General features: G+C 37.0%; 1 protein-coding gene across 2 annotated transcripts; it reads left to right on the top strand.

Annotated features, from left to right (window-relative positions):
- The first annotated feature begins 24352 nt into the window (after positions 1-24352).
- Positions 24353-119548, top strand: ITGAV (integrin subunit alpha V). Of its 2 annotated transcripts, none has more exons than XM_027588392.2 (30): positions 24353-24873; positions 36201-36331; positions 64903-64994; positions 67485-67599; positions 72745-72806; positions 74779-74824; positions 77529-77654; positions 79476-79520; positions 80365-80408; positions 80498-80554; positions 82813-82865; positions 83270-83472; positions 88176-88367; positions 90763-90808; positions 92186-92293; positions 94179-94237; positions 95724-95878; positions 103767-103904; positions 105543-105610; positions 106265-106412; positions 106938-107030; positions 109295-109374; positions 110331-110411; positions 110905-111010; positions 111600-111758; positions 113031-113141; positions 114639-114752; positions 114850-114957; positions 115514-115636; positions 115889-119548. In XM_027588392.2, the coding sequence occupies exons 1-30, from the start codon at positions 24689-24691 to the stop codon at positions 115982-115984; spliced, it is 3144 nt and encodes a 1047-aa protein (XP_027444193.2). In that variant the 5' UTR covers positions 24353-24688; the 3' UTR covers positions 115985-119548. The 2 variants fall into 2 exon arrangements, with proteins under 2 accessions (XP_027444193.2, XP_027444194.2); XM_027588393.2 differs by having other exon boundaries at positions 36204-36331.
- The last annotated feature ends 2597 nt before the right edge of the window (positions 119549-122145 follow it).

The raw sequence follows: 122145 nt of genomic DNA on the forward strand, positions 1-122145 counted from the left end.
ATACAGTCCTGCCATAAATGGAAAACAAAACAAAAGAAAAACATAATCACTTGTCATAAATGGAAGGTAGCCTTAGAATGACTATAAAATAATGTTACTAAATTTTCAATAGATACTATCACCTACTAAGTATCCCTACTCCAAGGCCCCACCCTTCTTGGTTAAAAAGGAAGAATAGCGGGGCCCCTGGTGGCTCAGTGGACTAAGCATCTGACTTTGGCTCAGGTCTTCATCTTGGAGTCCTGAGATGGAGTCCCTGCCTGGGGTTCTGTGCTCAGCGGGGAGTCTGCTTCCCCCTCGCCCTCGCTCTCTGCCCCTCCCCCTGCTTGTGTTCTCTCTCACTCTCTCAAATAAATAAAGTCTTAAAAAAAAAAAAGGAAGATTAGCAAATGTGAGTGGGGATGTTAATACAAATTAGCACCAATCGGAGACTTGATTTTTGTTATACTCAGAAAAACTGAAAGAAAATCAAAAAGGAAATAAAATTATTACTGTGATTCACTTATATAACACTTCTAATAACCTCTTTAACTACTGGTTCAGTTTGGAGAAAACTACTACAGTTACTGCATTTATTAGCATCAGTACTTAAAGTCCTTGAGGACCCTGTTATTCCCTGAAAGAACTGTAAGAGGTGGTATGGCATAGCAGAGGCCCTGGATGTATTCAAATATATGGTAGCTAAACTACACAGGGTTTCTCCTCTAACTTGATTTTTTTTTTTTTTTTTTTTTTTGATTCACATCCTGGCTTTACTGCCAATCATCTGTGTGACTTTGAGCAAGTAACCATTCTCTTAGTTTCGGTTTCTTCATTATCTATCTATCTATTTATTTGTCCCCTCCCCATAGGCTTATGGTTTTTCCCCCTCCTTTTTATTTAATTTCCAGCTATAGTTAACACACAGTGCAATATTAGTTTCAGGTATAGAAATTAGTGATTCATCAATTACATACAGTACCCCATGCTCATCCTTAATACCCAGCACCTATTGAACCCATCCCCTCACCTCCCCTCCAGTAACCATCAGTTTGTTCTCTATAGTTGAGTCTGTTTTATGGTTTGCCTCTTTCCCCCTCTGTTCATTTGTTTCTTAAATTCCACATATGAGTGAAATCTTATGGTATTTGTCTTTCTCTCACTGATTTACACCCTGTAGTTCCATCCACGTCATTGCAAATGGCAAGATTTCATTCTTTTTTATGGTTGAGTAATATCGCATTGTGTATATATACCCCCTCTTTATCCATTCATCAGTTGATGGACATTTGGGCTTTTTCCATAATTTGGCTATTGGTGATAATGCTGCTATAAACATCAGGTTGCATGTATTCCTGCAAATCAGTATTTTTGTATCCTTTGGGTAAACACCTAGTAGCACAATTGCTGGATCATAGGGTAGTTCTACTTTTAACTTTTTGAGGAACCTCCATACTGTTTTCCACGGTGGCTGCACTAGTTTGCACTCCCAACAACGGTGCAAGAGGAGGGTTCCCCTTTCTCCACATCCTTGCCAACCCCTGTTGTTTCCTGTGTTGTTCATTTTCGCCATTCTGACAGGTGTGAGGTGATATCTCACTGTAGTTTTGATTTGTATTTCCCTGATGATGAGTGATGTTGAGCATCTTTTCATGTGTCTGTTGGCCATCTGTTTGTCTTCTTTGGAAAAATATCTATTCATGTCTTCTGCTCATTTTTTAACTGGATTATTTGTTTTTTGGGTGTTTAGTTTTACCAGTTATTTATATATTTGTGGATACTAACCCTTTATCAGATGTGGCATTTGCAAATATCTTCTTCTATCCCATAGGTTGCCTTTGAGTTTTGTTGATTTTTTCCCCCACTGTGCAGAAGCCTTTTATTTTGATGAAGTCCCAATGGTTCGTTTTTGCTTTTGTTTCCTTTGCCTCAGGAGACATATCTAGAAAGAAGTTGCTACAGCCAATGTCAAAGAGGTTACTGCCTATGTTCTCCTCTAGGATTTTGATGGTTTCCTGTCTCACAGTTAGATCACTCATCCATTTCGAATTTATTTTTGTGTGTGGCATAAGAAAGTGGTCCAGTTTCATTCTTTTGCATGTTGTCCAGTTTTCCCCACAGCATTTGTTGGAGAGATATTCCCCCCCCCCACACTGGATATTCTTTCCTGTTTTGTCAAAGATTAGTTGCCTATACAGTTGTGTGTTCATTTCTGGGCTCTCTATTCTGTTCTATTGATCTATGTTTCTGTTTTTGTGCCAGTACCATATTGTCTTGATGACTACAGCTTTGTAATATAACTTGAAGTCCACAAACCTTTAGGTTTGTGTTTCTTTTTCAAGATTTCTTTGGATATTTGGGGTCTTTTGTGGTTCCATATCTATTTATTTATTTAAAGTAGGCTCCATGCCCAACATGGGGCTTAAACTCACAACCCTGAGATCAAGAGTCAGTCCCTGACTGAGCCATCAAGGCGCCTCTTCAATTTTCTTCATCTTTAAAATCATAGTAGCAACAGTACTTGGGGTTGTTACAAAAATTTAAAGACCCAATGCAGGGGCTCAGTCAGTTAAGTGTCCGACTTTTGATTTTGGTCATGATCTCAGGGTTGTGAAATGGAGTAGGCTCTGCACTGGGAATGGAGCCTGCTTAAGATTCTCTCTCCCTCTCCCTCTGCAATCTCCAGCTCCCCCTCTCAAAAAAAAAAAAAAAAGGCCTAATTCATATAAAAACACAATGTGCTTCATATATATTAGCTCAGTTACTATTTTGTTGTATTGTACACTGCTATACTATAGGCCAAGTTTTAAGAAAATGTCTATAAGTCTCTCATGACAGGAAGAATAAACTACCATTATTCAGAACAAAAATATTTTTAGGTGGCTACTTTGTATGAGGACAGATCAGATTAACTTCTTCCTCATGGGAGACTTCTGTTGCCTAAGAGCTGCTCTCCTAGGTTCTCTGAAAGGGCACATTAAGAAGAGAACCCACAGTTAACTGTTTGCAGAACAATTTGCCACCCACCCCCTAATGGTCTTGTTGTGCCTCTTCTGAGCCAACTGTTCATGTTGGCAGCCTTTCAACCGGCTGCTCGGGCCACCCAGGGTCAGGGACATGTGTGAGCTTCTTAAGGTTGTTTCCCAGGGCATGATAACTTCCGGGGCTGGTGAGGGAGGCTGGTAAAGTGAAAAGTCTAGTCACAGACTCTAGAATGTTCGGACACAAGGTAGGAAATTGAGTAGAGAAGTGATGGAGGGTGTAGGTTAGGCATGAACACAAGAAAAAAATAATGCATGAGGAATGACATGGACAAAAATCCTCAAACAGGATAAAGTAAAAAAAACCCCAAAAACCAAAAAACAAAAACCTGTGGGATAAGACTCCAGTGTAAAGTACAGGAAACCCCAAAAGCATTCCTCAAGCTAGCAATACTGCAGAAAAGATTGTCATTTAAGGGAAGATGGGATAAAAAATGGATGACACTAACATGACAAAACTAGAAGATAAAAGAGGGAGGTATTTGGCTAAGAAGCCTTTTATAATAATTTCCCACAGCTAACTTTATGTTAGCACCTAGTTTGTGTAAATATGTGTTATATACATGCTACATTATTTTTTAAGATTTTACTTATTCATTCAAGACACAGAGATACAGAGAGAGAGAGAGAGAGAGCATGAGCAGGGGGAGAGGGAGAAGCAGACTCCCTGCTGAGCCAGGAGCCAGATGTGGGGCTCTATCCCAGGACCCTGGCATCATGACCTGAGCAGAAGGCAGACGCTTAACCATCTGAGCCACCCAGGCACCCCTACATGCTACATTTTTTATCAGCAACTTTGAAGGCACATTTTTATTTTTGCTGCCATGTCTTTATGTAAAAAACAACAAGAATGTAAAGATTTGATTTTCTTCCTTAAGTCACATTCCTTGATTCTAGCCAAGCCTCACGAAGAGTAACAGATGATAAATTCCAGTGTTTTCCAAGCCAGCCTGACTCTGAGGTGGTGGCTGTTTGGTTTTTATTAGAAATATTAAGAGAAATAAATTATTTTAGACTCACAGAAAAATGTGTGTTACAGACATAAAATTTCCAAATTTGGAAAATATTTAGTGATCTAACAGTTAATAAAATCTATTGCTTTTCTCAATTGCTTAGAAAGCACAACTCTAAGTGGACGCATTGAAAAGACAGTGGTGGCAATTCTTCGCATTTCAGTTTCTCAAGATTACAGTTAATGGGTAATAACCACCATGCAGATTTTTTTTTGAAAGGCTTCGCTTCCCAGGCAAGTGATAGTAAACATTAACCTGCGCAAAGTGGATTCATCAAAGACAGTGGTTCTCAACTTTAACTGGATGCTGGAGGCAACTGAGGAGCTTTTAAAAATATGGACACCTGGCTCCCACCTCTAGCAATTTGGATTTAACTTGGATGTGATGCAGTTTGGGTATCAGGTCATGATCTCAGGGTCCTGGGGTCAAGCCCCGCATCAGGTTCTCTGCTCAGCGGGAAGCCTGCTTCACCCTCTCCCACTCCCCCTGCTTGTCTTCCCTCTCTCGCTGTGTCTCTCTGTCAAATAAATAAATAAAATCTTTAAAGAAAAAAAAAAGAGTTTTCAAAGCTCCCCTGGGGGATTTGAATATGCAGCCAAATTTGAGAAACACTGAAAACCTTGCTACTGAAAAGGGTGGTCCATGGGCCAGCATCATTACTATCAGCTGGGAGCCTGTTAGGAAAGCAGAATCTCAGGCCCCACCTCCGGATGCTGAATTAGAATCTCAATTTTGCCAAGATCCCAATGCATGTTATATGCACATTCAAGTCTGAGAATCACTCCTCTACAGCATTCTTGTCTTTGATAACTTTTTCTTTCTTGATGTTAGGCAGTAATTACCTGAAAGAAAAAATAGCTCAACTTTTGTTCTCTAAAACTTAGGAAACAGACTTTCATTTCTATGACACTCTGCAAAGTAATAAATGGTGAGATTCATATATTCAGGGTGAGATTCATATATTCAGGGTTGCCAGATAAAATATAGGATGCCTAGTTAAATGTGAATTTGAGGTAGGTGATGTTTTTGGTGTGTGTGTGTGTGTGTGTGTGTGTGTGTGTGTTTTTAAGTAAAAGTGGGTCAGAAATATTGCATGGAACGTATGTATATTAAAAGTAGTATTCATTGTCTGAAATCCAAATTTAACAGGCATTCTGTATTTTTATTTGCAAAATCTGGTAACCCTGTTTATATTCCCAGGAGTGTCTCTTTGCTCTCTGGGCTGTTCCAGAAAAAAGAGGAAATGATACCATAAATGGCCAAGTGGCTGCCCCCTAAGCTGTCTAGACTGATTGATTGACTGTAATGTTTCTCATCCCACCCAGACAGCCAGGCCTCTGTGACTTTCCTAAACTGGGCTGGTGACTCACCCAACTGGGAGCGTAATGGGAAATTTACTTGCTGACTCAGGAAGACATAAACCTTGGCAAACTGTTCCTTCAGTCTAAACCAAAAGAAAAAAAATTCCAAAGCAAATGTTAGATACAGTACAATATATAAAACACTTCAACTTGAGGCTGCAGGCAAAGGCAAGTGCTTGTAATCACATGTTTTCTATTAGTTGATTAAAAGACATTTTCATGGTTTGTTCCACTATTGCGCTCAGAGGCTAGTATTTTTCTTAAGAATCACTTGCTATTTAAGCCCCTCAGAGGCCACTTTCCAAGAATACATTTTAGATCTGTTTTCTCAATACTGCATATAATTGGCAAATAAAGTAGCACATTTTTGAGCAGAGATGCGGGTGTGGATTTGATGTCCACCCTCCCTTTGTCACTGACTCACAACAGGCTTGGTAACTACAGACAATCTGGTATCGCAGTCCTTTCTCCTAGAATGATTTAATTTTAAATTCTTGCACCTAACTTGTCAGGTTGGCTTCGATCCTTCACTCTGTCCTACAATTTTTCCATTTTTAAATAAGACCTCTTGCTGTTATCAAAAGCACTAAAGCATAAAGCTATATAGTAAAAGAAGAAACTAACTTTATATTAGCCAGTTCTGAAATTTTTAATTTAGAAAATTTTTATCAGAAAAACCTGAATAAAATAGTTATGAAAATTTTGCAATTCTGTATATTAATGACTTTCCTTAAATAATTCCATAGTTGATTTTGAATAGCTTGAAATTGGAAATCTACATACCAACTCTTTTTCTGAGCTGCTACATTTTTTCTGCCGAGGTTGGACCCTTACATTTAATGAGTCATGATACTGGCAATCCTGGTTTCCGGACCTGAAAACAAACCAACTTGTTTCTAGCAAATACAGGCTGAAACTTCCTTTTTCTATTTTTTACATTTCCTTTTTTCAAAAAATTTATTTTATTTAAATTCAACTAATTAACATATAGTATACTATTAGTTTCAGAGGTAGAGCTCAGGGATTCATCAGTTGCATATAACACCCAGTGCTCATTACGTCACGTGCCCTCCTTAATGCCTATCACCCAGTTAGCTCATCCCCCACCTCCCTTTCCTCCAGCCACCCTCAGTTTGTTTCCTATGGCTAAGGGTCTCTTACGGTTTGTCTCCCTCTCTGATTTCATCTTGTTTTATTTTTCTCTCCCTTCCTCTATGCTCATCTGTTTTGCTTCTTAAATTCCACATATGAGTGAGGTCATATGATAATTGTCTTTCTCTGATTGACTTACTTCACTTAGCATAATACCCTCTAGTTCCATTCACAACGTTGCAAATGGCAAGATTTCATTTTTTTTGAGGGCTGAGTAATATTCCATTGTATATATATACCACATCTTCTTTATTCATTCATCTGTCAGTGGACATCTGGGCTCTTTCCAGAGTTTGGCTATTGTGGACATTGCTGCTATAAACATTGGGGTGCAAATGCCCCTTCGGATCACTACATTTTATCTTTGGAGTAAATACCTACTAGTGCAATTGCTGGGTTAGGCTAGCTCTATTTTTAACTTTTTGAGGAACCTCCATACTGTTTTCCAGAAAATTCCATTTAAAAGCAAAGCCCACAAGGGGCATTTGCCTGGCTCAGTTGGTAGAGCATGTGAGTCTTGCTCTTGGGGTCATGAGTTCAAGCCCCATGTTGAGCATAAAAAAAAAAAAAGCAAAGCCCACAAATCCCATATTCTGGGAGTTTCAGAACCACTTCAATCCCTGCAGACATGAAGGCTAAAAGTATTAAGTACCTAATACAAACTTAGTAATATTTTACGGTGTGCTGAGGACTACAGCCACAAATGCTTCATCACTATCAAGAAGTGGAGTCTGTTTCCCATACTTTGAACCTAGTCTGGCCTTGTAACTTGCTACTGACCAACAGAACGTGGGAGAAATGATGTTTTATACAGGGCAGATTTCCTTCAGCACAGAGCCCGCCTAAGTCAGGTGGCCACATAATTGTGCATTGCACCTACCAGCAGGTTGCTCCTGGATTTGTGCACTGCACGTTTGCATCACCATATTCAGTGTCCAGGTACAGACAGAATTTTTTTTTAAATGTTGTATGAGAAGAGAGAGCCATATATAGATGATTAGTTTTATTCCTCTTCATTTGCCTAATATGGATTCATTGGTGTGGGGTAGTAGTAACAGTCCTCCTCAGGAAACAAAGATTTAGTGGGAGATTTTCAGTGAAAGTGATATGGGCTAGAGTCTTGAAGTAAGAGGTCAGGTATAAGAAATGCAGCAAAGCTGAGATAGAAGCAGGAAAAGGGTGTGCAGATTTTCTTGAACATCATGAAAGGAGGAGACAGGACAATGGGGAAGGCCGATGCTTGGGGAAGTTTATTGAAGTGAGTGGAGAGCAGTATGAACTGTAGGTGAATCTTCTGTAGTCATGACAGAAAGGGGAAGGTGAATCTGCTTGAGAGAAACAACTCAGGCTTTTACTCTTGTGTCCACCTTCCTCATATCCACACGGTAGGGGCGTCATAAAACTAACCTGGTTTGAGGGCGTCATGGCACGGCTCTCGGTTGTGCCGTGTCATGATCCTTGAAGTGTCTGGGTCCTGCTTTTATCTGTCCTGTTTCTGTGAATTAACATGCCACTGGGAGAGAAGGTTCCATTGCCAAGAAACATTTGAATAAGAGGGAGTTAAAGCTTGAAGGAGATGTTACTTAGTTTCAGATTGTGGGACTTTATTTGGGGAAGTAAAGAATACGGAAAACAATCATAGGTATGTCCAGAGAGTTGCTATAGAAGACCCTATAAGCTGGCGTTTATGGGTTTGAAGACTCTCTGACACCCACGGAGTTAGGAATTTTTTCTCTTCTCTGAGGGAAAAAAAAAGTGGAATTAACTCACTGTTAGGGAAATCATGCAAATGTATGTGTGTTTATGCCTAGAATGTAAATCATGCATATTGTAATAAGAGAAAAGTTACAACATTTACAGAATTATTGTGAGAATCCTTTTGCTTACAAATTATGATTACTTGCAGTCACATCGGTATTTGTCAGGATTACCTAGGATATATGACAGTATCAAATTAACTCAAAAACCTCAGTATCTTAACCCAACAAAAGCTTGTATTTCACTTTCTTGCATGTGAGACACATTTAGTAAAAATATGTGATGCAAACAACAGGTTTTTTTTCTTTCTTTCTATATACCGTGACAGCATGAGTAGAAAAATAACACAAATTATGCTTTCTAGCCAATAAAATTCCTATAAAAATAGTAAGTTTTTCTGTCAAGGCTAAAATAAGTTGTCTCTAAATATAGTAGCAACCAAAGTATGGCTAAACCAAGAAACAATTTTCAAACCATGGCAGCTACAAAACCAGAGTTAACTGAGGAAATGGCTTGTTATATTTGACATAGTTTCCACAATATCTAAAGATAAATTTATCATGTATCATCCAGAGAAAAAGTGTTAAGCCAACATTGCATTTTGACCACAAAAATATTATGCTAATGATCAGATAATTTTCACACTTAGTTTATAACTAACAAAAACAGATTTACATAATAGTAACAAGGACTGAGGGGAGATTTAAATGTTTTATAATCTAGATAACTGATTAATATTGGAATTAAAAGTTTTGGGCACAGGGGTGCCTGGGTGGCTCAGTCACTTAAGTGTCAAACTCCTGATTTCAGGTTGGGTCATGATCTCTGGTCGTGAGATCAAGCCCCGGGGGGCGGGGGGGGGGTGCTCCATGCTGTGTGTGGAGACTGCTTGAGATTCTCTCTCTTCCGCTCCCTTTGCCCATCCCCCCCAACCTCCCACCCCCACTCGCATATGCTCTCTCTTGCTTTCTCTAAAAAGAAAAAACCAAACGTGTGGCTTCATCCCTTTCTTTGCAGAACCACCCTTGCTCCATCCTGAATGGTTAAGAACATCCTATTTGCCACAGTGCTGTGCCACACCCTTGCCACAGGAGTGATCACCTGACCACGGCATAGCCAACCATAATATCTTACTCCTCTGAACACAGTAATTGGTTCAATGGTGAGTAAGTATTATAAAGAGAGCCAGCAATTACTATAAAGAGAGCCTGGAGTCAATACACTTACTTGAGAGGAAGACAGCTTTTCCAGCTAGGATGGGATTGCTCAACTGTGACACAGAACCTAAGATTGCAGATAACTATCTGCAATCTAGCCTGAAGCACTAAGAGAGGATAAGACTGAAACAAAGAAAGAAACAGAGCTGGAAAAGAGGGGAAGATGAGGCAGGGCATGGGGACTGCATTCCTTGGGAATTATGCTGTGTTTGAAGCCAGAAGCAACCCTGAGTTTCCTGGTTATGTGAGCCAACCGATTCTCTTTTTGCTTTAGCTAATGTGAGTTGGGTTATGGGCACTTGCAACTGAAAGAATCTTAACAATCACTTCATTCTTGAAAGCCCTGAAGGATCTGCCACAGTGCCATGGTATCTTACCGGTAGTACCGTCTCAGGAAAGGTGTACACTCAGTGAAAGCATATGTGAATCTATTTTACGGAATCATTGAAAGGTAGCGTAGGTGACATGGCATAATGGTGTCAAAATTATTATTATTACCTAGTTGCTTGTGTAAGTCAACTTGAAGAAAAAAAATAATTTCTTTTCCTTTTAAAGCTCCATTTTCTCTATTTAACATTGCATCCTCACAGTATGGCTGAATTCTTATGTTATTTATTTTTTAAAAATTTATGTATGTATGTATGTATGTATGTATGTATGTAGGGTCTATGCCCTGTGTGGAGCCCAATACGGGGCTTGAACTCACAAGCCTGAGATCAAGACCTACGCTGAGATCAAGAATCAGACACTTAACTGACTGAGCCACCTGGCACCCCTCGAACACGTTTTAAATTCATACAGTTTTCGTTTTTATATGATTTGTTTTCCAAATATTTGTCATGCTATTTTCAAATGCTCATGAAATATTTCCTGTTGAAGACAATATTGAAGTAGTTTGTAAAATTCTCACACATGTTCACGAAATCTTACGTAGCCCACATTGGTTATGGCTATAATATAATGGAAACATAAATGCTCTTGAAGAGCCCTGCCTTACAGTCCCCATAATACCTTTTATTAATTTTATGACAAGTCTTCTCTGAAACTACTTTAGAGTAATATATAGTTATATAGCATATATAGTTATATGAAAGAGAGAAAAATTTATTTTAAAATCTGAAACCAGAATATTTTTTCGGGTAAGAAGATATTTTTTACTTGAAAAATTAAGTCTGACAATATAAAGTCCCAAACATGGTTTGGAAAAATTGGGCAAAACAAAGAAGCCTGAATTGCTGAGAATATAAAAATGAGAAAGATTTAGACACAGCCTTGGCCCAGAGGGAAGTAATCGGGGCCTGAGAGTGAGGAGAAAAGAGTGTCTGGTAGAGGTGGGTGCAAACCACATGATGGGAGGTCAGGAGTCTGAGAAGGAGACACACGCAGGAGGGGTTCCCATGGAGGGAATGCTGAGGGCTTTAAAGAACAGGTCTATCTAATATTCACCTGCAACATACCCTATCCACCATCACCCTCAAACTTTCTACAGAATTCTGTTGCATGTGACCAACTTGCTTTTAGGTTGCTTTGTGGAATCAATGTAAAAGGGACCATGTTCCATGTTTCGGTTGAGCAAGGGTATGTGCAGGTTGAGTGAACAGACCAGATGCAGAAACGAGGTGCAAGTAAGATCGAGAACTCCATGTAAGCTGAAGCTCCTTCGAGAATCCTGGGAAACGTTGGAAAGGATGATGGCGAGAGTGGGAATTCCAGCCCACCAGGAGCGTATCTCAGATGTGCAAATAATATCACCTTATTTACTTTAAAATCAACTTGAATCTGAGTCAGAACCCTTAGTGCTCTGCCATGAACCCATCAATTCCTGTGGCTTTGCTCTATCTGAGCACAGATATCTCTGGTGAATCTGGAAATTCCAGCATTTAGGTACGGTCTCCACGGCCTGCCAGCTAGTCATCATATTTGAAGATGAGAAAGGTGTCCCAGAAAGGCAGGGTGAATGAAGGCGGTGAGAAGGAAAATCAGGAAGGTTAGAAATGTTAATGCCAGAGCAGATTTTGTTTTTTTCCACCACACTTGGCACACTGCAGTTCCGTGATGACTAAATTAATGAATTATTTAATTCCAGATATTAGAAACAGGGAAAATTTGGTGCAGAATAAAGACATGGGGAAGAAATAAAATTTAACCACTCGTTTTTGTAGCTGTGGTAGTATAAAGTTGAAAGAGACTTGAGAATCCAACAAACCCCATTCTTTCACCTCTGTGTGAATACACCTAGCCAGATAGAATTTGAAATTTAGTTTCTCAGTCATGCTAGCCACTTTTCAAGTGCTCCATAGCTACATATAGGCTAATATAGATACAGAATATTTCCATCACTGCAGAAAGTTCTATTAGATAAGACAGATCTATTACATCTCTATCAAGTCATCTCTATCATTCAACTTTAGTTTAAATTATTTTTAATGAATGTCATTCACCACTGCATTTTGGTTCAGACATAATTGTTAGGTTGTCCTTGAAGCTTTCTTCTATATCCTTAACCTGGATTTTTTTAGATGTATGAAAAGATTTATTCTCTATAGGGAGCATATTATTACAGTAACATTTTTTTAAGATATATATATATATATATATTTTTTTTTTTTAAATTTTATTTATTTGTTTGCCAGAGAGAGAGAGGGAGAGTACAAGCAGGGGGAGTGGCAGGCAGAGGGAGAAGGAGGCTCCTTGCTAAGCAAGGAGCCCAATGGGGGACTTGATCCCAGGACCCTGAGATCATGACCTGAGCCGAAGGCAGACACTTAACCATCTGAGCCACACAGGTGCCCCTTATATATACATATATATATATATTATTATTATTTATTTGACAGAGAGAGACACAGTGGGAGAGGGAACACAAGCAGGGGGAGTGGGAGAGGGAGAGGCAGGCTCCCCACTGAGCAGGAAGCCTGATGGGGGCTCGATCCCAGGACCCTGGGATCATGACCTGAGCCGAAGGCAGACGCTTAACAACTGAGCCACCCAGGTGCCCTAAGATATATTTTTAAAGATTTATTTTTAGAGAAAGAGATAGAGCAGGGGGGAGGGTTAGAGAGGGAAGGAGAGTCTTAAGCAGGCTCCGAGCTGAGCACAGAGCCCGACATGGGGCTTGATCCCAGGATCCCGAGATCAGGGCCTGGGCCAAAACCAAGGGTTGTATGCTTAACCAACTGTGCCTCCCAGGCACCCCTACAGTAACTGTTTAAAAATTTTGTTAATAATAAAGGAATTCTAAACTGAAATAGATCAACTGACCTCAAATAGAATAAAAAACTTAGCCCAGTTTCTTAAAGAATCTCATTTACGCCTAGAGTAGCATTAATGTAACCATCCCCATAATAGTAATTATTTTTTCTAAAACTCAAAAGGAAAAAAAAAAAAACTAACTGTAGAAATACCTTTAGGCTTCACAACAGTGCTGAACATGCACCAAGCCTTTTATTTAATTCTTTTATGTTTCTATGAGCTAGACCTAATGCAATTATGTGATTACGAGTTCTGTATCTAACTTCTTAGTGAATGTAATCATTTCCTATTAAATCAAAATATTTAACATTTCATGAAAATCCCCTGGCACATTTCCATAATGACTGAAAAGTGGAAATCCTTAATTAGTGTTCAAGTTTTCAGAGGAAGTAAGAGTGGAGAGTTTAGAAAACCCCCCAAATGAATCATTTAGAAGGAACAAAATTGGTGAAGGTACCAGCTGATCTAGGAGTATTGCTCATAAGAACTTAACTCATATTTGTTTTATTAAAAGCAACAACTGAAAGAGCTTTCATAGAGCATATAAACCTCTATTAGGCACTAAAAAGTGAACTGATTTGTATCATCAAGAAAACTGTTGGGGCACCTGGGTAGCTCAGTGGGTTGAGCATCCAACTCTGGATTTTGGCTCAGGTCATGATCTCAGGGTCGTGAGATCGAGGCCCATCATGTGGGGCTCCACACTGATCGTGGAGGCTGCTTAGGATTCTCTCTCTCCCTCTTCCTCTGTCCCTCTATATCTCCCACCCCCATACCCCCACCCCCACCCCCACTCATTCATGTGCACTCTCTCTAAAAAAGAAAAGAAAACTGACAATGATTCTGTTTTAGCTACTTGAAAAAGGAGGAAGAGTGGTCAATGTATCTAGAATCATTAGGGTAAAAATACAGATATTTGGTCCTCAAAATTTAAATCTATTCTTTGAGGAATTAAGGTGGATATATCAGTTAGGAATAGGTTAGTCAAGGTGTAACTGAAAACACCAGAAATATCTGCTTAAACAAAGATAGAGGTATATTTTTCTCTCATAGAATATAATCCTCACGTTTATTATCCAAGACACGAATGATGGGTTCATGGCTATCAGAAACCCAGACTTTCTGCTCTGTAATTCTTACACCATGACCTCTTTTGCCATGTATGCCTTCTTATGTTGTCATAGAGGCTACTGCAGCTCCAGCCATCACATCCATGTCCCAGGCATCAACTGTAAAGAAATTGCAGAGGAAAAAGGGCTCCTGATAGTTAAGCTAGCCCTCTTCTAAGAGGCTAGTAGCTCTACTGAACAACTTTTTTTTTTAAGATTTATTTATGTATTCTAAAGAGTGGGGGAGGGGCAGAGGGAGAGAATCTCCAAGCAGACTCCCTGCTGAGCGCAGAGCTCAGTGACGACATGGGGCTCCATCCCACAACCCATGAGATCATGACCGGAGCCAAACCAAGAGTTGGACACTCAACCAACTGAGCCACCGAGGTGCCCCTCTACCTAATGACTTCTACTGACATCTTCTGGTCATCTAGAAGGGTGCTGGGAAATGCAGGGGCTTGGGGGGTTGTTTTTTGTTTTTTCCAGCTAGACACATTATTGCCACCACACAATATAAGAATTTTATTACCAAACAAGAAGTGAATCTTGGATGGGTAGCTAGCAGTCTCTGCAGGGCAGATGGATCATCCTTTCCCTGTACTTTACTTCTGGTGTTGGACTGGTCACATTGTATATACTTATTTATATAGGAGACAGAGTAGTGTGATAGTAAAGAGCATAGGCTTTAATAAGTGTGATCCAAGGGCGCCTGGGTGGCTCAGATGGTTGGGTGTCTGCCTTCGGCTGGGGTCGTGATCCTGGGGTTCTGGGATGGAGTCCCACGTCGGGTTCCCTGCTCCTTGGGAGCCTGCTTCAATCTCTCTCTCTGTCTCTCTCTGTCTCTCATGAATAAATAAATAAAATCTTAAAAAAAAAAAGAGTGATCCAACCCCCCAGTTTCCCCTGGATAGTTCCAGGACATAGCTGTTTCACCATATAATTATAATCAGTATCCCTGTTACTCTCTACAGTGTCCCTGTTGGACAATAAATTATATGGTCACTTTAGCTATATAGACTATCTGGGACATCTTTAACACATTCTAATTCTGTGACCCTAACGACAAATGGCATAATTTCTCTAAACTCATTGTGTTAGTTATCTGTTACCCAGTAACAAATTATCCCCAAAATATATTGGCTCAAAGCAACAAATATTGATCATTTCACAGTTTCTGTCCATCATTAATTAAAGAACAGTTTAGATGGATAATGTCTAGCTCAGGATCTCTCTTGAGTTTAAACGTTGTCAGGGGATGCCATCATTTGAAGGCCAGACAGGGAAGAAGAATCTACTTTGAAGTTAAGTTACTCAAGTGGCTGTTGCGAGGAGGCCTCAGGTTCTCACCATTTCGGCCCCTCCCTAGGTAGCTTGTATGTTCTTACCAGATGGCATCTGGCTTCCCAACTGAGAGAGAGGGCCGAAGGAAGTCATGTGCCTTTTACGACCTAGTCAACAAAAATGCAGCCACTCCTTTATCCTAGTCATTAAAAGCAATTCATGAAATCCAGCCCACACTCAAGAGGTGGGGAGTTCTGTTCCACATCTTGAAGGGAGCATATTTTATTTTAGTTTAGTTTTAAGATTTTATTTATTTATTTATTTACTTACTTACTTACTTATTTACTTATTTGAGAGAGAGAGAGAGAGAGAGAGAAAGAGTACAGAGGAAGTGTGGGCGCAGAGGGAGAGAGAGAATCCCAAGCAGGCTCCATACCAGTGCACGACCCTGAGATCATGACCTGAGCTCAAATTAAGAGTTAGATGCTTAACCGACTGAGCCACCCAGACACCCTGAAGGGAGCATATTTTAAATATTTTTTTTAAAAGTAGGCTCCATACCCAATGTGGGGTTTGAACTCATGATCCTGAGATCTAGAGTTGTATGCTCTACCAACTGAGCCAGCCAGGTACTCCCAAAGGGAGCATATTTTAACATCACCACACTTAACTGTTCTCATCTGTAAAATGGGATAAATTACCCACATGCAGTAATTATATTTTATGAAGAGGCATAATCCATATACAGAATTTTAATAGAGCACTTGGCTCATAGTAAAATATGTCCCTTAATAAATTGAAGCTAGTATTATTTACTTAAGTATTTGTCTAATTAAACTGTAAGTTCCTGGCAGGTGTCATATCTAATTTGTCTTCATAATTCAAGCTCTAATTGCAGTGTTGAGGTTATAGGGGACACTTAATAACAAATATCCAATGAATAAATGAATGAGTAACATATTATTTAATAAGACCAGTATAAACAGAGTGAGTCAAAAGAAAAACAATGCAATAGTCATGTGAATAAATTTACGTTGTGTGTTAAAAATCAGATTTACATAGCTCTTTATATAATAGGGCATAAAAAAGTGAATACCAATGTAATGGAACTAAGTTACATAACATCAATAATATTCACTCGTATATGATACCACAATAGTATTACATAGTATCATACTTTAATAGTATTATACAGATATAATAATATCACCTTGTTATGTTCTTTTTTTTTTTAGAGATTTTATTTATTTATTTGACAGAGAGAGACACAGCGAGAGAGGGAACACAAGCTGGGGGAGTGGGAGAGGGAGAAGCAGGCTTCCCGCGGAGCAGGGAGCCCGATGTGGGGCTCGATCCCAGGACCCCGGGATCATGACCTGAGCTGAAGGCAGACGCTTAACGACTGAGCCACCCAGGCGCCCCTGTTACGTTCTTGATATTAAAATTTCTCCTGAAAAATCTGTTTTGTAGACATGTGTCTAGCTATGTCTTTTTGAGACATGGAGTTTATTTTTACTTACTAAAAAAAATTTCAATGATCATTTAGATGACATACTACCAAACAATAGTAGGATTAAAGCATGTATCTGAGGAAAAGAATTTCAGGATCTATGTACATATAATAGACATACATACATATACAGTAGAAAAATGTTGTGTTTTGTCATTAATGACGTTTTCTTGCCATTTTTTTCCCAAGGAAAAAAGAAATATATGTAAAACTTTGTAGACTATGGTTCTTAAAGATCTTCTGATTATGGCTGTTTATATTTATCATTCATCTGAAGGAAAAAAGAATTAAAAGTTTGGGGTTATAATCTCTCGTAACAGCAAGGCTACATTTATACAAAATGATTAGTAGGAGGAAGGTATTAGCAATCATTTATCAAGTGCCAGAGATATTTTAAATTATACCATGATTCCTTTTATGACTCATAATATAAATAAAACATAGTGTTCTTTTGAAACTGTTTTTTCAATGTATTATTTTTAAAAATGTGTTTGCTAATTCTGGACATAACACAAACACTTTGTTTCTATATCTAAGCCGGTATCTGAGCCTCTTGAATTTTCAGTGATAGAAGAGTAATTTAGACAGCATTACCCTTTTTCAAACATGGATTTTTTTGTATTACAAGTGCTGTACTGAGAAATGTGGTTGATGTCTTAGCACACATCAACACTGCAAGCCTTTAAAACAAATTAAATCCGGGTGCCTGGGTGGCTCAGTTGGTTAAGCGACTGCCTTTGGCTCAGGTCACGATCCTAGAGTCCTGGGATCGAGTCCCGCATCGGGCTCCCTGCTCGGCAGGAAGTCTGCTTCTCCCTCTGACCCTCCTCCCTCTCATGTGTTCTCTCTCTCTCATTCTTTCTCTCAAATAAATAAATAAATAAATCTTAAAAAAAATAAAACAAATTAAATCCTTTTAAGTAGTTATAATATAAATGGATGCTATAATCTTTAATTAGTTTAGATAAAATAATATACACAATTTTCCATTTACATTTTTACATCATGTTGATTATTTGAAGGGAAATTCGGAAAACCACCAAACATGTCCTTGAAGTAAAGAATGCCTAGGGGTACTTGGTTGGCTCAGTTGGAAGAGCATGAGACTCTTAATCTTGGGATTGTGAGTTTGAACCCCACATTGGGTGTAGAGATTACTTAAATAAATAAACTTAAAAAAAGTGCCTATCTTGAGAGCGCAGTGGTTTTTTACAAGGAGATGCAGAGAACTCCAGGAATGCAGAGGACATTTCTTGCCATTTGTGATTAATTTTTATCTCCTTCATAAGCCCCAAGCCCTAATCCCAAAATGCAACCAGGAATGAAAAACAGCTACAAATCTTAGAAACACTATTCTAGATAAAGTTAGTAGTTTAATCCCATTTCTTGGCTAGTTATAAAAGGAACTTACTATATATTCTTGGACTTTGCTACTTCTTGAAAAAATATATTCATTCATTCATTAAGAATATTTATTTAGTTATTGCCTTCCTGTGTTCAATTTATAAAGTTGAAATTGCTATTTTATTCTTACATTTGTTTATTTATCCTTCAGCAAGTACTTCTTCGTTTCTTGCAATTCAGTAGGAACTGTGCTGGGCACTGAACATTTAATGATAGGTAAGATCAACATGTTTAATACTATTTTATTTGTCAGTCATGCCTCAGTAAAGCTGTGGGGGAGATCAACATGTTTGCTTCTCTCATGGAATTTTACAGACAATTCTTCAACAAGTTCTTTGTGATTTTTTGAAATATAAATTCAGCACTGTATTCAATGTTATGGAAGAATATATAAACTAAGAAAACAGCTTAAAAAAAGATTTTAAGGAACTGATAATTTTACTAGGAAAAAAATACTAGATGCCTGACAACATCAAGAATTAATTAAATAGAATTTTATTCAAATACTGTCAAAAACACCAGGAAATAAGTACAAGAATAATTAAATGCTAAGTTGTGAGTGGGTGAGATTTGGAAATACAAGTCATTTTATTTTTTTTAAGGATTTTTAAATTTATTTATTTGAGAGAGAGAGAGAGCGGTGAGAAAGAGAGAGCACAAGACGGGGTAGGGTCAGGGGGAGAAGCAGACTCCCGCCTGAGCAGGGAGCCTAATGCTCCAGGATCATGAACCAAGCCAAAGGCAGTTGCTTAACCAACTGAGCCACCCAGGCGCCCTTGGAAATAAAAGTCATTTTTAAAGAGAAGGGAAAGCTTCTCAGGAACAGAGGAAGTGGTGAATATGGCATATTTGGAAGACTTGAGGAGACCTGCACAGGTACTTACCCTTACCAAAGCTTTCTGCCCACCATGCTCGGTTCCCTTCCGGCACAGAATTCCAAGTGCTTGTTTTCCTGTTTACAGGTATTATAGTTACTTTGTGTTGTGACTTCTGATTCTGTGCTTTGAATCTCAGTTTTCTACTATCTTCTATCATAGGTTATTCAAACCGTGAAAGATTGTTTGAAAAAGGACTTTTATGCATGAACAGATCTCACTCATATGTGGAATTTAAGAAACAAAACAGAGGATCCTCGAGGAAGGGAGAGAAAAATAAAACAAGATGAAATCAGAGAGGGAGACAAACCATAAGAGACTTTTAATCATGGGAAGCAAACTGAGGGTTGCTGGAGGGGATAGAGGGTAGGGAGATGGGGTAACTGGGTGATGGGCATTAAGGAGGGCACGAGTTGTAATGAGCCCTGATATTATATAAGACTGATGAATCACTGACCTCTACCTCTGAAACTAATAATACACTATATGTTAATTAATTGAATTTAAATTGAGAAAAAAAAAGGACTCTTATGGCAATAGGACCACAAGAAAGGTGCTCAATAATTGTACCTCCCCAGGAGGAAATATGGCTGGATATTTAAAATGTAAGTTTGACTCTAGTGGAAACAATATGTTTTATGTATAATTTCTTAATCCACTCACTAACTTTCTCTTTGCACTTGAGCTTATTTAGTGATATCATTATTAATTTTTAATATTTGCACTTATACATGTTACCTTCTTAGGATTTTTATTTTTTATTTATTTTTTTTAAAGATTTTATTTATTTATTTATTTGAGAGAGAGAATGAGGGAGAGAGAGAGAGCATGAGAGGGGGGAGGGTCAGAGGGAGAAGCAGACGCCCCGCTGAGCAGGGAGCCCGATGTGGGACTCGATCCCGGGACTCCAGGATCATGACCTGAGCCGAAGGCAGTCGCTTGACCAACTGAGCCACCCAGGCGCCCTTCTTAGGATTTTTATACAAAAGTTATTTTTGTCTCCCTCTTTCAACAGGAGAACTAAGATTTTTTTCACATTTTCCTCAGCATTTATCTGATCTTATGTTTGTAACTTTTGCTAGTACATGAAAGGAGTGTCTAATCTAAAGGCAACAAATGACTGATTTCTCATTGTTATGAACATGTTATGATGAGGATTAGATCTATAAATGAGGGTGAGAATGATTTCCCCTTTTCATTTCTAACTGTGAGCCAGTTTATCCTCAGTGGGCATCTTTATTCTGTTTCCTGTAGGGGAAAGATACATGAATGAGCTCAGATGACTTCATTTCATGGGGGTTATGAACAACCACCCTAGTTGGCCTGGGAGGTCACTGAAGGTCCAGGTTCTCAGGCATGGGGAAGACCTTGGAGATCATCACTAGCTCCCTTCCTTGCCCACAAGGATATGTGATGTTGGAAAAATTATTCAAATCCTAGAGAATCAGTTTCTTCATCTTTATATTTGGGCTACTAATAGAACCTATCTGATAGGATTTTATGACTAATAAGTGATTTAATATATATCAAAATGCTTAGCACAGTGCCCAGCACATAATGAGAAAACTTAATAGAATTGTTAGTTATTATTAAGTCTTTCGACAGTAGAATTAATTCCATTGTTGGGCTCAGTGTTGAATGCAAGGGATACAAAAACAGTTAAGTCATGGTTCTTTCTAGGCTTCCTAGAGAACATGATGTGGCCTGATACACATCTTGAAAGAAGAGGAGGAAATAGCTAGATAGAGGACCTTGTGTAAATCTGTATGTGGCAGAAGGAAGAAGGTTGGGGGAAGTAGTTGAAGAGGAGGGTCAATTTTTTCTGGGAAGAAAGAGCCCTGTGAACCAAGATGTCATTCTGGGGAAACTGGAAGTAATTAATTTAATATGGCTAAGGCTACTTTGTGAGGTGGGGTGTGGTAAGAGTGTGGTGATGAATAAGATCCTGCAGGGAATGCGTAGAACAAGAAATGCAGTGAACCAAGACCAAGACTTGGATAATCCTAACATGGTGGGGGTAGATTAGGAAGCAAAAACTCAAAAGGAAACAAGTTTTCTGCTTTCCTTCCCTTCCCTTCCCAACCACCCAAGGAGCACCCAGTGCTGGCTGAGAATCTTTTCTTATCTTTTCAGATAGGAAAAGGCTGCAATGGGGGTGGGAGTGGAGATGAAGCCCGCAAGGCCAAGTAAATCTCCCTCATTAATAGCTGAAAGAGGAGAGGCAGGAGAGAGTCAGACAAAAAAAGCAATGGCAACACTGTAGGGTTTAGTGGATTAAAGCCCATAGAGTAACGGAGAGTAGGAAAAAGGGGTTTGCAGAAGGGTTTGCATGAGTTATGACCAGAATCCACCTTGATGTTGAGAGATAAAAGTTTGAAATTTCTCTTACATTATTTTGGAGTAACAAGACTGTGCTTCTGTGTGAGCAGAGACAAAGCCAAGTAGAGTCCTAGTTGGATAATGGTTATTGAAGGAACTGTAGGATAGGTACTAGGAGAACTAAGAGAGTGTCACACATTAGTGTCACACAAATGTACTATTACTACTGTACTAAACTAATAGTAGTAAAAGTATTGATAGCAACAAGTACTGTTCAGTTCTATGGGTAGGTGCTATTGTCCTTCCCGTTTTATAGATAAGAAAACAGAGGCACACAATATGCCCAGGGTCACAGAACTAGTACTGAATGAATTCAGGAATTGAACTCAGGCATTTGAATTTACAGAAACCAATGGAATCAAGCTTCTAATGAAAGGACAGCACTGGTAGAGGATAAAATTCAAAGTCAAAATTCTTTTATACTGTCTAATATTTCATTTCGTCTATAAGAAAGTGATTATATTTAATGCAGTTCTTTTAAGTTGGGGAATTGTTATGTCGTTAAAGAGCAGTGTCATTGGACTGGGTAGGGGAGGGAGAGCTTTTCTTCCATAGAATAAAATATGCTTCTCCCTCTCCCATGCACGCAGTACCTTGGCACATTGTTGATCGGGCATAAGTGCTGGCTGAATTGATATGCACTGTAATAAATTCCCTCACTTTGCAAGGTGCTAGGTAGCTGACTGCTCAAGCATGACTACTCTGGTAAAAAAAAAAAAAAAGCTTGCATTTATTTATTTATTTTTTTACTTTTATTTATTTATTTGAGAGAGCGCGTGCAGGGGTGCATGCTTTCGAGAGGGAGGAAGGGGTAAAAGGAGAGGGAGAAGCAGACTCCCTGCTGAGCAGGGAGCCCAAGGAGGGGCTCTATCCCAGGACCCTGAGAACATGACCTGAGCTGAAGACAGTCACCCAACTGACTGAGCCACCCAGGTGTCCCAAGATGCCTGCATTTATAACCCAGAGTACTTTTTTTAAAGTATTTTTAAAAGATTTTATTTATTTGACAGAGCGCTAGAGAGCACAGGTAGGCAGGGGGAGAGGGAGAAGCGGACTCTCTGCTGAGCGGGGAGATCAATGTCAGGCTCAATCCCAGGACCCTGAGATCATGACCTGAGCCGAAGGCAGACGCTTAATGACTGAGCCACCCAGGCGCCCCTGTAACCCAGAGTGCCTTAAGCACTGAGTTAGTCTGGTTCAGTCTCCTAATAGAAATGAGGTCCAGAGTTCACTCAATTTCGGTGTTGCCGAAATACACATAGATGTTGCTATTGCTTTGGATTCTTCCTTTTCCCGTTTTTCTTCCTCCCTTCTTCTGGTCTGTTGGATCTCTGTCCTGAATCAGAAGTTGGGGATTGGAGTGGGCGCCTGGGTGGCTCAGTCGTTAAGCGTCTGCCTTCCGCTCAGGTCATGATCCCAGGATCCTGGGATAGAGTCCACATTGGGCTCTCTGCTGGGCAGGAAGCCCGCTTCTCCCTCTCCCACTCCCCCCTGCTTGTGTTCCTGCTCTCCCTATCTCTGTCAAATAAATAAATAAAATCTTAAAAAAAAAAAAAGTTGGGGAGTGGGAGGGCTTACTAAAACTAAACTGTCTGCCAAGTTTAAACCTCCACACTCTTCTGCCCTTCTTGTCTGGATGGATTTCCAAGGGGATTGGTTATCAGGCTTTTAAGAAATAAAAGCCCCTTTGAGCTTATGCCTCTTAGGTGCATCTGGAACACAGTGAGGGGAAAGGTACATTAGTATCTTTGTGTTTTTGTGTAGGATCATCTGTCTCACATGGTAATTTCCTTTTAGACAAGTGCTAGTCCGTGGTTTGTGAAACATGGGCAAGGTTTTGCTGCATATTTTTTTTAGACAAATTTAAGAATCAAAATATATAATGCAATTAAGTACTATAAATTCAAAGTAGACATTTCATTTCTCCTTATATACATATTCCTTCACAGGATTAATTAAAAGCTATGAGATTAATGTGCATTGTGATTGATTTTTAATAGCTACTTTGGGAAAATAATCCAAAATTACTGTTCTAGTACTTGTAAGTTGTTAAGGTCTATACAATGCATTCATACTCTCAGTCTTGTTCACCAAATTCTTCAGCACATGATACATAATATAGGAAAGTCACGTCCCTGGGCAAAGTTTACTCATCATTTCAACTCCATTCAACATTTTATTGATGGCTCACTCTGCCTGGCAAGGTGGTAGGACTACAGAATATAAAGAAAGAGGTCAGGGATCCTGCTCTCGAGTCTCTCAGTTGAACTGTCAGGAGCCTGGACGCCATGAAACACACCAAAAGCAACATGTCCAGAGCGGCCTTACTTCACTGGGGCACATTCCTTCTCCCAACTCTAAAATGATACTTCTACCCAAATGTCTTAAATCAGTGATAGTTATTCGAAATCACACGTCAGCTAATAAACTATAATAAGGTTTCGACTAGTTTGCCTTGATTTAAAACTATTACTGCCAATTCTTTGCTTTGCCGATCCTTCAAGTTCAGCTTTAACACAACTCGCCTCGAAGAGGCTGTGCTAACATTCTCGAAGTTTATAATTAAGTTCAGTGTGTGTGGGAGAGTGGGGGAGGCAAACGACCATTAATTATAGAGTTTCGTTTGTGAGAGCCTGCCAGGGTTTTAAGGAGCAGAAACCGAGAGGCGAATAAAGCTTTCCTCACTTCTAAACAAAAGTCGCACGCGAGTTCCCGGCGGGACCGGGGAGCGTGGGGTGCCCTTGGACGTGAGCGGGTTGGGATGCTCGGCCACCCCTTCGTCCATCACTAGCCCTCCGGAGCTGGGTCTAAGGCCCTCGTCCGACAGCGCGGTCGCTGCCGGGGACTCTGAGGGACGGCGGCCTTGGCACAGGCACCTCGCTCCCGGGACAGGAGGCGACACCGCGCACGGAAGTGCGCTCAGCTCTCCCCAGTCGCAGGGCGACTCTCCTCCTTCACTTCCTCCTGCGCGGCGGCCCGGCCTCCCGGGCCGGCCCCTCCCCCTTCACCGCCTCCTCCCGCCGCCAGCCGCCGCACTCAGGCGGGGGCGGCGGGGGGGGTGCGGCGCTCACCCGCGCAGTCCCCAGCCGGAGCCCAGGCGCTGAGCGGCCGAGCCGGAGGGAGGCAAGGGGCCGCCAGCGCTGCTGTCCCCGCCCCGCGCGCCCTGCGCCCCACTTCCCGGGCGGCCGCTCGGCAGCTCAGCCCTCCTGCCTCCTCCGGCGCTGTCCGGGACTCGCCGTGAAGCGAGTGACGGGCAAGTTTCGGCGTGCGAAGACGGCGGCGGCGGGCCGCGGACTCCGTGCGCTCCGGGAGGGGTGGCCGCGGCTCCGGCCTCGGCGCGCCGCGCGCACTTCGGCGATGTCTTCGCCGCCGCGGCGGCGGCTACGCCTTCGCCCTCGCCGCCTCCTGTTCCTTCTTCCCGGATTCCTGCTGCCTCTTTGCGGCGCCTTCAACCTCGACGTGGACAGTCCTGCCGAATACTCCGGCCCCGAAGGAAGTTACTTCGGCTTCGCGGTGGATTTCTTCGTGCCCAGCGCGTCTTCGTAAGTGGCCGCACTTGGAAGGGGAATCAGCCCCCTCCCCCACCGCGCGCACCCACCCTCCGTTTCCCGAGGGAGAGTCTCGGGGAGGAATCCCGGCGTTTGTCTGTGCCCTCCCACCCCCACCGGGGGGTTTAGGTTCTGGGTGGATGAAATATCTGGGGAAGTGAACCCCCGCGGCCCCCACCACCTCCCCTCAGTTCCCCCTCTCTCCTATCCTCAAGAGAAACAGCTTTGAGGCAGACTTGTGCTTAAAATTCGGGGGAAGTGGGAAAGCAACAAAGGCGGGTCCCGCCGGACTCCGCGCCGTCCCCGCTGGTGTCCCGGACTTGGACCTTCTCATTTCCGAACTTCTTTTTCTCGGGTACCAGTTCGCCTTCCCCGTAGCCTGTCTGCTTCACAGACTTAGACACCAGTCCCTTTCGCTCTCCCTGCACGAGCCCTCCCCCACACTTTCCGCCTCTCTGATTCTGTTTCTCATTTACTCCTTTTACAGACTTTCTGATGACTAAAGTGACCAGACGGTCGTAGTGAATTCATTGTGTCTTATCTCTGGTACTGACAGACCTTTGCACATGTGAGGGTGAACAGATGAATTGAGTGTGTCATGTGTTCTTTTTATAGTGATTCATTATTTAGGTCATTGTTCAGAAAGAACAAGGGTGTTTGCTGAGTTTTCATTCACTCCAGGTCATTTGAATACTGCACTATTTAAGAATTCAGTTACGTTTTCAAATTGCCAGCGTTTCGCGTTGCAAAAGGCCGTCAGGATTTGTAACAGAGTTAATGTCATTATTGGATTCAAAGTTGTCTCTGGCTTTAACGAACGCTGACCTCATTGTCACCACCTCACCCCCATATTAGCGTTAGAAATACTGATTTAATAAATGTTCACTAGATGTCTTCTGATGTTTAAATCTTATTTTCAAGAGGCAAAACTTTTCTTAGGGCTCTTTACAAGCTCTTAGAAATTTTAACTTTTCCCCCTTCTACATTTCTCTATATTGAGGGGGGAGAGGGAGGCCAATTTTGATGGTCAGTACTTGGATAAGACCATTCTTTCAACTCATTCGTTCCTAATTTGAGGATGATCTAAATATTATTTCATGACTGTTAGAAGGTTCAGCAGGATTTATTCTTATTGTGCAAGTATTGATTACCATTCATTTTGGTGACAACCTTTGCAGCAGTAAATTGGTTGGAAGCAGTTAGTGAAAACTAGACAATTGTTTTATGTAGTGAACTCAGTTTTGTTGTCTCCAGTTTCAGTGCTTTCTGTTGAGCATAAATTTTCCAGAATGATAAAAAAATAATTGTTCAGCCATCAAAAGGAATGAGATCTGACGTGGCTGGAACTGGAGGGTGTTATGCTGAGTGAAATAAGTCAATCAGAGAAAGACATGTATCATATGATCTCACTGATATGAGGAATTCTTAATCTCAGGAAACAGTGTTGCTGGAGTGGTGGGGGTTGGGGGGGATGGGGTGGCTGGGTGATAGACATTGGGTAGGGTATGTGCTATGGTGAGCGCTGTGAATTGTGCAAGACTGTTGAATCACAGATCTGTACTTCTGAAACAAATAATGCAACATACGTTAAGAAAAAAGAAAAAGAAGAAGATAGCAGGAGGGGAAGAATGAAGGGGAGTAAGTCAGAGGGGGAGATGAACTATGAGAGACCATGGACTCTGAAAAACAAACTGAGGGTTCTAGAGGTGAGGAGGGTGGGGGGATGGGTTAGTCTGGTGATGGGTATTAAAGAGGGCACATTCTGCGTGGAGCACTGGGTGTTATGCACAAACAATGAATCATGGAACACTACATCAAGAACTAATGATGTAATGTATGGTGATTAACATAACAATAAAAAATTAAAAAAAATATTAGGGAATCAAAACTGAATATTAGAGAATTGAGCTCAGACCCTTGAGTTCCACTGTGGGATGAGCAGTAACTGTTACCAGAGCAGACAGTACAATGAAAGCAACTTTCTGGTAATTAGTGGAGCTTGCAATAGAGTCTATTGTTCCTTTACCTTGTGCCCACCAGGTCAAAAGCAAAAAAAAAAAAAAAAAAATGTTAACTTGGGCAACATTTTCTACCTTGTCTTTTGACTTAATCATTTTGTCAGCCTTATCTGTTATTTAAAATGTTTTTTGTTTCCAGATTTTTTTTTTTTTTTTTTTTTTTAGATTTTATTTATTTATTTGACAGAGAGAGACACAGCGGGAGAGGGAACACAAGCAGGGGGAGTGGGAGAGGGAGAAGCAGGCTCCCTGCTAACCTAAGCTGGATCCCAGGACCCTGGGGTCATGACCTGAGCCAAAGGCAGATGCTTAACGATTGAGCCACCCAGGTGCCCCTGTTTCCAGATATTTTGAAGTGTGTGCCTTTATGGTACAGATTTTAGTTCTCAGGGGTGCTCTTTTAGATTTAATTAATTTAAGAAATTCTAATAGTTTTAAAAATATGTATTGTCCTTTGTCAAGAGTTGGTACTTAAATTAGCAAGAGTTAACACTTAAATACTTCATAGTTGATGGAATGTTTTGCAAATGGTGGGAGTAATTCTGTGGCAGTCCTCTGAGTTTAGTAGTATAAAGATAACGACAAGATGATAAACTGTAAGTGTTGTTACTGTGGAAAATGCAGTAATATCGAACGGTTGGCATGAGATGTTGACTAGTTTTGATTACAAGGCTGGATGGCTAATCTTTGACTAATCATTACAGTCATTGAATATATTATGAACCCACAGGTTACATGACCTCTCATGTGGGCCTTCCATGGTAAGGTAAAATTGAGTTGGGTTTGATTCCATATAGTATTTTGAAATGTTCATCGGTGACTTTGTTACTGATGGACAAGTGAGCTCTAGATGTAGCCTACCTTAAAAATATACATCAATTTTGAGACTTTAAAAAAAAAAAACAAAATACATAGAAACAGATTTCTAGTTACTGAACTTTTCAGATTTAACAAAGATTAATGTAAAATTATGCTTAATTTTGTAAAGGATGCCTTTAAATTTAACAAGCATTGGAATCCAAGGTATATAAGGATGCCGTTTATATTAGCAGCTGCATTTATTGTTGTTGTTATTTGGTGTGATTATAAACTTCTAAAAGAAAAAGAAGAAAATGTTTGCTAATTAAAGATTCCTTTCTCCTGAAGGAAGAATGCCTGGATTAATGAGGAAGCAACAGTAATGAAGTCTTCTCCTGTCTCTTCTGGTTTCTTTTGGTGTCGAAATACCCACAGCAGGGGGGCGCCTGGGTGGCTCAGTCAGTTGAGCGCCCAAACTGATCCCAGGGTCGTGAGATTGAGCTGCGTTGGGCTCTGAGCTCAGCATAGGAGTCTGCTTGGGATTCGGTCTCTCCCTCTCCCCCTGCTCCTTTGCATGCTCTTTCTCTCTCTCTCTCTAAAATAAATAAAAATCAAATTAAATTAAAAAATAAATAAGTACTCAGAGCAATTATTTTAGATCTCACTTTGTTGTTATTAAAAATTGGTATTGAATTATTTCCATATTGTTGTGAAAAGTAATGAATCACTGTTTATTAAAGAAAAAGAAAAATAAATTAACTAAGGAAAAATATTAAGGTGAGTCCTCAAGAAAATCCCTCCAGTAATGAGTCCTAGGTTTAAAGTGAAAAGTCACAAAAATTGTGATTTAAAATATGGAAAAAAAAGTTAGCATTCCATAACTTTTTGTCTTGTGTGTGTTAATTTACAGTGACTATATTGCCAAACTTACATAAAATTTAAAGATCATATATAGGCCATGAAGTAGAGTCACATTTGTCTTATGGGGAATAATTGGAAAAATTAAAAATTATACCCCGGGTTTAATTATAATAATGATATCTTATGTTGGTTAGCCTGTTTTATAAATTACAAAGCACTTTTACTTATGTACTTATGATATCTCACTTCACTCTATAGCACAAACCACCAGGGGAAGTAGGGAAGCGGATAAACTCATTCTTATGGATGAGGACACTGAGGCCGGAAGGGTTTTCAGTCTTTTTTTTTTTTTTAAGATTTTTAAAATTTACTTGAGAGAGAGTGTGGCAGAGGGAGAAGAACACTCCCTGCTCAGCATGTGGGGCTCGATCCCAGGACCCTGGGATCATGACCTGAGCCGAAGGCAGATGCTTAACTGGCTGAGTGACCCAGGCACCTTGGGTTTTCAATCTCTATTTGTTTGGGTGGATTGATGGATAGGGGGCAAGGTGGGATCAAAAGACAGGCTATGAAATTTAAATTCCATTTAATTTCCTGTTCAAATTTTAATTTTTAAGAAGAAAGTAATTGGATGATTTTCTTACTTACTCTTCAAATATAAGTTATACGGTTCTCATTTTACCTCTGTGTTTATTTTTAAATAATGCTATAATGAGCAACACTGGATTAGAATTCTTGCCTTTTTCCCTGTTAAACACTAATGAATCCTGGGGCCCTTGGGTGGCTCAGTTAAGCATCAGCCTCTTGATTCCAGGTCATGATCTCAGAGTGGAGAGATTGAGGCCCCAGTTGGGCTTCCAGCTCAGAGGGGAGTCTGCTTCTCACCTCCCTCTCCCTCTGCCCCTCCGTGCACTCGCTCTGTCTCTCTCAAATAAATTAAAAAAATCTTTTAAAAAAATAAACACTAATGAAGACTTATTTACAGTTCATGTTCCTATGACCCCAAGGACAAGATGAGGGTGAGTGTGCCCTTGTCACAGAAGGTCTTGCAGAACATTCGGTAGTTCTCCATCCTAACTTCCTGTTTGCAGCACCTGGAGAGCTTTTAAAATAAAACTGCTTCCCTGGCAGCATCTTGGATTTAAAAATAGAGCTCCAACTTCATATTCCAGCAGCTTATGGATCATTTCTCCTTGACTAGCCCATCTTACCTCAACGAAAAATGAGATCTTTTTCACCAAGTGGGGTCAGTTGCACCTTTGTTTCTATTAATGGTGCCATCATTTTCTCTGTTGCCCTGGAAATAATTTCATATTCCTCCCTCTCATTTTCTATTTTTCTTTGTCTCTCCTCCTGTACTCCGCTAATATTAGTCAGTGATTAGTCACCAGACAGAAGGTCCTAGAAATTCTTGGTTGTTAATGTTTCTTGCATTCATCTCTGCTTTCCATTTCGACTTCAGCCTCCTTATTTCAGCACGGTCCTGAGAGTGGTCTGTGGCACTCAGATCCTCATCACTTTGCCCATCATTTGGCTCTTAGATCTTAAGTGTTCCTAATAGTTTTATCTTTCTGAAGCATCTTTTTGATCTGGTATTCTACTAAAATTTCCTCAGCAGTGCTCCCGTGGCTAGAGAGAAACTCCAGACTGCTTTCCTTGGATGAAGACCATTTCAATCTGTCACAGTCCACATGTCCTTTTCAATGTTCATGCACCATTTCTCCCCCTCACCATTAACCATCTTCATAACCCTTTATAAAGGTGATGCCAGCTCATTTTTGTGAACTTAGTGTGGATCTGGCTATATTGGTTCTTTATTCTTATCATAAATAATATACATATATAGACTACAGCCTTATTATTTAAAAAGCAAACTCTCTGTTAATTTTCCTGATTAAGACCCAGGGTTTATAAGATCTTATAAAAGAAAACAGAAAATGCATAGAATTTACAGTTACTGTGCCTGTTTTACATCATATATATGTTGACTCTGTAGCATTTTTTTTTTTTTATGAAAAGTAAATCTGAGCCTGGAATTACAGCTCTGAAAAAACATTCATGCCGTGCTATTTTATACTCATTTTTCATATATGTATGATAATTTTTCAAAAGTTGCTTTTGATGAAGTCTCATTCATTGGTCCACCCAGAGTCAGCCAACTATATTAAACATGCTTTATCTTGGAGAAGTCCGTGCTGAAAGCAGCCAAGTAACTTAGTTCATTTGGAGGGTTTAAAAAAAGGACTTGTCATTGTTTGGCTGGTTGCCTCTCCTTGGTACTGAAGGTCACATTCCCTGAAGCAACTGCTCTTAAAGTACACTTTGGGTAGGAAGTGCATCCGAAGGGCATCCTCCTGGTTGGTTTCTCTGATCTCTTGTCTCTCTCACTTCCTCTTCCTTCTCCCTTCTCATCTCCCCTTTATCTTTTCCCACTTCTCCTCTACCTCGCTTCCCTCTTCTTCTTTTCCATCCTCTGCCCCCCAGCCTTCTCCCTGACTTTCTCCCCACGCCCTCTGCCTCTTTCTTCTACTCCTCCTTCCTCCCCCAGCACACACTCTGCCCTTTATCTTTTAGAATTTATTGGCATAATGTTAATTAATAGTGTGCTCATGTATGTAAACCTTGATGTTGAAATCATATAATGGAAATTTCTCAAGTCATTTGAGAAGAATGGTGAGGATGAGCATCCTGATACTGTTCGTGGGTAAACTTTTTGGAGGGAGATGGAGTCTAGCAGGAGAAGGCTGTAGGCATATGAAACTCAGCTTCAGATTTTTGCAGCCAAGCAGTGAAGTCTCTTGTCAGCCTCAAGTAACCCTGTGTATGTTCCCTAGTTCTTCACTGTTGTCAGGAAATGTTGCAAGTACCCTATTTAGTACTCTTCTTCCTTTTTTTCCTCTTGAGATCTTGCATTTAAGTTAATTAATGGTCCTTTGAGGAAACAGGGGGAAAAAAGCCCTTTGAAAACAGATTTTGGCTATTAAATTTCCTACTTTTTAATTCCAGTGCCGTCATCTTGTATTTTTATGATGCTTTCAGATTTTTCTGTTGTCTACTATCCACATTCAGAAATTTTTGAAAGTAATTGTAGTGGACATTGTTATATAGAAGAGGAAAGTGAGGCTCAGAGATTCAGAAGTGACTTTCTGAATTAATTTATATCAGGTGATTGTAACCTATAGTATCAGACTGTCTGTTAGTGTTGCTTATATTGCAGAATTTTTTCAGCGCTGTAACTTGTCTTATCCTAACTAAGCTGTTGTAGACATTAATTCTTAGATGAACTTAGAGTAATAATTACTTAATTTTTATAAAACATTTCATTAACAGACCGTTCTATTATTGTGGCAGAAAGAAACATGACATAGAATTCACCTTCCAAATACACATCAACAGGCTTTTGTTTTCTGTAGTATGTGTTGCTTTTATATTCATTAATTTTCTCAAATATCCTCTTTTATCATCCTATACCCTAGTCTCTACAAATATTTAATTTTTCCTCTATACAACTCCCTCTTAGGACTTAACATTTATCTAAGGTAGTTTACCTTTTCCGTCTTTCTATTTTTCTCTTTTATAAACTTTCTGTAATACTGTAAGTAACTTAATATCATGTTGACACTTCGGACAAAGCGCTTTTATTCCTCAGCTTCCCCCCCCCATTAACCTAGCATTTACAAATTGACAATGCTCACACATTCCTTTTATATTATTCGACCTTTTCTGTGGCATTTCACCAATGTGCAAGACTGCACATGAAGGTACGCTTAGGAAAACATGATGAACACCCATATTAGTACATCTAATTACTATCATTTCATGCCTACAATGTGAAAATGGTCTGATGAAAACAGCAGCCTTGTTCCTGGTCTCGTCCAAGGAAGGTGAGCTTTGTGTTGCCAGTGGAGTGCAGTTTTCATTCAGAACCCTTCTCCTGTGTCCTTTTTCTGTCTTTGCCTAAGTCCACATCCACTAGTAACTTCCCAGCCCTCGCTCTGTCTTATAGTGCCCAAGTAAAGAAGGTATCTGAAATCCAAGATTAAGAGGAGATGTTACATAAATTATTTTAAGGGTAATTTAAATAAGTGGATGTTTAATAGAGGATGATTTCTGCATTCTCAAGGGGTTGGTGATAGTGGAAATGGCCTATTTATACGTGGCTGTTTTAAGATTGAGACCTGTAACTATCCAATTTACTTACTACTTACCTGTCAATTTAAAAAACTTTTCTTGGGGTGCCATGGTGGCTCAGTCAGTGAAGCATCTGCCTTTGGCACAGGTCATGATCTCAGGATCCTGGATTGAGCCTTGCATCAGGCTCCCTGCTCAGCGGGGAGTCTGCTTCTCCCTCTCCCTCTCCCTCCACCTCCCGCCCCTCCACCCCCACCTCGTGCTCTCACTCTCTCTCTCTCAAATAAATAAAATCTTAAAAAAAAAAAGAAAAAAACTTTTCTTGAGTGTTGGTTATGTGGCAAACACAAAGATAAATTAGAGTCCCCCACTTTCAAGGAAGCAATTTATTATTAGGTAGGAAGAATAAGCTTTGAAAAAAAATTATGAAAGATTCTGTAACATGCGCTGTGATGACAGTCCAGAAATGAGTTTTGCTTGTAGATTTCTAGGCACATCCTGAGAACCACCTTTTCTGTCCTCATCTGGAACCTGGCTATTATCCATAGCACTGAAATCATATGCATACCTGTGCTTGTATTATGCTTATTAGGACTATTGCAGGAATTGATCCCATGTCTTTTCAGGTAAAGACCTTGAAAAGTACACTTGTCTGAAATACTCTTTTTCCCTGTCATGTACTCAAAAATCATTTTATCCAGATGAATGGGGGAAGTCTTATGATTTTTGTGGCCAAATTTTTTGACCTGTTGAAATGGAAAATTTCATACATATATATGTAATTTAGCTGTTACCCAGCTCTACTGCAGTAAGGAGAGTATGACAACGCTTAGTGCTCTCTTATTCATGGGGGGTAAGGGCTCTCTTACTCATGACCTTATTTTATTTTTCCTGCCGAATGAAAACTCAGTTGGCTATGATGAGAAAGAGCCAGCATTGATGTTTTACTGATGCCAAATATGACTGCATAAAGCTTTATTAAACAGGGTGTGGTTCGGTTGGGAGTTTTGCCTTTATTTTGAGTATGGAAATATCAGAAAGCAGGATTCCTGTAACCCAGCCATTCATGCAGCCAGCTCTTGACTAGTTTAAGTATGATTTAGCAAATACCACCCAGAAGAAATGAAATTGAAATTGATAAATAAAGGTTAAAATGAGTACATCCCATATTAAAATGTATGTTCATAACTTTACAAAAAAGTGAAAGGCAATTAAGTATTTTCTTTGCTAGAATTTAAGTGACTGTTAATAAGGAAATGAAATAATGGTGATAGCATTTATTTAGGGCCTTCTGTATATAACTATATCCTGTTTTCTTTTATACTTCAATCAATTTCTTCTCATTCTGTTTTACTCTTTGCTGTTTCTCTGCCTGACTCCTAAATGCCATTGCTCCTCAGAGCTCGCTCTTTGGCCATCTTCCTTCTGAAGCTTCTCTCTGTGTGAACCCATCTATTCTAAGTTGACATTCTCAGTACATTATCTCTAAGGCAAAACTCTCTTCAGAGCTCCTGACTAGCAATTAGGTGTCTCACAGATGTTTCTGACTAACATTGAGAACTGAATTCTTGGTTTTCCTGTAAATACTTAATCTGCCTTCTGCTTCCCTATTCTTGAAGTTTTTTTTGTTCAGGAAATGGTTCTCCTATTCATGCACTCCTGAAGGAAACCCAGGTGACATTTTTTAATCTTCCCTTTCCCCCTTATGCAAACCACCAGCGATCCCTGTTCATTCTGCCCTCAGATATTTCCCAAGTCTGCGCACCTCTCTCTTTCTTCATCTGCCCTCCCAATCTAGGTCACTATCATCTCTCAGCTGCTAAATCTCTTGCTTTCCTTGTTCCATTTTGCTCCCTTCCCTCCTTAATCCTATTCCCAGAAGGCACCAAATTTAGTTTTCTTTATTAGATTGTATCATCCTTTTGCTTAAAAAAAAATTCCAAGGCTTCACATGGACCTTATGATAAAATCCAAAGTTTTACCCTATCTGAATTGCCCTGCTTAATTTAGCTCTTGCCAAGCTTCCCACCTTTATCTTCTGTCACTCTCAGCTTGCTCTCTTGCCTCAGCCACACCTCTTTTCTTGAAACTCTTGGAGACTAAGCTCTTTCTTGCCTAGGGTCTTTGTCCCACTGCCTGGGGTGCTCCCATCTACCACTTCATGCCACTCCCTGATCCCACCTTTCTCTGCTTGCCCCTGACCGCTGACACACAAACACTACTTGGTGACTTTCTAATCCTTTACATCTCGGTTTATTTAGAAATAAATTTCCTTGCTACTTTATCTAAATGAGGTCTCTCTTCATTCTTTACAGGAAACTTCCTTAGACTTTTCTTTATCTAAAGGAGGTCTTTCCCCTCCATTCCTTAAAGATAACTTTCCTTTATCTAAAGAAGGTTTCCTCTCCCTATTTCCAAATAATCTCTCTCAGTCAATTGTTGGTTTCCTTCAGAACACTTGTAACCATGACTAATTTCCTTGGTTATATTCTCCCCAAATGGAATGTAAACTCCACCAAGAGCAGAAACCAAGGTTGTGTTATTCATCTTGGTGCCTCCAGCACCCAGCACTGTGCTTTATGTAGAGCAGACACTCAATCCATTTCTTTTTCTGAATGAATAGGAAAAAAACTAAAGAAAAAGTCTCTTTTGATTAAAAACTCAACTCCTGATTATTCTGTCTTCTGCTCATTTTATCCTGATAAGAAATTGAATACTGATCCTATTCTTTGGCCAGGGATTGATTAATCCTCTGAAGAGAGAAATCTGATAGTCACTTAAAATGAAATAGAACAGTTCTGAAACAAGTTTTCCAAAAGGAAAAATATTAATATTTAGAATTGCCATACTTTATTTTTTTTAAGATTTTATTTATTTGACAGCACAAGCAAGGGGAGTGGGAGGCAGAGGGAGAAGCAGGCTCTCTACTGAGCAGGGAGCCCTACGTGGGGCTCAATCCCAGGACCCCAGGATCATGACCTGAGCAAAAGGCAGACGCTTAACCTACTAAGCCACACAGGCATCCCATAGAATTGCCATACTTTAGAATCATTTATATATATATATATATTTTTTTGTTTAGCATTCAAGATATAGAAAGTCTATAGCTGACCACAAAAACAGACAAAAACGCCCAAAACACAAAATATAAAAACCAAAAATCAAAACAAAATGTTCCAGACTCCAGCCAGCATGCATTTTTCACAGCTTTTTTGACATGTAATTGACATACAATAAACTGTATATATTTAAAGTGTACAGTTTAACCAGCACACATTTTTAAATGAGATGTAACCCTGAAGTTTGCCTTATGTTTTTAGGATGAGTAACGATGTTAAACAATGTATGTATGTAAGAACACCAGATGAATCTAGAAGATTGGTTATGCTCTCCGTGAATGGTTTTAAACAACGTTGTGAATAATAGCAAGAGAATGATTACTCTTCCTAAATTAGAAGTTATTGTTTATGCTTTCTGCCAGTTAAAATCTTATCTTCCCCATTCGTGTTTTAGCAGGATGTTTCTTCTGGTAGGAGCACCCAAAGCAAACACGACCCAGCCTGGGATTGTGGAAGGAGGACAAGTCCTCAAGTGTGACTGGGCTTCTCAGCGCGGGTGCCAGCCAATCGAATTTGATGCAACAGGTAAAGGTTGAAGCAGGGGTCCCTTTTCTTAAATTTATACTATTTGATATTTCTCCCCCTTTTCCCTTCCCTCCTATTGGGGAGCAAGAACGCTTGTCTCCTTTAAAGGTCCTTCTAGCTGGACTAAGAATCAAATTGATAGGAGACAGATTAACAAGAAAGAATCAGATTTAATAGGTGTAAGTGCCAGGAGACCACAGAGACATGGAAATTCCAAAGATAGTCAGGCAAAATGAGGTATATACGTCATTCTGAACTAAGAAAAGGGGGTAGGGGCCTGGAATTTCAGAGGAAAGGAATGCATTTCATGGAGTGATAAGAAAACCAGATGTTTGGGGTGCCTGACTGGCTCAGTCGGTTAAGCTCTGCCTTTGGCTCAGGTCATGATCCCAGGGTCCTGGGATGGAGCCCCAAGTAGGGCTCCTTGCTCCGTGGGGAGCCTGCTTCTCCCTCTCCTTCTGCCCCTCTCCCTTGCTCATACTCATGCTCTCTCCCTCTCTCAAATAAATAAATAAAATCTTAAAAAAAAAAAAACAAAACAGAAGAGCAGATGTTTGATAATTAGATGTTTCCCCTACCATACGTATGGGTCAGCTAAAATTTATCTCTGTTAATAACTGTTATTCTGGGAAAGACCTTCAATTTAGCTTCTTCTGTGTGGTTAAGGGAAGGACAAAAGTTTCTTTTGAACCTGCAGGATCTCAAGTGCCTTCAGCTCAAAATAATCCATATGCCAGAGTGGTACATTCGGCAGTGGGGGGACAGCTGTCCTGAATCCTTTCATTCCACCCATCTGATATTTTTTAATATCATTTAATTTTTGAAAGAACTTACTTTAACTGAAATGTAACTACTTAATAAAACAATGTATATAAGCAACTCACATCCCCAGAGAAAGTTACATGAAGACAAAAGACTTAAATTATTTTCTCTTACAATTTTGTGGTATATAAAAGCCTTAAAAATACATTGTATTTTCACTGTTTTGGGTGTCTTCAATTTCAAACTAATAGTGTTAGTCCATAGAAATCTGGGGAAAATCTATTAAAATGTTTTTGTACCTCTTCTAAGAAGAGGGAGCAAGGCTTTCTGTCCTTTTCTCTGTCAGAAAAATTAAAGAATGACTCTCTGACAATTGTAGATCAACTCCCTAATCATGAAATCTAAGCCTTGAGTGGTACTACCAAAACCAGTTGAGTCTTTTATATTCAAGGAGATTTGGTTGACTTAAAAATAAAACTTACCCCACATTTATTGGGTAAATTATACATTATGGTTTGGATAACATTAAAATTTTATCTACAGAGATAAATTTCTGTGTCAGTCAGGATTATGGTAGAGAGGAGAAAAATTGCACAAGGAAGATGAGAAGAAATAAATTGAGTTTTAATTTATATCTGTGAAATAAAATATATATAATCCTGTACACATTTGTATTGGTATATTTATCTACATTTGTGAAAACTTAGAGAATCTTCGAAGAAATAATGTGACATTGATCTGGTAAAATAGTTTTACAAAATTTTTTTAGCAATTTGGATTTGCTGGGCTTTGATAGAATACTTTAAGGTAAGCCTGAAGATAACTAATTTTTTTTTCCATATCATTTCCTGCTAGTTCTAAAATATATTAGTTCTGGGAATTATATTAGTGAAACAGGAATCATGATGTAGACTGTTCCGTTTGACATCCTGATCAGTGCCAAAATGAGTGTCAGTCATTAACTAACTCTTAATAGAAATCAGGTCATGTTTGTTTTTTTCCATTTGAAATCATCTACATTAAACCCTGTTGTTTTTTCCATACATGGCTGACATTTGGAAAACCCCAAGAGTATGTAAATAGGCTTAACTTTATCACAAATGGAGAAATACCAGTGATTCAAAATATTAATGGTCAGGGCATTTATATTTTCTAACAAAATGGAAATAATAAAATGAAACTATAGTTCAGTTGTTATAGGTTGTACTGTTCAGATATAATTCTGTATTCAGCACCATAGGTTTTTATGCAGTATAAGATAATTTATTACTTTTTTGAAATCCAGCTTTATATACTATTTTGTTTATTGAAAAAATAATATAGGTACTTGGTCAAAAAATTTCAAATAGTCCAAAAGGGTATACAGTGAAATATAGGAGTCTCTAACATCAGCCTGCTTAGAGGCAATTGCTCTCCACAATTTTTTTTTAGAATTTTCTTATTCTTACATATGTGTATATCCTTCAAAAAAAGAACCCCTCGCAAATAATAATATACTAAATATTTCTGGTTGGCACCTTACTCTTTCCCACCCCCTCCAGCAATATAAATCTTTTGTAGATATTTCCTTTCCATATTGATATATATATAGATTTACCTCGTTCTTTGCAAATCACTGATAGTATTTTATACTTTAGTATATATAACCTAGTTTATTTAACTCATATTTCCCATTGCTGGACATTTAGGTTGTTTCTAGTCTTTTGTAAATATAAACACTGTAGTAGTGAAAAATCTTGTACTCATGTATTTGTGCAAATGTGTATGTTAGATAAAGTCCTAGCAGGGGATTTTTAAATATGTATATTTAAAGTTTTGATAGATACTGCAAATTACTCTTCACAGAGGTTTATGCTCCTTCAGTTATGTTTTCTGATATCCACGACAGCACCATTTATCACCATATTTGGCTTTGGTCAGTTTATCTTTGTCAATTTTATATTGTATGTTCTTTTATATATTATGTATCTATATCATATATTACATTTGTTATATTGTTTTATATGGTTATGTTAGTTTGCATTTCTTTAACAGAAAGAGAAGCATCTTTGCATTTGTTTGTAAGCCCTAGTGTTCTTTGTCCTGCATGCCAATTTTAATATATTTGCACATATTTTCTATTGATTTGTGATTTTAAGAAATGAATCTCAGTTGATGGCATTCCATCCTTTTGGTTGCTCAGGCCAAAAACTGGAGTTATGCTTGACATTTTATGTGTCGGCAAATCAAAATCTAACTGCTTCTTGACATTCTGTTGCTGACATCCTGGTCTAAGCTACCATTGTCTCCCGCCTGGACTGTTGTCCTGGACTCCTGAATTAGTAGGGGTGCTGCCAGGAAAGAGAGGGTATACTTAAATTGGGATAGTTTGAGGAGCTTTTAAGTAAAAGGACTATTTACAAAAAGTACTGTGCAAGGTCTCATTAAAATTGGGTCTTTAGGCCTGAGGGAGATAGGAAAGGGAGCAGTTAAGGAAAGGGAGCAATTAACCCAGAATCCAGATGATTAGGTGGAGAGAGCCACAAGACAGGAGTTGTGGCTTTTGTCAGAGGGCAGTGGCCAGCCCAGAGTCACTGGAAGGGAGGAGCAGGGGACTGAAACCCTGACCTCACCCTCCTTCCTCCCTGTGATCCTGCGTGTGCTCCCCACTGTGATCCCTCTGGGGGCCAGCAGGGGGGGCAGCCCGTAAGTTCCCACTGGCCAGCATCCTGGGCAAAGAGCAGGGTGCATAGGGAACCTGGAGGGGCAGTTGGAAAAGAGCTGGCACATCTCACTGTTCGCCCCACTTCTGCCCTGGATACCCCCGGACTGTTTTCTACAGCAGCCAGAGTGATTCTTTTGACAAAAACATTCAGATTATAATGCCCCTGCTCATATTCCACTAGTATCTTCCTATTTGTCTCGTAGTAGCTGAGAGGCCCCTGAGTATTCCAGCCCACTATTTGTATCTTCACCTTCATCTTCTAGTCTCCCCTCCATTTTCTTCCAGCCTCACTTCACAGGGGCTCATAAACAAAAGACACATTCCCACCTCACCCTTGCGTGGGCTCTTTCCTCTGCCTGGAACATTGTTTTCTCAAATGTCTGTTGGGTGCCCGCTCCACCTTTAGCTTCAAAAATTGCTCAAATACCATCTTCTCAGTAATTCCCTGACCATCTTATTTAAAATTGCAATTGCCCCTTTCCCACTTTGTACTCTGTCCTTTTTTTTGCTTTATTTTTCCCTGGAGTGCTCACATTGCTATATAAGGTATTTATTTTTAGTTAATGTCTCATTCTCTCAATTAGTTTGTATGTTCCATGAGGACAGTTTTTTTTTTGATTTTTGTTTTTTTAATCTCTTTTATTCACTGCTGAAACCCCAAGGCCTAGAACAATGCCTGTTGCCTAGAACAATGCCTGTTGCCTAGCACAAGTTGGGGCTCAGTAAACTGGATGGGTGAATGAATGAATGAATCATAAGAACTTTTACTATAGTTAAATAAAGTTCTTTAGCTATATGTGTACAGATATGTATTTTTGGTCTGTTTTCTTTTTTCCTTATATTTCTGTAATCATTTTATATAGAGACTTCCCTCATGAAAAGAATATACAAATTAAGACTTCATTTTTTACATTCGAATACATTCACTTTTAACATTAGAATTTTTGTCCACATAGTGTTCATTTCAATTTAAGAAAAGAGGACACTATAGTTTGCAGTAATCTAGTCAAGATAATGTGTATCTAGAAACAGACTGTGTCTTGACTGTGGAAGAAATGCTTATAATTTAAGCGTCTCCTAAACTTGCCTTACACCTCTCTCCTGAGGAGCTCTCACTCCATCCAAGCCCAGACACATAAGCATCTCTGCACCACAAATGTCTTTTATCTTTTCCAGCGTCTCAAAGAAGATAGTGGCTTTTCTGTCTTTTGTCATCTCAGTCACATGTCAAGGGAAACAGTAGCTGAGGGGATGAGTGTGGTTTCTTGAGGTGGCCGGCCTGGGCTCAAACACTGGTCCTGCCATTTGTAGCTGTTTAACTTGCACGGGTTACTGTCTTCTCCCTGGTGCAGTGTCCTCCTCAGGCCTTCTCCTGGGTATGCGTTAAACTGAATGAGTTAAAAATGTGTGAGTTCAGACGTGTAAGGTGCTTGGTACAGGGACTGGCACATCACAGTGGCTCAGTAAATGCAAGCTGCTTTGTATTGTTATCACCTGCTCCCTCAGCCCTTCTCATGGACCCTGCCTGTTCCTTCGTTTATCGCTCTGTCCCTGCTTTACGTTTGCCCTTTTTCTTTTTTTCTTTTCTCTTTTAACTTTCAAACATGTTTAAACTGTTTCTACCTGAAAAACTAATCAAAACAGCTTCTCCTTGAACATTATCTCCTCTTATTTTCCTTTCTCTTCGTCACATGCAGGATATTGAATCCTCTTCATCACTTCCCATGTCCAGCCACTTTAGTCTGGCAAACCATCTGTGACTCCAACTGAAATCATTAGTGGCTGCCTACTCAGTGGGCCCTTGGGATCCCTCATTTTATTGCACCTTTCACAGTTTGCCCCACTGACCACTCCTTCCTTGTTTTAAAGTCTCTGCTCTTTGTCTGGAACTATTGTGTCCCCTTATTGTTCCAAGCCTTCTTGATGCTATAGTTGAGTTTGCCCTGTGACTCTTTTCTCTTCACTTACTTTATATTTGCTATATGTTGTAGTGTCTTGAAAAGAGAACAGGCCTTTCCAGTGTTGGTTGGAAAAATTACCTCCCTTTCTGACATTCTGTAATACATTCCTGGGGTGATCCTGAAGAATTTAAATTAGGTAGTTTATCTGCTACTTTGTTGTGTTTCTGGGTGCAAAAGAGACCTTAATGCTTAAAACGGCTCCATCTTCGTGTTTTTAATATTTTGAAAATAAAATTCCTAAAATCATTTTATTTAAATTAGCTCTGGTTTATATGATGTGGTACACATTAACAACTGTTCATCAGTATCATGTTTCTAAAACTCTGGGGAAAACCTTTGAATTTGGGTACACTCATGTGACTTTTTCTAGCCAATAAAACATGAATAGAAGTGTATCATTTGTGGGTAGAAGTGTGTAGGAGGTGGGGTGTTTTTCTGCCTCTCCCCTTACCAGATGCTATAGTGAGTAGTGATAGTTTAAATGCTAGAGCCTCTATCAGCCTGGGTCCCCTGAGTGAGGAAGCACAGATGCTTACTAACCTACAATATACATGTACAAAATAATTCTTTGTTATTTTCGACTTACGGATTTTAGGGATGCTTGTTACTACAGCATAATGCAGCCTAACTGAATAATACATAGAGGGACAGTAAAATTGCATATTTTAAATAGTCAGCTATTGAAAAATGGTTGTTGAAATCCTTTCCTACTCTACATGTCAATTTGATCTTACTAAGTTTTTTGTTCTGTTTTACTGCATCCTGAGTGGTTAAGTGCCTAGATATAATTGCTTATGCTAAAAATGGTCCCTGGTTGGTAAATTGCATTTAGACTAGTTGAAATTATCAGTAGACTGAAAGTACATGATGGGGATGCCGTACGTAGCTTTGGGGTTCCCTGAGTACGGTTAACTCATAAATGGCATGTCCTCTGTGGGCATTCTGAAACCTTTGGCTGTGGAGTCATTACAAGAGATACCATTCCTTTGGGGCATGAAGCTTTGACCCAGGGTAGCTCCTCTACCCACCAGATCTTGTTTCTTCATATCTGAACTGTCATTTGGTGAGGCCAAGAGAAGAGCTCTGGACAGCTGTATGTATGTACTTCTGCACGGGCAAGTTCATGTAAGCACTCTCATTCGGGAGGTATGTCTGATTCTGTCCTATGTCCTCTAAATAGACTGCTGGTATGTGTGGCCTTCGGTAATTTTGTGAGTCTGAAAGTTTAGTTGAACCTTGGAAAGCCCCCCTGATGATTTTTGCTGCAACATTTGATGTTTGTAACTACGTGAAGTACTTTAGGCTCCTTTGTTTCCTGGCTGTTTATCCTTAAAAAAAGCAGAATAGTGACTTTATCCCTTCCTGTAAAAAGAACAAACCTCAGCTAGCTCCAGAATCACTATAAAAATTTTTACAGAAGGGTGCTTTTTGGGGATGTATAAATGCTTGCTGTTAAATAGTATATTTTGAACAGCCTTTGCCATTTTCCCTCCTCTTCCTTTTGGTCAAGTTCTGCTATACAAGCAGTCTTAGTGCACCAAACACAGCTCTTTTTTTTTCATTAAGCTAAAATTTACATTGATTTTTCTTTTCTTTTCTTTCTTTCTTTCTTTTTTTTTTTTTCCTGGTTATGTTATGATGTATTTGTTTTCCTGGCCAGACTAAGTTCTCCAAACCGGGAAACAAACTTATTTTTGCTCCCTGTTGCATGGAGAGATACCTGGCATTAGGGTAGAATGCATTAAGTGTGTATTTTGCATATAGGTGTTGGGTTCTTTGTGAAAAGCAATAAAAATTGACTGGCTAAATTTAGCTGAACAGAAATTTATTAGAAGGATATTGGTAACTCACTAGTTTTCTGAAAATGAGCAAGAGAAGCTAGCAGAGGAACTATTGGTACTGTGTTTTATTGCTGCTGGAATTGCTATTGTTGACCATGGGACACCATGAGAATAATTTCTTATCCATCCCTGCCTCTTTGCATCACTTGCTAGAGATTCAAAGCTTTTGTGGTAGTAATTGATCAAGGGCTGAGTCTAAGTCTCATGCCAATGAAAGTCAGGAAAAGCCTGGCTTCTCTCACATAACTAAGAAATGATAGGTTATCAGCTTGTATAGAGAAATAAAAGTGTCTTTCAAAAGAAGAAAAAGCACAGAAGCAAAAAGGTGCATTTTTCTCTTTTTGGCTGGAAAACAAGGTAATAGAAAGCATTCTTTACAAATACAAGATGTCTATATTACTGATCAATAAATAATTTGGGGGCTAATTTTCCTTTTAGTGTTTACCAAAGATGTCCCTGGATATTTAGGCAGTGTATAATCTATTAGAAGTCAGTTTCACTGTAGCTGGTCACATGCATTAAGACATGTAGTAGTAGCTAAAGGAAGGAAGTCTGGATTTTGATTTTAAGATGGCATAATACTTAAAGAAACTAAAGAAACTCTTACAGAAGAAAGATAAATATGTTTAGTGTGCTTTTCTTCCTACTTGAGGGCATGATTTTGGGTAGTGAGGGAAGGAGTGAAGATTTCAAAAATATGGGTGGAAGACCAATCTACATTTATTTCACTTTAACTTTGAGTAGTAGACACGAATACATTTATACCGAAATAAAGAAGGCATAACTGGGAAGTATCGAACTCTGCTGGCACCTTTGAAGAAGGCTTCTCAGCAGTTGGTGACATTTGAGCTAGCTAATGAAAAAGGAGATGGAATTCACCAGATGTAGAAGAGGGTTCCACGTAGAGGAAACAGTACGTGCATAGATTGGTAAAAGATGTTTATAAATGAAGAGTAATTCTGTGTGGGGACGCCTAGGTGGCTCAGTCAGTTAAGCTTCTGCCTTCGGCTCAGGCCATGATCCCAGGGTCCTGGGATCCAGTCCCACTTCAGGCTCCCTGCTTACTGGGGAGTCTCCTTCTCCCTCTTCCTCTGCCTCTCCCCCTGCTTGTGTGCACGCACACACACACACTCTCTGACAAATAAATAAATAAAATCTTAAAAAAAATAAATAATTCTGTGTGACCCACATACGTGGTATCTGTGTGAGTATCAAGTTTCTATGTATAGTGTGAGGGCAATAAGGCATTGAGGACATGATGAGAAATGAAGTTGAAAGTAAGCTGAAGAAACATCTAAGTGAATTTTAAAGAGGTACTCTAAACTAGCAGCCTAACCAAATCCAGTGACCATAAAGCCTAACACATTATAGAGCACTGTATTAAAAATAAAAGGATCAAGAGCTCAGTGGATAGATCTTGTTCTTTGCCATAGTACATAGGTTTGATATGAACATTACAGAGAAAATAACACTTTTCAGTACCCGATTTATTTAATTTTATTAGTCATTTTTTTAGTAGAATTATATATGTTATATGAAATAATGGATATTATCATGGATATCTTCAAAATATGTACATAATGCCTTTTAAACAGTAAGGGAAAACATAGGGTTCTGTGATTGAAAGTTTAATTTAGTAGAAAATTCAGTGTAAGATGGCAAGCTTAATTGCTACTTTGATTTTTGAATGATATTTATGTATGACTAAGCCTGCAGAAACAAAAGGAAACCTCAGTCTAAAATTTCTTATCTCTTGGATTTGTGAAATTTAGCTCTCAAACGTGTTATTTTTTCTTTCAAGCTATTGACTTTTGCTTGCCATTTTTTATTGCCGTTGTTAACTTCTAAGCATAACCTTTATTGCATTTCTAGTTGTGTCCTTTTGTGTGACTTCTTTATTTTTCTTTTTCTTGCTGATTTTCTTGACGTTATATGTAAACAGAGTCATGACTGGGATGTAAAAAGAAAAACCTAGTGTCTTATTTTACATACTTGGATAATGATTGAAATAGTACAATTTGCTTTGAAATAGTTGCCCTCTTGGATTTTTAAACCAATTGATATAATGACTGCGCACCATTTGTAGGCTTTAACCAATGTCTGCATAATGGCTGAAACGGATTTTTCCCTAAATTGGCAGAATAATATGAACTTTGAACCATTGTAGAATTAGTGAAAATGAAAACCTAATTTTGGGGTGTGATTTGTTTGTCTTACATGAAGATGATTGATATGTAGAAAACATGGTTAATTTGATATGTAGAAAACATGGTTAATTTATCTGAATGTGGATGTGGAAAAGTAGGACTTAAGGAAAGCTTAACATGCTTTAATTTAAGATTAATATATTTTAGGAAATAAAAATATTCTAAAATATATTGGGATGCAAAACAATATCTAGAATATTCATGTAGCCCACTAGATATAGTCTGTTTCTCAGTTTTGTCTTCATGCCCGAATTAGTTTCTTATTGTTACTGTAACACATTACTTTAAACTTGGTGGCTTAAAAATAGCACAAATTTATTATCTTCAGTTTTGGAGGTCACATGTCCAAAATGCGAATTGGGCTAAAATCAGGGTTTTGGCAGTACTGCCTTCCTCCTGGAGGCTCAAAGGAAGAATCTGTTTTCATACCTTTTCCAGCTTCTAGAAGCTACCCACATTCCTTGGCTTGTGGTTCCTTCCTCCATCTTAAAAGCCAGCAATGGCTAATCTGATCTTTCTTAGGCTACGTCATCTGACACTAACTCTTCTGCCCCCTCTTGTGATTACCTTGGGTCTACTAAAATAATCCAGAATAATCTTCCACTTCAAGATCCTTAATTTAATCACATCTGGAAAGTTCCTTTTGCCATGTGAAGACACATTCACATGTAAAGTTCTGGAGATTAGGATGAGGAGATCTTTGGGCATAGGGGCATTTTTCTGTTACCCTTTTATATATTTTGTTGTTGGATACTGGTTATACTGCAAGCTACTTTAGGGCAAGAGCCATGCTTGTATAAGTTGGTCTTATTCCCTCTCTTGTTCTTTTTGCTTTGGCTCTGTGAATATGAGGAATGCAAATTTGACTTAGAAGGGGTAGGCTCACACACCTTAGATGTGACCTTGAGCAAGTGACTTATTTGCCAGCCTCAGTTTTTCCCATTTGTTAAATAAACATATTACCTTTCCCTAAGGGTTATCCTGGGTATCAAAGGAGATGATGTCTGTGAAGGTATTTTGTAAACAATGAAGAGGTACACAAATGAAGAAAGGGTTGTTATGTCATGCCCATACAACAGCTGTGGGGAAGTGAGTAATTACAGAAAATGAAAGAAATAAAGATAATTGTAGATACTCTTAAATGGATTATACTTTGGTTTGCATTTTGACCCGTTATGGTGACATTTGGGAAAATCCTCTCCTTGCAACATGCTTCTTCTATAAAGCAGATGTTGTGAACAGACTGACTACTGCCTAATTTTTCTCAGTTCTTCCAAAAAGATTAGACTGGGGATTTGCACTGAAGGAGGAGAACATGTAGCACCTGGCTAAAGTCTCTGTTAAGAAATATGGACTTTCCTTCATGATTTTTAAATATGTCCCTTAAAAGAAGGAGAAGCTCCTATGTTTATATTCCAAATTCAGTGAATGAATGTCACCCCTCACTAACAATATCTGACTTAGAGAAGGTCAGAAGTCAGTTTACTCCCTTGCCTACCCAAAACAGCTTGCTGGAACACTTAACCACTTATTCCCAGAAGGGCTTGGGCTGTGGGCAAACCCACAAACTGGCTTTGCCAGTTCTCTGGTCAAGAAGAACGCTGTGGAGTATTTACTGGATATTACTACACTTTGTATTTAATAGAAAATAGAAAACTTTTAGCTGCTCTCTGGCCTCTGTGCCATTAAGTTTGTAATTCATTGCAATTAAAATAATCAGGCAATCTCAAAACAGCCTGTTTGACTTTGTTCTCTTTGTGCATTTTCTTTCAAAGTTCTGTCTAGGTATCTCTACAGTTGTGACAAGACTGCAGATTAGAAAGTTAAAAACACAAAAAAATAGTCTTCCTTCCCTGGTTAATACAAAATACATTTATTTTAAGGCTTTATTTTATTTTATTATTTTTTAAGGAAGCCCAAAGCCTAAGGTGGGGATTGAACTCATGATCCTGAGATTAAGAGTTGCATGCTCTGCCTACTAAGCTAGCGAGATGCCTCTCAGGAATTTTTTTTTATTTTTAAAATTTGTTTTATTTTATTATTTTTTTGAGAGAGAGAAAGAGTGTGTGCGTGGGAGGCAGAAGGAGAGGGAATCTTAAGCAGGCTCCATGCCCAGTGCAGAGCCCAAAGCAGGGCTTGATCTCACGACCCTGAGATCATGACCTGAGCTGAAAACCAAGAGTTGGTTGTTGGATGCTTTACCAACTGAGCCACCCAGGCGCCCCAGAAATTTTGGTTTTTTAAATGAAATTGTTTCTTCTGATATCACCTGTCATTCCTTGGTGCATTCCTTTCTGCAGTTGGACAGCTGGGAGGCAACCTAGAAATCATTTAATCTAATTAATCCATTTCCTTTATTACTAGTCAATTAATACACATGCAGTTAGTTGTTATTTTAACACTTTGAGTGTTTCACCAAAACTAAATTTATGTGAACCTTTAAAACCCATTTTATTCCTGACTCATACCCATTATTTTAAGACTTAACATTGATTTGGCTGCTCTTTTTTTTTTTTTTTTTTTAAATCTTCAGTAAAGAGTTTTTGTTTTAAACTGTTAGATGCTTTCAGGATCATTTCCTTCTCATTGCTAGGAGGAAACAAACCAGCATTGATAAAGCAATAGATGTTTTCAAAGGGCCTGTATTCTTTGTGCTGGCTCCAACAGAACCATCAGAATTGCTCATGGAAGAAGGAGATTTCGATTCTCTGTTCCCTGTGGTAGTCATAACTCAGTAAATAAATAAATACAAATCCCAGTGAAACAAGCCTTATCATGTTTTCTTCTGGCTCTGCTTTTGACTCTTGTTACTTTTGGAAAACAGTCTAATTTTATATAAGATGTTTCTTGACACCTCTGTGTGAATTAGTAACACTTTCTCGTGTTCATAGATTGTGATTTCAGAACTTACTTTTATATTCACAAATAATTATTTTTCAGTTGTCTGCAACTCCAAACACTTTGAGCTTAGGGATTTTTATCTTGTGTCATTTTAAGTGAATACAGATTGCTTCTAAAGACTTTTAAAGACATTTTGAAGTTTATAAAGCAAATCACCCTTTAATACTAATACCTAACTGCTACATATTATCTATAAGAGTTTCTTTTTTTTTAAAGATTTTATTTATTTATTTGAGAGAGAGAGAATGAGGGACAGAGAGCACGAGAGGGAAGAGGGTCAGAGGGAGAAGCAGACTCCCTGCTGAGCAGGGAGCCCGATGCAGGACTCGATCCCGGGACTCCAGGATCATGACCTGAGCCGAAGGCAGTCGCTTAACTGACTGAGCCACCCAGGCGCCCTATCTATCAGAGTTTCTTAAATTAAGAAACTTTTGTTACTAAATCAGAGAAATCATTAACCTCCATTTTGGTTTTCAGTACTATCTAGAATTTTGATTTTTTTAATGAATTATTTTTTACTATATTCTGCTCTATAGTTTGACTCTAAAACAGAATTTAAACATAGAATAGAGGAATAGGAATAGGAATGCTTAACTCAATTTACTAAATGTTCTTGAAGTTTTTGAACTAAAACTGCTTTATGTGTGGGAGATGAAAATGTAAACATAAAGTTGATTAAGAGGGGTTGTAGGGGGCACCTGGGTGGCTCAGTTGGTTAAGCATCCAACTCTTGATTTCAGCACGGGTCATGATCTCAGGGTGGTGAGATCAAGCCCTGAGTCAAGCTCCATGCTGAGTGTGGAGCTTGCTTGGGACTCTCTTGCTCCCTTCTCTCTCTTTGCCCCTCTCCAGCCTATGTTCTCTCTCTCAAAAAAAAGCAGGGGTGGGGGGTTGTAGAAGCTCCTGACTAAAAGCTTTTATATGTGAAGATTAATACATATCCACACTACTTTTTTCTCCACCTTTTAAAACATATAAATAATTCATATTCATTGGTTGAACAAATGAGAAAACACCAAGAGGCAAAAAGAAAACAAAATCTCTGAAATCCCAACCACCTGGGAAACTAGTGGCCATAGGATATACTTGTATGTGTGTGTATAGTATGTTTTTGTATGTACCTGTGGCCTGTGTATATACTTGTGTGTGTGCGTACACATAAAATTATAATTTGCTCAATCTCCTATTCTGTGGGGCATTTTGTTGCTTTTATAAAACTATTATAACAAAGCTTTGAACATGTTTATTAAGTCTTTGTTCGTATTTTTATTTATTTAGGATTTCTAAAAATGAAACTTAGAAGCCAGTGAGATGTTTTTTAACATACTTCTATACATAATTTGCTAAATAGGAAAAAATGATACAACCTATCCCTGAACCAAGCTTTCTTAGTCTTGCTTAGTCCCACAGGTGAAACATTTATGTTTTAATTTGTATTTCTGATTTCTAGGGAGGTTAAGTCTTTTCTCATATGTTTATTAGCTCTTCCTATTTTTTTTTGTATTCTCTATTCTTGTTCTTGATCTGTTACCCTACTAATGCATCTTTTTATTTCTGTTAATTTTGAAAAGCAGTCTTTATTATATACATATATTTTTGCTCAGTATTGCAGTTATCTTTGCACTTGACAAGTTTGTCATTTGTTTTTTTAAAACAGCTTTATTGAGATATAATTTACCATAAAATTCACCGGTGTGCAATTTTTAAGTGTACAATTCAGTGAATTTTACCATATTTATAGAGTTATACAGATATTATTATAATCTAATTCCAGAGTATTTCCCTCACCTAAAAGAAAAACAAACCTCATGTTCATTGTTAGCCACTCTCCCATTTGCACCCCTAACCCCGAGCAGTCACAAATCCACTTTCTAGGTCTATGTGTTTCCCTTCTCTGGATATTTCATATAAATAGAATTATACACTATGTGGTCTTTTGTGTCTGGCAGCTCATCCATGTGGTCACATGGGTCAGTTCTCCTTTCCTCCTCTATTGCCCAGTAGCATTCCCTGAACCCTTGTTTATTCATTTACTAGTAAATGTACATTTGGGTTGTTTCTACGTTTTGGTTACTGTAAACAATGTTGCTGTGAACATTCATGTGCAAGTTTTTATCTGGACATACGTTTTAATTTCTCCTGGTTGGATATCTAGGAGTGGAATTACTGGGTCATATAGTAACTCTTTTTAACTTTTTTAAGAAACTGCCAAACTATTTTAAAAATTGGCCACACCACACCGTTTTACATTCCCACTAGCAATATGTGAGGATTCCAGTTTCTCCACATCCTTATGGACATATGTTATTTTATCTTATTCGAGCCATTCTAGTGAATGTGAAATGATATTTCATTGTGGTTTTGATTTGTGTAGACCTGATGGCTAGTGATGTTGAGCATCTTTTCACGTACTTACTGGCCATCTGTGTATCCCCTTTGGAGAAACATCTATTCAAGTTTTTTGCGTATTTTTAACTGGGCTGTTTTTTTTTTATTCTTGAATTGCAAGGAGGAGGTGTGTGTGTATGTGTATGTGTGCGTGTGTTAATTATGGATACAGGTCTCCTATTGAATATAAGCTTTGCAAACATTTTCTCCCATCCTGTGGGTTGTCTTTTCACTTTTCTTTGTGATGTTTTTTGAAGCTAAAAGTTATAAATTTTGATTAAGTCCAATTTATCAACCTTTTATCTCTTGGACTTTGGTTTCCTAAATCTTGTCTAATCTAAGATTTGAAGGTTTATTCCTATTTTCTTTTTTTTTAATTCCTATTTTCTTATAAGTATTTTATAGTTTTGGCTCCTACATTTAAGTGTGTGATCTATTTTTTTTTTCTTTGTATGGTTTGAGATAAGGTTTCTCATTAATCTTTTTGCCTATGTAAGGATATGCAATTGTCCCGGCACCATTTGTTGAAAACACTATTTCTTTCCCATTGAATTTTCTTGGCACCTTTTTAAAAAATCAGTTGACTGTAAATGTAGTAGTGCCATTGATGTTAAAATGTACTATATGTATTTCTAAAACATGCTAATTTTAAGTCACCACTGACTGTATATAATGCTTAGATTTCAAAGATGTTAATAGTGTCTTAATATTTGCAACTCCAAATCAGTGAAATACATTATTTCACAATAGCATTAGGTTACAAATACCAGCACTGTCTGACCACCTCTTCATTGTTTTCTCTCAAATATCTTTTATAGCATTTGTGACTCCCTGAAGATACCTTATATAATTATTTGCTTATTATTTCTCTAGAAAGCCAGGGGCCTTATCTTTCTCATTTACTGCTATATACTCCTTGCATTTTAGATGTAGGAGGTACCCATGATTTATTTAACTGAATGATCAAAGAGATTTCTTCCTCTGGCCTGTTAATTTTCAAAATAAGTAAGCAATATTGGGAGATTTTTCTTTGAGGCAAATTTGTGTGAAGTGCAGCTGAGCAAAAGTTATGTTTGAGGTAAAAAGCTGCTTAAAAAAGCTTGTAAATTGTTTATTTTACAAAAGGATGACTGTGGGGTAGCATTGTTTCATTTTCTTTTGTTTTTATTGAGGTACGATTGATACATGATACTCATTTCAGCTATACAACATAATGATTTGATATTTGTATATATTGCAAAATGATCACCACAGTTAATTAACATCTGTCACCATACATAGTTACAAATTTTTTTTGTTATGAGAACTTTTAAGATCCACTGTCTTAGCAACTTTAAAATACACAATACAGTATTATTAACTATAGTCACCATGATGCTATATATTAACATTGTTATAGTAGTCACTTATTTGAGCAAATAATAAGCTCTCTGAGGACCTAAATAATTTCTTTATCCATAGAGTCATATAGTTATGAATAGGAACCAAATGAGTAAAAACACCAGGTAACTTCCAAATAGAAGTTTATTGCCTTGGTTCATTCTTTCTGACTTTAGCCTTTTCAAAAAAGATGATATAATCTTGTTGCTCCAAAGGATATTCTTTAGGTATGAAAAGAAGAAACAACAACAAAAATTAGCTTTAGGGTGATAAAGTAACTTTGTCTTAAAAAAAAAAAATCCCCTGTAGAGCAAGTTGAATTTTCAACAGTGTCTTTTGAGACATTCCGAGGAAATGAGAAGAAATGAGAAGAGCTGGCTACTAATCAGGGGGCAGAGTCTAAAGCTGTGACACTCTGCTCTGCTCAGTATGCTTCTGTCCTGAAGTATTAAATCATGGGAGTCTGATAAAATGCAATTGACAGTTTAAAAGCAGGCAAAAAAAGACATTACATTTTCAGCCCTCTAGTGACTTACTTGCTAATTAACATCAAGTTTCTCTAGCAATATTTTCCTCTCTGTATTTTTGAAAGTGATAGTACAGTTTTATGTTAATTTATGTAACATGGGGCGGTTTCTTCTCATTTTTACCATTGTGAGATACTCTTTTCCCCTTTAATTTATTTGGAAGATCAGAGCTAGTCTTCCAAGGTGTTTTCTAGAACTATGGATAGAAATCTTTGTTCTTGGGGCACCTGGGTGGCTCAGTCGGTTAAGCGTCTGACTCTTGGTTTTGGCTCAGGTCGTGATCTCAGGGTCCTGGGGTAGAGCCCTGTGGTCAGCGGGGAGTCTGCTTCAGGATTTTCTCTCTCCCTCTGTCCCTCCCCCTCCTCTAAAATAAATCAATCTTAAAAAAGAAGAAAAGAAATTTTTGTTCTTTTTTGACTGTTGCCTGAGGAGGCATTTCATCTAGCACTGCGATTTCTGCAGTTGTCTGTGTGTAATTCCCCTTTTAAGGTTGGTGGTGTGGTCCAAGCAGCCTGTGGAGTTCCAGCGTCACTTGAAAGGGTGACTTTCAGGGCTGTGACTCAAAATATTTACTTCACTCAGGCTCCAGAATCGCTGCCAATTTCAGCCAGGTTATGAATGAACTTCTTGTCAGTTTGTTCAGAAAGTACACTTTCCTTTTCTTTCTTCCCACCCTCCCCTCTATTCACGCTTCCTCTGAATGAAACTTCTGCCTGAATCAAGTATTTTAAGGCTTGATCTCTGGGAATAAAGTTCTGATTGGTAAAGGAAAACTTCCTGTTGAGTAAACTTCTTGAAAATTTGTTAATCTGAGGTTGTGACCTTGTTGAAACTGAAAGCAGTTAAAGCAATGGGTAATACATATTTTCTTGAAGACTCTTGCCTAAGTTTTTTTTTTTTTAAAGATTTTCTTCATTTATTTGAGAGAGAGAGAGAGAATGAGCAGGGGAGAGGGACAGAAGGAGAAGCAAGGAGCCCAATGTGGAACTCGATCCCAGGACCCTGGAATCATGACCTGGGCCGAAGGCAGACGCTTAACCGTTGACCAAGCCACCCAGACGCCCCGACACAAGATTCAAAGATCATTATCTTCCATCGGGTTACTGTGTCTCATTCTCTTTTAATCTTGAATCTTCCTTACTTTTTTGTTTTCCTTGACATTGACATTTTTGAAGAGTCTGGATCAGGTCTTGTAGGCAGGAATAATTGTATTGGCAAGAATATAGTGATTTTGGATAGTCCAAGATGACAGAGGCATAGGAGACCTTAATTTCGTCTGGTCCCAGGAATTCAGCTAGATAGCTATCAAATCATTCTGAATACCTGTGAACTCAACCAGAGATCTAAGAAAAGAATAGCTGCAACTCTACAAATAGAAAAGCAACCACCTTCTGCAAGGTAGGAGGTATGGAGAACTAAATCCGAGGCGATATATGGGAAGATAAACTGCAGGGGGAAGGAGCCTCCGTAAGCCAGCATCAGAAAGTAATATAGCAGCAGAGTGTAAAATCAAAACTTTCAAAAGTCTGCTCCAGTGAGGGACTTCCCTGCCTAAAAGGTGCTCAGGTGGCAAAGTGGGACAGAATCCTAGGTGGTACAGTGTGGTCTCAGGATCCCTGGGGTCACCGGAAAACCAGGGGTGCCTGAGTGCAGCAGAGTTCCCAGGCATTGGAGCAGGGAAGCTGGCTGTGATCAATGACCCTAGAAGTGGGCTCTCAGCTCGGGGTTGCTATAAACCTGGAACCATGCCTCGGTTGGGCTACTGCTCTCTGAGCAGGGGCCCAACAAGTGGCAGAACCCCAGCAAGACCCCCCTCCCTCCCCTGGGAGGAGCTGTGCAAGTGCACGCCACAGGAGTTTGCAGGGTTTGGAGATTCAAAAGGGGGTCCCATGCCTGAGATAGAAACACTTGGTCACAGGCTGGGTGAGCATGGTGTGTGGTTGGAGACCAGGGAGACCAGAGTGATTGCCTGCTTTTCCCTGAGGGCTCACTGAGGAATGGGGGCCCTTTCAGCTCTGGGGCTGGCGATTGGGAGGCCGCCATTCTCATTCTTGTCCTCTATAGTGGCATGGAAAGCTTTCAAGGAACAAAAGCCACATAGAGCTGCTTACTTAGCCTGGTCCCCTGGCAAGGGCAGTGCAGTTCTGCCTAGGGCAAAGACACCTGAGAATTCAGTGCAACATGTACCTCCCCGCAGAAGATCAGCAAGAACATCCAGCTAAGACCTAGTTTCTGATCATAGAGAGCTGCAAAACTCCAGTGCTAGGGGAAAAGAGTATATAGAATTTATGTGTTTTTTTCTCACAATCCTTTAGTATTTTAATTTCCTCTTTCTTTTTTCAACCAATTTCTTATATTATCAACCCTTTTTTTAAATTTTTTTAAAAGATTTTATTTATTTGAGAGAGAGAATGAGAGAGAGAGAGCACATGAGAGGGGGGAGGGTCAGAGGGAGGAGCAGACTCCTTGCCGAGCAAGGAGCCCGATGTGGGACTCGATCCTGGGACTCCAGGATCATGACCTGAGCTGAAGGCAGTCGCTTAACCAACTGAGCCACCCAGGCGCCCTCAACCGTTTTTTAAAAATCTTTTTTAATTTTCATTTTTACACTTACATTCTATCCTTTCTTTGTATTTAATTTTATTTTTGTATTTATATTAATTTTTCTTTTTTTACACTTTTGGGATACAGTTTCTTTTAACAAACAGACCAAAATACACCCAGCATCTAGTGTATTGCTCTGTTCTCTTCACCTGACTGATCATATTCTCTCTTTCTTTTCTTTTTCTTCTTTTTTTTTTTATTTAAGTCTTTTTAAATTTTCATCTTTACAGGTACATTCTATCCTTTCATTGAATTTAATTTTATTTTTATATGTATATGTTTTTCTTTCTTTACAATTTTTTGATGTAATTTCTTCTAACAGACCAAAATACAGGATCCAGTGTATTCCTCTGTTCTGTTCACCTATCTGATAATATTCACTCTCTTTTTTTAATTAATTTTTTTTTTCTTTTGGGTTTTGGGTCTCTTCTGATTTGTTTAGTGTATATTTCTCTGGCGTTGTTGTTGCCATTTTAGTTTTTTGTTCTTTCATTCATCTGTTCTCTGGACAGAATGACAAGATAGAAGAACTCATTGCAAAAAAGAGAATGAGAGACAGTACTAACTGTCAGGGACATAATCAGTATGGATATAAGTAAGATGTCAGACTTAGAGTTAAGAATAAAGATTATAAAGATATTAGCTGGGCTTGAAGAAAGCATAGAAGACACTAGAGAATCCCTTTCTGGAGAAATAAAATAACTAAAATCTAATCAAGTCAAAATAAAGGCTATTGAGATGCAATAAAAAATGGAGGCTCGAACTACTAGAATAAATGAGGCAGAAGAGAGAATTAGTGATAGAGAAGACAAAATGATGGAGAATAAAGAAGCTGAGAAAAAGAGATAAACAACTACTGGATCACGAGGGAAGAATTCGAGAGATAAGTGATACCATAAAGTGAGACAATATTAGAATAATTGGGATCCCAGAAGAAGAGGAAAGAGAGGGGACAGAGGTATTTTGGAGCAAATTCTAGCTGAGAACTTGCCTAATCTGGGGAAGGAAGCAGGTATTCAAGTCCAGGAGGCACAGAACTGACCTCAAAATCAATACAAATCAACACCCCAACATCTAATAGTAAAACTTACGAGTCTCAGAGACAGAAAATCCTGAAAGCAGCTTGGGACAACCTTTACCTTAACCCACAAGAGTAGAAACATTACACCAGCAGCAGACCTATCCACAGAGACCTTGGCAGGCCAGAAAGGCCTGGCATGATATATTCACAGTGCTAAATGAGAAAAAGATGCAGCCAAGAACACTTTATCCAGGAAGGATGTCATTCAAAATAGGAGAGAGAAAAAGCTTCCAGGACAAAGAGAAACTAAAAGAATTTGTGATCACTAAACCAGTCCTGCAAGAAATATTAAAGGGGATCCTCTAAGTGAAGAGAGAGCCCAAAAGTAACATAGACCAGAAAGGAACAGAGACAATATACAGAAACAGTACAGGGAATATAGTGGCAGTAAATTCATATCTTTTAGTAGTTATTCTGAATGTAGATGGGCTAAATGCTCCAATCAAAAGCCACAGGGTATCAGTTTGGATAAAAAAGCAAGACCCATCGATACACTGTCTGCAAGAGACCCACTTTAGACTTAAAGACACCTCCACATTGAAAGTGAGGGGGTGGAGAACGATTTATCATGCTAATGGACATCAAAAGAAAGCTGGAGTAGCAATCCTTATATCAGACAAATTAGATTTTAAACCAAAGACTATAATAAGAGATGAGGAAAAAACACTGTATCATAATTAAAGGGTCTATCCAACAAGAAGATCTAACAATAGTAAATATTTATGCCCCTAACATGGGAGCAGCCAGTTATATAAACCAATTAATAACAAAATTAAAGAAACACATAAAATTACAGTAATAGTAGGGGACTTTGACACTCCACTCACTGCAGTGGACAAATTATCTAAGCAGAAGATCAACAAGGAAACAAGGGCTTTGAGTGACATACTGAACCAGGTGGACTTCACAGATATATTCAGAGCATTCCATCCTATAGCAACAGAATTCACATTCTCCCCGAGTGCACATAGAACATTCTCCAGAATAAATCACATACTGGGTCACAACTGGTACCAAAAGATTGGGATCATTCCCTGCGTATTTTCAAACCACAGTGCTTGAAACTTGAACTCAATCATAGGAAATTTGGAGAGAACTGAAATACATGGAGCCTAAAGAGCGTCCTACCAAAGAATGAATGGGTCAACTAGAAAGTTAAAGAAGAATTAAAAAAAAAATCATGGAAATAAATGAAAATGAAAACACAACTGTTCAAAACCTTTGGGATGCAGCAAAGGCAGTCCAAGTATATAGCAATATAAGCCTTTCTCAAGAAACAAGAAGGTCTCAAATATACAACCTAACTTTATATCTAAAGGAGCTAGAGAAAGAACAGCAGATAAAGCCTAAACCTAGCAGAAGAGAATTAATAAAGGTTAGAGCAAAAATCAATGAAATAGAAACCAGAAGAACAGTAGAACAGATCAGTGAAACTAGGAGCTGGTTCTTTGAAAGAATTAATAAGATTGCTTAACCCCTAGCCAGACTTATCAAAATGAAAAGAGAAAGGACCCAAATTAATAAAATCATGAGTGAAAGAGATCACCAGCCAACACCAAAGAAATACAAACAATTTTAAGAACATATTATGAGCAACGATATGCCAACAAATTAAGCAATCTGGAAGAAACGGATACATTCTTAGAGATGTATTAACTACCAAAACTGAAACAAGAAGAAAGAGAAAACCTGAATAGACCCATAACCTGCAAGGAAATTGAAGCAGTGATCAAAAATCTCCCAACAAGCTAGAGTCCAGGACCAGATGGCTTCCCAGGGGAATTCTACCAAACATTTAAAGAAGAATTAATACCTGTTCTTCTGAAGCTGTTTCAACAAATATAAATGGAAGGAAAACTTCCAGACTCTTTCTGTGAGGCCAGCATTTCCTTGATCCCAAAACCAGACCAAGACCCCACCAAAAAGGAGACTAATATCCCTGATGAATAGGGATGCAAAAATTATCACCAAGATACTAGCCAATAGGATCCAACAGTACATTAAAAGGATTATTCATCATGACCAAGTGGGATTTATTCCTGGGCTGCAAGGGTGGCTCAACATCTGCTAATCAATCATTGTGATACACTACATAAATTAAAGAACACTACATAAATAAAAGAAAGGACAAGAACTATATGATCCTCTCAATAGATGCAGAAAAAGCATTTGACAAAGTACAGCATCATTCCTGATTAAATCTCTTCACAGTGTAGGGATAGAGGGAAGATACCTCAATATCATAAAAGCCATATACAAAAAGCCCACAGCAAATATCATTCTCAACGGGGAAAAAAACAGAGCTTTCCCCTAACGTTAGGAAATGGCAGGGATGTCCATTCTCACTACTGTTGTTCAACATAGTACTGGAAGTCCTAGCCTCAACAATTAGACAACAAAAAGAAGTAAAAGGATCCAGATCGCAAGGAAGTAGTAGTCAAACTCTCAGTCTTCTCAGAAAACATGATACTCTATGTGGAAAACCTAAAAGACTCCTCCCCAAAATTGCTAGAACTCGTACAGGAATTCAGCAAAGTGGCAGGATATAAAATCATTGCACGGAAATCAGTTGTATTTCTATACACTAACAATGAGCTAGAAGAAACAATTTAAGGAGTCAATCCCATTCACAGTTGCACCAAAAACCATAAGATACCTAGGAATGAACTTCCCAAAGAGGCAAAGGATCTGTACTCAGAAAACTATAGAACACTCATGAAAGAAATTGAGGGAGACACAAAGAATTGGAGAAATGTTCTGTGCTCATGGATTGGAAGAACAAATACTGTTAAAATGTCTATGCTACCTAGTGCAATCTATACATTCAATACAATCCCTATCAAAGTACCATCAAATTTTTTACAGAGCTGGAACAAATAATTCTAAAATTTGTATGGAACCAGAAGAGACCCTGAATAGCCAAAGGAATGTTGAAAAAAAAAAAAAAAACCAAAGCTGGTGGCATCACAATCCTGGACTTCTATTACAAAGCTGTCATCATCAAGACAGTATGGTCCTGGCACAAAAACAGGCACATAGATCAACAGAACAGAATAGAGAACCCAGAAATGGACCCTCAACTCTATGGTCAACTAATCTTCAACAAAACAGGAAAGAACAGCCAATGGAAAAAAGACAGTCTCTTCAACAAATGGTGTTGGGCAAATTGGACAGCCACATGCAGAATGAAACTGGACCATTTCCTTACACCATACACAAAAATAGACTCAAAATGGATGCACGACCTCAGTGTGAGACAGGAGTCCATCAAAATCCTGGAGGAGAACACAAGCAGCAACTTTTGTGACCTCAGCTGCAGTAACGTCTTGCTAGTCACATCTCCAAAGGCAAGGAAAACAAAAGCAAAAATGAACTATTGGGACTTCCTCAAGATAAAAAGCTTTTGCACAACAAAGGAAACAGTTGACAAAACCAAAAGACAACTGACAGAATTGGAGGAGATATTTGCAAATGTCTTATCAGATAAAGGGTTAGTATCCAAAATCTATAAAGAACTTATCACACTCAACCCAAAGAACAAATAATCTGATCCAGAAATGGGCGGGCAGAAGACAAGATCAGACACTTGTCCAAAGAAGACATCCAAGTGGCCAACAGACACATGAAAAAATGCTCCACATCACTTGGCATCTGGGAAATACAAATCAAAACCACAGTGAGATACCACCTCACACCTGTCAGAATGGCTAAAATTAACACGTCAGGAAATGACAGATGTTGGTGAGGATGCAGGGAAAGGGGAACCCTCCTACACTATTGGTGGGAATGCAAGCTGGTGCAGCCACTCTGGAAAACAGCGTGGAGATTCCTCAAAAAGTTGAAAATAGAGCTATCCTATGATCCAGCAATAGCAATAGTAGGTATATATCCCAAAGATAACAAATATTGTGATGTGAAGGGGCACCTGTACCCCAATTTTATAGCAGCAATGTCCATAATAGGCAAACTATGGAAAGAGCTCTGATGCCAGTGGACAGATGAATGGATAAAGAAGATGTGGCATATGTATACAATGGAATACTACTCAGCCATCAAAAAATTGAAATCTTGCCATTTGCAACGACGTGGATGGAACTAGAGGGTATTATGCTAAGTGAAATAAGTCAGTCAGAGAAATGATTACATTATCTCACTCATATGTGCAATTTAAGAAACAAAGCAGAAAATCATAGGGGAAGAGAGGAAAAAATAAAACAAGACAAAATCAGAGAGGGAGACAAACCATAAGAGATTCTTAATCATAGAAAGCAAGCTGAGGGTTGCTTGAGGGGAGACGGTGGGGGGATGGGGTAACTGGGTGATGGACATTAAGGAGGGCATGTAATGTAATGATCACTGTGTATTATATAAGACTAATGATGGGGCGCCTGGGTGGCTCAGTCAGTTAAGCATCTGCCTTCAGCTCAGGTCACGTTCCCAGCGTCCTGGGATCGAGCCCCGCATTGGGCTCCCTGCTCAGCGGGGAGCCTGTTTCTCCCTCCTCCTCTCCCTCTGCTGGCTGTTCCGCCTGCTTGTGCTCTCTGTCAAATAAATAAAATTTTAAAAACGATGAATCCCTGACCTCTACCTCTGAAACTAATAATACATATGTTAATTAATTGAATTTAAATAAAAAAATAAAATTTAGAAAAACAAAAAAATAAAGACCCCCCTCCCCCAACAAAGAATATAGTGATATTGGTTCTGTATCCTTTTGTTTTTGAAATTGGCAGTTGTAGAGCTTATGAGGAAATACATGGAGCCTTAATTTGAACCTTTCTGATGTGGTATAGACAAAGATTTCTTCTAACAAAGAAAAGCTTTGTTTCTGCTTGGACATTATTTAGGGTCTTGCTGAAAAGGCTTTGTTTTAAATGAAAGCAGAAGCAGGAAGTAGCAATTCTGAGAATGTTACACTTTTTGTTCACATGCATTATTAGCTCATAAACTCAGTTCCCTCAGGCTAAGATTACCTGAATTTGTCTATGGTCTCTGGACAATGAGTGAAGGTGAATCTTTCCAACCCCTGTTTCTCAGTCATGCTGCATTTTACCTCCTTCATTAATGTAAGGGGGTGAGGTAAATGCCTACATTTCCTTTGTAGTTAGGAATAGAGTAGAAAGTCTGTAGCACAGTAAGAGAACAGTTAGGTTGCAGTGGAATAAAAAAATCATATTTGTAACCATAAATTTTATGGTTTAAAACATTGAAAATTATCAGTTGAATCTCATTTCGTCCAGAGGCTAAGCTTCTTTGTAATTGTTGGTCAGGCACTTTTGGAAATAGCAGAATGTGTATTACTCAAGCTGCACTAGGCTATACTTCAGTCATGCTTTATTTCCAAACAAAACCTCAAATTTCACTTAAAAAAAAGACTATTTCTTGCTCATATCGTCATCTAGTGTGGGTCATTTGGCTGTTCTTACAGTTTCAAAGCTTGGGCCAAAGCTGCTTGTATCATGTGATTCTACTGTCTTATTCTAGCCTTATGGATGGGTAAGAGAAAACATGGAGATTTCATATCGACTTTTTTTTGTTTTATTTGTTTTTTAATGAGTTGATTATTTCAGATTCCACATATAAGTGATAGAATGGAGTATTTGTCTGTGTCTAACTTATTTCTCTTAGCATAATATTCTCTAGATCCATCAGTGTCTCAACTGGCAGGATTTTCTTTTTTTATGGCTAACTAATATTCTCTATACTCTCTGTTCACGCGTCGGTAGATATTTAGGTTGCTATCATATCTTGGCTATTACGAGTAATGCTGCAGTGAACATGGGAATACAGATACCCCTTTGAGGATAGTGATTTGATTCCTTTGGATATATACCCAGAAGTTGGATTCCTGGATCGTACAGCAGTCCCATATATAATTTCTTGAGTAACCTCCATACCGTTTTCCATAACGGACGTATCAGTTTACATTTCCACTTGCAGTGTGCAGGGGTTCCCTCTTCTCCACGTGCTCTCCAACACTTGTTAGCTTTTGTTTTCTTGTTTTGTTTTATTTTGTTTGTTTTTGGATAATGTCCGTCCTAACTGGTGTGAGATGATATCTTATTGTGGTTTTGATTTGCATTTCTTTGATGATTAGTGAGCTCATATCCACTTTTAACTTACTTGAACTGTTGGAAGCGACATCTGCCGCTTCTGCTCTTAGCTTATTGGCAAGCACTAGTTATGTGGCTTTAACCTAACTGTAGGAGGATGGGAAATATAAAGGAGTCCATTGACAGATGGATTAGTGATCTATGGGTCATTGACATGTATTGTTCCCAGTGGTGATGGCAAGGTGAACATAGGCTTCAGAGGCAAGCCAACTACTGTTGCGAAACCTTGGTTTTCACGGTGAAGGGCATATACTAGCTAAGTTCCCTTTCTCCTTCCTTCTACTTAAAAAATGTGTCTTTGTGACCACTGACAAGGAACAGCTATATTTAGACTACAGATAGAGGCCTTTGGAGATTGACACATTAAAGAAAATTTTTTCAAAATAATGAAAAGGGGGGCTCCTGGGTGGCTCAGTCAGTTAAGCATCTGCTTTTGGCCCAGGTCATGATCCCAGGGTGCTGGGATCGAGTCCCACATTGGGCTCCCCGCTCAATGGGGAGTCTGCTTCTCCCTCTCCCTCTGCCCCTCCCCCCTACTCATGTGCTCTCTTTCTCCCATGCTTTCTCTCTCTCCCTCAAATAAATAAATAAATAAATAAATAAATAAATAAATAAATCTAAAAAAAAAAAGAAAAGGTAAAAGAATAGTATAGTGAACAGTATTATACCCTTTACCTTGTCTGTAAGACACCTGGCATAATTGAAATTCTCATTAATTATTTATGACTTCAGTTGGTCTTAAGTGTTCAGAATGGAACTAAATAACCATAAGCACTACCTTAGATGAATGAAATTTAGGGAATGGATTTAACACAAACCTTTTGATGATTTTTACACATGGCTGGCAGTCTTAAAATTGATCCTTGTCTGCTGCATTTGTCCAGTATAGTTCTTGAAATATATATTGTTTTTTTTAAAAAATATTTATTTTTAGATTGAGAGAGTTGCATGCGAGTGGGATCGGGACAGGGGGGAGGGAGAGAAAACTCTCAGTCAGACTCCAGGCTGAGTGCAGAACCTGACGTGGGGCTCCATCCCGGGACCCTGAGGTCGCCACCCGAGCTGAAACCAGGAGTCAGACGCTCAGCCCGCTGTGCCATCCAGGTGCCCCTCGGAATATATGTCTATAAAGAATGATTATTATAAGTAGATTTTAAGGAACAGACTAGACTTTAAAAATAATTAGTATCTTTCTCAAAAAAAAAAAGTCTCTCCCCAAATGCTTTATGCGTATGTTTCCATATTTTTTTTCCTTGACCAATTTTAACAGCTTTTCAGTGAAAGGATTTTCTTTCCTTTTCCTTTTCCTTTCCTTTTTCCAGTGCTTTACACGAGTGGCTGATGCATTGGGAATAATTTTCTCACTAATGTAAACTGAAAATAAATGCTTGCATGCAGTATGCCAAATCTAAATCTTTTTCCCACCAGCCAAATCATGTCTTCTAGATTCTAACTCCTGTGTTACAGTATCATTCTCAATCTCTTAGTCTTTTACTTTAGTCTTTTGCTACTGGTGTTTTATAAAGGCAGTAGCTTTTTTTTTTTTTAGATTTTATTTATTTATTTGTCAGAGAGAGGCAGAGCACAAGTAGGGGGAGCGGCAGGCAGAGGGAGAGGGAGAAGCAGGCTCCGTGCTGAGCAGTTGAGTCAGATGTGGGACTCGATCCCAGGACCCTGGGATCATGACCTGAGCTGAAGGCAGACGCTTAACTGACTGAGCCACTCAGGCGCCCGGCAGTAGCTTTTTGTTTTCATAACATCTTTAAATCACAGAACTTGCGGGAGTACAGTAGGTAATTTTAAGTATTTGTTTAATAATTATCCTACAACTTAGCAGTTGGGAAACTTAGTATTATTTTTTCACATCTGCATTGTAATAGTTAATATAACCCTGACACACTTCTAGTCATCCTGTGTTTTATTTTTTGATTAGTTGAAAGTTCCTGACATTCATAAAGTACATGAGATAAATAGCTAATGTGGTATTTGATTAATCAAAGGCTATTTGATTACACTATTTGTACACCTGGCTGATTTGAAATAAACTCTGTTATACTAAGAATATATATTTTGTTTCTCCCCCCTCACATTATTTTTCTTAGGCAATAGAGATTATGCCAAGGATGATCCATTGGAGTTTAAGTCTCACCAGTGGTTTGGAGCATCTGTGAGATCAAAACAGGATAAAATTCTGGTAAGTCTTTTGGCTACTTCCTTGTAGGTGAGTTTAGTCACTTGGGTTCTGCTACTTTCTACCTTCATTCCTACGTTGTTCCTTTCTCCTGCCCCTGTTGATACTTCCTGTCAGTATGTTTCTATCCAGCCAGGTTTAGGACTAGTGGGCCTATGATTAATCAAACACACTAGTACCTCCTCTCTTTAAAAATACAGCAACCTTCCCTTTGCCTCTTCCCCACTGCTATGCCTCATTACTTGGCTCCTCTTTTCAGAAACGTTTTGAAAGTGTTTTTTACAGTGACCATCTCTACTTTCTTCACATTGTCTTCCCAACCACTGCAGTCAGGCTCAGGTAGGCATGGCCAAAGTCACCCTTGGCTATCAGGTCACTGAAATCATTGGTACTTGTTCTTATGTTTCTTGTCGTCTCAGCACCATTCAGCAAGGTCAGTTAGCCCATTGTTTTTGAAATGCTTTTCTTCCCTTGGCTTCTGGAACACTGTATTTTCCTGGTTTTCTCCCATTTCTTTGCCTGCTCCTTGCAGTCTCCTCTTCTGCTCAGTCTCTAAATATTGGGTTGTTCCTAGGCTGTGTTCTGGACCCCCATCTTCTTTAAGTACACCTTTTACCTGGCTGTTCCTATTCTGTCTCATTGCTGTAAATAAAATACAAATGTCATAATTCCCAAATCTATCACTCTAGCTCTTAGTTCTCCTTGGATTTTCAAAGTCATATTTCCAAACAAGCTATGTGGCATTTCCATTTGGATATCTCCTATATTATTACTCAAAATGAACATGGCTAAAATAGAACTTTTGTTACCCGCTATCAAAAAGGAAAGAACACAGGGGCACCTGGGTGGCTCAGTTGATTGGGCATTTGCCTTCGGCTCAGGTCATGGTCTCAGGGTCCTGGGATCGGGCCCCCTATTGGGCTTCCTGCTCAGTGGGGAACCTGCTTTTCCCTCTCCCTCTGCAGCTTCCCCTGCTTGTGCTCTCTCTCTCTCTCTCTCAAATAAAATACATACATACATACATACATAAATACGTAAATAAAAATTAAAAAAAGGAAAAAAACACAAAGATAACTGTTTCCATATAAAACTTCCCCAACTTGTTTAGAGGCATGACTTCCTACCCCATCCACCAGTAAGCTGTATCAATTTTGCTTCCAGAATATATCCCACATCCATCAGTAACTAATCATCATCTGCACTGTTTCCACCCTGTTTCAAGCCACCATCATTACCCGCCTGGGTTCCTGTAGTGCTGTCCTCCTCTTTCTGCTTCCTCTCCTGCCCCAACTACAATCCATTCTCCAGAGGAGGACCAGAGTGAATCAGAGCATTTCTTCCTGATTAAAACAGTCAAGTGGTTTTCCATCATGCTCAGAGGACAAATCGCTGCTTCTTCTGGCTTGTGAGCATCTCCATAATCAGGTCACTGGCTCTTGTCTCTGGCATCATCTTACTCCACCTCACATGCTTTAGCTACACTGGTCTTTATTCCTTCCACATGACAAGTCACTGCAGTTAGTATCTTAGTGTTTTTGTTCGCTCTGTGTTATGCTCATTTTGTTGATTTTCACTTGGCTAGCTCCTCATTATTCTGATTTCAGCTTTAATTTCATTTCCTTAGAAAGTCCTTCCCTGTTTTAATTATCTGCATTGTGTTTATTACTGTTTTTAAAAATCTGATTGTGGGGCATTAGGGAAGAATTTGTTTAGGAGCTGAAATTTCAAAGGAGCTTTAAAGGATGTGTCCAGCTGGAAATAAAGGATGGGGTTGAGAGTGGGGGCACTCTAGGCAGAAAGCAAAGAAGCAGAAATAAGCAGAAGGAGAAAATAATCCTTGTATGTGAAACATCAAGTACATGTAGAAAAGTAGCAATAATCATCTCCTTTCACTTTTTTCAGGATAAATATAAAATAACCTACTATTAATGTCTGCAGTGTTTGTGTTAATGTTTTGCTTCAAAAAAGTATTACAGAAAGTTAATTGAACCTTTTTCCAGAATTAAATTGTCACATTTTGGTAAATTACTATGTTATTGTTCCACTTCTTGTACATGGTGTTGAAATCTGTAACTCTGAAAACAAAAAAGTCATAATTTATTTGGAAAGTACGTAAAGTAAGCACTGCAAAGTCCTTTATTTTTTTCTTAATAAATCATTTGCTTTATAATTTAGGGGTATATTCTACATGCATGAGAATGTTATTTAGTTCAAATGTTGATTTAATCTGTGACCATCAGCTTAGTGCAAAACATCAAGAAAAGTGCTACATGAAATAGTTTTGCTAACTATTTTGAAAAAAAAATATGTGAGGAAAGTACTTTTTAAATCTGTATCCACTGTTGTGATAAGGAATTCTTGGTATAAGACAGGCTTGATTAATTTTTATTAATGCTTAGAAAGTGTTTTTGAAATCTGAAGTTGTACAGATTGTCTGAAACACTAATATTTTCAGGGAATTTTTATGCCATGGACCATCCCCTTTGATTTCAGGCCTGTGCCCCGCTGTATCACTGGAGGACTGAAATGAAACAGGAGAGAGAGCCTGTTGGAACATGCTTTCTTCAGGATGGAACAAAGACTGTGGAGTATGCTCCATGCAGATCAAGTATGTATAGGAAGTTGTACCAGCTTTTAAAGAGGGTTGGGAAGCCTAGTTTGTTAAAAATGTGTGTGTGTGTGTCTTAAAAATTGTAGACATATTGTGTGTGAGTCAAAAGATGCTCCATTGAGCTTCTCTAACACAGATGTGGGACTCCCTAGAACAAAACGTTCTGATGCAGTACGTTTTTGTCAGGCCTGGGTACCTTCCTTTTTAGGAAACTCTACAAGGGAATTTAATGGATACCAAAGTTTAAGAACTAGAGCTTTATATTAATAATGATGTTAAATGTAAAAAAAGTATGTCTTAAAGAGCTAGAGTTTATATAGGAAGGTGAAACATTGAGCTCAGGACTTTGAGTCAGAATTTTCTTCCTTTAATTTTATTTTTAATTAAAAATATTTTTTTAAAGGTTTACTTTTTAAGTAATCTTTACACCCAACCTGGGGCTCAAACTCAAAACCGACTGAGCCAGCCAAGCACTCCTGAATTTTTCTTCTTTTAAATCAGTTTCTCTGTCAATCTGTTATCAAGCTTACTCCTCTTCTGATGATCCAAAAGATCTCACTCTGTTGTCTAATATTATTTGAAATTTCAGATGAAATTCATATTGTGACTAAAGATGATTTTGAGCACTTAAAATTTTGATAATGCTTTTCCAAAGGAGATTCCAGTTCCTTTTTTTTTTTTTTAAGATTTTATTTATTTATTAGAGAAAGAGCACGAGCAGGGGAGAGGGGCAGAGGGAGAAGCAGGCTCCCCGCTGAGCAAGGAGCCCGATGCGGAACTCGATCCCAGGACCCTGAGATCATGACCTGAGCCGAAGGCAGACACTTAATTGACTGAGCCACCCAGGTGCCCCTTTCTTTGTTCCATTGGTCACCAGATAGTTCAGTAGAGAGAATTAGTAATAGAGGTATAACATATAGGACTGTTACTGCTAAATTCTTTTTTTCCATGTTAGGTGACTTAAGACACCAGGCCAGAGGAACTGTTCAGTCTTCAAAATTCTAAGCACTTGAACCTCTAAGCAATTGCAAATGATTATTATTAATACTTATTTTTTAACCTACCAACTTGACCCTATCTGCTGTACATGAGAGGTACACATCAGAAGAATGATACCTCCCCAGAACTGCATTATTTATTAGGATAGTTCAGAAAGCACACCTTACGCAGGACAGAGGAGGTTGGCAGCCCTATACTCAGTGTTTGATACCATCTGTATCATCACCTTTATGTTGCTGTTTTGGTCACAGTACTGTTGTCTTTGTGGTATGTGGAAAATGCGAGAACTAAATTATGTTTTTAATTGTATTGTAAAAACGATCTTACTGTGAAAAGATAATTTTATAGCTGTGAGGAATGAGCTAACTCTTTCATGCCAGGTTTGTAACTTACCACTTACATGATGGACATGCATGTAAAAATCACCCTTATTCTCACATGATAGATGTGGGGGCTGAGATTCAGACAGTTGCAAGTAATTTTTTTCCTACATCTTATAGCAGTGAGTGGTCTAATGAGGATTTGAACCCAGGTCTTACTCCAGATGAATCCTTTCCTTGTAATACTAACAACGGGAATTGTTTTCCATTTCAATGGCCTCAGTGTTAACCACAGCTTATCCATAAAAAATACACCCAGCTTTCATAAATACAGGTTTGGATTATTCTGGATGTGTAAGAGTACTTGGTACCCTTCTGAAAGCAAGCATTCTAATGATGATCCATCGTGGATATACTGCCAGGTTAGGCTAATAGTTTTTGTCATTTTGCCTCTTCAGTGATGACCAGTTACTCAACATGTGTTTAAAGGATGAAGGCAGTATTTACATGATGTATTTGTCTTTTGTTTATTTGATTTAGGCACAGAAATTTTACATATAGGCACAGAAATTGTAAAATCATTTTAAACCTTATTTTTTAAAGTATTTAACAACCAAATCAGGTCAGCGAACTGTCTTGTGAGCCTCTTTTTGTAAATAAAATTTTATTGGAATATAGCCCCACCCATTTGTTTACATGTTATTTATAAAGGGAGAGCTGAGTAATTGCCACAGTGACCATATATCCCCTAGGTCTAAAATATTTAGTATCTGGTCTTTTACAGAAAAAGTTTGCTGATCCCTGATCAGATAATAAAACCTCAAATCTTAGAAAAAGCAAAAGAATAACTTCAAAAATCAAAGTGAAAGCCTTTCTTCCTAATAAATCTGGCTTTCAGTATCCCTTGATTATTGTACATGCTTTTTGGCTCAGCCTTTGCAATATGAAGCTACCTACAGGCCCAAATTACAAGGGGCAACATGACCAGAGGGGGGAAAAATGCTCAGGAGTGGGAATCTGAGAACCTGGGTTATATTCTCGAATTTTGTCAACAACCTGCTGTCGCTATGCGTGATTACTTAATCACTCTGGGCCTTTGTTTCACTCTTGGTGTAAAACACTGATTCGGATAAAAGACTTTAGAGGTACAAATTTTGTGTTTTGTATTTTCTTCATGCTTCAATAAATTATGCAACCAATGATTGATTTTGCATAGGAATGCCAATTTTGAAGGGCTACATTGCTAACTTGATAATTTTGCTTGTTTTGGTAGTGGTAGTTTGTGGGGCATTTTGTTTGTTTTCTTGCTTTTGTTTTCAGCATGACCTGTGTGGACACCCTGGGCATGAAACTTCACTGTCTGTAAAAAAATTTCTTTATTCCTGATTATGTTAGCTTTTGGCTTTTCATAACTATCTGTGACCTAATGGCTTTACACAATAGGCCAGGTGTCTTTCTTAAAGTTCCAGAGCCACAAATCATGTAACTTAAATACTTTCAATTCCTTGCTCAGGCTGCGTTCTTTGTTCCTTCTACTTTCTGGTGACGTTATTTGTACATAGATTTTTCTCGGTTATGAAAACTAATTACCTTTTCTTTCCCCTTGATAGTTACTCAGGAAATTATAAGTACACTGTTGATTTGAGATAGTGCAGGTTAGTGGTGTGGACACACTGGGCTCAGATCCATGCTCTCTTATTTACCAGCTGGCTGACTATGGTCAAGGTACTTCATTTCTGTAAGCCTTTATTTCCTTATCTGTACATTGTGAATGATAATAGTATCTCTCACAGGACTGCATAAGATTTTAAAAGATAATGTCTTGGAAAATGCTTTAGTATAGTACGTGGCTCATGGAAGGGGCTTAATAAACATAAGCTGCTCTTACTATCAAAATCAGTAATATTATAATGCTGTCAGGCTTGACAAGTAGGAGAAATATTCATCTATAGGAATAAAAACATCTATAGGAATAAAAATAAATTCTTCACTGAAATAGCTTGTAGTTACCATAAAATTCTTAAACACTCAGTTTAATACGTACCTGTTAAGAAAATTTTAAAGGACAGTCCTGTTTTCTAGCTGGACATTCTGGGAAACCAAATAAAGCAGATAAATATGCAGTATGATAATCAAAAAGAGATGTCTTTATAAATGGCCTGAAATAGTTCTCCTGAATACAAGTTGAATAAAGGAAATAAACGGCTGACTTGAGGTCAGAGCAGAATTCCTCAGTATGATTCACTAGATGCTGGAAACCCCAGCCCACATTTTCCCATTCCCTCTTGGTTAGAAAAATTTACATTGGGGTAGCATTACACTCTTGAGGCTATTTTCTAAAACAAATTCTAAATTTAGTTATTAAGTGTGTAATCTTGGGACAGTTCCCAGGTTTTTAAAATGTGTTCAAAATTTTTGATGGGAGTATTTGACAAAAATTTTTGGAAATTGTCCTTTCAGTTGTACTGAAAATAGATATTTTTGGTTCCTGTGTTTGGGTGGGAAATATAGTAATACTATTGCATAATTATTTATGTATTGTAACATTGGCTACAAGAATTCCTTGATAACTAAAGAGTAGTGTTTTCGTTGTTCCTTGTTATCCTCAAAATAAAACAAGGGAGAGTCTTCAGGTTCATCTTTACCTGTATTCTAGGTACAGTATTACTCATGATTAGAGTTAATTTAAATTAATTGGCTAATTGTCCAGAAATTGTCCCCTTCTGTGAGAACTACCAAATAAAAGGTAACTATCAAAGAGTCTAACTACTGAGTCTGTTACCATTTGGAAAATAGTTGAAAGTGTCATGTTTAAAGGTGTTCACATTCATTAGACTGCAGTTTTAAGTATGTTGTGAAGATAGTTTCATATTTTGCTTTTTGCTGAACATTAAGTTAGGGTCTGGCTCTCTCCCAAAATTCTGAACTACGTTTTCAATAGATTTTTTATGGTTGTTGGCTATAAAATATATGTGTAGTAAATATGTATTAGGAATGTATGTATCTCTTTACTAGTATTCGTAATAAATTTGTGAAGACTGTAGGCTAGCAACTGTAGGGTAATAATAGGAATTTAGGATTGGAATTTTTCTTTTTTTAAAGATTTTTTTATTTGTTTGACAGAGAGAGACACAGTGAGAGAGGGAACATAAGCAGGGGGAGTGGGAGAGGGAGAAGCAGGCTTCCCACTGAGCAGAGAGCCCGACATGGGCCTCGATCCCAGGACCCTGGGATCATGACCTGAGCGGAAGGCAGACACTTAACAACTGAGCCACCCAGGTGTCCCTGGGATTGTAATTTTTAACTCGTAGATCACAGCTCATCTTTGTTTTATGAAATCAAAATAGTGGTTCATAACCAGTAATTTTTTAAAAATGGAATGAAATAAAATAGAAAATGTCAGAATATATTGTACATGGTAATACTGATACTGTTTTGTGAAATTTTGTCTTATTTATATATCTATTATATACACACTTAATATGTATATGTTGGGTTGTTTGGGTTACAGAATATAATCTTGCTGTGGGTTGTGGTTAAAAATAAGTTTTAAATCTACCATTTTAGGTGATGTTTCTGTTTCCTGGTGACCATTCCAGGTACTTTGATCTCTCTTGCCATATCTAAGAAAATGGTGCTGATAAAAATGCATACTAACTTTTTCAGAATGTGAGAATAACTCAGTAAGTGCTTGAGTGAATGAACATTCCCAATTCATGGTACATTATCTTATGATTATAGTGATACAGATTTTTCTCATGTTTTGTTTTATGTTATTTGTTTGTTTTTGGGTTTGTGTATATTTCCAATCTTTTTATTTTAGAAAATATTGATGCTGATGGACAGGGATTTTGTCAAGGAGGATTCAGCATTGATTTTACCAAAGTAAGTTCTCATTTAAGACTGAATGAGATTCAGATCTATCTCATTATCTAAACCATTGTTAAAAATTAATTGCTCAATAATACTTCAGCTTCTTTATAACTATTACCTGTTTTATGAAAACAGCTAATAAAAATGACCCATGCATTTTGATAATCTTTGCCTTATATTATTTTCTCCCTAGCAGACCTTGGTTATTTGAAATAGACATCAGAATGGGAATGGAGGACAGTAGAAAGTCTCCTCAGTAGATACAGATAACCATTATGACTTAATATTAAAATTTCCAGTTAGATAAATTTATATAATATTAAAGTTTTTCCTGTTTGACTGAAATTGATTTTTCATAAAATCTTGTCAGTGGGAGCTTTGTTACAAAATTGTAGTTTCGTTACATAAAAGTTGAGAAACATGCATGTTTGCCATCTATTATGTGCCTACAGGCACCAAGTAAAGCTGGAGCAACTTAATTATTTCTAAAAAAATTCATATGTGTGACTCTGTGTATTTTTCACTAAGCTAGTATGCTCTCCAGAGTTGATAGTTTTTAAATCTGTTTTCCTAAAATAACAATTCAGTGTATGTTTTCAAAGGAAATTTTTCTTAGGTATTTTTCTTTCTATAATTTTCTTTTGTATATGTGTTTTTTTTTGGGTGGGATATATGAACATTTTGAATATCAAATTGAGAATATTAATTACTCCTAGAGAAATCTTACATATATTGATTAAAAGTAGAGCTTCCTTAGAAAGCTTAATATGGCTTTCTTAGAAAATACCTTAAATTTATTAAAACAGTAGAAACTATGTAATTATGTGATTCAGAAAATTAATAAAGCCTTTTCTTATTTTTTAAAATTTGTATTTTATCTTTACTAAAAATTTTTTTTTCTAGACTAGGACTATAATTATAGTTGACTTTCTTTATTGCATAATTGATTTAAATCACTCAATTCGAGATTCATAATTCAATATTTATTCACAATTACTAATAATTCAAAATTTGAGGAAGCAAAACAAAGAGAAGTATATTAATAAATATTAGCTTTAAACTTTCATGAAATATTTTCAAATAGGTGTTGTTTCAAAAAAAGTATCCATGTTTTCTGTACCTATGCCCATGCAACTATAACCCCAGAAATATTCTCGTACATGAATATTCATTGCTAAATTAACTGTTTACTTTCTTCAACTCATTTCTAAAATAAAAGGTATCCTTTTAAAGTAGACAATTTAGAAGTATCTTTTTCATAGCCAGTGCAGGAAAATTGTCTGTTGAAATCTTCCTAAGGCTATATGTATGTTTGGAGGGGGAAAACTTTTTTTTTTTCCTCTCCAGCCAGAAGAAATTTCCAATATATGCTAAAACCCTAAATACAGTTTCCTTAAATTAGATACTTACAGTTTGTTACAGATATAAGAAATACTAGTCAAGTGTAATTTGTATATGTAATACACCCTGAAAAATTTACCCTCTAACTTCATTTCTGTTTAGATCTGCAGGACATGAAAAATAATTTTTTATCAGCTAAAGAATTTTTAATGAAATTAAAAAGGAAAGGAAATTTGCCTATGTAGTCACAAATAGACAAAATCAATGACTTTTTGTCTTTATTGTAACTTAAAAGTATTTTGTAGTAGTACTTCATAACAAGTATGTGAAGCAGCCAGATTTATAGAATCAATGTCTGTATGTATTTGTGTATTTTTGTATATTTCATATATTAAATGCATTATAACTCTTTTTGATTTGTATTGTATTTTGTATTTTAGATAAGGTGCAATGAAAATTTATTGAGAATGAGTTAGAGAAGTTTAAGAGTTATGATTTTGTTGTATGGGTATATATGTGTATATATAACTTTTATGTATATTAGATGTATATGTATATATAGTTTTTATGTGTATTACATTGCTTTCAGTTTTCAAACTACCTGTTTTTAAATATGTATTTTTTGTTGTTTGATTTAATCTAGGCTGACAGAGTACTTCTTGGTGGTCCTGGTAGCTTTTATTGGCAAGGTAGGTTAATATTTTTTTAAATTACTTGGTAATGATTGTGTTTAATGCTCCCTTGGCTTAGATGCCTATGAGATTTTTCAAATTATTTTAAAGAAAGAAATTGAAAAATGCAATTTAAATATGTAATCACTATCTGTTACACAGTATTCTTTTTTTAAAAGGACTGTAGTATCCTATATATATTTTGATGTATAGAAAATAAAATATATGGCATATTGTAATATATAGAGATATATATTCCTAGGAGAAAATAAACAATATTTTTAAAGTAAATTATAAAGTAAATCTATAAAGTAATTTAAAACAATTTATTTTTATTGCTTGTGGCATGTGCTTCTTCATCTCTGTACTCCAGAGACTATGCTATAACCATTAGGAAGTGTGGAACTGATTTATGACAGGCAAATTGTGGCATTCTGAGAGCTCATGGTTTTAAAGTATTTCGAATTTGCTCATTAGAATATTTAAATGGTTATTTTCTCATTAATTACTGACATCAAGAATGATTACTTTGTGTTTGGGGAGTTTTTAAAATAGAGGATCTTATTAAGTTCCAAAAGAATGTAATTAAACTGGCATCAATATAAAGATAAAACACATTCTTCAGTCATTCTGGGAGGCCCAACAAAATTACCATTTGTAAAAATGCATAACAGATCATTATTTGCTGACAGTTTGAAAATAGGTAACTAAATTTGCTTACTTGCTTTACTTTATGTTTCCTGTATCATTAGGTACACATGGTTATTTATTTAGCTAATATATTCACATGTTTGTTTTCTGCTAAAAAGTGGTGTTTACAAGGTCAGAACTTTTGTTTTTTGGTAATCTGATATTTAAGCATTACCAGTATTTGGAAGAACTGGAAAAATCTATGACTATATTAATGTGCAAGTACTTTCTAATTACGAATTTTACTTCTGTACTCTAACCCACGCTTATTACTTTTGCTTCATAGAAAAGGAAACTAAAGAAAGAGATTTACTGGAGAAAAACAGTAAAGAAAGAAAATAAGAAGGGATGAGAAATGGGAATAAGTGAAAAGTTGAAAGGGATGGCAAAGGAGAAATGAAGAAGAGAAAAATCAGGGAAAGATGGGTCAGCATACTAACTGAAACAGAAGAATTGAATTTCTCTTAATTATACATCTATTGGAAAATGAAATGATTTAGGAAAATTGTATTGGGTTTTACAGTTTTAAAATGAAAACAAAAATAGCAGTTTAATTGCATACAAGATTAAAGTAGGAGATATTAATGCTTTCTAGTAAGATAAAAAACATGGATTTGTTTTTTTGTTTTTTTTTTTCTTCTGTGCTGGTTATGCCATTCAGTGGAGGGGAGGGAGGTGTCTGTTGGAAATGCCTGGGAACCAAAGATTGATTCTGTGATTCTCAGTCAGGACCGCTTCTTACCTCTGCCTTTTTAAGAGACACAGCTGTGAACATGTTTAGATGACTAGTTCTTTTTTTTTTTCTTAAAGATTTTTATTTGAGAGAGAGTGTGAGAGAGAGCACAAACGGGAAGTGGCGAGGGAGAGGGAGAAGCAGGCTCCCTGCTCAGGCAGGGAGGTTGAGGCAGGGAGTAGAGTTCGATCCTAGGACCTCAGGATCTTGACCTAAGCCGAAGGTAGACGCTTAACCAACTGAGCCACCCAGGTGCCCCTAGATGACTAGTTCTTTTAATACCTTGAGTATTATACCTATTTAAAAACTAGGACTGGTATAGACAGTTGGTACTGTGTTGATTGAAATTTTATTATAAATGGTGTAGGATATGTAACTGAAAGACTCAGTGGCTGGGTAGAGAATATTTTGTTCTAATAAGATCAAAATCAGCAGGTTTTATTCTGAATTAATAAGTATGTCAGAATGAATTTTTCCATAGATCTCAGAATTATCCCTGTACAAATAGATAAAATTATAATGTTTTATTCAAAAGAGATGATGAGATTTTCTTGTGTTCTTTGATTCAAGAAATAGTTATTGAGTTCTTGCCATGTGTTAGGTACTGTTTAGGTACAGAGGATAAAGTAGTGACCCAAAGTGTTCCTACCCTATAGACTCAACCTTTGTGACTGGACAGATTGGAACAGACTGATAAACGTTAGCTATGAATTTTTTTCCGAAACAGCAGAAATGAAGAGATTATTTTCTTCATGTATGGAGATGACTTTTAATAAATTACCCAACCTTTCTTGGGGTAGGGAACAATCTGATTTTTGTGTAGTGCTTTAGATTTCTTGTCGACCTGATAACTTAAGGTTGTGAGGAAAAGTGAACTCACCCATTCAGGCCTCTTCATAAAGGTGTATCCAAATAATTTGTAGGGGGGGAAAAAAAAGTTGAACCAAAAGTAAAAGTATTTAATTATTTCAGTAGACTTTTCAAATTCTGATGGATTTGTTTGGGAAACAGCCCTTGATTTTATTATTCCAGTTATTTAACATCATTTTGTGAATTAAGACAAATCCTGTATTCATAATTTTTGTTTACTAGCAGTGACTAATTTTAAAGAACTAGCTTGACTAGAAGTAATTGTGACTTTAAAAATTTTAAATTTCAGATTTAATATTATGGAGAGTTATTTAATAAGGCTAATAATTGGAAATTTTCATCTCTAATGCTATTTTTGTGTGTGCAGGTGCCATTTATCATCTGCATTATAAATTCCCATTAGAAACCTATTTTATATATATTTTTCAGGTCAGCTCATTTCGGATCAAGTGGCAGAAATCGTATCTAAATATGACCCCAAAGTTTACAGCATCAAGTATAATAACCAGTTAGCAACTCGGACTGCTCAAGCTATTTTTGATGACAGTTATTTGGGTGAGTAAAACCAAAATACGGATTCATTTTATGGAGTTGCAGTGTTATTTTTCCTGTATTTGCATATGCTACTTTAAGCAGGAAAATCTTTTATGTTGAAATAGATTAAGATTTTTTTTTTAAATATAAAGAACAGGAACATAACAATTTCAAATTGTTATTGAGTACTTAGGTTATGTTATATTTCAGTAGTTGAAATTTAAGAGCAGTTATTTATACAATGATTAATAATAGAAAGCTCTTATTTTTAAAAATTTACTATTTTTTATTTTTTAATTTAATTTTTTTTTGAGAGAGAGAGTGCTCAAATGAGGGGTGCGGCAAGGCAGAGAGAGAGAGAGATTGAGAGAGCCTTAAACAGGCTCCAAGCCTAGCACAGAGCCTAACATGGGGCTCAATCTTAAGACCTTGAAATCATGACCCGAGCCAAAATCCAGACTCGGATGCTCAACCACCTGAGCCACCTAGGCATGCCAATAATAATAGATAAGTTTTAAAGTATGCTTACATATTCTAGGCATTGTTGTAAGTGCTTCACCTGTAATAATTTACTTAATCATTGTAACAAGTCTGTGAAAGTATACTGCTATTATTCCTGTTTTGTAGGTAAAGAAACTGAGGCACAAAGAGTCAAAATAACTTACCTAAAGTCACTCACTTAATAACTTGCTGTTCTAAGGTTCAAACCCAGGCAGTCTGACTCCTAGGCTTCTGTTAACTATATTACTCATGGTGTTAAACTATGGTCTTTAAGATTTATTAAGTTTTGTTACCTCCCTTTAAATTTCTCTTATTAAACCAAGTACATATGACAGAAGTAGTATTTTGCTGATTGAGGAAATCTGTTATTTGTTGCTCCTTTAAGATGAATTACAGATTTACCATTTTTTAAAAATTGAGATATAATTGACTTGTAATATTATATTACTTTTAGGTGTACAACATAATGATTCGGTATTTTTATATATTGTGAAATAATCATCACAATTCGTCTAGTTAACATTTATCACCACACATAGTTACAAATTTTTTTTTTCTTGTAATGAGAACTTTTAAATTCTACTCTGTTACAACTTCCAGTATACAATGCATTATTATTAATTATAGTCACCATGTTCTCATTACATCTCATGACTTATTTATAAGGGGGAGTTTGTACCATTTGACCACCTTCATGCATTTTGCCCATCCCATCACCCCCTACCTCTGGCAGTCTCTGATCTCTTCTCTATTAGAAATTTACTGTTTTTAACTGACTTCTTTGTAAAATTGATAAAACAGTCTTATTTTTCTAATAGAGATATACTATTTGAGTGTTTATTTCCTTTAGATTCACTTACTGTATACATGTGAATCTATTACCCCTAGAGAACAAAATATTACATTACTAAGGGAATTATTTTGACCCTTGCACAATGCAGGGCTTAGGTGCATCAACCCCTTGTGCAGTTGAAAATCTGCATTAACTTTTGACTCCTCCAAAACCCAAGTGCCTATTGTTGACCAGAAGTCTTAGCAATAACATAAAGTCAGTTAACACATATTTTGTATGTCATCTATATTATATACTGTATTCCTCCAATAAAGTAAGCTAGAAAAATGAAAATGTTAAGAAAACCATAAGGAAGAGAACATACATTTACAGAACTGCACTACATTTATTGAAAAAAAATCCATGAATAAGTAGGTCTGTGCAGTTCAAACCCCTTGTTCAGGAGTCAGTCCTACTTGAAAATATTTTCAAGGAAAGCCTACTCAGCAAGTATGCTGTAGGTAACTGTTCGTGCCCTGATGGTGTTTCACATTTTGTTCCCCCTTTAGGTTATTCTGTGGCTGTCGGAGATTTTAATGGTGATGGCATAGATGGTATGATGCACTTAAACTATATTTAATCCTTCTTTAAAAATATAGACTAAGCATTTGAAACAGGTGGCATTGAAAAACCTCAGCAGTTAAAGTTTGAAACCATTGCTATATAATGTAACAAGAGAAATGTGGGAGATATTAGTACATTGACTTGAGCTTGGTCTATGTTAAACTTTCTCTAGCAGCTGCTGAAGGTTGAGCCCGCCGGTTGCTGGGGACCCCTGTGTCTTCCCCGTCCGTTCCTTTCCAGCCCCAGGCATCGTAGTTTTTCTTCAGCTTCTTCCTTCTTGCTTTCAATAGTTTAAATCCTCGTGGAAGGGCTTTAGTTTCTTCTTCCTGTAGACATAATTTCTAACTTTCTGGGCTCTGCCTTTAAGATTGTTACCCCATTCTCTGTCCATCCATCTTCCTTCAGAGCTCAATTTAGAAATCAGAGACCTCACCTGATTTTGATCACATTCCTGTGTCACTGCCACCTCTACCCTATTTCACTTTGCTCCGAGATTACAAATGCCTGAGGGCATACATGCATTTATTTGAGGGTGCTCAAGAATCTTTCTGTATTTTGTAAAGATTTGATTTTTTATTAGTTTTTTTCTCTTTAAATTTTTTATTGTTATGTTAATCACCATACATTACATCATTAGTTTTTGATGTAGTAAAGATTTGATTTATGTAGTTAAAAAATGTTATGGTCATTTATTCTGGAGTACCAATTTTTAAGATTTTTAAATGTTTTCTACTGAAATAATAAAACAGAACTTAAAGCTTTCTGATATACCCATTTCCTCCTGCAGTTTTCGGTATTGGTCTTGAAAATGAGTAATTATGTTTTTCTTTTCAGACTTTGTTTCAGGTGTTCCAAGAGCAGCGAGGACTTTGGGAATGGTAGGAAAATTAAAAGGAATCTAAAAAAAGAATCTCTGGCTTATCTCATATTTTACTGTGTTCCATATGCTTTTGTTTTTCCTCCACAGGTTTATATTTATGATGGGAAAAACATGTCCTCCTTACACAATTTTACTGGTGAGCAGGTATGCTTTTAAAATGTTTTTGTTTATTTAACATTTTAACATCAGCATTTTAAAACTTATCTTGATAATATCATAATGGTTTACATTGAATAGATAGTAAATATTGGTTTAATATTCAGTATTGTAAATATAAAATAAGCTTTAAAGAATTGACCTTTAACCAAAGTAATTTATGTAAGCAGAGCCTTTTGTAATTGCACATTATGGCTTGTTTTTTAAGGAAATACAGAAATTGCACACATACATGTCATACACACAAAACCATAACACTTCCTTTTTCTTTGCTGATGACATTAAATTCTCCTTTAAGAAATGATCTATGCTTTTTAATTTTATTAGCTGCAAAACAAAGCATGGCACAGATGTGTAAATTATAGATATTATAAGTAAACTTCATATGTAGTAGATGAAATAAAACATTTCAGTTAAAAATTAATACTTTAATTATAAGACTGATGAATCACTGACCTCTACCTCTGAAACTAATTAGTTAATTGAATTTAAATAAAAAATACATATATTTTTTTAAGAAAAAGCAGTACTTTTAGGTAATAGACATTCTCTGCAGGTACAGGCATTTTATAGCATTTTGTATTGTATATCTCAGAGAATTAAATGACAGGTTAGGAATGACAAAGGGAAAATTAGCGGGTACAGGAAAAAGAAATGACTCCCAGTTTGCAGATCTGGGTGGGATTAAAGCCCCCTTCCTGTTCAGTAGAGATTATTGGGCTTTGCAAGAGAATCGATAGGATAAGGAAGTAGACTCATGGTCCCCAGAAACCTCTTCCCATGTGTGGTTGTCAGGGCTGCCGCACAGCACAGAATGGCCTGCAGCTGACGGGCCAGTTGTGGCAGGGGTGGTTGTCCCTTTGTGAGGCTGTGACTTCTTGACCTCCAGCAGCTTCTCCTGTCAGATGCCCATGTGTGTCTCTGGATCATGTTGTACACAGTCCATGATGTTTTCTTTATTACTCCTCAGCTGTTTTGTGGTTGGGGGGGAATACGGGCTTTGCTTTAAGACAGAGCTAGGCTCTAAATTCTCAGTCTTACTGCATCCAACAAAGGTATATGCCACTGTAAATCCGGTGGATCATTTGTAAAAATAGGGAAACTGGTAACTTCCATATGGGGTTGTAGTAACAATCAAATGAAAACCTTTCAATCCTGGTGCCCAGGATAAAATTTGTCACAGTAAATGCCCTGCTTTCTTTACAGTTTCAAGTAGAGCACCCTGCAAGACTAGGACCTGACTGTAGTATTCTGTTAAATTGCAGTGCAAATACAATACACTTTATACACATGCTCTGATCTTGTAATTGAATGCAGACTGCCCCTTTCATTGTCTTAGTTAACTGAATCAACCCAAAATAGATAATGTAGGAATCTCCTGTATCATTCCCTCCTAATAGCTCCACTAATCAAATTTTGGAAGCTTTGCTAACTTTCCTTTTTTTGGTTTGTTGACTCATTCCTCACCTTAGTTCATCTTTAAACTGTCATCTCTTTTAGTTTTGCTTTGCATGTTGGGCTATCTTTAGAACTTTTCTTTTCACATTTATTTCCAGCCAGGCTGCTCTGTCTGTGATGGTGATGGCCAGTAGTAGTCTCCTGTAGTGGGGGAAAGGACGTTCCTTCTCTCTACACATAATCCTGTAATAAATCCAAAAACATTTGTACTGTGTATAATTCAAAAGCAAAGCCACGGGCAAGTAATCAGTTGAGACGTGAGACAAGAACAGAGTCATTCCAATGTCTTTCTAAAGAGTGATTTCTTGAGAGTAGCAGTGTTTTCACATAGGAAGAGCCAGTTATGATCTATTAATAACTATTGTCTATTATGTTTACTGCATAAACTCCCACTGATAACTTCTTGGGCTCATTTAAAACTTCTGTCCATGACTGTATGTCTTTCTGGTAGTGTGTCTATGTCTGGCACATGTTGGGTAGTAGAGAGAAAGGGAGATAGTAGATTAGGCCTGGGAAGGAGGACTGGTTATGCGTGGACTTAAGTGGGATGTGTTGAAGACACTGCAATGATATACATGGGATATGTTTTGCCCATAAATCTAGGAACATAAAAAAGCCTCATTAACTTGATAGTGTTGGTAGAATAAACAGAAGAAAAGAAATTAAGATTGAAGCACTTTGTGCAGAGAAAAAAAAAAACCTTTCTGGTTGATAAATATACCACAAATATTAACTGTCCAAACTAGTTGGATGAAATGTAAACATTTCATTTTCTTTTTGTTATCCAGATGGCTGCATATTTTGGATTTTCTGTCGCTGCCACTGACATTAATGGGGATGAGTAAGTTTAAAAAGATGTTTCCAGGAACAGTTTTCCTCTCATGTTTATGAATGCTTTACTAAAACTAAACATTTTTTTTCTTTTGTTTCTTTGTTCCCTTCCTGCTAATCTTTCTATTTAAGGAAACAATTTGAAGCAATCTTATCACGAATGCGAGAAAACCTCTATGTTGTTCATAATTTCTTTCAGTAGCTTTTATGATGTGAAGGAATAAGATAATTTTTTATGAGTTACTCACGGTTTCTTAAAGGAGTTGGAAGAAGGTTTGAATTTGAAATGATTTTATGCTTCAGTTTGGTTATGAGAGATATGGAAAGAGGGAGACTGAGTTTTGATAAGAAAAAAATTGTTATTAATACATGGAATTTGATCTTGCTTTGGTGACAAAGATTCTGTTCTTTTAGTTACGCAGATGTGTTTATTGGAGCACCTCTTTTCATGGATCGTGGTTCTGACGGCAAACTCCAAGAAGTGGGGCAGGTGTCTGTGTCTCTGCAAAGAGCTTCAGGAGACTTCCAGATGACCAAGCTGAATGGGTTTGAGGTCTTTGCGAGGTTCGGCAGTGCCATAGCACCTTTGGGAGATCTGGACCAGGATGGCTTCAATGGTAAGATCAAAGTTCAGCAATGGTGTGTTCCTAATTTTGTGTCTACTGTCATCTACTGAAGTTCATACTAGCAAATCTTCCTGGAAAGAAGCATGTGATTTACAGTGACACATCAGGTTAAACAACAGTTGCTCTCTTCCGTTAAAAAGCAGAGAAAACTTAAAAAATGGATTCTCCTGAGTTATTATTCATATAGCCTCAAATTAGAATTTTGCAATAGTTAATTTCTGAGAGGAAATCTGCCTTCCCAGGGAGCCCAGTGTAAGGTGGATGATTTTCTCTCTGTCCTGCTTAGCAGCAGCGCCCTCTACCGTCCTGTTTGGTTACAAATGTAAAAAACGCACCCAGGTACGTTGTCAAGGCCATGTTGACTATAATTGTATCCCTCAAAGGTACGATTTGCCATTCATATTTTTAAAGGCATAACTTTGTTGTGGCTGTCTAAGAAACTCTGGAGGAGGTTATAACTCCCCTCGTGGGGGCAAGTAAAAAATATAAGTTCATTGTTTTATTATAGTCCCATTTAATAATTTAATTAATATCTGTAAGTATCTTTAAAAATCAAAGTTGACTTTTATTTTAGAATAAAAGCTAGATTACAAATTATCAAGACTTTTTAAAAAAGAAATACAAAACTCTCTAGAGATCACAGAATAGAGTTGAACTCTTGGTTTTTTGAATAATCGGTAATATATAGGAATATGCCCCTTAAAATTTAAAGAAAGTTATAAATTAAAGAGAAAACTTCAAAAATACAGTTGACTCATATCTTCCAAATAGTAATGGAAAAGTAAAACATTTTTTAGGCTTCAAGACCACTCCACTCCTTCCTCTCAGGTAGTTTTATATCATGCACTGGAAGTGTCATTTCTGAGATTAACCCTTAGATGTTTTCACTGTTAGTGAGAACTACTCACAGAGATGTCTTGCTTCCTAAAATAGAGTCCTAAAGATTTTTACGACCAAGAGAACATAAACCAAATGGAACTGGTGTGAAGTTTAAAATAGAACTTGAAAAGAATAGCATAGAACAGATTAAGCTATTACTTATTGATAACAAAACTACCTAGAAAACATAGGGCCAAATTTAAGGTTCTATCTTGAATAAATGTAATGAGTTCCTTTCTGTAGTAGGACCTTTGTCTCTGGGTTTTCTGGGAGATCCTGGGCATGTTTGCTGTCACTTTGTCTTAAGGGTATTCCAGCCACTTTAAAGCAAATTTCCTCAATATCATGATCTGGCCAACATCTCATTCTGCTTTCTGTATTTTTATCAAATGTGTGATCTGTGACTACAACAATTAAAATAACAGATACAAAATACTGAAGTTTTACAAAGATTTTACAAACAGATTTTACTTCTAGAAATGGATACCATAGAGGAGGATTTTGTTCTCCCCAAGTTTCTCCTGGAATCTTATTACCCCAAATAGTAGATTGTGAATGATCTGAGCTGTGTTTATGTAACTATATATACTTACAGATTACATATATATATAGTTTATATATATATAATGAACTGTTAGTTATAACCTGGATCTTTTCTTTGTTCAAACCTTATGACATTAGCCCTTTGTTATGCCCTTCATCATATATTCCTCCCTTTCTACCGATACCCACTAGGAAACCCTAGGTATCATCAAGAGGGATACTGAAAACAAAACAGTAAAGTTATGTTCTACGATAATGTGCAGTTTTGTCAATACCCCTCCAGAAAGAGGGAAAAAACAAAATAAAAACTGAAATGATCAAAGGAAGAAATCAGTTGAGTGAAAAAGTAGGACTTTCCAGACTGAACAGATGTCATCCAAGAGAGAAGATGATTAGAATAAATAAAATAATGAGAAGTTTAGAAAAGTTAAAGATAATTTTTATTAAATGATTTCTCAACACTGGAGTTGTCTTCTGTTGGGAAATTATATTTTGATAAATACATTCTTTTTTTTTTTTTTAAAGATTTTATTTACTTATTTGGCAGAGAGAGACACAGCGAGAGAGGGAACACAAGCAGGGGGAGTGGGAGAGGGAGAAGCAGGCTTCCCGCGGAGCAGGGAGCCCGATGCGGGGCTCGATCCCAGGACCCTGGGATCATGACCTGAGCCGAAGGCAGACGCTTAATGACTGAGCCACCCAGGCGCCCCTGATAAATACATTCTTAATGCTTATGTCAAGTTAGAAGTTATGCTTACCTTTGAAACTTAAGAAAGATAAAAGAAGGACTCTTACATAATTTAAATACTACTTTTCTTTTTTTTTTAAGAATAACAAATTCTTGGCGCTTACTGCAGGCCATGCACTGAGGATAAATTAGAGCTCATTCATGTCCTTAAGGAATTTAGCATCACCAAGGGCAATTTTTATGTAAACAAGTAAACATTAGAATGCAGCTGTGGCAGTGTTTGAGATATTCCGGGGCATAATGTTCTTACATAAAAGACGAGCGATCACGGTGTCTTTGGTGTCTCAGGGGATGCAGCATCGAGGAGGCTGAAAGCAGTTTGTGTATGTTAAGGTATAATTAAGGCAGTTTGGAATGGCTGGCACCTAGGGGCTGTCACAGGCAAGGTGGACACATCCTTGCTCTTATGAAGGTTATGTTTTGTAGAGGAGCCATAGAGTAAACACATAATGGGGAAATTCAGACAGTGATAAAGGCTGTGGGTTAAAACAAACAACAAAAAAAGGCAGGTTAATGTGATAGTACCTAGACAGTGTGAGAGGGAAGAGTGCATGGGTTCATTGTCAGGGAAAAACCTCTCTGATAAGATGATATTTCATCTATGATTTGGATAAACAGAAGGAGCAAAGCTTGAAAAGCTTTGGAGCAAGAGCTGTTAAGGCAGAGGGAGCAGCAAGTATAAATCCGGAGATGGGGACTAGCTTGGTAGGTTTAAGGAGCAGAGGAAAAGACCAGGATTGATAGGAAGGGTGAGTGAGGGCTAGAACTGGGCGGTGGGGATGTGGGGAGTGGTGGTGGGATGAATAGACCAATCAGGTTGTGTTTAAATGCTCTGGGAAACAATTGAAGGGTTTTCAGAAGGAAGGTGACATGATATTAACCTTTGGCAGCTTTGAGGAGAGTGGGTCTTAGGGGCAAGAACAGAAGTGGGAGCCACGTAGGTTGCTTTAGGGATCCAGGGAAAGGATGAGAATGGCTTGTCTAGGATGGTACCAGCAGACACAGGGAAGTGGACATAATTATAATATATTTCAGAGTTAGAAAAGGTCATGGTGACCATTTTTTTTAATAAGAATTTCAAACTTCTTAATTTGTGTTATCTTAATACAAGTTGAGCAAGATTGAAATGAAGTCATAATTTTCAAATTTCCAAGCCAGACTGACTTCTACTTCAAAAACAAAACCATGTACATAACTAGAATTTTGAGAGCTGGAATGAACCTTAGATGAACCTTTTGACGTGTCCCCTTCTTTCCATTTTAAGAATGAGGTATTTTGAGGTCCAGAAAGGTTAAGTGATTTATCCAAGGTAAGACCCAGAATATCTGACTCCAAGTTAATGTCATTTCCACACAGCTTTGCTTGAATCTCCTTAAATTAGGTTGTTGCTTTTGAATAAAGAATATGCTACTAAACTTTAAATCAGTATTTATTGTGATAAATGGGTTGTATGAATACAGGTTCCCCCACCACCACCACTATCCTGAAGTGTAGAACCTTCCCACGAAAACCTTTTATAAGCAGAGGGGCGCCTGGGTGGCTCAGATGGTTAAGCGTCTGTCTTTGGCTCAGGTCATGATCCCAGGGTCCTGGGATCGAGCCCTGCATCAGGCTCCTTGCTCAGTGGGGAGTCTGCTTCTCCCTCTGCCTCTGTCCCTCCCTCCGCCTTGCTCATGTGTGCTCTGTCTCTCTCAAATAAATAAATAAAATCTTTTTTTTTTTAAAGATTTTATTTTTATTTATTCATGAAAGACAGAGAGAGAGAGAGGCAGGCAGAGGGAGAAGCAGGCTCCCAAGGAGCAGGGAGCCCGATGCGGGACTCGATCCCAGGACCCTGGGATCATGACTTGAGCCGAAGGCAGACGCTTAACCATTGGAGCCACCCAGGCGCCCATAAATAAATAAAATTAAAAAAAAAAAAAAACTTTCATAAGTAGAAATGGTGTAAAGTGAAGAAGCAACTATCATTAATTTATATGGAAAATTTTTCCAGACCCCAAAAATTTCCCAGACCCGAAAAGGAACCTGTCCCAGGCTTTTGTGATACCTTAGGACACATCTTGCTAATGGATGCAAAGAAAAGTTGAGCTAAAGTACAGATGCTCACACAGTTCAGTGCTATGGTGGTTTGAGGGTGAGATGCTGGATGTAATTCCCCGGGAAAGAGCTTAAGGGTGCTACTCTTGTTGCTTAGGGTGCACTCAGCCTCTAGACAGGTTCATTGCAAAACAAACGCTGAATGCTATTTTGGCTTTTCTTTGTAAAAGCGAATCCTCTTCAGATTTCTTTCAATTAGCAAAACAGGTACTAATGTAGGTCCTACCTAAAAGCAAAGTGGTGTTAGGGGAATGTTTGGAAAGCACAATATGTCTGTATTAAGATCTTCACCATGTAAATAATAAGTAGTAAGACTTCCTTCCCTCCATCCTTGCCCTCCCACTCTCCGTCTTCTTTCCTTCTCCTTCCCCTTCTCCTTGTTTTTACTCGTCCCAAATCCCCTCTCCCCTCTTTTTTTCCCCTACAGATATTGCAATTGCTGCACCATATGGGGGTGAAGATAAAAAAGGAATTGTTTATATTTTCAATGGAAGATTAACAGGGTTGAACGCGGTACCATCTCAAATCCTTGAAGGGAAGTGGGCTGCTCGGAGCATGCCACCAAGCTTTGGCTATTCAATGAAAGGAGCCACGGATATAGACAGAAATGGATATCCAGGTGCTTTCCTAGAAATATATAGAGTTTCTTAGGTTTTTCAGTCCTAATAGAAATAGTTTTAGTTATTGCTCTCTTGATTTATGTTATGAGTCATTTCAACTAAATACGTCAAGTATTGTTCATATCCCTGCTATACCGAAGGTACTGTTCTCGTCACTGAAGGGGGTTTGAAGCAAAGATAGCTCTATTTCCTGGCAGCTTCCAATATAAAACTCATACTCTGTTTCATTTTTTGTTGTTCCTAAAATCTGTAATGAAATGTCAGAGAAAAATGTTGTAGAAGCTAGAAACAAAAGCTGAATGTTCATTCTAACTTTTTAAATGTCTTTTTTTGTTTGTTTTTAATGGTCTAGCATTTTTATGGACTTGACTAATCATTGTCATTTAAAAAAAAATACATTATCTCATTTAATTCTCCCAGTAAGGCTGGTGAGGAATATAAGCCAGCTCATCTCTTTATTACACCATTTTATGGATGAGAAAAGAAACTGAAAAAAGTGATTTGCCTGAGGTTTGCCTGTGGGTTTGAACCAGGACAGGAAGGGAGGCCTTTTTCTTTTCTTTTTTTTTTTTTAAAGATTTTATTTATTTATTTGAGAGAGAGAGAAAGAGAGATAGAGAGCATGAGAGGGAAGAGGGTCAGAGGGAGAAGCGGACTCCCCGCTGAGCAGGGAGCCCGATGCGGGACTCGATCCCGGGACTCCAGGATCATGACTGGAGCCGAAGGCAGTGGCTTAACCAACTGAGCCACCCAGGCGCCCAGGGAGGCCTTTTTCTAGCTCTTACGTACTTAGGAGTATTATAATGGATCTGGATCATTTTGGGTCCATTCTTTAAATGAAATATAATGCAGAAGAATTGGTTACCTTTATTGTTGAAACAGTTCATATGAGCCCAATATACAAGGGTGTTGAAGTACTTTTAGAAATAGGACAGGAAGTTCATTTTTACTTGTTAGTGTTATTTCAAGAGATTTTTTTGGTTATTTATGTAATATATTTGTTATAGAACATTTAGGAATTACAGCAAAGCATATCTTTCAATAATTTTTTCCAGTGCATTCATACAGTTTTTTAAAAGAATAGAAGTATGCCTTAGGCACTGTTAATAGCATATTTTATTCACTTAAAATCAGGAATATTTCCCCATACTATTAATTATTCTTCTGAAGATGAATTTTATGTTTCCCATTCTATTAAATGTCTGTATCATATCTTATTTAACTTTATGTTTGGACATTTATATCCATGCATGCAATTCCAGGGCATATCTCTGATTATTTCCTTAGGACAAAATTCTAGAATTGCTGTCAAAGATATGCACTTTTTTAAAAAAGTCTCTTGAAACATATTGTCAAATTACAATCCCACTCCCTCCAAAAGAAGGTTTCACAACTTTTTTAAGCACTCACCAGAGTGATCATTTCCCCATATTTGTGCCTACACTGAGGGTCATCTGTTGTTTCTTTTAAAATAACTTTAAACTACATGATAGGTGGAAAATGTTACTTTGTTCTACTTTATAACTTTTAATTATTAGGGAGGGTAAGCTTTTTTATTTATTTGTATATATATTTACTTTCGTGAATTTCTTTTTTTCCTTTTTTTTTTTTTGCTTTGTTTCTGTTGGGATGTTTTTTTCTTTCCTTTTTTTTTAACTTGTGGCAGTACCTTCTAACTCCTTAACATGTATATATTTTTCAGTTTGTCACATTTGGTTTTTGTGCATAAAAAAGTTCTTAATTTTTATGTAATCCAGTCTACCGATCTTTATGGTTTCTCATGTATTTTTTGCTTAGAAAGGGTTTCTTCAGATTTACCTTGGGTATACTATGAGATAGAGCTCTTATTTCATTTTTTCGTAATCGTGAACCTGTTGTTACCAGCTGCATGTAAAAATTAATGTATTCTGTTCTTGTTAATTTGAATGCTACTGCTATTATTCTGGTATTCTACATATATGTAATGTGCTCTTTTTGGGTTTTTTGGAACAGTGAAAAAACTTATAATGAAATTTAAATTTATAATGAATTTTATAATGAAATTGTAAAATCCATAGGCACCTATAAAACTTTTTCCTCTGAGGGGTATATATATTTGGTTGACATGCACTTCCTTATTGTTGCTAATGTTTACGAAGTATCTATTAAAAAAATACTCATCTACCCAGATGAAAGATTAGTTTTATGATGAGTGTTTGCCATTCAGTGATCGCTTATTTAGAGTTTTCATATGTTTTCACCTTTTCGATATTATCTTACAACCACTTAATGAAGAATAGTTTTGAAACTATATCTAAATCTTTATTTTATGCACTGAAAGTTTTATAGAATGGTATGTGAATTAAAAAACATTATTATTATTATTATTTACATGTTTTTCTACTCTCTTTTAAGACTTAATTGTAGGAGCTTTTGGTGTAGATAGAGCTGTATTATACAGGTGAGCATGTTTCCATCTCCTGTAATATAGGAATATTCTGAATTATTTGGCAGTTTTATAGTTAAGTCCAGTGTTTGAATTTAAATTTAATTTTCTTGAAGTAATGATGAAATTTGTTTATTCTTTCAAGTCTTGCTGCAGGCAAGTAGCATTTATACAAGGAAATCCCAAAGTAGAGAAAGTTGTAGATTTTTTTAATTTAGAAAAGCATTCAGATTTTTCCCACTTTGTTCTTTAAATTGTGTTAAAAAATATTCTCCTGCATTTTAAATCTCTTTAACATTTATATGAGTTTACATTTTCTTCTAAAGAGGCAAGAAATTAACTTGATGTTATGCCACAGCATTCTGTGACCACAAGGGCAGTATGTAATGACTCCCCAAAACAGTATTTTTATTATTAGAGCAATATGTATAAATCCACATACCTGTATTTCTCAGCTTCATCTATGTTCCCAGTTATTCTCTATATTTAATCAATTCCCCATGGTTTAGGCTACCATCTGGCATCACAAGTAGATTAAGGTGTTTACACTTCCATGGGATGTGTTTAGACATGCCAGGATAACTAACATTAGTTCTGGGTAATGGAATTTATGTTGGCCAACTTGGCGCCACCTGTGCGTTCATATCGATTCCAGGATTTATCATGATTGAGATAGGCACCCTGACCTGAGCCTACTCGAGTTTTATACAGTGTTTAAATCTGTGCATCTGAACTTTGGAAAACTATTTTATCATTTCAGTTTTTTAAATTGTTATCAAAGAATTAATAATGCATGTAGTAAAAGCTCAAGTAGTACAGAAAGGGCATAAACAAAAAAACAAACTTTATCTCATGTCAGTTACTAGTTTATGAGTATACCCTACCAGAAACATTCTGTGCATTAAAAAATTGTGTGTGTGTGTGTGTGTGTGTGTGTGTGTGTGTGTGTGTGTATGCATCCTTTGTACATCGTGGGTTTTTTCTCTCTCATATAAAAATGATATCTTGCATATATCTTAAAGATTATCTCATATCCATCCACACAGATGGATTTATGTTACTCATTTCCTCTCCTGTATTGCATTGCATTAGGTAGACGCCCCACGACGTGTTTAACCATTCTGCTGTGGTGGACTGAGTTCAGATAGGTTGGCCAGTTGTCCCGCTTTGCCTGGAACTGAGGGATTTACCAGGTCATAGGACTTTCAGTGCTAAAATCAGCACAGTCCCTGGCAAACAGGAATAGTTTGTCATTCTGTGTTTAGGTTGTTTTTATTCTTTTTGCTATGCTTTAGTAAACATTGCACTTATATATGCAGTGAATGTAAACCTAATAAAATGCTTAGGTCAGTCTAACATTTCAAATAATTTTTTTTTCTTTTCTTTAACCAGGGCCAGACCAGTTATAACTGTAAATGCTGGCCTTGAAGTATACCCTAGCATTTTAAATCAAGACAATAAAACCTGCCCACTGCCTGGGACAGACCTCAAAGTTTCCTGGTAAGGGCATTAGTTTAATAATAGTTATTATTGTGATTATTGGTGTGGTCATTATGAAAACAATTGAAAATGAGGTGGGGAGCTGAAATGTTGGTACAACAGTTTCTGTGAGTATACTCTTTTCATAAATTGGATTATGGAAATATTGTTCTAAAGTAGATATGTAGAAGGCTCTAGAAATATGCTACAAACTAGTATGAATTTCATTTTAAAAAAATGATGCATGCTCAAAGGAGAAAAAGCTAATAAGATCTCCGAACTCATTTAATTCTAAACAGGCCCATGAACATTTTAATTTTTAAAAGATATCTTTTCCAGATTTAATATCTGAATAGCTGCATGAAAAGTATTATATATATTTAATCTATTGTATAAGTAATATCTCATCAGTATAATATGCTTGTTCTTTTACTTGTTCCCTTACCAGTTTCTAAAGGAAACTATAATTTTTTTCGTAAGGTTCACGTCAGAATTCTTCTCTAGTCCAGTGTTTTGCAAGTCTCCATTATTTGTATGCTATTTTTTGCTACATTATATGATTTTTGCTGTATTTTCATTATACCTGTATTTATAATTTTAAGTTTTTTTCTTTTCTTTCTTTCTTTCTTTTTTTTTTTTTAAGTAGCCTCCACGCCCAGCATGGAGTGCAACGTGGGGCTTGAACTCATGACCCTCAGATCAAGAACTGAGCTGAGATCAAGAGTTGGACTCTTAACTGACTAAGCCACCCAGGCGTCCCTAAAGTTTTTTTTTTTCTCTAAATTGATTCATGTTTTACTTAAAAACATTTAAAAATAAGATAAACCCAGTACCTTTCTCATACATATCGAAATAAGTATTAAATTAAAAAATCTGACCCATTTACTAGTAAAATTACCATGAGTACTCTACTTTTGGAGAACACTGTTCTTTATGTTCCTTGGTTACACAGGAAAATCAGAGAACTTCTGACAAATGCAGGGTGGAATGATTGGAAGCTGGGAAAATTTTACTTCAGAAGAGCTAATGAAAAAATATTTTTCCTGATTTTGTTTTTGAATTATTATAGTTTTTAAAGACATTTTTCAAAATTTTATTTATTTCATTGGATTGCATTAAAAATTTAGTAATATTTTTCTTAATTTATATTGATTGGCAATGAAGTTGTTTTCAGATTTTGGCTTTAAGTTTTACTTTCTTCCCCTCACTCTGCATGCCCCTGTGAAGTTGCTAATAATATATTTTAAATTATGCAAATAATTCAAAGGCTTTGAATACACTAAGCAGTAGCTTTCATATGTTTTCGATTATGGCACATAGTATGAAATACATTTTGCATCATAATCCACTAAAGACATGTATAGAATTAAAACAAAAGTTCCATGAAATCTTATCCTTCAGTCAATTTTATTTATTTGATTTATTTCTTTAAGATGGTGGCTAACCCAACCCATTAAACTACTTTCATAACCCATTAATAAACCCACTCACAATCCATTAATAAATCATGACAGACACTGTTCTAGAGGAGCTCTCTAATTAAAGGAAGCTTTGGTGGAGATTTTTAGTAAGTGAGATGTTATTTTAAATCTGGTTGGTCATTTCCCTCATTGAGATTTATCAATAGGTTCTCTAAATGTGAGAGGAAGTTAGGAGATTCTTTTCTTTTTCTTCCTTTTTTTTTTTCATCAAGGTACCATGAAAGTAAATGTGCTTAAAATACCGAAGCATGAGTTAAGTTATTCTATATAGTTTCATGTTTCAAGAATAATGTTAAGACATGAGAAAAGATATAAAAGGCTTCACTATATAAACTGTCTTAGAACTGGGAGATTTGGGGGTGATTTATTCAAAAATATGTCTAAACTGGATTATAGGATTTGTATATATTTTTATTTTTCTGCAGTTTTAATGTCAAGTTCTGCTTAAAGGCAGATGGCAAAGGAGCACTTCCCACGAAACTTAGTAAGTGTTCTATGGAAAAATTATATAATGATTCTGTATCTGTAGCTCAGAAAGTATTTTAAGATATTTGAATAGTTAACACAAGTAGTTGTTATTGTTGTTCTTTGACTATTATGTTTAAAGACACTTAACATTGCCACATAATTAACTTATTGACTTTTAAGTTAATTCAGATAGACTACATATTTATTTATTGACATTGTGAACAAAGTAGCCCACTGAATGGTAAATATGGCCTTCAGAAAGTTAAACAGTTACCAGTGAGAGATAAATGAACTCTAGGGGAAATGGTATTACTGTTTATAAATAGATGATCTACAGAAGAGTTGGTATTTTATGTCTTAAAGAAGACCCCAGCAATCTCAGGAGTAAAGGTGCTTTAGAAATGATGGAAGAAGAAGTCTGGGCCACTAAATTTAACCCACATGGCAAACTTCTAACTTGACTCTTGCTTTCCAAAAAATGGTTTATGTGGTCCAGAGAGCAAGGTAGGAGAGCTAGGTGATAGTTGCCAAAATTTGTCATTATGTTAGTGACAGTGCTGAGAAGTAATGATAAAGCAGGGGAAGAAGACTGAATCTTTTGGGTATGTGTCTGTGCATGAAAATTCACATAGAGGAGCAAGGTGATGACTTTTCAGTAGTACAGACCCGAAGGAAGTGAAGGACCTAGGGGATGTCCAGAGGAGTATTTTGCAGAGGAAATGGCAATTTCAAGAGGCCTGAGACAGGAGTCTGCTTACTGTGTTTGAGAAACACAAGAGGGCAGTGTGGATGGGTGGAACAGAACTGGAAGCAAAATAACCCTGCGTTCTCACCCAATTTTGGTCTGCACTCTTACCCACTTTGAAGAAACTATTTAAAGAAGGACTGAATCTTAGAAGGAAGTCCCCCTAACAGCTGTGCTTCAGACTATTGGTTGTACATTCGTTTTAAGATAATTCTTGATCCAGTCAACTTTGGTCACCCACTTCATGAGGGACATATTTGATAATCTGATATGGCAGCTTCGATAGAAGTAGTAGTTGCAGGTGATGCAAACTGTTTATTCATCATAATGTCTAATAAAATGGTATGGGTACATATTAGTAAATATTTCTTAATTTCAATCAGCAAGAAATTGCTGCTACTTGCATTAATGGTGGAAGTCTTAGTTCACATACATTTCATACTCTGAACTTCTTCCTCGCAGCTTAAAGTAAAAGAAAAAATTTCCTTTTCATCTGATAGTTATTTTACTACTATCATTATCTATTGTCTGGATTAATATATGACATTACTTTGGGGATTATTGGATTGATTATTTACTCTTAAATATTCAGAATTAATGTTATAGTCTCACTACACTGTATAGACATTTTTAGTGAATTACAAGGAAATTACTTCTTAAGTAATAAATATCTCTGTTTACATGAAAACTCTAGGTATCTAGGAGAGATAGGTGTCCATAAAGATTACGTTAGTTATAAATCCTTTGGTTTGTATAGACTTCCAGGTGGAGCTTCTTTTGGATAAGCTCAAGCAAAAAGGAGCAATTCGACGAGCACTATTTCTCCATAACCGGTCACCAGGTCACTCTAAGAACATGACCATTTCAAGGGGGGGACAAATGCAGTGTGAGGAACTAATAGCATATCTGCGGGTAAGAGATACTTTTCTGTTTCATTCTCTTTTACATTTTACTATTTTTTTAATCTAAATGAGTTTCACTGTGTATAAAGCTTTTGGTATTAAATCAAAAAGAAAACACTAAAGAACACACTTGAGAAAATTTGACTTTTTAAAGTATCAAACCTGAGTAATGGATTTTTGCTCATGGCAAACTGGATATTCCAAATGGCTGTTCTACAACAATCCTACTGAATAAATTATAACAAACATATTTCTTAAATATCACTAGATTTTCAAAACAGAAAAAAAATCTCCAGGGTCCAAAAAAAGCAGCAGTCAGTTAAAAAAACTACATTGGCAAAATTTGACTTGTGAGTTGTATGCGAATATGTGAGCCAGAGTGGCTGGGGAAAGGATGAGCAGTAATTGCCCCAGAAGAAACAATTTTAAACCTGCAAAGGCTTGAGGTGTTGGAATTATCAGTTACAAAATACGAATTTTTATAAAATGTTTAAAGAAAGAATAAAACTTTTAAAAAGAATACAAAAACTAACGATGTAGGGTGATTAACATAACATAATAATAATAAAGAATACAAAAACATCAGTGGAGATTTGGAAGACAACATAATTAATAGACTTACATAGAATTTAACAGACTTATATAGAATACAAAAATTGACCATATATGGGTCACAAAGGAAGTTTAAACAAATTTCAAAAAGTTGGAATCATAGAAAATACACTGTTTGACCATGGTGCAATTTTTAGAAAGCAATAACAATAAAGATAAATTGGGAATTAGGAATTGTGATTTTAAATAACTTATGGATCAAAAAAGATCATAATGGAAATTTACTTAGAAGTGAATCATAATGAAAATTTTGCTTATCAAAATGTGTGGGATGTCACAGAGGCAGAAAATAAAGTAAATGTATAGCCTTAAATGCTGTTTAATTTAAATGAAAGATTGATCAAGAAAAAATTGAAGGAAAACAAAAAAAATTTAACTCCACAAAATAAGGAATTAAAAAGGGACATAGCTACAGGTGAAGAAGGGATAACAGTAATAGAATATTATAATAACCTTGTGCTAAGACATAGAAAAACTTAGACAAAACAAAGATATTCTTAGAAAATTATAACAACTGCCATAAGAAGAAATAGAAAACCTGAAAAAGCCATTTAACCATATAAACCATTCTAAAAATTGAGTTGCCAGTTAAAAAACTTTACACCAAAGGAAACACTAGTCCCAGATGGTTTTATAGGCGATATCTACCAAACCATGAAGAACGAGACATTCCAATATTAAGCTCTTTGAAGGGATAGAAGAATAGAAAATATGTCCACCTTAATTCTATGAAGCCAGTGTAATGATACCCAGAAGGACGGGGGATAGTCAAGCAAGAATTTCATGCCAGTCTTTCAGAAAGACATAGATGTAAAATTACTAAATCAAATATAAGCAAACTAAATCCTAGCAGTTTATTAAAAAAGATAAAATAAGTAGAACAATTTTGATTTATTCTAGGGTGGGTTAACTCAAAAATATAGAAGTATAGCTTAACACATGAATAAGACTGAAGAAAAAACACGAACGTCTTAAATATAGGAACAACTTTTGATTAAATTAAATAGCTCTTCATGATTTAAACAAGCTTCAAGCTGGAGGTTTTCCAAGATGGCAGAGGAGTAGGAGACCTGAGTTTTGTCTGGTCCCAGGAATCCAGCTAGATAGCTATCAAATCATTCTGAACACCTGTGAACTCAACCGGAGATCTAAGAAAATAGCTACAACTCTACAAATAGAAAAGCAACCACTTTCTGCAAGGTAGGAGGTGCGGAGAAGTGAATCCAAGGCGATATATGGGAAGATAAATGGGGTGGGGGTGGGAAGGGGCCTCCGTAAGCCAGCACAGGAAAGTGATATAGGAGCGGAGTGCAAAATCAGAAGTCTTCTCTGGTGAGGGATGTCCCTGCCTGAAAGGTGTTCAGGTAGCAAATCAGGGTAGAACCCTAGGCAGGGCAGTGTGGTCTCAGGATCCTCGGAATCACAGGAAGACCAGGGGTGCTGAGTGTGGCAAAGCTCCCAGGCATCGGAGTGGGGAAGCCAGCTGCAACCAGTGAGCCCAGGAGTGGGCTCTCAGCTCGGGGTTGCCATAAACCACAACCACAGCACGGTCTGGCAACCACTCTCTAAGCAGGGGCCCAGCAAGCAGAAGAACCCCAGCAAAAGTCCCCTCTCTCCCCAGGAGGAGTGGAGGGGAATGGTGCAGGTGCATGCTGCAGGAGTCTGCAGGGTTTGGACACTCCAAACAGGGTCATGTGCCTGAGATAGAAATGCTCAATCACAGGCTGGGTGAGCACAGAGGGTGGACAGAGACCAGGAAGACAAGGGTGGTTGTCTGTTTTTCCCTGAGGGTGCACTGAGGAGTTCGGGGTGCGAGCTTTTGGCTCAAGGGCTGGAGATTGGGAGGCGGTGTTTTCATTCTCATCCTCTAAAGCAGCGCAAAAAGCCTTTAGGGAACAAAAGCCACATAGAGAAGTCGGGAGCCACTTACTCATTCTGGCCCCCTGGCAAGGGTGCTGTAATTCCGCCCCAGGGAAAGACACCTGAAAATCAGCACAACAGGTCCCTCCCCCAGAAGATCTGCAAGAACATTGAGCTAAAACCAAGTTTACGCAGATCACACAAACTGCAAAACTCCAGCGCTAGGGGAAAAGAGTATATAGAATTCATGTTTTTTTCTCATGATTCTCTAGTCTTTCAATTTCAATTATTTTCTTTTTCTTTGCAACCAGTTTCTTATTTTATCAAGTCTTTTTTTAAGTCTTCTAATTTTCATTTTTACAGTTACATTCTATCCTTTCACTGTATTTAATTTTAATTTTGTATATATATAAGTTTTTCTCTCTTTACAATGTTGGGATGCTGTTTCTTCTAACAAACAGACCAAAATACACCCAGGATATAGTGTATTGCTCTGTTCTGTTCACCTGTTTATATTCTTTCTTGTTTTCTTTCCTTTTCTTTTGTCTTTTAATTTTCATTTTTAGTTACACTCTATCCTTTCAATGTATTTAATTTTATTTTTGTACATATATAAGTTTTTCTTTACAATTTTGGGATCTAGTTCTCTAGCAAACAGACCAAAATACATACAGGATCCAGTGTATTGCTCTGTTCTCTTCACCTGTCTGTTTATATTTCCTCTCTCACTCTATTTTTTTAATTTTTTTTTTCAATTTCAGGTCTCTTCTGATTTGTTTAGTGTATATTGCTCTGGGGTCGTTATTGCCATTTTAGTATTTTGTTCTTTCATTCATCTATTCTTCTCTGGACAAGATGACAAGAAGGAAAAACTCAACTCGAAAAAGAGAACAAGAGGCAATACTAACTGTCCCGGGACCTAATCAGTCAGGGACCTAAAAAGTATCATCTTACAATAAGTAAGATGTCTGACCTAGAGTTCAGAATAATGATTATAAAGATACTAGCTGGGCTTGAAAAAAGCATAGAAGACACTAGAGAATCCCTTTCTGGAGAAATAAAATAAACCTAATCAAGTCAAAATAAAAAAGGCTATTGAGATGCAATAAAAAATGGAGGCTCCAACTACTAGGATAAATGAGGCAGAAGAGAGAATTAGTGATAGAGAAGACAAAATGTTGGAGAATAAAGAAGCTGAGAAAAAGAGAGAGAAACAACTACTGGATAACAAGGGAAGAATTCGAGAGATAAGTGATAGCATAAAGTGAGACAATATTAGAATAACTGGGATCCCAGAAGAAGAGGAAAGAAAGAGGGGCAGAACGTATTTTGGAGCAAATTCTAGCTGAGAACTTGCCTAATCTGGGGAAGAAAGCAGGCATTCAAGTCCAGGAAGCACAGAGAACTGACCTCAAAATCAATACAAATAGGTCAGCACCTTGACATATAATAGTGAAGCTTGCAAATCTCAGAGACAAAGAGCAAAAACAACCTTAACCTTAACCTACAAGGGTAGAAACATTAGACTGGCAGCAGACTTATCCACAGAGACCTGGCAGGCCAGAAAGGACTGGCATGATATATTCAGGAGCTAAATGAGAAGAGCATGCAGCCAAGAACACTTTATCTGGCAAGGCTGTCATTCCAAATAGAATGAGAGATAAAAACCTTCCAGGACAAACAGACACTAAAAGAATTTGTGATCACCAAACCAGCTCTGCAAGAAATCTTAAAGGGGATCCTTTAAGCGAAGAGAGAGCCCAAAAGTAACAGACCAGAAAGGAACAGAAATTTGAACTCAATCACAAGAGAAAATTTGGAGAGAACTGAAATAAATGGAGGCTAAGGAGCATCCTACCAAAGAATGAATGGGTCAACCAGGAAATTAAAGAAGAATTAAAAGAAATATGGAAATAAATGAAAATGAAAACATAACTGTTTAAAATTCTTGGGATGCTAAGAGGCAAGTATATAGCAATACAAGCCTTTCTCAAGAAACAACAAAGGTCTCAAATATACAACCTAACCTTACACCTAAAGGAGCTGGAGAAAATACAGCAAATAAAGCCTAAACCCAGCAGAAGAGAATTAGTAAGTATTAGAGCAGAAATTAATGAAATAGAAAACAAAAGAGCAGTAGAACAGATCAATGAAGCTAGGGGTTGATTCTTTGAAAGAATTAATAAGATTGATCAAGCCCTAGCCAGACTTATCAAAACGAAAAAAGACCCAAATATAATCATGAATGAAGGAGGAGAGATCACAACCAACACCAAAGAAATACAATTTTAAGAACATATTATGAGCAACTATATGCCAACAAATTAAGCAATCTGGAAAAATAGAATGCATTCCTAGAGATGTATTAACTATCAAAACTGAAACAGAAAGAAATGGAAAACCTGAACAGAACTGTACCTGCAAGGAAATTGAAGCAGTGATCAGAAATCTCCCAACAAGCAGGAGTCCAGGACCAGATGGCTTCCCAGGAGGATTCTACCAAACATTTAAAGAAGAATTAATACATATTCTTCTGAAGCTGTTTCAAAAAATAGAAATGGAAGGAAAACTTCCAAACTCATTCTGTGAGGCCGGCATTACCTTGATCCCAAAACCAGACCAAGACCCCACCAAAAAGGAGAATTACAGACCAATATCCCTTATGAACATGGATGCAGAAATTGTCACCAAGATACTAGCCAATAGGATCCAACAGTACATTAAAAGGATTATTCACCACAACCAAGTGGGACTTATTCCTGGGCTACAAGGGTGGTTCAGCATCCACAAACCAATCAATGTAAATAAATAAATAAATAAATTCACTACATAAATAAAAGAAAGGACAAGAACCATATAATCTCAATAGATGCAGAAAAAGCATTTGACAAAGTACAGCATCCTTTCCTGATTAACTCTTCACAGTGTAGGGATAGAGGGAAGATATCTCAATATCATAAAAGCCATATACAGAAAGCCCACAGTGAATATCATTCCCAATGGGGAAAAACTGATAGCTTTTCCCCCAAGGTCAGGAACATGACAGGGATGTCCACTATCACCACTGCTGTTCAACATAGTACTAGAAGTCCTAGCCTCAACAAAAAGAAATAAAAGGCATCCAAATTGGCAAAGAAGAAGTCAAACTCTCCCTCTTTGCAGATGACATGATATTCTATGTGGAAAACCCAAAAGACTCTATCCCAAAATTGCTAGAACTCATATAGGAATTCAGCAAAGTGACAGGATATAAAATCAATGCACAGAAATCAGTTGCATTTCTATACACTAACAATGAGCAGAAGAAAGAGAATTTAAGGAGTTGATCCCATTTACAATTGCACCCAAAACCATAAGATATCTAAGACTAAGCCTACCCAAAGAGGCAAAGTATCTGTATTCAGTAAACTATAGAACACTCATGAAAGAAATTGAAGAAGACACAAAGAAATGGAAAAACATTCCATGATCATGAATTGGATCATGAATTTCTGCAAAGAAGACACACAAATGGCCAATAGACACATTAAAAGAAGCTCAATAACATTCGGCATAAGGGAAATACAAATCAAAACTACAATGAGATACCATCTCACGCTGGTCAGAATGGCTAAATTTAACCACTCAGGAAATGACAGATTTTGGCGAGGATGCAGAGAAAGGGGAACCCTCTTACATTGTTGGTGGGAATGCAAGCTGGTGCAGCCACTCTGGAAAACAGTGTGGAGTTTCCTCAAAAAGTTGAAAATAGAGCTGCTGTATGACCCAGCAATAACACTACTAGGTATATACCCCAAAGATATAAATGTAGTGATCTGAAGGGCACCTGCACCCCAACGTTTATAGCAGCAATGTCCATGATAGCCAAACTATGGAAAGAGCCCCAATGCCAGTCGACTGATGAACAGATAAAGAAGATGAAGTCTATGTATATATCAGAATACTACTCAGGCATCAAAAAAAAAAAAAAAAAATGAAATCTTGTGCCATTTGCAATGATGTGGATGGAACTAGAGGGTATTATGCTAAGTGAAATAAGTCAGAGAAAGACAGTTATCATATGATCTCATTCATGTGGGATTTAAGAAACAAAACAGAATCATAGGAGAAGGGAGGGAAAAATAAAAGAAGATGAATTTCAGAGAGGGAGACAAACCATAAGAGAATATTGATCAGGGTGGGGGAATGGGTTAGCCTGGTGATGGGTATTAAAGAGGGCACATTCTGCGCGGAGCACTGGGTGTTATGCACAAACAATGAATCATGGAACACTACATCAAAAACTAATGATGTAATGTATGGTGATTAACATAATAAAAAATTATAAAAAAAAGTATTGATCATAGAAACAAACTGAGGGTTGCTGGAGGGGAGATGGTGGGGGATGGGGTAACTGGGTGATGGACATTAGGGAGGGCATGTGATGTAATTAGTTCTGGGTATTATATAAGACTGATGAATAACTGAACTTACCTCTGAAACTAATAATACACTATATGTTAAATAATTGAATTTAAATTAAAAAATATAAAACAAAAAATAAAATTTAAAAAAATAAATAAGCTTCAAGATGTAACTATGAACAAATACCATCATCTTACATTCAAACAAAGTCTGCCAATACCTATTTATTGGTGAAGATGCGAATTAATGGAATTTTTACACATTGCTGATGGCAGTGTAAGTTGTGAAGACTTAGGAAAATAATACGGTATGATTTTCTAGAGCTCAGAAATCTACTTGCCATTATGTAGAATTGTTTGTTTGTTTTTTTGTAATAGTGAAAACAAAAAGCCCAAAACAATCCAAATAACCTTTGACAGGAGAATGGATAAATATATTGTGGATTTAATATATGATGAGATACTACTCAACAGTAAAAATTAACTTCAGCTCTTTCTAACACCATGGATGAATCTTGTGTTGAACAGAAAGCAAATCACAGAATACATATGGCCTCACTTTGAAGTAAACAAAAAAGGAAAAGCAAACTGAAAAATATATGTTTAAGGACAAATATACAATATAGTGAAATACTGAAAACAAGGGAACATTGTACTTAAAATTTAGGATGTGGTTACCTGTGAGAAGGAAGGCCTAGGGAAGAAACCAGACGGGAACATATAACCTTAAGCATTATTGGTAATGTTCTAGTTATTTTAGGTGTGGAGTGACTGTTTTATTAACATGCCTTGCATATTTTTGTATGAATCAAGTATTCTGTTATAAACAAAAATTGATTAACGGTTCTCACTGAATAACAAATCTTTTTAGATACTCATATAAGTCTAGTTTTTCAGAGTTTTGGTAGAATTGGATCAGGGTTGAATATGGCTGGCTTTGTGTTGTACACTTACAGATTTCTCTAGATAGTTTGATGTCAATAGATTGATGTTATTATTGATTGGAAGCTTTTCTGTTTCTAGGATGAATCCGAATTTAGAGACAAACTCACTCCGATTACTGTTTTTATGGAGTATCGGTTGGATTACAGAACAGCTGCTGATGCAACAGGCTTGCAACCCATTCTTAACCAGTTCACTCCTGCCAACATTAGTCGACAGGTATTGGACTATCTCCATTTATCACTAATTTTATACATTAATTTTTTTAAAGTCTTACAGTTCATCTTTTTAAATATCCTAAGGGATTGCTTTTAAAATGTTGGGTTTCTAGTCAAAGAAGTAGAGGAAGGAATCTGAATTTTCAGGTCAGAGATATTTGAAGCCACTCAGAACTTAGTTATATGCAGAGAAAGACAGGGTCATATTTCATACACATAGAACAGTAAAATAGTTCAAGGAAAACAAAGTGCCAGTGTATTTTCATACTATTTTACTATTTTGGTAAACAAATTTTATATCTGTGTTTTCTTTGATTTACATTTTAATTGTAAAAAATAGTATATGTGTACACATATGCAAGTGCTTATTTATTACATCTATGTCATTTAAGTAATTCATGTATATTGTTGTTTCATTCCGGTTAAATTGACAGTTAAGATCTGTATCGTGTAATTTTTTTCTGTGTAGCTGCATATCCCTTGTGACTTGGAAGAGGAAGTCTTTCAGTATTTTTCCCCTTTAAATTTTCTCTCTTCTTTTTTCTGCCCCTGGGCTTGAAGCTTTTTGAATATTAACAATAGACAAACCAAGAATGGCTTCCTCTTTTTCTTCTTTCTTATTTAAAAAATTTTTAGATTCCTTCTTTCACATTCTGCCCAACCTCCTCTTCTACTTCCCACTATTTCTCTCTTTTGGATTTTCCATTCTGCTCTAGCCTCCAGATCTAAGGGGAGAAAATTCAAGTTTTTGCTTATTTCATCCATCCTGGATTGGTTAACTTCAGTGCTTCTAGTCCCTTTTCCTTCATCTCCTTCTAAATGGCTATGTATATGCTGGATTCATTTTGTCCAGTTTCCGTTCCCTTTGGTGTGCCTGTCAGAATTGCTTCTGTGTACCCATAGCTATTTATTCTTTTACACTCTGTGGCCATATTTCCATGATGTTGGCAGAGGCATAGTCTGCAACAAGAAATTCTAAAAGGGCAATTTGTTTTGCCCAAGATCACACAACTTAGCTAGCAGCAGCAGGTTCATGCTGAATCCTCATTTCTTTTCTTCTTCTTTTTTAAAATCTTCATTTCTTGACTGTACTTTCTCTTCTATATGACACTTCATTCCAGAATCATAACAACTTAATTTGAGATAGAACTAAAAGGTTCCAACTAATTGTATTATATCCTATGAATGTTTTTCTTGTTTTTCATTCTTGACTAGCTATACTGACCTATTTAAAAATAAGCAGCCATGGGGCTCCTGGGTGGTTCAGTCGGTTGAGCATCTGCCTCTTGATTTCGGCTCAGGTCATGATCTCAGGGTCCTGGGATCGAGTCCTGTGTTGGGCTCTGCGCTCGGTGGGGAGTCTGCTTGAGGATTCTTTCTCTCCCTCTCCCTCTGCCCCTTGCACGTGTGTGTGCATGCCCTTTCTCTCTCTAAAATAAATAAATCTTAAAAAAAAAAAGCAACCATGATACTTTTTACATTCGGGTATGCAAACAAATTGATAAGTGTATATAAATATATGTGTGTTTATGTATATTCACATACATCCACATACACATTGATTTATATTGATTTACACTGCATATGTGTCCTATATTGGTATTTTTTCATGTAGAAAAAATAAAATGCTTTTTTCTAGGCCCATATTCTGCTTGACTGTGGTGAAGACAACGTCTGCAAACCCAAATTGGAAGTTTCTGTAGATAGGTAAGTTTTGCTCCAAACAATAAACGGTATAACAAGAAATTTAAATGGAAGAACACACTTTTCTATTGAAAGCAGTAGTATATTTTAATGTGAACTGGTTATACTGGAGGATAATTCATGATTTTCTGTAGTAGTAAAACTATCAGTATTGAACTTTAGAAAAATATGCACTGTTTTCACTACTTGCCTGGGTTGACAGATCTATTTCCATGCAGGATGAGTAGTGTTACAAAGTAACATTATATCCTCTTAAAGATATATTTCATTGTAGATACCCTGTTAACTAAAGGAATATGATTAGTATTTTATGATACATAAATTTTAAAGAATATTTTGAGAATCATGACAGTGATTAATTCAGCTTTTAGAATCAGGGAATTAATAAGTACCTACAAACAGATATAAAATTACTTCAGTAATAGATACGACTGGTAGTGATATATTAGTGGCATTAATGCTTTTTTTTACTGAGAGAAGCATTGGATTTGCACCCAGTGTGCTATTTCCAACTTTCTGTTGAGCTGTGAAATAGGCTTAAGATATCTTGAGACACTGTTGAACATGTCAGTGCTATGTACTTCTCTTGTTTCTTTGAACAGCCATGCTCTCCCTGTGCAGTTTTTTTTCATTGTCTAGATTTGTATTAACTTGTAGTGATCAAAAGAAGATCCATATTGGGGACGACAATCCTCTGACATTGATTGTTAAGGCTCAGAATCAAGGAGAAGGTGCCTATGAAGCTGAGCTCATCGTTTCCATCCCGCCGCAGGCTGATTTCATCGGGGTTGTCCGCAATAGTGAAGTAAGCAAGCTGCCTCTTTAAAAATCAAAATGCACTCACAGGTCTCATTAACATTAATGAGCTACTCCCCTATTTAGTGTAGTACAAGCTTACCCATTCTACTTAAGGCTAAATTGCTAGGCTGTAGAGTGCCTGTCTTACATAATTCCTTTCAAGCCTAATACTTTGCATAATGCATTGATAGTACATTTTTAGAATTGCTAGCTAAGTGCCTGAAACAAGGTCAGATAGATAAAGTGTCTTAGCCTGTCCATCAAATAATTTGTTAGGGGTAATAAGGTTATGTATCTAGATCCTCAGGGATCTTTCAGAAATACCTTTACATTTATATGTGGCAATTGTACACAATTCTGGCTTCTCCCATACTCACCCCCCATTTGCTCAAATGGATGGATATATTTTTAAAACAAGAAACTTAACTATCCAACTGCATGATATTGTCTGGGAATTTTATAGTGTATTTTTTTTTTGGTCATTAATTTATTTTCCTTTCAATCTTTTTTTTTTTTTTTTGGTCTATCAAAGGCCTTAGCAAGACTTTCCTGTGCATTTAAGACAGAAAACCAAACCCGCCAGGTGGTATGTGATCTTGGAAACCCAATGAAGGCTGGAACTCAAGTAAGATATTTTAACTAAGTGGAATTTTTTTTTTAAGAAAACAATTTTTTTTGTGGATTTTTCCATAGAAATTTTTTTAAAAAGATACTTCAGAATAGTGTCTTTAAGTTGGTTTTGATTTAGAATGTAATGATTAGCAGAGTTTGATTTTGACTAAGGTAATAAAATAATGGATTGTGCTGTTACGCTGTATTCAATAAGTGGTATTTACACTGCCTTCAGCTTGCTAAATGGATTGAGAACATGGGTTAAACTAAGAACTAAAATTGTAACTCTGATATTTTTACCTAATGCTTTAATGAATCCTTAAAGCTATTCTGACAAATACCAAGACTGTCATTATTAAGTGTGGTAGAATTATCTCATGAATTTAGAACTCTATATTGTTGTCCCAGATTGAATCAAAGAGCATCTTAGTTGGATCAGGTTCCCCTTGAGGTGGAGAAGGGAGCCCAGGAGCTTGAGAAGATGCACTTAATGGGTCGCTTCTGAAATGCTCTAAAAGTAAACAAACATGTATCTGGAGAATTTTTAGTGTCAAGGAAAAATGGGAGTATATTTCATCTTATGTTTTTTTTTCTTGTTACTTTTTCTATAAAATTTAATTATAGCACAAAGACTTTGGTAATTTGAAGATCTGTGGTAATATGGGCTTTACATAGTCCATATTTATCTTTCCTGTTAGATATTGTTTAAAGGAACAGACTTGCAACTAATAGTAAAATAAGTCTTAGAGATCTAATGCACAGCATAGTGAATATAAACAATATTCTATTATAATCATCAGCCTTGTGGGGGCGCCTGGGTGGCTCAGTCAGTTAAGTGTCTGACTCTTGTGGTTTTGGCTCAGGTCATGATCTCAGGGTCATGAGATCGGGCTCTGTGTTGGGCTTTGCACTCAGTGTAGGGTCTGCTTGTCCCTCTCTCTCTCTGCTCCCACGCCCATGCTCTCTCTCCCTCAGATAAATAAGTAAATAAAAATCTAAAAAAAAATCTTTAATCTTGCTAAGAGACCAGATTTTTATTCCCACCATAAAATAGAAATGATAATTATGTGACATGATAGAGATGCTAACTATAGCTACAATGGCAATCATATTATAATTTATAAATGTATCAAATCAACATGTTTTATGCCTTAAGTTTACACCGTGTTATATGTCAAATATGTTTCAGTAAAAGTTGCATATATTTCTTCAGGTATATTTTCCATTAAATGTCATTATTATTTCTAAATGCATGGTCTTTTAGGAAGGAGGACTTGAACAAAGTACCCTGAATTGAGTTTTTCCACATGTATTTAACAATGTCTCATTAACAAGTGGACCTATTTTTCTATGTTCTCATTCTCTCTAGCCTTCTCACTCACAGCTCATCCAGTGTAGATAATTTCAAGTTATTTCAGGTGGCCCCCTCCAGGCTTTATAAAGTGAGAGGCAGTTTGATGAAGTCCCCCAGAAGTTTCATTTTTGTGTATCATAAATGATCCCCAAAAAGCCTGCTTTCTCTTACCTTGTTAGCTCAGTTATTTTCTTTAAGAACAATTTTCCCCTGCAGGAATTAGGATGATTGTTGTCAGTGGAGTTGTGATACACGTAGAGAAGTTCTGGTTCTAGCCCTACCTCTCATGCCTTGTGTAGCCAGGTTCTCTCTCTCTTTAAACCCATTCATTCTTCCTTCCTGCTCCATTAACACAAGTTCAGTTGTTAATTTCCTGTCACCAAATCAGTGTGCAGAATTGCTATACCTTCATTCAATCAACAGATACTCACTTTTGCATTTTTTTATAGTTAATATTAGGTATTATTATGAGGAGATAAAATTATGTTAATAATTGTTAAGTAGTCTCCTTTATGGTTGGCCCATGTATCTTAAATAAAAGAGATTCAATAGAAGATCAGATTTAATTATCTTTGTTAGAGTGTTTTCAGTTTTATAAGCTCAGAAAAAAACCCTATTTTGGAATGACTTTTTTTTAAAGATCTTGTTTATTATTTATTTGACAGAGAGAGACATAGCAAGAGAGGGAACACAAGCAGCGGGAGTGGGAGAGGGAGAAGCAGGCTTCCCGCTGAGCAGGGAGCCCGACGCGGGGCTCGATCCCAGGACCCTGGGATCATGACCTGAGCCGAAGGCAGATGCTTAACAACTGAGCCACCCAGGCACCCCTTGGAACAGCTCTTTTTTATTTGGACATTGGAATGTAAATTTCACTGATTAGACATTGTTTTAATTAACATTACTATCCTTTCCTCCCCTTCTAGCTCCTAGCTGGTCTTCGTTTCAGTGTGCACCAGCAATCAGAGATGGATACTTCTGTGAAATTCGATTTACAGATCCAAAGGTATAGAAACAACTTTTTTCAGTTCATAGTAACTATTGAGGAAATGTTATTTGTCGTAAATATATTATGTAACATATTCTAAATGTTATGGAATAGAATAGGCTAAAATTTCAGTACTTGATTATATCATTTTTTATTATTTTATTTTTTATTTTTTAAATTTTATTTTTAAAATTTCACTTACAATGTTTTAAAGGTTGATTGTACTGTTTTTAAAAATAAAATAATATTCATTGTTTTGTATAAATATTAATGTGTAAGACCTAAAAATATGGAAATCTAGAAACGTATAGAAAGAAAATAATAATTAACCCATAGATACTCTTGTGAATATTTTGTTATATGTTGTATCAGTTTCTTTTACAGAATAAGATTCTTTTTTTACCTGAACACATCTCTATATGTTTAACCATTTCCTTATTGGTGGACATTTAAGTTGCCTCTCATTTTTTTTTAAGATTTTATTTATTTTGAGAGAGAGAGTGCCGACAAGCAGGGGGAGGGGCAAAGAGAGAGAGAAAGAATCTCAAGCAGACTCTGCACTGAGCATGGAGCCCAATGTGGGGCTCTATCTCATTACCATGAGAACATGACCTGAGCTGAAATCAAGAGTTGGACACTTAAGCCACCCAGGCATCCCTGCCTCTAATTTTTTTTCAAATTGTATTGAACATCTTTGTAGAAAATACGTTTTTCATTTTTTATTATACCATTTTTAAAATCAATATTTCTAGCATAAGAATAATTTATTGTTAGTTTTGAGTTTATAAAACAAAAGTAAAAGAAGTAAAATTTGGTCTTCGTGAAATTAAATGCTAATGAAAATTATTTTAGTAAGTTTTTCCTTTCTTTGTTGCATTTAATTTGTTCATTTTTAGTTTCACTGCATTTGCCTCTGTATGTCTTTGTTGGTGATCATGCTCAGTTCAGGCCTAAATAATTTTTTTCTTTTTCAGCTCCAATCTCTTTGACAAAGTAAGCCCAGTTGTATCTTACAGAGTTGACCTTGCTGTCTTAGCTGCTGTCGAGATAAGAGGGTCAGTATGATAACTGAGTTGAGTGTCTCATTCTTGTGAGTTTTAAACTGCTTTTTAAAATGCAATTACTTTTTAAAAGCAACTAGGAGGCTCAGTATCTTCTTTTGGGAAGTATCCCTCCAAGTATCATGGTAGTTTTACTAGAGCTATAGCTTCTGTAGAGATAAGGTCCTAGGTGTATTCCAAAGCCCCAAATATTTATTTGGTAACTCTCTGGAAATAAACCAGATGTGGCAACAGCAGGCACAAAATAAGTGTGTTGAACTTTTATGCAAATTCATTTACCAATTCACCTGTTACATTAGATTCAATAAAGAGTAGTTTCTGTGCAGGTATATGTGCATGTTCACATGTACATATGGCTTTTTTTCTTTTAAATATATATATTTTTAATTAGTCTGATTTGATTCATTTGGTTACAGGGTACTTTTGAAAATGAACTGACCATATCATTTTTGGTATTCATGGTAGGTTTTCTTTGGTCATTGTTTAGAGTCTCAAGTCCTGATCATATCTTTCTTCCAATTCCAAACTGGGAGCATAAGGAGAACCCCGAGACTGAAGAAGATGTCGGGCCAGTTGTCCAGCACATCTATGAGGTTTGCAGTTGTTAGCTTTAACTGATACATGGTAGAGAGACTTTACAGAGAAGAACAGATAGGCTACTTATAAAAAACAAGTCTCTTTAATGATTATGTAAACTCTGCATTGTTTAAGGATGTATCAGAGATTTCTTTGAATTTTTTTCCCTATTCATAATTTCCTTTCTTTAAGACAAGTAGGTTCAAGGGGTTAAAGAATGCACTTTATACAAATTGTTGTCTAAAACTAATTAGTTCTACTTGAACAAAAGCAATAGGTCATCGTTGAGTATTTTCATATGGATGTTTTGCAGTTCTAACTAAAAATTGAAAGTGCCTGTAGCAGATCATCAAAATTTTAAGAAAATTTTCTAAGCCATCTTTCATCAAAAACTTTTTTGTATTTTCCTCTTGTTTATATTTTTATCCTGACACATACTGACTGCCCTATACTAGAGACGAATGTGATCATATTATAATATCAGAGTAACTATGGAACCTCTGCTGTTATTCAGATCCTTTGCTTATGATTCCTAAAGTTGATGTAGGAGGAGGATTCTGGAATAGACTTTTGCTTAAATTATTTACATTTTCTTTTCCTCGTTAGCTGAGAAACAACGGTCCAAGTTCATTCAGCAAGGCGATGTTAAATCTTCAGTGGCCTTACAAATATAACAATAACACTTTGTTATACATCCTTCAATATGATATTGATGGGCCAATGAACTGCACTTCAGATATGGAGATCAACCCTTTGAGAATTAAGGTAATGTGCTTAATAGCAACTCTTTATTATGATGTTATTTAATGCTTTTCTTTCTAAATCTATGAGAGAAATGCATGAAATAAAACATTTATTTTTAAAGATTTTATTTATTTATTTGACAGAGAGAGACACAGCGGGAGAGGGAACACAAGCAGCGTGAGTGGGAGAGGGAGAAGCAGGCTTCCCGCTGAGCAGGGAGCCCGATGTGGGGGCTCGATCCCAGGACCCTGGGATCATGACCTGAGCCGAAGGCAGATGCTTAACGACTGAGCCACCCAGACTTCCCCGAGAGAGAGAGAGAGAGAGAGAGAGAGAGAGAGATCTTGAGTAGGGGGGAGGGGTAGAAGGAGAAGCAGTCTCTCCGCTGAGCAGGGATCCTGATGCGGGACTCGATGCCAGGACCCTGGGATCATGACCTGAGCTGAAGGCAGACGCTTAACCAACTAAGCCACCCAGGTGCCCAAAATAAAACAATTATTTTAATACACAAACCCACTCTACAAAAATATTTTTCTTCATAACCAGTACACTAAGGATTACATTGTTTATTTGTATAACAAGTAAGGATTAATTCCTTACTCAGAGAAGTCCTAAGGAATCATGTATTTATGGAGTGACCCAGTTTGACTTTGGTTCCATTGCATTGTGCTTTATCCACATATGATATTGTGTCAGGGGTGTTTTGCTGTTGAAATTTTTGTCTTTGGAAAAAGATCTGACACAAGAACCTTTTGTTCTGTTTTCTTGACTTTCTATACCAAAAGTATAGAATTCCACAAATTCTATGACATTTTTCTAAGTCATGGAAGTCAAAAGACTTCTGGCTCTTTTGACTTCCATGACTTAGAAAAATGTCATTTTGTGGAATTCTATACTTTTGGATATAGTCCTCTCCATCCTAGCACACGTATTTGGATAAGAAGCTATTGCCTAATTTGGACTAAAGAAAGTTAAGAAAACAGAACAAAAGGTTCTTTTGAAATGATATATACTCATGATTGACACTCATCACAGATGTGCACCGTGGAATTTCAGACTGTTTCCTGTGTTTTATCGGTCTCCCCTCTAGCTGTGCAAGAAAATCCTGGCTAGGCAGAGGTAACTTTCCACATATTAAGGACTCTGTGCTTACTTTCCGCCATATATCAAGTGGTAAATTTGTCCTAACACATTTTTAGTCACCGTGTTTTAATCACATATAACAGTTTATGCCAAAATGTCAATGCAAAATGTTTCCACTATTATATACCACCAGTCTCTCTGTAACCCTAGATCTCAAATTCACAAACTGAAAAGAATGACACAGTTCCTGGGCAAGGTGACCGGAACCATCTCATCACCAAGCGAGATCTCACCCTTAGTGAAGGAGATGTTCACACTTTGGTAAGCGCCACTTCAACAACAAGCACTTTAAACATTTGAAAATACGTGATTATAGAATTGATGCCAAAGAACATTTCAAAAATAACAACAGCTGTGCTTGGAAGAACTACATATATTTTTATACTATTCACTCCTCTAACTTCCCTTGTTCCTAGTCAAATTAATGCCAGATTTTCTTCAAATGATCTATCTTTGTAGATTATTAATAAAAGTAATTTATATTCCCAGTTTATTTTTCTGGCTGTACTCTAACTGACCTCTTTCTTGACCTCATTTTAATCTTGGAGCCTTTAGTGCAATATTGTAAGAAAAACCCTGAAGGCCTCAACAAAAATATATTACAAGAATAATTAGCATTATGATCAACTTTTATTGAGTCAGCCTGTGTAATGACTATAATGTTATAAAGTGGTTTATCATTTAAGGTTTTGAAATTTAACAGATCTGCAAACGATCACCTAGCGGGGAATCCAGCATAGTGTTTATATTCATTAGCGAGCACCCGTTAGATTCACATCACCAGATTCCATAGGTCCTCTTAGTTTTCATCCACCTTAACTCCCAGTGACTTTTGGCACAGTTCATCACTTCTTTCTTTGTGCAACACTCCTCATTCACTTCTAAGACACTACTCTCTTGGTTCTTCATGTATCGCAACTAGCTACCTCTTAATCCTCATTTCCAGACCTTTAAATCTATAGAGTGTTCCAGGGCTCACATCTCAGATTTCTTTGTCTGCCTTCCAGTTACTGATAAAAACACTGAATGTATCAAGGACCATCAGCATGCCACTTGATTCTTACAGGTCTGACATGGACTAGCTATTCAAGATTCATTCTGTTTCTTTTTCTTTTCCATAGGCATATTAATGATCTGATTTTTATGTCCTACTATAGTCATCATGCTCTGGGTTTACCTAAGAATAGTAACTTCTAGAAGAATGTTGACTTCTAGAATCTTAGATTGTTCTAGAAGAATGTTGACTTCTGGCCATAAAAATAACATCTTTTAATATTATAGATCTTATCCTTATATAACAAATCACATTAAAACCAATCCCTTTATGCAAGTAACGAATCGTTGAACACTACATCAAAAACTAATGATGTACTATATGTTGGCTAACTGAACATAATAATAATAAAAAAAAACCCAACCCCTTTATTTTTATTTTATTTATTTTTTTAAGTAGGCTCCATGCCCAGTGTGGAGCCCAACATGGGGCTTGACCTCACAACCCTAAGATCAAGATCTGAGCTGAGATCGAGTCAGACACCTAACCTACTAAGCCACCCAGGCACCCCTAAAACCAACCCCTTTTAACAAAAAGCATTCATAGACTCCACTATTAGCCTTTCATTTTAAACATTATTCTTATAAGGCAAAAGAATCTGGATCATCTCTTTAGCCTTCACATAAAATAAAATGTCTAATTTTCATATGTTGAAGAGATGATAGAAAGACCTTTTCTTGTAAGTAAAGAATTTGTTTTGGCAGGGTTGTGGAATTGCTGAGTGCTTGAAGATTGTCTGTCAGGTTGGGCGACTAGACAGAGGAAAGAGTGCCATCCTGTATGTAAAGTCCCTGCTGTGGACTGAGACCTTTATGAATGTAAGTAGATAATAGCATTCACCAGTCTATCCATTTTCTCCAAGATATGCAAAAGGCCTCACATCTTGGAAATCATTTCATTGTTATTTCCATACAGAAAGAAAACCAGAATCATTCATACTCTTTGAAGTCATCTGCTTCTTTTAACGTCATTGAATTTCCTTATAAGAACCTTCCAATTGAGGATATCTTCAACTCCACAGTAGTAAGTCATTGATTTGGGGAAATGGAATAAATGCACTTAGTTCAATGCCACAGATATTTTTTTATTTTATTTTAAATAATGACACCTTAACTGTTTTGATAATTTAAAAGTTGATAGGCCTTTAACCTAGTTTAATATTATTTTATTCCCTCACCCCAGAATTATTAAATGTAGACCTTTTACTTTAGCATCCCTATGTAAGAGATTTCCTGGGAGGGAATTTAGGGAATTTTTCCCCACGAAGTTAGAAAGTTGGAAATTAACTATAATAGGTGAAAGCTAAAGATTTTAAAGATCTATAATTTGAGGATGAAAAATGGGACCAGTACATCAAAGCTGGATTTGATTATTTAAAAATCACTTCAGAGGTACCTTGAAGTTAACCTGTTGTTGGGAATTTTATGTGCATACATGCATGCTGTCAGTACCAAATATATAATCACAGATTATCATACACAAGAAAAGAAAATGTGAATACCATTAAAACAAAATGTAATAGGCATTCAGACATTTGTTGAGTGATTCAGTGAACTCAAAACCTTTCTTCCTCCAACAGGTTACCACTAATGTCACCTGGGGCATTCAGCCCGCACCCATGCCTGTGCCCGTGTGGGTGATCATTTTAGCAGTGCTAGCCGGATTGCTGTTACTGGCTGTTTTGGTATTTGTAATGTACAGGGTAAGTAATGGACTTAGGAAGAGCAGTGGGGGAGGAGAAGCAGAAGAAAAGGGTAAGGGAGGAAGGGAAAGAAGGAAGAATAGAAAAGAAGGAAGAAAGGAAATTTTAATGATGCATGATGAGCACCGTATATTTGAAGGGAGAAAAGTTGTACCAAGTGCCACTCAAATTTTAAGTGATAATACAGTCGCTTAGTACTTTTAATTTTCTTAACTGATGTGGCAGTAATGTTAGTTTTTCTTCAACTAACAGATGGGCTTTTTTAAACGTGTCCGGCCACCTCAAGAAGAACAAGAAAGGGAACAGCTTCAACCTCATGAAAATGGTGAAGGAAACTCAGAAACTTAACTGTGATTTTTAAGTTATGCTACATCCTGACCCATTAGAATTACCGACTTCATTGCAGGTTTCAGTTTCTTTCGTGAGGAATAAAATTCCAAGACTCTACTGCTGATGGTGCCCATTGGTACTAACCACAAAACGAGAGCAATATTTGTCAACCTTTTTGTAATAATTAAGTTCAAACGTACGTGTAATACACACCCACTGACTTGTGTTTTTAGGTATTTAAATAATAAAATTTCAAGTGATGGTTCTTCAATGTACATAAGACAGGTAGTGCCTAAGTTACCACTTTATATAAAATAGTACCTCCTAGAATTATTGTTTCTGATTTTGTATGTTGATTTTGTTTGTTGTTGCTTTTGTTGTTTTAAAGCAATCCATATGTGGACCTTAGGATCCACATCTTTTGTACAGGAACTTATTGTTAATATACATTACACTACAGTTGAATTTTTAAGCTACTAACTTTATAACTGCATGAACTTGGATTTTAATATTACCTATGTGGTAGAACTTAAAAAAAAAGCATGATCCATCCAAATTCTTGTAATAACAAAGATACAGTATTTTTAATATGAAAATTGGGTACGTGCTATTATATTTTTATTTTTGTTTAATCCACAGTCCATTTCCTTACATTTTAATTTGTATGTTTAGGTTCTCTTTCAAATCCTTTAAGCCAACCTATACTAAAAATTCTATGATCAAAAATGCCTCTTTTGTGTAATAGATAAATTTCCGCTAATCATCATCATGCTTAAAGCCATATGCAGTTGGGAATCATTTCCAAAGTCCATGTATTCCATTGTTTTAGTCTGGCTATTTACAATACAAAAAAAAGCATTTAAGTTAAAAGACTGTAGTTCTTTGATAGAGTTGCTTATTAGTAGTATGCTCTTAGAGCAAGAATTTTTAGTTGGGATTAATTTATTTTCTTCCTATATATGTATTCTTCCTTATATTTCCAAAACTTAACTGAGAATGGGCTAAGATCAGTGAAGAATCTTTAGAAATTACAAACTCCCAACCCCATGAGAAATGCTTGGAATTGAAATTCTTAAAATAGCTTGCTGGTCCTTCTAACAATAGCATGATGCTACTCACATGGATATTACCTTAGTTTAAGCAAGGTATCATGTGTAAAACCAGTCTCAGCTATCAAAATAATGTATAAAAGTTCTTTTATAAGCAATTCAAGTTATTGGGAGCCTTTTAAAACTTTTGTAGTTTTATTAACATAAATTACTTTTTTAGGATTTTTATATAAAAACTGCACAGGTGGCACATTGTAGTTTTATATGCCTGTAGGGTGATGATTCTTCTAGAGGAATATGTGATTTATTCACAGTTCCTCAAGGTCTAGGAATGACTTAATTATACCTATTTTTGTGCAATTACATCGTGTTATGCTTTAGAAATTGAGAGTTTAGTAGGTTTTTAACTGCTGTCCTCATTAGGCAGTGATAAATATTTCCCTTAAATAATTGAATATTTTTCTATGTTTTAAAAATAATTGAAATTTATCTTGCCATGTCTTGTGTTCTAGTTCCTTACACAAGTGGCTAAGCTAGAATGTATTCATAAAACAGAGGAATGTGAGTTATATACATTAGAACATGACAAGACCCTGTATTTAGCTTTAATGAATCTCAAAATTAATAGGTTTGTAGTATAGATTTTACTAGTAGCTTAAAAGATCTTAGTCATATGCAATAAGTATTTTTATTACCAGTAAGTCTAAAGTTTTTTAAGAAAAAATATTTTTATCCTAGGGTCTGCCACCAAACAGTCACTAAGTTGACAACTTTCACTACCTGTTTTCCCACCTAATAGTAGTCATCCCTGAAAGTATATGTTGGATAGAAATTCACTCTTTAAAAAAAAAAGTTACTGTTTGCTTTTGCACAGTCTGTTCTAAAACTTTTATGGCCTCTCTCTCAAGGTGTATAATCTTGTATGGGAGACTGAAGGATGTTGTTGGAAGCATGATGTTTTAAGTTCCCTTTTATGAAATGTAGTTTTAAGCAGTAAGTATTTTCTTTTAAAAAATGAAAATGTATATCTCTACAAAAATGTGGTAGAAGAATTATTTGGAAGCTTACACTTTGAGGAAAATGTTTGGGAAAATGTTGGGATTCTTTTTACCCTAAAGCAGCATGTGAATGTATTTGGTTAAAATGTCAAACAGTAGTTCTATGAAAACTGTTTTAATTTTCAAACATTTTAAATACTACTGTGTTTATGATTTATGGAGAATTAAAATCCATTTTGAGTGTAAAATTTTAATAATCTGATCAGTTTTTAAAAATATGAGTGAGATAGTATTTAAAGCATTTAATATTGGTAAGAAATATTGATACTGTTGTCGATTTCTTATGTAGGCATTTATTTCAGAATTGATATTTTGAGAAACATTTGTGCGAGGGATATTCTTTTTTTTCCCCTTTACCTTTCTCTTGTGATGAATTATTATTATTATTATTATTATTGTGATATAGGTCTTCATAATTCTGAATTATAAAACAATTAAAACTTCAGTGCCACAATTTTACCTGTTATGAAACTACTACTTTATAGTAAATTCCCATCAATACTTCATATAACAAGAAAATTAAAGTATTAGTAAAAGAGGGCTGTGAAAGACTTTTGATAGTTAATGATGACCCCAAGAGAGATTTAAGTGGCAAAAGTACAGTATATAATAGATCAGCTGCTTTTTATAAGGCAAACAATCTATTAGTTGATAGATACTTCTTTGTTGCAGAACATAGTGCCAAGCTTGGGTAAGAATAAGTCATTTTTGAAATACATGTGTATGACCATTACCTATCTTAATGTCATTTTGTATGTACTCTTGGATAGTTTGTATATGTGGTAGTTTGGTAAATAAAAAAATATAAAATTCAGAAATTGAATATAGGATCAAAAATGGCAAATAAAATAATACACAGTGTTTTGGAGACTAGCCCTTTTAACTTGTTGATAGGCTAATTTGAACAATAAACCCCAGGCATATATGCTTGTATTTCATTATAATTTCTGATATGTAATGAACTTCTTGGGAGAGGTACCAAATCCTTGATTTTTGTTGTCATTGTTCTCAAGTGCAATATAACAATGTAACCAAACCTAGATAATTTTCAGAGTCATTGTTAATTTAGTAAACCTAATCTAAACAGAGTTTTAAATTTATTAGAATTTTGGTTAGTAGGACAGAGGGATTCTGCTGTGGATATACAAATGAAGTTATTTACCCCTAAAAGGTACATTCTGCATTTTGTTTCAGGCTGGACATGACCTATTCCCTACTAGTTTTGAAACATTTTGAAATATCTTAAGCTAACTTGAAAGCTATATATATCAAATTAATTTGCTACCTAATAACACAGTAATTTTCTTTGTTTAGCTTCTCTTATGATCACCCACATTGGGTGAGACATAAAACGTGTGTCTTCTAAAATTTGTCATTTGCTGACTTGATTTGAGTTAGTGAAACTGGTACAGTGTTCTGCTTAGTTTCCAATGTGTAACTTGTGTCTCTTCAATAAACTTGAGCATATGGTGCCACGTTTGTGTATGGGCTTTATATTTTCCCTCTGTGACTTTTTGTTTTTTAATCACATGAGCCAGCAATAATGTGATAAAAGGATGACCTCAAAGAGGTGCCTCTCTGAAAGTCTGAATTCCTTAAGAGTGTTAGTTATTTGAGAAAAAGTAACACAAAAAGAGCAAAAGGAACCTAATGTTAAAATACACCAATTACAAATCACAGAATCAGACATTTTAAAATGTAAAAGGGGTTTCCAATTCCAGTAGTGGCAGGAGAGCTTTTATCAGATAATAATGGTAAGTGATGAACAAAATAAGAAGAAAAAAACTTTTTGAAAACACTGAAGTTAGTAAAAGCAGGCAGAAACTGGAGGGAATTTGACTCTTACTAAAGAGGGGAACCACCTTTTTCCTGGAAGTTACTTCCTGTTGTTGGACAGAATGCAAGCAGAAAAGGGCCCTCATTTCCTGGAATGGCGGGACTGCCATTATGGCTAAAAATTGGGGAAAGAAAGGAGCCACATTGTGAGAGGGAGGAATGTTTTCCCCTCAAATCCTTTTCTGACCCTGACCATGACCCTACTCTAGTGAGACTTCAAGGGGCCCAAAAGGAAAACAGCAGATGGAAGTTTGGAAGAGCTGAACAGTTATTTCAGCTACTGTCTACTGTAGAAGAAATGAGATTGGAGTTTGAGTGTTACCCAGCGACAGAGCTTGGAAACACCCAGTCTTTCCATCGAAACCTTGGAGGATCTATGTCTTAGGAATAAGTACTATATACCAAGATTGACTGATTACCCCTAGGATGAAGAACAAAGCCATTGGCCCACCCTAACAAAGCATAAAACCAAGCTTCCACAAATTTAAGGTGATCCACATGTAACTCCTTTGCTCCTTTAGGCCGTTACTTTGAGAGGAAGATGACACCACCTATAAAGACTGCAGTGTTCCATCCACAATGTCATGTGTGTGTGTCTGTGTGTGTGTGTGTGTGTGAATGGGAAGAAAAAATGCTACCCATAGTTTGAAGGGAAAAAAAAAGTCAATAGAAACAGACCCACAAACAATTTAGCAGATGGGACTTTAAGTAACAATGATAAATATGTTAAAAACTAGAAAAACATGAAAATTATGGACATTTCAGAAGAGATTGGAAATTAATAAAAGACTGCGGAAATTCTAGGACTAAAAAATGCAGTACCTGAAATCAGAAATTCATTGGAGGGGGATTAAAAGTAGGCAAAGAAGGAAGAATCAGTGAATTTAGAGAGCAATAGAATTCACCTAAACTGAAGCACCACATGGGGGTGAAGCAGGGGTTTGTTAGTGGTGTGGATTACAAAATAAACAGCCTCAGTGACTCTGGGTCAATCTAGGTGTAAAACAAAAGGAGTTAGGAGAAAGAAAATGGGGGAGACTAACTTGAACCCAAAAAGTTGCCAAATATGGTAAAATGTAGCAACTGTACAGTTGTGGAAGCTCAGTGAACCCTAAACAAGACAATCACAAAAAACACCATCTATGTGCATCATGGTCTCACAGCTAAAAACCACAAGTTAGAAAGGATTTACCTCAGCCCTACATACTGGTAATGATGCCCAGAGTTCATTTCTTGTCCAAATTCTTACTAGCAGGATTGGAACTAAAGCTTATATATTCAAATTCCTAGTCCTGTGTGCTTTCTGCTGTGCAAGACTGCCTAGATTACTAGTGACCCTTTATAAAATAGATTTACTATCTAATGGATAGGCTGGGATGCCTGAATATTAGTTGGTGCAACATCAATACGTTTCCAAGTAATATTTTTATTCACTTTCTGAACTGTTTTGAATTGCCTAGAGTTACATGGTGTGATTTCCTTTTGCACCCTGGTTCACTTTCCTTGTCAGCCCTATTTCCTGAAAAGTAACAAATATATAAATTGGTGGTGTTTTAATAAAAGGAGCATTTAGATTTTGAACTTGAACTTTACACAGTAACTTACCTTCATGTTATTAAAAAAAGACCTAATTTGTTCAAAGTAATTAATCTCAAAGTTCTTCTATACCATTTTTCAGATATTAGAGTGTCAAAATGGAATCTTTAGGGATTACTTTTTAGCCAATTTTGTATTCAGAATATTAATTAAGACTACAAGGTTATTCACAAAAAGTACTAAATGATATATATTAGTAGTACTTAATTTGGAGAATTATGCTCTCCACCTGAGTAATAGGAATTATTCTTGATCTTGTGTAAGATACATGGTAAATTTCCCATGGAAGAGAAGAAAGTTGGTGTCTTATAAATTTTCTCATCTTTGAACAGTGCAGTGAAAATTGTTTTTGAGATTATAAGTGACATAATCACCATCAAAATTCAGAGATATTATCACCTAACTGGCAGAGAGTGAATGATTTTGAATTTCTCAGTATAATTTAGTGAGGAAATGAAAGGGAAGACTTTATTAAAGAATAAGTGAATTTCCTACTTCTTAGTAATACCAGCGTTGACTTTGACTTGAACCTTGACTACTAAACCAAAGCCAAGCATTTCACCACTATGTGGTATTAAATTACTAGCACAAATTGAACCTCAAGGGTCTTCCCACAATCATCCCACAGGTACTCAGTGAT

Source organism: Zalophus californianus, chromosome 3, assembly GCF_009762305.2.
Source record: "Zalophus californianus isolate mZalCal1 chromosome 3, mZalCal1.pri.v2, whole genome shotgun sequence".
Taxonomy (NCBI): domain Eukaryota; kingdom Metazoa; phylum Chordata; class Mammalia; order Carnivora; family Otariidae; genus Zalophus; species Zalophus californianus.

Bases quoted from the DNA above. Each gene is read 5' to 3' on its own strand.
- ITGAV (XM_027588392.2), top strand. From the start codon at position 24,689: ATGTCTTCGCCGCCGCGGCGGCGGCTACGCCTTCGCCCTCGCCGCCTC. The intron at 72,807-74,778 runs GTAAGTTCTCAT...GATTTAATCTAG, and splicing joins TCAGCATTGATTTTACCAAA to GCTGACAGAGTACTTCTTGG. The intron at 111,759-113,030 runs GTAATGTGCTTA...CTGTAACCCTAG, and splicing joins TCAACCCTTTGAGAATTAAG to ATCTCAAATTCACAAACTGA.